Source organism: Oncorhynchus clarkii, chromosome 3 (assembly GCF_045791955.1).
Source record: "Oncorhynchus clarkii lewisi isolate Uvic-CL-2024 chromosome 3, UVic_Ocla_1.0, whole genome shotgun sequence".
Lineage (NCBI taxonomy): Eukaryota > Metazoa > Chordata > Actinopteri > Salmoniformes > Salmonidae > Oncorhynchus > Oncorhynchus clarkii.
This window is the reverse complement of record NC_092149.1, coordinates 54,472,273-54,612,153: the sequence shown is the minus strand read 5'-3', so window position 1 is coordinate 54,612,153 and position 139,881 is coordinate 54,472,273. Positions and strand designations below refer to the sequence as shown.

Here is a 139,881-nt window from a genome sequence, read left to right as displayed (position 1 = left end):
TCTTTCCCTTTAGAGTTGCCTTGGTAACAAACTGAGACATGGGAATGTAAAAGTAATGGTTATCTTATCTTGCCTCACTAGCTGTGGCAGTATTTTCCTAAATCCACTGTGTTTGTTAACAAGACTGTAATACATGTTTGAAAGTGCCATCCGATTACTGCTTTTAGTCCATAATGACCTCACTGAATTGGGAATAAAAACAATGTGGGAAACACAGTATATATTGTTTAAAAGCTACTATTTTGACATGCGATTATCATCACAGAGCTGATTTTATTTAGGAAAATGTCTGCTCTCACCTTTTGTTCACAGCCATTTACTTTTCTGTCAGAAGATGGCAGCATTCAGCGCGCATCCTGTCCAGTAACATCATGACATCCTTTCATTTCCAACTTTTGAATACTGTATACTTATCCAACTGCACACAGGCCACAGCTCACATACCACTGTCAAGTTTGATCCACTGTTATAGAGATTGGGTCTATCTGCGGTGGTGACAAACCACAGTTTGTGTTTGTAAACTGTAATTGCCATCATCTGAAGAGAAGTCTGCTGCCATCACCATAGTTACACCCTCTCTTCTGGAGGTGGAATTTGGAATTGGTCAGCAGGATGGGGTCATATGAGCTTCTCCTGCTCAGGCTCAGGCATGCAGTGCCTGGACACAGCACACATTCCGCTAATACTGCATACCGCCAGCTGCAACATGCCACCATATGAAAGACACACCCTGCCAATTAACACTACGCCACACTCCCTATAGGCTAAGAATTAGTGGCCACTGTCGACAAGTTTTTTTATTTTCAATAAGACATTTATCCACATTGTTACATATTATATACTATGTTTAAAATACAGTATAGACAGAGTCATGTAAACAATGGCTTAATGAAAAACCCATGGATAACATAGTGAACTGCTGAGGACATACTGCGTTCAGAATTAATAGAATATATGATTTGATTAATGGAATGTAACATTAAAGTCTCAAAATATGGTACATATTTCCAGTCATGGAGTCAAAAATGGAAATCTGGATGAGGTCTGTGAAGTTTGACTGATGGAATATAATATACTTTCGGGCAGATGTGAAACATTGAGGAAAATAATCAGTAAACACTTCAGAGATTTGATCTGTGAAGACCTCAGAGATTTGTATTACATGACTAGGAACTTTAACAGAAAACAGGCCATTTCAAAAATCGGTGGTGCTGGCATGGAAAGTAGTTAACTCGAGAGGGCCTCTGCTCAATGGGCTACGTTTACACAGGCAGTCCAATTGTGATTTTTTTTAAACTAATTTGTCTTTTGACCAATCAGATCAGCTCTGAAAAATATCTGAAGTGATTGGTCAAAAGACCAATTAGTTGAAAAAATATCAGAATTGGGCTGCCTGTGTAAATGGCACCAAAGACAAGGATTGAGGCATATCTGGTTTCTTTTTTTGTTATAAGACTGTACATTATTGGCCTCCAGAGTGGCGCAGTGGTCTAAGGCAGTGCAAGCTGTGCCACTAGAGATCCTGGTTCGAGTCCAGGCTCTGTCGTGGCTGGCCGCGACCGGGCAACCCATGGGGTGGAGCACAATTGGCCCAGCTTCGTTTAGGTTAGGGGTGGGTTTATCCGGCAGGTATGTTCTTGTCCCATCGTGCACTAGCGACTCCTGTGGCAGGCCGGGCGCAATGCATGCCATCATGGTCGCCAGGTGAATGGTGTTTCCTCCGACACATTGGTGCGGCTGGTTAGGCGGGCATTGTGTCAAGAAGCAGTGTGTCTTGGCTGGGTTGTGTTTCGGGGTACGCACGGCTCTCGACCTTCGCCTCTCCGGAGTCCGTACGGGAGTTGCAGCGATGGGACAAGACTGTAACTACCAATAGGATACCACGAAATTGGGAAGAGCAATTGTAAAAAAAATTCAACAAAATAAACAACAAATATATATATTTTTAAAGGGTCTCTGGATTAACTATCTAATGTTAAATTTGTGAAAGTTTTAAATTGACACAAAGTATTCTTTGTTTTCTTTATTAATTTGGTTAGGTCAGGGTGTGACATGGGTGATGTATGTGTTTTTGTACTGTCTAAGGGTTTTGTATGTTTATGGGGGTGTATACTATCTAGGTGTTTATGTATGTCTATGGTTGCCTAGATTGGTTCTTAATTAGAGGCAGCTGTTTATCGTTGTCTCTGATTGGGAACTATATTTAGGCAGCCATCTTCTTTGAGGATTTCGTGGGTTATTGTCTATGTGTTAGTTGCCTGTGTCAGCACTATATATTTAGCTTCAGTTTCTCAGATTTAATTTTTTCCTTGTTTTGGAAGAGAACGTGAGCCGGGTGCGCCATTCTCCTTGCGGAGATGGTGCTAAATCCACCAACACGGTCGGTCCCTGGGATTGGGTTGGCCAACACGATTCGGTTTGCTTGGAAGGAAAAGGAGTTGTAGCCTTTAGGACGGGAAACTTTTGGAAGGACAATCTTGATGGGGATTCTAAAGCTGACGGTGAAGGACGTGTTTTGCTTCCAAGGCAACTCGTTGGAGGGAGCATACGACGTGGCACTACATACAGAGGAGAAACACGATGATATCCTGAGAAGGACAAGAGCAGTGGGAGGTGAGAGGCCGATGTGCCACTATGAAATAACAAGCCTGGCGAGGAACAACTTTAGGGTTGTAACTGTCAACATTTACAACCCATACGTTAAGGACGAAGAGGTGAGGGCCTTTCTGGGGAGATACATGGATAACATCTCCTCAGCAAGGCACCTCAAAGACTCCCTTGGGTTTTGGAATGGGAGGAGAGGCTTCCAGGCCCTCCTCAGGGAGGACTCAAAGGGACATGGTGGCTACCTCCATCCTCCTGCTATGTTCTCCCTGGGGGCTGACGGGGACGTTGTTTTATGCACGTCAGCCCCCATTTTGCAGGCGCTGTATGGCCTGCGGCCACATCTTTGCCTTTTGCAGCACAAGAAAATGCAGATTTTGTGGATCTGGGGAGCACGAGGCAAAGGATTGTGACGAGCCTAAGGCGGGCCACGGGTGTCGTCAGCACACCTGTGGCGTGGGTGCCCGGCTCATCAGAGGTCATACGCGTCTGCGGCTGGGGGGGAGCAGGAGCGGGGGATGGGGGAAGAAGAGGAGGGGGAAGAAGCACGCCTCATGACCAAAGTACAGGCCCAGAGGGGAAGGTCGCAAGGAAGGAGGAGGAGCAAGAAGCGGCGGATGGAAGAGAGAAGGAAACGGAAGGCACGGGAGTAGGAGAACCAGGAAAAGCGGCGGAAGAAGGCAAGCGAGTGGAGGAGCATGAGAGAGAAGAAAGCGAGGGAGGGGTGGTGGAGAAGGAGACGGTGGAAGAGCAAGTGGAGTGGGGGGAAAGTGCCCTGGTGGAAGAGATGAGGGGTATGGTGGAGGAGCTGGCGTGGGGGAGGGTGGTATCTCTCCACTGCCGCCATCACCAAAGAAGAGAATGAAGCGGAGGGTGCAATTGGCCGACAGTGAGAGGGAGGGGATGGCCAAGAGAGCGATGGGGTGGGAGAAACCTCTGGGTTGCTGCTGGTTTCCCCAGGCCCTCAACTTCTGTTGGGTGGGGACACACCTAACAAGACCCAGGACTGGGTACAGGAGGAGGTGGGGAGTTTTTTGTTTGGAGACTCAGCCTCCCCTATTTTTTTCCAAACCGGCTGCAGCGCTGGGGAGGGGGAGGAGTGTGGGGGTAGACCCAGGGTACAGGGCACCCCGGAGCCAAACACTATTCCTGCATCCTGGGTTGGTGAGATGGAGGAAGAGGGGGGGGCGTCGGGAGTACGGATGGTGTTATCACCGGTAGATATGGAGCAGGGGAGCATCGGGTGAGTCTCCTGTTTTTGTTTTTTTCTGTCTGGGTTTAGTATTTGAGTGTATTACATGTTTTTATTTTATTCTGTCATGAGGTCTAATTTTACTTTTGTTAGTTTAAATGTAAGGGGTTTAAGGTTTTTAGTTATTTGGAGGGTGTGGGGTTTGATTTTTGTTTTTTTACAGGAGGTTTACCTGAGGGATGGAGGGGATGTTAGTAGGTTTAAGAAGGAGTGGGACAAGGAGGAGTCGGTTTGGGGTATTGGGGGGGTGCACTCATCGGGGGTAGGGATTTTGTGTGGGCACAGGGAGGTAAAAGTGGAGAGTTCTTTTGTGGTGATGCAGGGGAGGGTTATGGGGGTGGATGTCACGATAAAGGATTGTAAATTTAGATTAGTGGTGGTGTATGGGTCACAGGTGGTGGCAGACAGGAGGGAGATGGTGGACTGTCTGGCGCCCCTGTGTGTCACAAATAGAAAATTAGTGACAGATTTAGGAATAGGGGGGGATAGCAGTGCAGGCGCCATCACCGGGCTAATGGCTTGCCATGGTCTGGTTGATGGTGACCTGCACACTACTCCGAAAATGGCCGGTCCTACATGGCGCAACTCCAGGGGGGTTGTGCGGAGGCTCGACTATATTTTTGTACCCAGGTCTTTGGGTAAGTTGTCTGGGCGGCTGTTGCATGTTTTCTTTTCGGATCACGACGGGGTGCTCCTGGAGGTGGGGTCGCCAGTCTGCCTCTTTGGTAGGGGTTACTGGAAGTTAGATCAGGATGTGCTGGAGGAGCAGACTTTTGTTTACGTTTTTTTTGGTTTCTTTTGGAGTCGTCTGGTCCATGTGCGAGGGGGTGTTAGAGTGGTGGGAATTAGTTAAGGTGAGGATTAGGGCTTTTATAATAGGGTATTGCAAGAGGAAAAAAAGGGAGGAGAGGAGGGAGGTGGATCGTATCCAAAGGTTAATTGAACTCGAGTACGAGGCAGGCAACCTCGGCGGGTCGTTTGACTGGGAGAGATCCGCAACCCTAAAGGCGCAGCTCAGGGAGTTGCAGGAGCGGAAGGCTCGAGCTTTCCTGGAGCGTGCGCATAGTGGCTTTCTAGAACACAATGAGACTTGTTCTGCTATGTTCTTTAAGTCGGTTAGGGCCAGACAGAGTAGGAAGGTAATGCATGGCGTTAGGGAAGAAAATGGTAGTATAGTTAGAAAACCAGAGGAAATGGTCAGGGTGACAACTGATCATTTCCAAGGTTTATTTGAGGAAAGGGAAATAGATGTAGAGCAGGGAAATGTGTTTTTAGAACACTTGTCCAGGCAGTTGCCGGAGGACATTAGAGAAGTGATGGAGGCCCAGATCTCACTAGAAGAGGTTGAGAGCGCTCTTAGGAGGATGGGAAAAGGGAAGGTGCCTGGGATGGATGGGCTGCCGGCTGAGTTTTATCTCAAGTTTTGGGGTATACTTGGACCAGTGGTCCTCGAAGTCTTGAAGGCCATCCTTGAGACGGGGGTCCCGGGGGGATCAATGGCTGTTGGTGTGCTGTCACTTTTATATAAGAAGGGGGAAGTAACAGACCTTGGCAACTAGCGGCCGTTGACCATGCTGTGCGTAGATTACAAGCTACTTGCAAAGGTTTTAGCAGACCGGTTGCGCACAGCCCTTCTCTACGTCGTCCATGAGGATCAAACGTGCGGGGTAGAGGGTCGCTCTATTAGATGGAACCTACAGTTAATCAGGGACTCCCATCGCTTGGGTTGAAGATAGAGGCCTGCCTTTAATGGTAGCAGCGCTAGATCAGGCGAAAGCCTTTGATCGCGTGAATAGATATTTTCTATTCAGAGTGTTAGGTCGATTAGGATTTGGGGAGAAGTTCATAGGATGGATTCGTACATTATATGTCGGAGCGGGGTGCCGAGTTAGTGTAAATAGTCACTTCGGTGACGTTTTTGACCTCTCATCTGGGGTCAGGCAGGGGTGCCCACTCTCGGTTCTTCTCCTCGTTCTGTACATGGAGCCTCTGGGGGCTGCCATTAGGGCAGACACAGGGGTGGAAGGCTTGTTGATCCCTGGAAGTGGTGTGCTGCGTGTTAAGATGACGCAGTACGCCGACGACACTTCCTTGCTGCTGTGCAAGGACTCGTGCCTGACAAGGTCCCTTGCCATCATTGGGGATTTCACCCGAGCGTCTGGAGTGGTTCTGAACCATGCAAAGTCTTCCATTAAGTTTTTCGGAAGATGGCGCGGTAGAACGGATGTACCCGGGGGGTTATCTCTCTGTGAGGGGGCCCTGAGGATTCTCGGGGTCCATTTTGAGACCTCCGGCTCAGCGACGCTAAACTGGAACATGGGTATCGCAGTGGTACAGAAGAAGCTAGCGATGTGGAAGGCTAGGTATTTGTCTTTTATGGGCAAGGTCCTGGTCCTAAAGGTGGATGTGTTGCCGTCTCTTTTGTTTTTTGCGTACATCTACCCATTGCCGGCTTGTCTGAGGAGGCCTCTAGTGAGGCTTGTGTTTCAGTTCATGTGGGGTGGCAGGTACGAGTGGGTCGCCAGGGCACGCATGCTCTGTCCCATCGGGGAGGGAGGTAGGGGGGTACGACATCTCCCCCTCAAGCTGGACGCAATTTTTGTTTCTTTCTTGTTAACGGAGCTTGCTCATCCAGTGATACACCCGTCCGGTTACCTCCTGCGGGTGTTCTTCTCGTATCAGGCGAGAAGCGTAATGGTGTGGTCTAACACGGGTCCTCGGGCGGAACAGCTGCCGTGGCACTTTGGCCATGCGGTTGAAGGTTGAAGTTGCCCGAGTAGGTTTAGATCACAGGCACCTGTACGAGGAGGTCAGACAGGCAGGGAGTCCGGCGCCTGTAGTGGGCATCTCGGCAGTGGTCTGGGAGGGAGTGCAGGCGCGGGGCCTGGACAACAGGCTCAAGGACCTGAATTGGTTGAGCTTCCACAAGTGCTTGCCGGTACGTTCCATCATGTACCGGCATAGTTTGGCGCGATCCCCCACCTGTCCAAGATCCTCTTGTGGCAGGGAGGAGACTGTGCGCCATGCCTTTTGGGACTGTGCCTTTGCCGGAGTAGTATGGGCTAGGGCACGGGTGTTGTTAGGTTTGGTAAGAGGGGATTTTGTATTGACATGGGCCAGGTTAGAGAGAGGTGTAGGGAGAGCGAGAGGGACGGATAGGGAGGGGTTTCTGCTCTGGCTTCTCATGAGTCTCTTCAAACAGGGGCTGTGGGAAGCCAGGCAGAACATGGTGAAGACAGGGAGAGATTGGGGGGTGGAAGGGATAGTGAGGGGGGTGGAAGGGATAGTGAGGAGGGTGGAAGGAGATTTAAGGGGGAGGGAGGAGAGGAAGTGGGGGCAGCATGCTGCCCGGGAGAGGTGGAAGGGGGGTTTAGGGCTGGGTTTCATTTAGATTTGTAAGGGGATAGATTAGGGATGGGGAGATAGGGAAAGGTAGTTTGTAGGATGACGGGGGGGGGGGGGGAGATGCTCCCCTGAGGTTTTTGTTAAGTTAAATTAAAATACCATTATTGGAGTATGAATGAAAATTATGAGTTATAAAGAATGAATGGTATTGAACGTAATAAATTATTTTTTCTAAAAATAAAATATATTAAGCTTTACGTTCGTTTTGTTATTTTGTATAGTTTGTTTAGTGTTCGTCTTCATTAATAAATAGAAGATGTATTCATATCACGCTGCGCCTTGGTCTCCTCCATTCAACGAACATGACACAAAGGTATAAACTAGAGGTGACGTGCAGGGATTTGTAGTCTAGCATTATCTAATTAGTATTTTCAAATCTGAGCATAAATAGACTAATATATTGATAAAAGTCACCTCCAAGAGAGATTTGCATGCCCTAAAATTCCCTACGGGAAAAATAATTGGTGGAAAAACATTTGGAACCATTTCCCTGTTTGACCGCTAGGTTTTATGGGCATTATGACACCTCTAATACGGTGTATCAAGACTAAGTGGGATGCTTTTTACATTGACGATCTTCTGTAACCTCTTTAGACATCTATCCAACATATTATCCCAACGAATTATACATTTCTGAACTCCTCAAGATGTTTCCTAATCACACAAAAAAAAACTAATGTTGATATCATATTCACAGGAGGCATGACACACCCATTTGCGTGCACTGAGTAAAAAACATGTTTTCAGTTTGGATTTGGTAGACAGCAGGATAGATAAACTGGGACACCATTATAGTCCTAATTGTAACCCAGTGACAAATCAATTTGTTTGATTAGGAAGCATTGAGGATTTCAGAAATGCATCATGAGTTGGGCTAATATGTTGGATGCAAAAAGTCTCCCACATTTTCTGAATTCACGTTCTTAACTGACTTGCCTAGTTAAATAAAGGTTAAATAAAACTTATTTAAAAAAAAAAATCCTGTTCCACTTTAGCTACTCCATCATGCTGTTCTATTGAAACATAATATTGGCAACTTCATGTATTTTGATGCACCAATACACAGTATGCACATTTACATCACAATTTCGCACAGTGCATTATTTAATCTGACCTTCTTTTCTTCCTGTTTTGATGTTATGTCACTGATCTTACCATGTGCTTTGCGGGGTGAGCTCCCTGTTTGAAGCTTACTTGGACTGCAACCCTCTTTGATGTCACACAAATGAATGGATGTGATTTTTACAATGTGGTTTCTCTGCAAGGACGTCACAATAGTTGTGATTGCCTCGTCAGACCAAGCTGTCCCCGTTTGTATGATGTTCAAAAGCTCTGACAAAGGCCAAGATAACAAGAAACACTTTTCAATGAGAAAACAAAAATCCACTTTGGTTAAGAACATTTAAAAAAACGTTTTTCAAAGATGTAGACTCAGATGCAATAGGCCGACTCGTGATCAAAAACGACCTAAGTAAGTGGTTTGAAATCCGATACAAATCTGATTTAATTAGCACTCAAGTGGTTTTTAGACTGTTATTTGCCTTGTTGCCTACTAGCTACTCAGTTGACAGTTTGACAAAAAAATGTGGTAGCTAACTAGCTTGTTAATTGTTTACAAACAAATTAGTGAATTTGTTATGAAGATAAACTGCTACCTAGCTAGCCAGTTGACTGCTGTGGCTAGCCAAAAAGGACTTGAAAGTTGGATCATCTTATTCTTAGAGGCTTTAAAAGTGTTCTTACACTATTGTTTTCAACATTCAAGGTTTAACTGACGGGGCCACAGTGTCTCAACCCCTCCTGTCTCAGCCTCCAGTTTTTATGCTGCAATAGTTTGTGTCGGGGGGCTAGGGTGAGTCTGTTATATCTGGAGTATTTATCCTGTCTTTTCCAGTGTCCTGTGTGAATTTAAGTATGCTCTCTCTAATTCTCTCTTTTTCTCTCTCTCTCTCTCTCTCCTTTCTTTCTTTCTTTCTTTCTTTCTTTCTTTCTTTCTTTCTTTCTTTCTTTCTTTCTTTCTTTCTTTCTTTCTTTCTCTCAGAGGACCTGAGCCCTAGGACCATGCATCAGGACTACCTGGCCTGATGACTCCTTGCTGTCCCCAGTCCACCTGGTCGTGCTGCTACACCAGTTTCAACTGGTGCTGCGGCTATGGAACCCTTACCTGTTCACCAGACGTGCTACCTTGTCCCAAACCTGCTGTTTTCAACTCTCTCTAGAGACAGTAGGAGCGGTAGAGATACTCTGAATGATCGGCTATGAAAAGCCAGCTGACATTTACTCCTGAGGTGCTGACCTGTTGCACCCTCTACAACCACTGTGATTATTATTATTTGACCCTGCTGGTCATCTATGAACATTTGAACATCTTGGCCATGTTCTGTTATAATCTCCACCCGGCACAGCCAACAGTTGACTGGCCGCCCCTCATAGACTGCTTCCTCTCTATGTTTCTCCCTAGGTTCTGGCCTTTCTAGGGAGTTTTTCCTAGCCACCGTGCTTCTACATCTGCATTGCTTGCTGTTTGGGGTTTTAGGCTGGGTTTTCTGTACAGCACTTTGTGACATCAGCTAATGTAAGAAGAGTTTTATAAATTTGATTGATTGAACTGGGAAAAATCCATGGTGGGCAATTGTTGTCACCTTACCTTGCCACATAACTTCTGAGTGATAGGAAGCATGAGCACCACCACCAATCAGCCTACACCACTTCACACATACAGTTGAAGTCGGAGGTTTACATACACTTAGGTTGCAGTCATTAAAACTCATTTTTCAACCATTCCACAAATTTCTTGTTAACAAACTATAGTTTTGGCAAGTCGGTTAGGACATCTACTTTGTGCATGACACAAGTAACTTTTACAACATTTGTTTACAGACAGATTATTTCACTGTATCATAATTCCAGTGGGTCGGAAGTTTACCTACACTAAGTTGACTGTGCCTTTAAACATCTTGGAAAATTCTTGGAAAACTCCAAAAACAATGTCATGGCTTTAGAACCTTCTGATAGGCTAACTGACATAATTTGAGTCAATTGGAGGTGTACCTGTGGATGTATTTCAAGGCCTACCTTCAAACTCAGTGCCTCTTTGCTTGACATCATGGGAAAATCAAAAGAAATCAACCAAGACCTCAGAAAAAAATTGTAGACCTCCACAAGTCTGGTTCATCCTTGAGAGCAATTTCCAAACGCCTGACGGTACCGGCCGCCATACCGCTCAGGAAGGAGATGCGTTCTGTCTCCTAGAGATGAACATACTTTGGTGTGAAAAGTGCAAATCAATCCCAGAACAACAGCAAAGGACCTTGTGAAGATGCTGTAGGAAACAGGTACAAAAGTATCTTTATCCACAGTAAAACTAGTCTTATATCGACAACCTGAAAGGCCACTCAGCAAGGAAGAAGCCACTGCTCCAAAACCGCCATAAAAAAGCCAGACTACGGTTTGTAACTGCACATGGGGACAAAGATCGTACTTTTTGGAGAAATGTCCTCTGGTCTGATGAAACAAAAATAGAACTGTTTGGCCATAATGACCATCGTTATGTTTGGAGGAAAAAGGGGGAGGTGTCACACCCTGACCTTAGAGAGCCTGTTTATTTCTCTATATGGTTAGGTCAGGGTGTGATTTGGGTGGGCATTCTAGTTTGTCTGTTCTTTGTTGGCCAGGTATGGTTCCCAATCAGAGGCAGCTGTCTATCGTTGACTCTGATTGGGAATCATACTTAGGCAGCATTTTTTCCACATGTGTTTGTAGGTAATTATTTATGTTCTGTGAGTGTTTGTGTGCCACGGTTGCGTCACGTTCGGTTGACCTGTTTTTTTGTGAAGGTGTCACTCCGATTAAAGATGTGGAATTACATGCACATGGAGCAACATCTCAAGACATCAGTCAGGAAGTTAAAGCTAGGTAGCAAATGGGTCTTCCAATGACCCCAAGCATACTTCCAAAGTTGTGGCAAAATGGTTTAAGGACAGCAAAGTCAAGGTATTGGAGTGGCCATCACAAAGACCTGACCTCAATCCTTTTTGAAAATGTGTGGGCAAAACTGAAAAAGCGTGTGCGAGCAAGGAGGCCTACAAACCTGACACAGTTACACCAGCTCTGTCAGGAGGAATGGGCCAAAATTCACCCAACTTATTGTGGGAAGCTTGTGGAAGGCTATCCGAAACATTTGACCCAAGTTAAACAATTTAAAGGCAATGGTAACAAATACTAATTGAGTGTATGTAAACTTCTGACCCACTGGGAATGTGATGAAATAAATAAAAGATGAAAGAAATCATTCTCTCTACTATTATCCTAACATTTCACATTCTTAAAATAAATTGGTGATCCTAACTGACCTAAGACAGGGAATTTTTACTAGGATTAAATGTCAGGAATTGTGAAAAACTGAGTTTAAATGTATTTGGCTAAGGTGTATGTAAACTTCTGACCTCAACTGTACCCGTTGTTACAATGACAACTAGCGTAGCCTTGTCAGAAAGTGACTGCCTGTCTGAACACACTCACATCCGATTTGGTCACTTATTTGGTCACTTGTAATTTGGGCAGTCAGCTGTTTGGGCAGTCAGTAGTCCAAAACGGATTTGAGCATTAATGCCTGCAGTATGAACAAGGCTTTAGCCTATAGGAGATTCTGGAGCGGTGCCAAAGACAGTTTTCCACCACCATCAACAAAACATCAAATTATGGAATTTCTTGTGGAAGAACGATGTCGCATTCCTCCAATATAGTTCCAGACACTTGTAGAATCTATTCTAAGGCGCATTGAAGCTGTTCTGGCGGCTTGTGATAGCCCAACTCCCTAATAAGAAACTTTCCGTTGGTGTTTATTTTGGCAGTTCCCTGTATATAGGCCTAGTGAAAATTGTGTTGCAGCTGTGCTATGATTCAAACATATATGTTGTGATTCCTGGCCCCTCAGAGGGCTGAACATCTTCATGATATCATGTAAGCTGTTCACATTGTAGTATGATTTTAGAATGTTTTGTTGCCTGTACAATGTCCTGTCTTCCCTTGATTTGAAGGTACTGGTGCGTTCAGACATTGTTTGAGGTGTTGTCGTGGGGACTGTGGGCCATTGGCCTGCTGGGATTTTACCCCTGGGAGGTATGCTGTCCCACTGACTGCCTGTATGCCTTTCAGGGCCTAATGGCCCACCGTTGCTCGGAGATAATCCAGTGAGTTTGTAATAGTAAACACACATGCAGAACACATGTGCACACACAGCATCATTTCAGATGCTAACTAGCATTCAGGCAGCTGCTTTGTTGCAGCTGGTATGTAGATGCCTTTCAAAGTTTCCTACTACTGAAAAAGGGCTACAACAAAGAGTATTTTTTTTACATGTTTTAAAGGCTCCACACACAGTGGATCTAGACATGAGTTTTCACTGAAAAATAAGCCGAGCGCTAAATGTCAAGGGAAATCAAGTCGGTCATCAATCTGTTTCATAATTCCGATCATTGAAACCTTTAACCCTTCACCTTGTTGAACCCACAACAAATCTCTTGACCACATTATAATGTATTTATAGAAATCAAATTAACTATTAAACCAGAAGCACATGTGAGTTTCTGCGAGAAGATTTATAAACCCTCATACATCAGATAACTATGTCCCAAATGGAATGTGAGAGCAGATTACTCCCCAGGAAATGCCTGAGGAGCAGAATTTCTCCAGTTAGACTGCAGAGATTGCTTCCCTAAATGTAATCAAATCAAATCAAATCAAATTGTATTTGTCACATACACATGGTTAGCAGATGTTAATGCGAGTGTAGCGAAATGCTTGTGCTTCTAGTTCCGACAATGCAGTAATAACCAACAAGTAATCTAACTAACAATTCCAAAACTACTGTCTTGTACACAGTGTGAGGGGATAAAGAATATGTACATAAGGATATATGAATGAGTGATGGTACAGAGCAGCATAGGCAGATACAGTAGATTGTATCGAGTACAGTATATACATATGAGATGAGTATGTAAACAAAGTGGCATAGTTAAAGTGGCTAGTGATACATGTATTACATAAGGATACAGTCGATGATATAGAGTACAGTATATACGTATGCCTATGAGATGAATAATGTAGGGTAAGTAACATTATATAAGGTAGCATTGGTTAAAGTGGCTAGTGATATATTTACATCATTTCCCATCAATTCCCATTATTAAAGTGGCTGGAGTTGAGTCAGTGTCAGTGTGTTGGCAGCAGCCACTCAATGTTAGTGGTGGCTGTGTAGCTACTGCTAAGCTGTTTGTGTTAATTTCTATTTATGAATATGCTCTGACATGTTGACTGTGATGTAGCCTACTTGAGTAGTTACACAAAGGCTGTATTGAAGTAAACTCAGTTGAATCTGTCTACACCATCTGCTACCTACCATTAGCCACACTCTTTTTATATATGAATAAAAAATATTTATGATTTGCGTAACTTAACTTCTACATTCAGTGCCTTCAGAAAGTATTCAGACCCCTTGACTTTTTCCACATTTTGTTACGTTACAGCCTTATTCTAAAATTGAGTTTTTTTTTTACATTCTCAGCAATCTACACACAATACCCCATAATGAGTCAGAACAGTTTGTTAGAAATTTTTGCACATTTATAAAAAATAATAATAATTACAACGTATTTACATAAGTATTCAGACCTTTTGCTATGAGACACGAAATTAAGCTCAGGTGCATCCTGTTTCCATTGATCACCCTTGAGATGTTTTTACAACTTGATTGGAGTCCACCTGTGGTAAATTCAATTGATTGGACATGATTTGGAAAGGCTGTCTATGTAAGGTTCCAACGTTCACAGCAGATACCAAACCATGAGGTCGAAGGAATTGTCCGTAGAGCACGAGACAGGATTGTGTCGAGGCACAAGTCTCGGGAAGGGTACCAAAACATTTCTGCAGCATTGAAGAACACTGTGGCCTCCATCATTCTTAAATGGAAGAAGTTTGGAACCACCAAGACTCTTCCTAGAGCTGGCCTCAACCGGGGGATAATTGTCTTGGTCAGGAGGTGACCAAGAACACGATGGTCACTCTGACAGAGCTCTAGAATTCCTCTGTGGAGATGGTAGAACCTTCCAGAAGGACAACCATCTCAGCAGCACTCCACCAATCAGGCCTTTATTGTAGAGTGACCAGACGGGAAGCCACTTCTCACTAAAAGGCACATGACAGCCCGCTTGGAGTTTTGCCAAATGGCACCTAAAGACACTGCCAAAAGGTGCTTCAACAAAGTACTGATTTAAAAGGTCTGAATACATATGTAAATGTGATATTTCAGTTATTTTATTTAAATTAGCCTGTTTTTGCTTCATCATTATGGGGTATTGTGTGTAGATTTGAGGGGGAAAAAACGATTTAATATATTTTAGAATAAGGCTGTAATGTAACAAAATGTTGAAAATTGGGGTCTGAGTACTTTCTGAAGGTACTGTAAGTCATAAAACGTTTGGAGTAGCTCTTCAATCCATTCAATTGGAGTTAAGACATGTTGTTAGACCTACACATTTCTGGAGGGCAATTTTTCTGCAATCTAATGTAGTCTTTGGGTCAGGTACATTTTTCATGTTTCAAACATTTTAAATATGTATGGGTTCACTCCTGGGGTGATTGAGAAAATAACAAAGCTCAACATATGACAAATAGATCGCCATCTGTTTATGCATTAGCTGCCAAGTTTATTTCATTAAATACTGATCAGTAACTTTTGTTTTACACAACGATTTTGGAATGATCACCTAACGGAGTGTCTTCTAAATGCGCTTTGTCCATTATTATCTATGCTTAGTGTGGTCTACTGGTACCAAGACGAGTGTAGGATAGGCAGAAGTTGATGCTCTACAAAGGAACTACTTTTGAATATATCTTGGCTCAGCACAGAAGCCTATTTGCTTTCATGAAAACATCAAGCGGATTCAGATGTCATTAACTTCCACTTATCAACGTTAAGATATCTAGTTAGTCTAGTATACGTGTGGAGGCTGCTGAAGGGAGGACGGCTCATAATAATGGCTTTAATGGAGTCAATGAAATGGTATCATACACATCAAAGACGTGGTTTCCATGTGGTTGATCCACTCCACTGACTCCATTCCAGCCATTATTATGAGCCGTCCTCCCCCAGCAGCCTCCACTGTTGTACATTGACTTGTAAAGTGATCAGGGTCAACACATTTGATCAAGTCTGTTCTTTATTGGATTGAACATCTACTTAATCTATCCTATACAATGTATTGATGTCTGAGGGTGGGGTGCAAAGCACCTTTTTTCTTAAATTCTATTCACCTCTTCTGTCCCCCTTTCTATTTGATTGGTTGGTATTTTTGAAATCTAGGTCCTCATGCCACTTGGGAAATGTCACTAAACTCTCTTCCAGTGAGTCTGGCTGATCTCAAGAACATCAACAAATCCTGTTAAGGCTATCTTGGTATTTTTAGATTAGAATTAACACATCAAATATGTCTGTCTATAGAGTAGAAGTTAACTATAACTTTTGTGCTACTTCGTGCAGGGCTACTGTCCCTAAAGGAGGGAACCAGTTTAAATGCTGCATGGTAAGTAATTGCTCCATTTTCCATATTAAATCATTACTGTATTCACTCTTATTCCTATAAAAGAATCCAGTCATTGCATTACAATATGTTGTAGTGTTAAATCATAAAATAATATGATTGCCATTGTTTGGATTGTGTGGAAACATTTGGCTGTATTAGCACAATTTACCATATACATTTTTACTCAGATCTCAATGATTAGTCAACTCTGAAGTAATATTCTCTATTTACTAAGTGTTATGGTGTGTTCTTTACAGAGAAGATGAGCTCTCCTTACCTGTGCAAACACCACCAGTGTTGATGTTCTCCTGTAAAACGGCACTCATCATTTTCAGTGTACTTTTCCATCCTCAGTAGGCAAACACTGTTTTCTGAGAGGCTGCCTAGTCTGGCCGCTACAGAATGACCAAGAGAATGGGACAAAAATCCAAGCAAGCTGGTCCTGGGGCTCTGTTCACAAACACAAACAGAGCCCCAGGACAGCAACACAATTAGACCCGACCAAATCATGAGAAAACAAAAAGATAATTACTTGACACATTTGGCCCTAAACAGAGTACACAGTGGCAGAATACGAGAGAGAGAATTTGCATTAGAGAAACTAGTTTGGCTTCTCTGCAAGGCAGCACCGTTCTTCAGTGAGGTAATATAGTGCCATTTATGTACCTTTTTGAGTTTCTTTACAGGTCAGCTATTCTGGAACAATGTTACACAATCGAATTATGACACATACATCACTGTTCTGCAGTTCAGTAGTATCGCTAAGATTGATTTATTTAACTAGGCAAATCAGTTAAGAACAAATTCTTATTCACAATGACAGCCAAACCCTCAACTAACTCAGACGGGACGATGCTGGGCCAATTGTGCGCCGCCCTATGGGACTCCCAATCACGGCTGGTTGTGATACAGCCCAGGATCGAACTCAGGTCTGTAGTGATGCTTAGACCGCTGTGCCATTCGGGAGGCAGAATAGACCAAGTTAAGGTTGGTCGTAAGGTATCTGCGTTGCATCATGCCAAGCCTATTTCACACAAGCTCTTAGACTGTTCACCAAAATCACATCCACTTGTTGGAACACCAATTTTTCAGTTTTTGATTTGTTAAAAAAGTTTGAAATATCCAATAAATGTCGTTCCACTTCATGATTGTGTCCCACTTGTTGTTGATTCTTCACAAAAAAATACAGTTTTATATCTTTATGTTTGAAGCCTGAAATGTGGCAAAAGGTCGCAAAGTTCAAGGGGGCCGAATACTTTCGCAAGGCACTGTAAAACTGTATTTTTTTGTGAAGAATCAACAACAAGTGGGACACAATCATGAAGTGGAACGACATTTATTGGATATTTCAAACTTTTTTAACAAATCAAAAAATGAAAAATTGGGCGTGCAAAATTATTCAGCCCCTTTACTTTCAGTGCAGCAAACTCTCTCCAGAAGTTCAGTGAGGATCTCTGAATGATCCAATGTTGACCTAAATGACTAATGATGATAAATACAATCCACCTGTGTGTAATCAAGTCTCCGTATAAATGCACCTGCACTGTGATAGTCTCAGAGGTCCGTTAAAAGCGCAGAGAGCATCATGAAAAACAAGGAACACACCAGGCAGGTCCGAGATACTGTTGTGAAGAAGTTTAAAGCCGGATTTGGATACAAAAAGATTTCCCAAGCTTTAAACATCCCAAGGAGCACTGTGCAAGCGATAATATTGAAATGGAAGGAGTATCAGACCACTGCAAATCTACCAAGACCTGGCCGTCCCTCTAAACTTTCAGTTCATACAAGGAGAAGACTGATCAGAGATGCAGCCAAGAGGCCCATGATCACTCTGGATGAACTGCAGAGATCTACAGCTGAGGTGGGAGACTCTGTCCATAGGACAACAATCAGTCGTATATTGCACAAATCTGGCCTTTATGGAAGAGTGGCAAGAAGAAAGCCATTTCTTAAAGATATCCATAAAAAGTGTCGTTTAAAGTTTGCCACAAGCCACCTGGGAGACACACCAAACATGTGGAAGAAGGTGCTCTGGTCAGATGAAACCAAAATTGAACTTTTTGGCAACAATGCAAAACGTTATGTTTGGCGTAAAAGCAACACAGCTCATCACCCTGAACACACCATCCCCACTGTCAAACATGGTGGTGGCAGCATCATGGTTTGGGCCTGCTTTTCTTCAGCAGGGACAGGGAAGATGGTTCAAATTGATGGGAAGATGGATGGAGCCAAATACAGGACCATTCTGGAAGAAAACCTGATGGAGTCTGCAAAAGACCTGAGACTGGGACGGAGATTTGTCTTCCAACAAGACAATGATCCAAAACATAAAGCAAAATCTACAATGGAATGGTTCAAAAATAAACATATCCAGGTGTTAGAATGGCCAAGTCAAAGTCCAGACCTGAATCCAATCGAGAATCTGTGGAAAGAACTGAAAACTGCTGTTCACAAATGCTCTCCATCCAACCTCACTGAGCTCGAGCTGTTTTGCAAGGAGGAATGGGAAAACATTTCAGTCTCTCGATGTGCAAAACTGATAGAGACATACCCCAAGCGACTTACAGCTGTAATCGCAGCAAAAGGTGGCGCTACAAAGTATTAACTTAAGGGGGCTGAATCATTTTGCACGCCCAATTTTTCAGTTTTTGATTTGTTAAAAAAGTTTGAAATATCCAATAAATGTCGTTCCACTTCATGATTGTGTCCCACTTGTTGTTGATTCTTTACAAAAAAATACAGTTTTATATATTTATGTTTGAAGCCTGAAATGTGGCAAAAGGTCGCAAAGTTCAAGGGGGCCGAATACTTTCGCAAGGCACTGTATCACTATCAGATAGAGCAGCTGCTGAAGATACAGCTAGCTACCTGATGGGATAGGTTTTGTTTGTGGACATTTTAAATGTTCTTCTTTCATATGCGGCAGAGCGGTGGGTGAGCTTCTCAAGGAAATCTATTCCTCAAATATTTCATGTGTCTGCGCAACCACGCACTCAAGAAGGGATGGGGGTTTGTCGTCCTGGAATGTTTTGGTGTGCGCGCCCCCGATTGTGTCTGATCGTGTGGCGCGCCAGAGGGCGATGGTACGTACGCGCGGAAGCGCGATTTGTCTGTATCTGGAGTACAAGGAAGGAGGAAAACTGGAAAGGGGAGTGATGGCGGTAACGAAATGACAAGTTCGGGAGTATAAATTACACAATAGTTGCATTATGAGGAGCCATCAGCACCTAGGATGAAGAAACAAGTATCGTAAGAGGTAAAATACAACGGAAGTTAATTTGCGTGCGGTAAAGCTCTGAAATGTTTCGCTCACAGTTTACTTGTAATTGTTACAATGAAACTGATCACCACAAAATACGTTTGGTATCTAACGTGTTTTGCACAGTTAGCTTATTTTTGTGTTTCATCTTTAGCTGACTTTTATTGTCAGTGTTTGACCGGCTACGAATTATCATAGGCTCTTAAAAGCCCACTCACGTTCAATAATTAAAGAAGTTGGTCTACGACAATGTAGTGGTGAGGGAAAAGTAATTTGCTTTGAAGCAGCCGGAAGAATGCGATTGCAAGGTAAATAGGAAGTTGCTTTGGATAGGCTCGAATAGTACTAACAGCTAGGTTTTGAAAGTGTATTTTCCTCTTGTCTCTGTAGATGACCACCACATCACGCATGATTTAGACTCCCTGACCAAGACGCCGAATAATCTGAGGGATCCATGGCACTGGTCAACTGAGAACAACAATAGGGGAACAAGAAACACTCAGAAGTTTAACTTCTATCGCCTCTTCCCAAGATACTCCCAGTAAATATTTGAAAATGATAAAAGCCGAGAGCAAAGGAGAAAGGGCGCTGAGGAGTGCGTCCCCGCATAGAAATGCTTACAAGTCGGACTTCCACGCTATTAAGTGTACTTTTGATGGGACGAAATCGGACGGTGCTGCAAAGTCATATGCAAATGGCTCTAACGACACACAGGAGGACACGAGGGGGAGGCATTTAGGCAATCGGATAAACAAGATAAAGAATATTTTCCTCCAGATGGATGGCCAGCAACAAGAGATTCAAGAGGTGAAAACAACTTTGAAAGCTGATTTGTCCCTGGTCTCCCCACCAAATGTGCCATTTGTAGTCACCACACACAAAACAAGTTTGAGCTGTGCCACTAGCCCAGAATCTCCAAGTCTAGACAAAACCCCCAAGGGAGAAGATGTCGAAGTTGACAAAACAGCTTTGGCAGAGAAGTTCTCTTCGACCAGGAAACTCTTTGAGAGGACTATCAAAGAACAACCCGCAGCGGAGAAGTCTCCCAACAGAGTTGTAAGCCGGGTGCCCCTGGGCAGTGTGTCTGATGGGGGGAAAAGTACCAGAAGATTGTCAGGGTCCACTGAAACTAGCAACATCAAAACAGAGCCTGGTCCCACTCCAGTGACGAGAAGCCAGCCAGATGAGAGGAGTGATACTGAGGAGACTAAACATGTGTCCAGGGTGTCACTGAAAGCTGGACCCATGTCCAGACGGCTAGACAACTTCATTGTGGACAGTGACAATGAGGCAAAAGCTACAGAGATGTTGTCTAAAGTATGCAGTCTCTCAGATCGCTCAATGCCTACATCTCCGACAAGGGACAGTTTTAACAAATCCACCATTCCAACTAATGATGCCACTAACAAACCTACCTCCATAGTTACCGGTGTCATTCTCAAACCAACTTCCCCATTCAATAACACTACTCACAAAACATTCCCAACAACAGCCAATGCCACTCCAAAGCCCATCTCCCCAGAGCCCGTATCCCCAGGTGGCCAAAGCGCTTACAAGCGCTCCCCTTCAACCAGTGACGGTTTCAGTAGACCATCTGTGGGTAGCGATGGAGTAAAACCCCCCAGTCCACCCCCCAGGGATCAAAAACAGCCTACTGTGTTTGCCAATAGCTTTTACAGTAGCAACAGGGCCAAAACCTCCAACAGTGCCAAGAGTGATGGGCATGTGGCACGGAGTCCCACCAGGGAAAAGCCACCTACCCAGGCCTCGTCTCTGCCTTGCATGGTCCGGGCTGAGCTCGTAGTGGTACAGAATGAGTCATCAGAGAGCGAGGAGAACGAAGAGGAGAATATTGAAGACAATGTTTTTGAGGAAGTGCATGTTCAACCCCCAAAAGAGATCAAAGTTGAGCTAAAAGAATTGCCACCAAAGGCGATCAGTCAGAAGGATGACCACCATCAGCCGATCTCAGAGAAAGATGACGGCAAGGAGACAGAGATTACACTGGAGAAGGAAGAAGGAAGTCGATTTGAGGAGTCACGGCATGAATTGAAAGAGGAGTGGAGAGAAGACACGAATCCTGTAAATCAAACCGCGGATTACGAGGAGGAAAATGCGGAGGAGGAGGAGGTTGCTGAGGAGGAACAGGGCAGAAGGGGCAAGATTTCCCCAGTGGCATATGGTAGAGAGAACACAGCATTTGTGGATGATGGGGATACTGACCAGACCCTCGAAGAGGAGAATGAAGAGCAGCTCTGTGAGGAGGAGTATGAGGAGGCCCCTGGGCTTTCAGATGATGAGGAGGAACCGGAACCACTGAGGAAGATCAAGTTTTCAACGTCACCGATACGGGTAAGCATTGAGAAGAGGGAATGTTACATTGATAATCTGAAGTGAAGTGAAGTTGATGTTAATTGCTTTCATTTTGGGGTCTTAGAGAATGTGAACCTTACTATATGGTTTCTATTCATGGTAGCTAGCTAGCTTTTGTCTGGCCTAAAAGTTCTGAGAGAGGTCAATTGTACATGTGGTAATATACTGGACAATGTCACAGCTGGCGCCTTTTTGGGTCAAATGTATTAACCAAGGAAGTCTGCTTTCGCTTAGGTTGTTGACTTATTTATGGAGGGCATTCTTTGGTGCCTTGATTGACAGATCACACATAGGAAATTAGTGTCTTTGTTACACATGATGATGTTATGGCTGCTGTAGCACTGTATCCGGTGAAGCGTGTCATGGATGAGAACCCAAAATATGGGGTGTTTAAGCTTCTGTAATTACTGAGGCATTGCCTAAAGCTGGTGTGTCTGAGGGTCACATATTTATCTTGTTAACAATGTCGTGGATCTAGGCTAGTAGTAGTGGAGACATTTCCGGATGTTAGTCCAGAATGCTCAACGCTGTATTTATGGGAACATTGTTGACATTACGTAAGGGGTCTGTGTGAACCCCAGCTGAATGAGGACAGTCGGGCGGGAACTGGAGTGACGTGGTGGAACCCTGACTTAACTGTACTGTACAGTATAAACAACCTCATCATGGCTCTTCCAGTGACTTGCTGATGGTTGGTTGGAGGCCTACTCTTGGGGAATGATGATTTCCATTCACTGTGAATCAGCCTTTGAACATTAGGGTTGGGCAGTATTCAGACTTTCATACCGTTTCTGTACCATACTATATATATATCTATATATATCTCTCTCTATAGTACCAGTCAAAAGTTTGGACACCTACTCATTCAAAGGTTTTTCTTTATTTTTATACATTGTAGAATAATAGTAAAGACATCAACACTATGAAATAACACATATGGAAGCATGTAGTAACCAAAAAAGTGTTAAATAAATCAAAATATATTTTATATTCTTCATAGTAGCCACCCTTTGCCTTGATAACAACTTTGCACACTCTTGGCATTCTCTCAACCAGCTTCACCTGGAATGCTTTTCCAACAGTCTTGAAGGAGTTCCCACATATACTGAGCACTTGTTGGCTTCTTTTCCTTCACTCTGTGGTCCAACTCATCCCAAACCATCTCAATTGGGTTGAGGTCATGTGATTGGAGGCCAGGTCATCTGATGGAGCAATCCATCACTCTCCTTCTTGGTCAAATAACCCTTACACAGCCTGGAGGTGTGTTGGGTCATTGTCTAGTTGAAAAACAAATGACAGTCCCACTAAGCGCAAACCAGATGGGATGGCGTTTCGCTGCAGAATGCTGTGGTAGCCATGCTGGTTAAGTGTGCCTTGAATTTTAAATACCTCACAGGCAGTGTCACCAGCAAAGCAACCCCACACCATCACACCTCCTCCTCCATGCTTCACGGTGGGAATCACACATGTAGAGATCATCCTGCGTCTCACAAAGACACGGCGGTTGGAAACAAAAATCCCAAGTTTGGACTCATCAGACCAAAGGACAGATTTCCACCGGTCTAATGTCCATTGCTCATGTTTCTTGGCCCAAGCAAGTCTCTTCTTATTGATGTTCTTTAGTAGTTGTTTCTTTGCAGCAGTTCGACCATGAAGGCCTGATTCACGCAGTCTCTGCTGAACAGTTGATGTTGAGATGTGTCTGTTACTTGAACTCTGAAGCATTTATTTGGGCTGAAATTAACTTATCCTCTGCAGCAGAGGTAACTCTGTGTCTTCCTTTCCTGTGGTTGTCCTCATGAGAGCCAGTTTCGTCATAGCGCTTGATGGTTTTTGCGACTGCACTTGAATAAACTTTCAAAGGTCTTGAAATTGACTGACCTCATGTCTTAAAGTAATGATGGACTGTAGTTTCTCTTTGCTTATTTGAGTTGTTCTTGCCATAATATGGACTTGGTCTTTTACCAAATAGGGCTATCTTCTGTATACCACCCCTACCTTGTCACAACACAACTGATTGGCTCAAACGCATTAAGGAAAGAAATTCCACAAATTAACTTTTAACAAGGCACACCTGTTAATTGAAATGCATTCCAGGTGACTAGCTCATGTAGCTGGCTGAGAGAATGCCAAGAGCGTGCAAAGCTGTAATCAAGGCAAAGGGTGGCTACTTTTTAAAGAATATTAAATATATTTTGAGTTGTTTAACACGTTTTTTTGGTGTTATTTCATAGTTTTGATGTTTTCACTATTCTACATTGTAGAAAATAGTATAAATAAAGAAAAACCCTGGAGGAGGTGTGTTAAACTTTTGACTGGTACCGTATGTATGTATTTATTTACTTTTTAATTTACGCACAAGAATTTAGGCAATCCAGGAGGGGACTGAATGTCTCTGCTGTAACCAAGAAGCTTCATCTTGACATGTAGCCACTTAACTAGCAAGTTAGCAAATAAAATGCATAGCTGGAGCCCTGAGCTGGATATCATTTATTTGACACGTCTTGGATTTAAAAAAATTGTTATACTTAACCTATATACCGTAAAAGCAGTGGCGAAGCCCTCGCCACCGCAAGGCGAGGGTGCCCTCAACCCAAATGGTATTGAAAATCATACCGTCAGTATTTCGAAATTCCCCGGTATACCCTATAAACGGTATATCACCCAAGCCTAGTCAACATGTAAGGACTCTTGACCAACAAGACGTGTAGATGTTAATTCAACTCGTATGATCTCATTTTACTGACCGGTGCCAAGTCATTTCATGATAATGGTGGGGATAGTAAAATCAAGAATTCCCTATTTACTCTACCTTTTACGAGCGAGCGGAACTTAAATCCTTTTGGGAACAAACACATTCCTGCCCTCAGAACTCCCTCCTATCTATTGTGTTAATGATCCGCCTGGTCAATATGCTCAGTTCACTGCTGGTGAGTGACTTGAAGATGGTAAGCTAGAGGGGATTCTTATCTGTGCATGGCATTCTCCTTTACCACTGGCACTCATGGGAATGTAGGGCTGGGCGATATATCAAGTTCATTTGAATTTATGTTCATTCCTAATGCCTGTATCGCAGAATAGTATTTTGTTTTTATGAGCGTTTATGTACGCTTGTTCTCACATTGTCTTTTCGGTCTTGTTCACTCCTTCTGTGCTGTGCACCTTCCCATTTACACCAGAGATCTGTATATAATGACGAGATGCTCATGTCTCCGCCCTAACAATGGGAGTCGTTGTCCCAAAAGCGGGAAGGCAGGTGACAATCTTAGGTTCAAAATAAGAGCATAGAAATGCATTGGGCTTATTTTGGACAGATTTTGGCGAGAGTGAAACCTCTTTCTTCGCCTCTTTCACCCAAGCCTCTCCTCCTACCACTCACAACAACAACAGATGGGATATCCCATCTTCCTCTCTGACAAACGGTTTCAACTTGCTATTTGCATTTGAGGTTTGGTCCAACAGAATGGGTCATATGGACACCAAAACACATGGGAGACATTATTTTTCTGTAATAGATGAGACGTTTCGAACCATAACCTTTTTTTAAATGTTTCAACTCCTCATGATTTGAAACAGAGCAGACACTACTGAAACAGATGTACCAATGAACATTCTGGAAAATGAATGCTCAGTTAGTCGCGCGCGCATTATGGCACCACGTATCGCTAGCAGATTTTTAGTCAAATAAAGATTGTTATACTAGCTGTGTAATCTGTGTTTTATAAATGTGCAATAAGCGTAAAACAATTTATGTGAGGAATTGGCAACTTGTTCTCATTCTTTAGAAACAAGGCAGGCCACTTGATTTCAACATTTGAACAAACTGGACAGGCTAGCATGCTGTTCAAACAGTTGGAGACAGACAGAAGGTTGTGTTCATAACAATACAACTGTTAGCTGAATTCAGATCCAAATTAGCCAAACTTGAAATATAAATATTAGCTGGCTACTCACTAGCACGTGGACTTGTTTATGAGAATGGTGTTAATTGTCTATAATGCCTGCTACGTTATTAGTGAATGGTAAAATTTCTAACAAAAAGGGCTTTTTTTATAGACCAACCTGAAAGCTAGTTCAGTGATTGTTTGGGGGAAAAACAGCAGATACAACTATTTTGATAAATAATGACATTATTAGTGGGTCTTATGGTTGTGGAATGCGTACACTACCGTTCAAAAGTTTGGGGTCACTTAGAAATGTCCTTGTTTTTGAAAGAAAAGCACTTTTTACCCCTCCATCCCTCCAAAATTGATCTGAAATATAGTGTAAACGTTGTTAATGTTGTAAATGACTATTGTAGCTGGAAACGGCTGATTTCTAATGGAGTATCTACAGGGGTGTATAGAGGCCCATTATCAGCAACCATCACTCCTGTGTTCTAATGACACGTTGTGTTAGCTAAGTACTATTTAATGAAGCTGCCAATTGAGGACTTGTGAGGTGTCTGTTTCTAAAACTAGACACTAATGTACTTGTCTTCTTGCTCAGTTGTGCACTGGGGCCTCCCACTATTTCTATTCTGAGCCAGTTAGCACTGTTTTGTGAAGGGTACACAGTGTTGTACGAGATCTTCCATTTCTTGGTAATTTCTCACATGGAATAGCCTTCATTTCTCAGAACAAGAATAGACTGACTAGTTTCAGAAGAAAGTTATTTGTTTCTGGCCATTTTGAGCCTGTAATCGAACCCCCAAACATTTGAACGTAGTGTACGTTCAGCCGAATTTCACAAGCTCCGAAATCATTAGATTATTTCTGACTGTTTTTAAATGCAGTGTATTTGACCTTTAATTGTACAACAAAGCTTATTTAGAGAAAACAAATATATATAAAAATCGTGAAATGCCCATAGGTTTGAAAAATATTGAGATAGGGCTGGGCTATATGGCCTAAAAATAATTTGTGAAATGCGTCAAAATGAAGTGGGCTGGGCATGGGGGGTGTTGGGTGATATCTCCCATCAATGCAGCTTATCAACAATTTTGACAGATCAGGGGGAAAAAAATCACTTCAGGGCATTCCACAGCCTATATACTGGTCAATGTTTATCCAGGGCCTCGTGTGTTATCTCAGGGTGTGGATGGCCCCAATTGGCCTGACATAGGGTCCTAGGGAGGGGGTCCTGTGAGAGGGGGCCAGTAGCTGACCTGGAGGACGACACAAACAGTGTGCTGCATCTGTCCTAGGGACGACATAGCAGAGATTAGCCTAGCTTTACACTTCACGTCATTGGGTTACAGTAACAGTTCACATATTGATAGAGCTCAGTAACAGTGTGAGTGAAGAGAGATACACAAATGTGTTCAGAAATTCAAGCCATTGCAAACTCCATTATCAAACACTGTTTCAGTGAAGAATGCATTACTTCTAAACTCCTGTACAAACGATGGATCGATTTATGATCACCAGTCTTTTTGTCCAGGTAACGCTAAGGTTAAAGGGCGTCTCCTTGTTAGGACGTGACATCTGTTGGTTGACAGTGTTCTTCCCGTGGTTGTGAAATGGTGGATTCTTCGTTTTGGTCTTGCTCTGGCATGTGCTGCTCATCATTCTTCCCTCCTTGTTTCTCAATTCTAACAGGCTGAAGGTAGATAGCATGTCATGTGTCTGGGACAAAGTGTTTACTAGTTATTAATGAAAGATTGTTTTCCGCAAGCTTTTTCGCACCCTTAATTTTTTTAGGCTTCTATACTCCTTAGGGTGCCATCTGTAAAATGGTGGGTGTCCTATTTTAGATGAGTCATGATTGAACTGCTTCCAGACAGTTTGAAGTGGGCACGGCACTTTAGGTTTTCCTCAAGCATGCACTTCCTGAAAACAATCCACCCTGGAGTATCTCTTAACAACACGAGGATGAGATGCGTCTTCTGCTATGTGTTGACTCGAAAGTGGAATGCTTCCTCTGGTCTTTCCTTTAAACGTCAACGATGATATTGCAAGCAGGGAGGGCTTCTGTTACAATACTTAACAATTTGTTTCCACAATTGTAGCCTTACTTGCCTAGAGAGTAAAGTTATGTAAGCAGAGTTCTTTCCCTCTCAAACAGGCCTCTCAGGAGAAAAGACACTCTCCTTTTGCAATAGGAGTAATTTCGGTGACAGGTTGGCCCTTGCTGTTGGTGTTTGAATATCAGTTGAAAAAGGGGATTGACTGTCTAATCACAACTGTTGTCTTTTTCAATTATCTGGAAAGCAGAAAGATTTGCATTTGACAGTTTGGTCTTCAACCGAAGCGTCTTTCCATTTCATTTTCAACACCAGTCTGTCCTCACCTCTAGTGGCACAATACAGAATGATTCTAGTTTACCTCACTAGTAGTGCTTGACTAGGGTATTCAGTTGACAATGCCTCAGACAGTGTGCTGGTTTGAGCTGGCCCTGCCTGGCGTGGTATGGTGGGCCACTCTGGAGCCCTGGCCTGCTATCAGAGGAGAGTTGAAGTGCTTTGTGCTACAGCCTGCAGCAGGATTTAGGTCTTTGTGTGCAACCTGAGCCTGTACAGGGGACCTGTCGTCTGAGGAAGAAAGGTCTTCTTTGTCAAGCTGCTGTAGGAGACTCCCATTCTGAACATGTCCCTTGACCGAGGCTCAAAAGACAGTTTGCAGCTGCACATATGGAGAGTTACTGTTTGTTTTTTGCAAATGATGGATTGTAAATTCGTTGAGACTGATTTTCAGACACCTGTACTCCTATCCCATTAGCTCTGTACTTAATCTGCTTGTTCGGCTTTGATGCATCTTTAAAAATAGAGGTTGTGCTTTACGTAAGGAATCTCAACTTAAGTTGACACTTTGTACCCATCAGAGGCTGAGTATTCCGGGCCTCCCGAGTGGCGCAGCGGTCTAAGGCACTGCATCGCAGTGTTGCGGCGTCACTACAGGGGACATAACCGTCCGTGACCGGGAATCCCATAGAGCGGCGCACAAATGGCCCTGCGTCGTCTGGGTTAGGGGAGGGTTTGCCCAGGGGTGCTTTACTTGGCTCATCTCGCTCTAGCGACTCCTTGTGTCGGGCCGGGCGCCTGCAGGCTGACCTCGGTCATCAGTTGAACTGTATTTCCTCTGACCAGTGGTGGGAAAAGTACCTAATTGTCGTCCTTGAGTAACAGTATAGCTACATTTTTTTAAAATAGAAAGTTACTCAAGTAAAAGTCAGCCAGTAAAATACTACTTGAGTAAAAGTCAAAGTATTTGGTTTAAAATATACTTACGTATCAAAAGTAAATATAAATAAGAAAGAAATTCCTTATATTAAGCAAAACAGGCGGCAATGTTTTCTTGTTTTTAAAATGTATGGATAGCCAGGGGCACACTCCAGTGCTCAGAAGTTATTTACAAAAGATGCATTTGTGTTTAGTGAGTCCGCCAGGCCAGAGGCAGTAGGGATGACCAGGTGTTCTCTTGATAAGTGCTTGAATTTGACCATTTTCCTGTCCTGCTGAGCACTCCAAATGTAATGAGTACTTTTGGGTGTCAGGGAAATGAATGGAGTAAAAAGTACAATATATTCTTTAGGAATGTAGTGAAGTAAAAGTTGTCAAAAATATAAATGGTAAGTCGTTTTTTGGGGTATCTGTACTTTAAGTAGTACTTTACACCACTGACTCCGACACATTGTTGTAGCTGGTTTCCGGGTTAAGCGAGTGGGTGTTAAGAAGTGTGGCTTGACGGGTCATGTTTCGGAAGACACATGACTCCACCTTCGCCTCTCCCACAGCCAGTTGTGGAGTTGAAGCGACGAGACCAGATCGCAATCACAAAATTGTGGAGAATAAAGGTGTAAAAAAATGACTAACTATAAAAACAACAACAAAGAAGCTGAGTATTCCAACCTGAAGTGCTATAATGGTTATTTGAAGGTTAGGCTTAATTACAAGGTGACAATTATGTCAAAGTTACGTTGGACCTTTTTTGTCTACTGCCTGCTATACTACCCGGAGACTACCCACTGGCTTGTTGACACGTGCACACTGTCATATTTCTGTATGCCAGATAATATAGGGCAGACCACTTCTGCTCCTTGATTTACTGTAGTCGAAATGTCTGTATTGCCGCAGGTTCCTCAGTCAGTCAATGCATTAATGCAATGGTGGGGGGGAAATATCTTCATGTTAATATTTGGATAACAGAGCACCTAGATGGGGCGTTGGATACGATATACTGCATTCCCATAGCAGCTGAGTCGGTAGTAGTCTGTTGCTGCAGCAGTCTCAACCTTCTGTACAGGCCTCGTGATAAATGGTCACCATAAACACTGGGGTTATACCTTAGTCTTTTCCACACGTTTTATCTTCAAGATATCTCTTTGCGCAATCTATCGTTTTATGTCATATTGCGTAGCTTTTATTCTTACTTCAAAGGATGGCTGGGTGATCAATCAAATGAATTTGAATGCATGTTTTGGTGCGCTGTTCCAAATGCCTGTATCGCAAGAATCCTTAACATTCTCATCTGTTGCATCAGACTAATTGCTTCTTAAGGTAACTGGTTGTATGAATTTGGACTCTATCATCTCACAACTGTCCCAGAGTCTGTTTGGAATAGGCTATTTCTTTCTTGACCTATTCTATTGGTCAGCTTGTCAACTTTTCTACTACAGGGGATAGTAGGTTGACAAAGGCCAGTGATTTTGCTGTTCATTACTCGTCTTGCTGGCTGAGAAAAATACAGTTATTCTAACATCTTCAAAGTGCACATCAGAATTCGGTAAGAAGGACCGCACATCATTCATCCTCGACTTGCATGTTCTGATAATATGAATTGCCCTAATATAAATGTGATTTCTGTCATTCTGAGCACCGTAGGTGGAAGCCCTAATCAGGTTACACAACCTATGCATATGGGTACGGTCAATTTCTCAAATGTCCGGTAAATTAAAATGCTGCTGGTCAAATGTCCGGCGCCACGTTTTCCTAATTGAAACCCAGTCATAGACAGACTTGAAAGCCAGATGATTATTGCAAAAAAAGCAGGTTAAACTAATTTGATCAAATAAAATGATTAGTGGGTCTTATGGTTTTGGAAGGCTTATTTAGCCTAAATATAATTTTACAAGCCCTGAATTAATTTGATTATACCTGACTGAAATGCAGTGCATTGACCTTTTTTTAATTGTGCAACAAAGCTTATTTAGATCTTGAATCGCCCATAAATAAAATAAAAAATGCAATATGATTTTCAGGACATATCTCCCAGCCCTATTTCAAAGGGCTTTTAAAACATTTGATTGTGTCATAGGCAGAGGTAAGGAAAGGGTTAACTCCTCTGTTCTCCCGTACAGTTGGAATTGTGTTTTCTAGGTGTGGCCTAATCTGAAGAAAATTATGGAGTGGTGTGACACACAGAGCTATGTTCAAACTGTGAACCACAGGTCTAACAAACAGCACACCCGGCAATCTGTATCTGCTGACATTCACATTCACCTTGACACCAATGCTATGACCACATGTTGTAGAATTATAGTAGAGAGCGGTAACACTCCCCAGTTCCAGGTGTGTTATTATCCTGTTGTAGATACTGTGTGCAGTACCGAGGTAAGTACACTGTAGTTTATCCAGTTAATTCACTGTCCAGAGAGGTTGACTAAACTATTGTACTGTGCTGCTCATTGCTGTTGAAGTCTGGGTAGACATTTGGAGTTGGGAATGAGTTAATCTTCAGAGAAAAGGAAAATGGCACTGAGTATGGATCAACAATATTGTAGTTACTCCACAATACTAACCTAATTGACATTGTGGAGGAAGGAAAAAATATGTATCCTGTTTGCAACAAGGCACTAAAGTAATACTGCAGTAAATGTGGCAGAGCAATTACCTTTTTGTCCTGAATACAAAGTGCTATGTTTGGGGCAAATCCAATACTATAAGGACAGACGCTGGAGATGAGAAGCAGGTACAGGGAGTGAACATTTAGCCAACGGACAGCGTCTGGACAGGGGAAACATAAACGACAATAATGCTGACACGGGGAACAAACTGAGGAGCAGACAGATATATAGGGACAATCATCAAAGTAAGGGAGTCCAGGTGAGTCTAATGAGCGCTGATGCGCGTAATGATGGTGACAGGTGTGCGTTATGAAGGGCAGCCTGGTGCTGGAGAGCGGTAGCAGGCATGACAGTACACCCCACCCGGCGTCCCACCTGGGCGAGCCTGACGGGCTGGCTGAAGCGTAGAAGCCCGACGAGCCAGCTGAATCGTGGAGCCCAATGAACTGGCTGAGGCATGACGTGGGTTGGGCGCCTGCCGAGCTAACCGAGGCAAGTAAACCGCTCGGGCCAACTGAGGCACCCCCAGTTCCATCGGTGACGGAACCCGGACCCAACTTCACCAACAAAAACAAAAACTCCCTGATGCTTCACATATTGGTGTCAGCATTCTGTAAGGACAGACGCTGGAGATGAGAAGTAGGTACGGGGAGTGAACATTTAATAACCAACAAACGGAACAGAATACGGACATGGGAAACTTAAACGACAATGCTGACATGGGGAACAAACTGAGGAGCAGACAGATATAGAGGGGCAATCAATAAAGTAAGGGAGTCCAGGGGAGTCCAATGAGCGCTGATGCGCGTAGTGATGGTGACAGGTGTGCGTAATGAAGGGCAGCCTGGTGCCCTCGAGCGCTAGAGAGGGAGAGCGGGAATAGGTGTGACAAATACAACACATTACTGAATATGACTATCCATATTTTCAAGCTTAGTGGTGGCTGCATCATACTATGGGTATTCTTGTAATCATTAAGGTTTTTCGGAATAAAAAAAAAATGGATTGGATTGGAGCTAAGCACAGGCAAAATCGTAGAGGAAAACCTGGTTGTCTGCTTTACACCAGACACTGGGATATTAATTCACCTTTCAGCAGGACAATGAACTAAAACACAAGGCTAGAGTTTCTCTACACTAGAGTTGCTCACCAAGAAGACAGTGAATGTTTCTGAGGGGCCGAGTTAAATCTTGAATTGACTTAAATCCACTTGAAAATCTATGGCAATATCTGAAAATGGTTGTCTAGCAATGATCAACAACCAATTTGATAGAGCTTGAAATTATTTGAAAATAATAATTGGCAAATGTTGCACAATCCAGCTGTGGAGAGCTCTTACAGATGTACCCAGAAAGACTCTTACATATGTAATTGCTGCCGATGGTGCTTCTACAAAGTATTGACTCAGGGGTGTGACTCCTTATGTAAATTAGATAGATCTGTATTTAATTCGAAATACATTTGCAAAAAGAAATGTAAACATGTTTTCACTTTGTCGTTATGGGGTATTGAGTGTAGCTGGTGAGAAACACAACTTTCATGTGTAGTAAGTAAAGGGTTATGAATGCTTTCTGAAGGCACTGTACAGTGTCAATGTTTAGGATCACTATGTTTGATGTACAGTTACCAGATGACATGTCGTCATACCCTGGGTTGTTATGAACAGAATGAATCTATGACTCAGATTGCCAATTATAATGGGCTGTTTTTGGATAGCGTGAACAACAATCGGAATTGTGTGATGGCAGGGATGCAGTGCTGTGTTCCAAATAAAACTACAAGTGTGCTTGCTGTAGTTCCTCAACGGCACAGCTAGGAGAGCTCAAAAAAACACCTTATAGTTGAAGACTCTTCTTTGAGTCATAAAAGTGCATTGAGATTACTGTGCACACTTTGAAAAGGTGTGTGGCCACTTGGAGACACCAGTTAGACCTCACTCAAGCCTTGTCATTTTTTGTCTTATGTTGCACCGGCCCCACATTTTCCAGGAATGTTCTTATGATTTTACTCAATGTATCCAGTATATTTTCTGACTTGGTTATCAACAAATGCGGTGAAAAGTAGAGTAAATGTAAAATTCTCAAATCAACAGTGTAATGTTTGGATCCAGTCTTCTGTCAGGTGAACTGTCCCCAAACAATTTGATTTGTTGGTTCTAAGCATTAAACTTTCAAGTAGTTCTTTGTTGACTGTTGCTGGGTGCTATCGTCCTCCATCCTCACCGGCCTGTACCCCACCTGCCCTAAGAGCTCTCCTAGCCCCTTACACTGTCTGAATTTGTCCTGCTAGGTGACCTAAACTGGGACATGCTTAAACCACCTGACCAAGTCCTAAAGCAGATTATTACCAATCCCACAAGGTATGACTCCAAATACCCAGAAACGGCTACTCTCCTCGATGTTATCATCACAAATAATTCTGATAGGTATCAGTCCAGTGGTTTCTCTAATGACCTTAGTGATCACTATTTAACAGCCTGTGTTTGTAATGGCTGCTCAGTGAAACAACCTGTCCTGATTTGTCATTGACACTTGCTAAAAAACTTAATGAACTGGCCTCTGTAAAATGGTATAGAATCAGCTTGAAGACTGTCGTCTGACGAAGACACTTGGATCTTCTTTTTTTAATATTTTCAGTGGTATTATTAACAAATACGCCCCATAAAGAAAATTTGAATTAAAAACAGGTTCAGCCCCTGGTTCGATCTTGCAGAGTTACTCCACCTCAACAATTGCATTTGGCGAAAATGCTCAGGCAAATGAGAAATAAGTGCACTCAGGCTATCCGGAAGGCCAAAGTTAGTTACTTTAACTTCTCTGGGATATGTGGGACGGGAGCGTCCCACCTCGCCAACAGCCAGTGAAATTGCAGGGCGCCAAATTCAAAACAACAGAAATCCCATAATTAAAATTCCTCAAACATACCAGTACTTTACACCATTTTAAAAATAAACTTCTTGTAAATCCAGCCACAGTATCCGATTTCAAATAGGCTTTACGGCGAAAGCACACCAAAAGTTAGGTCAGCACCTAGTTACAGAAAACCATATAGCCATTTTCCAGCCAAGAAGAGGGCTCACAAAAATCAGAAATTGCAATTTAAATGAATCACTAACCTTTTGATGATCTTCATCAGATGGCACTCACAGGACTTCATGTTACACAATAAATGTGTGTTTTGTTCGATAAAGTTAATCTTTATGTCCAAAAACCTAATTTATGACTACCCTGGCCAAACCCAGACGACACTGGGCCAATTGTGCGCCACCCTATGGGGCGGCCTGGATTCGAACCAGGTACTGCAGTGACACATCTTGCACTGAGATGCATTGTCTTAGACCACTGCGCCACTTGTTTAGACCCTTTCTTCTTTAAGGTTGCTGCCCCTATCATTTCTGGGGACATTCCCATTGCTTGGAAGGCAGCCACGTTTCCTCCTTTTATTTAACTGTTATAGGCCTATTTCTATTTTGCCCTGTTTATCAAAAGTGTTGGGAAAAACTTGTCTGTAATCAACTGACTAGTTTACTACCTCGAGTGCAGTGTATAAAGTCAGAACATCTGCTGTCTCAGCCACTGCCTGTCACCAAGGGAGTACCCCAGGGCTCGATCCTAGGCCCTACGCTCTTCTCAATTTGCATCAACAACATAGCTCAGGTAGTAGGAAGCCCTCATCCATTTACATGCAGATGATAGTCATATACTCAGCTGGTCCGGACTTTGTGTTAAATGCTTTACAACAAAGCTTTGTTAGAGTTAAACAAGCTTTCTCTGCCCTTCAGAACACCTCCAAAACAAAGGTCATGTGGTTTGGTAAAAATAATTCCCTTCTCCCCACATGTGTGATTACTACCTCTGAGGGGTTAGAGAGCTTGAGGTAGTCACCTCATTCAAGTACTTGGGAGTATGGCTAGACGGTACAGTGTCCTTCTCTCAGCACATATCAAAGCTCCAGGCTAAAGTTAAATCTAGACTTGGTTTCCTCTGTCGTAATCGCTCCTCCTTCACTCCAGCTGCCAAACTAACCCTGATTCAGATTACCATCCTACCCTTGCAAGATTACGGAGATATAATTTATAGATCGGCAGGTAAGGGTGATCTCGAGCGGCTAGATGTTCTTTACTGTTCGGCCATCGGATTTGCCACCAATGTTCCTTATAGGACACATCACTGCACTCTATACTCCTCTGTAAGCTGGTCATCTCTGTATACGTGTCGGAAGACCCACTAGTTGATGCTTATTTCTAAAACCTGCATAGGCCTCACTCCGCCCTATCTCAGATATCTACTGCAGCCCTCATCCTCCACATACAACACCCGTTCTGCCAGTCACATTCTGTTAAAGATCCCAAAGCGCACACATTCCTGGGTCGCTCGTCTTTTAAGTTGGCTGCAGCTTGCGACTGGAACGAGCTGCAACAAACACTCAAACTGGACAGTTTTATTTCAATCTCTTCATTGAAAGACTCAATCATGGACACTCTCACTGACAGTTGTGGCTGCTTTTCATGATGTATTGTTGTCTCTACCTTCTTGCCCTCTGTGCTGTTGTCTGTGCCCAGTAATGTTTTGTGCCGCTACCATGTTGTTGTTGTGTTGCTACCATGCTGTGTTGTCATGTGTTGCTTGCTTGCTATGTTGTCTTAGGTCTATTATGTAGTGTTGTCGTGATGTGTGTGTTGTCCTATATTTATATTTTATTTTTGTAATTTTTAATCCCAGCCCCCGTTCCGCAGGAGGCCTTTTGGTAGGCCGTCATTGTAAAAAATAATTTGTTCTTAACTGGTCTAGTTAAATAAAAACTGTTTTGTCCTAAACTTTGGTCTAATAATTTTCCCATAATCTCCAAACTGTTGCCTTTCAATTACTACCATTATTTTCAGGTTTCTTCCTTAAGAAACATTTACATTTAGCCTATCCATATAGGCCAATTCCCACATGTGTAAAGGGTAAAGGGATTGCTTCCTACAAGAGCTCAAAATGTGTACATCTCTAGGCGTCTTTGAAAAGCGAGTCAGGTAAGAGCTTTTTTTGTCTTAGAGGCAGTGTTGTATTTTTAGACTGGCTTAAATAAGCTAAGTAGCCAATAGGCAGAGGGTAGCATAATTTGTCTGATTCTCTGTAATAATGGTATGGGAATAATAATGAATTGTATTTTGTAAAGTGGTTTCTTGCATCTAGCAACACAAATGTTTTCAGTCACCTCCTTGTCTGAAGGACAAGTGGATAAACAGGTTAATGTCAGGCCCTGCATGTTTTTTTTCCTTCTCCAAAGTCCCATGGAATGCCTACGTTGAACTCAACACATTCTATGCTACTTTAGGCTGAGTGATAGAACAGCTATTTCCATGTTTAAAATGTTGTGGGATGCATCATTTTCTCCATTGTTTTTGATGGTCGGCAACTCTGGTAGGCCTACATTATGATCAAATAGCCACAGTAGCCTACTTAGCCACTGCTTAAACTGTAACTTAAAGAGGGTTCAGCCTCAGTGTTCACAGTAAACACATGCTGGAAGTTGCACAGAATTGTCATAATGTTCAAGTTTGCGCTCAGCAGACCTGAAATTTGCTCAGTGCCGAAAATATTTTGAGGGAACATTGCACTCCACCCCTTACCCAGCCAGTAGAGAAGCCCGAGAGGTGAGGAGAGGGAGGCCTGGCCTGCCAGGATCTGTGCTCCCTCCAGACACCTGGGCTGGAGACTGGAGGGATGGGCCTGAATACTAATACAGCTGCCTCAATGCTGCCTTTTCGCTCTTTGGCACAGGGAGACGCCGACTAGTCTGGGGCTGATTGTGATTGCCTCATAATGCGTTTCATTGTGTGATTTTAAAAGTAAGTACATCAATAACTGTTGTTTTCACTTAGCTGGTTGATAGAAGATGAAGTGGTATCGGAGGGTTTTTAACAGCTGCCCATAGCAGGGCACGAGAGGTGCCTGTTAATCTGAGTCTGTGGGCCGTTTAGAAGCAAACCTGTTCAACCTGTCTTTACTCCACGCTCCTTTGAATATGATTCCAAAATGGAACCCAGCCGCATTCTATCCATCTTAATCCACGTCACCAAACACAAGGTTAGGGTATGGCATCTTTGTCACAATTAAACAGTCAGTCACTTGCTTTTCCAGAGTGATTCATTGTTTATTTCTTCAAAGGTAGAGTTGAAAAGGAGGCCTATTTGACAGATATTTTTTGTTGTTGAACCAATGTCTATTTTTTTTAAATCTGGTCTCATCTTTTTGTAGAGCGTGCTAGCAGGAAGTATTGAACCGATTCCGTGCTCTGTTTATTCAGGACTGAATAACTTGGCGGCATGCTTTCTTTCCTAATTACTGTATGATCTGCACCAGGCCCCTGCCCTGCTCCCACAGCATGTTTTCATTTGTTGTCTTTGTAGAGCTGCTTACATTATGTGCTCTTCCCGATCCTGCGCTCGGCGCTCACTTTGGTGCCCTTGCGTAGCTTGGGCTTCTCTGGTTAGCTTCCCTCCCAGCTGCTGACTCATTTCCCACAGTGGTATGTTTTGGGGGGAAGGGATAACGGAAGAGGGGGAAAATGTGTGTGTGTGTGTACAGCAGGCAGGCCTCTGTGGTGGTTGAAGGTGGATGAAGTGTAATTGTCAAGCCAGGCGTGCTGGGAGACAGGCTTTCACAAGCCATGGAGAAACAGAAAATATGAAGCAGATGGCACTACGGTAAACCAAGCCACATCACAGCTTCTGCCACTCTATTAAAGATTTAGTGGCACAAAATTACAAAAAATAAAATGCTACATTAATTGCCCAGCTTTCAGCTCAGTAGTCAAAGAGAATACTATGCGCTTGACCGATTTTGATCTGAATCTGCTTGTCCTTGCCCTCCAGAATGGAACAAATTGCAACTCATACCTGGCCAACCACCAGGCCTGCACACAGAGATAAAGGTAAATGGGTGTTTCACATGGTAACTGGAGATTGGTGATCACAACATCAAGCTGTTTTTTAGAGGGGGGGGGGGGGGGGGGGTTAAATAAAGACATTGATTCCAGAGTCTCTATCTTGTGTGGAAGACGGTGCTTGAGTGATTAGGTTTCGGCAACAGAGAAAGGAACATTGTTCCGAATAGCTGGAATATTCCATGGCAACAGGAAAATGGAACAAAAGAAGTGAGAGGGGAGAAGCCAAGCAAAACCACTGCAGCGCTACTGCAGAGTCCAACTGAGGCCTGGGATGCATCAGTGTGTTCCCGCCGTTCTACAATTTACATTTTCTATTAACGTTTCTCCACATAATTACTGTACACCCCCAAAACCAGGCCTTTTTTTATCCTTAATGACTTTTGTCTGCTTCGGTTTTATTGATTCTTTTGGGGATTTTAACTGGCTATTAAATCCCAAACCAATCGGATTCGGTTGTTCACATAGACTTTTTCTAGAGCACACTGTTCTCAGCCTTAGTAAATGTGTGCGTGTCAGATAATCCAAGGACTGGTGTGCTCCGACTAAACTATTTTCATTTGAAATGGCAGAGAGCACTTGTACTATACATCCTGTATTAATTGGCAGATTCACTCATCTCAATACCAAGTGAGATGGCATTGCTTGTGTCCAAGCTTAAGAGCTCCATGTCCAGCTAGGAGAATAAAGCCAAAGCAGGGGATGCAGGCAGGGGAAATGGTGTTCAGCTATGAGATTATACCCACGGACACTGTCAAAATCTACATCTACCTCTAGTAAAATGAGGGCCATTCTTCACTTCCACAAAATTGCAATAGTGTGTACAAACCCTTTTGGATTGTAATCTGTTTACATGGGAATGTGCTTGTGAGAACCCATAGCGGTCTACACGGAGACGGACGGTTGGTCGTCTCCTACTCCCGCTGAGCTCCTGCCAGGTTCCTCAAGTCCTGACATGCTCCAGCACCCAGACCTCAGACTGGGCTTCTCAGAGTGGAAATGTTTACTGGATTACATCATGCAGCCTTCACACTACTCCTCCATCTAAGCTTCCATAGGGATCTACTTCTAATCATGTAGCTTTCCTCAGTCACTCTCTGCCTACCTCGGCAGACAGCAAACCTCTGCCTTTTTCTGAGGGCTGGCTTGTGTTGTCTCCTGGACCGTACTTCCTTACCACTCGCAACATTTGGGGAGGACTTGGAGATCACAACTGCCATGAACCACCATGAAGGGAGAGGATTAGTCTCCCTCAGTTAGACATCTATTTTCTACATTGTAGAATAATAGCGAAGACATCAATACCATGAAATAACACACATGGCATCATGTAATAACCAAACAAGTGTTAATAAACAAATCCAAAATATATTTTATATTTGAGATTCTTCAAAGTAGCCACCCTTTGCTTTGATGACAGCTTTGCACACTCTTGGCATTCTCTCAACCAGCTTCATGAGGTAGTCACCTGGAATGCATTTCAATTAAATGTTAATTTGTGGAATTTCTTTCCTTAATGCGTTTGAGCCAACAATTTGTGTTGTGACAAGGTATGGGTGGTATACAGAAGAGCCCTATTTGGTTAAAGACCAAGTCCATTTTATGGCAAGAACAGCTCAACTTAGCAAAGAGAAACGACAGTCCATTCCTTTAAGACATGAAGGTCAGTCTGTCCGGAAAATGTCAAGAACTTTGAAAGTTTCTTCAAGTGCAGTCGCCAAAACCATCAAATGCTATGATGAAACTGGCTCTCATGAGGACCTTCACAGGAAAGGAAGACCCAGAGTCACCCAGAGACACCAATAAGAAGAAGAGTCTTACTTGGGCCAAAAAACACAAGTAATGGACATTAGACCGGTGGAAATCTGTCCTTTGGTCTGATGAGTCCAAATTTAGATTTTTGGCTCCAACCTCCATGTCTTTGTGAGACGCAGAGTAGGTGAACGGATGATCTCTGCTAGAGGTCGACCGATTTATGATTTTTCAATGCCGATAACGATTATTGGAGGATACAAAAAAACGCAGATACCGATAAATCTGACTATTTTTATATATATATTCGGAATAATGACAATTACAACAATACAGAATGAACAATGAACACTTATTTTTTACTTAATACATAAATAAAAACTGTTTAGTCTCATAAATAATAAAACATGTTCAATTCGGGTTTAAATAATGGAAAAACAGTGTTGGAGAAGAACGTAAAAGTGCAATATGTGCCATGTATAAAAAAGCTAACTTTTAAGTTCCTTGCTCAAAACATGAAAACATATGAAAGCTGGTGGTTCCTTTTAACATGAGTCTTCAATATTCCCAGTTAAGAAGTTTTAGGTTGTAGTTATTATAGAAATTATGACGCGTCAACTATTTCTCTCTATACCATTTGTATTTCATATCTTTGACTATTGCATTTTCTTATAGGCACTTTAGCATTGCCAGCTTAATCGCGGGAGTTGATATGCTTGAAGTCATAAACAGCGCTGTGCTTCAAGCATTGCTAAGAGTTGCTGGCAAACGCAGTAAAGTGCTGTTTGAATGATTGCTTACGAGCCTGCTGCTGCCTACCACCGCTCAGTCTGACTGGTCTATCAAATATCAAATCATAGACTTAATTATAATAAACACTCAGAAATACGAGCCTTTGGTCATCAATATGGTCAAATCAGGAAACTGATTTTAAGAAAGGCATTGATGTTTATGGTTAGGTACATTTTGTGCAGCAGGTGTGCTTTTTTTGCGAGAAAATTCCCGTTAGTAGATAGCAGGTGAGGATACATCTATCCTCTGGAGAATGAGAGAGCCAGTTTTGTGTCTGTCTTTGGTGTTCGCTACTATACTGAACAAAAATATAAACGCAACATGTAAAGTGTTGGTCCCATGTTTCATGAGCTAAAATAAAAGATCCCCGAAATGTTCCATAAGCACACAAAGCTTATTTCTCTCAAATTGTGTTCACAAATTTGTTTACATCCCTGTTAGTAAGCATTTCTCCTTTGCCAGGATAGTCCATCCATCTGACAGGTCAGGCATATCAAGAAGTTGATTAAACAGCATGATAATTACACAGATGCACCTTGTGCTGGAAGACAAAAGGCTACTCTAAAATGTGCAGTTTTGTCACACAACACAATGCCACAGATGTCTCGAGTTTTGAGGGAGCGCGCAATTGGCATGCTGACTGCAGGAACGTCCAAAGGAGCTGTTGCCCAGAGAATTTAATGTTCGATTCTCTACCATAAGCTGCCTCCAACATCGTTTTAGAGAACGGCCTCACAACCGGGGGGGTGCTAAGAAGTATTTCTGTATGTAATAATGCCATTTTGTGAGGGGAAAAAACGTATTCTGATTGGCTAGGTCTGGCTCCCAGGTAGATGGGCCTGGCTCTCAAGTGGGTGGACCTATGCCCTCCCAGGCCCACCCATGGCTGCGCCCCTGCCCAGTTATGTGAAATCTATAGATTAGGACCTAATGAATGTATTTCAATTTACTTATTTCCTTCTATGAACTGTAACTCAGCAAAATCTTTGAAATTGTTGCATGTTGTGTTTTATATTTTTGTTCAATATAGTGCGTGCTCTGACTAACATTGGGCCTCACTTTTCTGAGCTCGTCATTGGGTTGTAATAACACAGTGGGTCATGTCTAAGACTCTGTAGTGACATGAGGTAACAACTACCCTGTCCATGTATGGAGATTGCTGTTGTTACAGTGAGGTCACACATGAAGCTGACCCCATGCCTTAAAAATTAGGGAGAACAGAACAACTCTAGACTAGAGTTTGTTCCCTTGGCTTTGCAGTTGTAGACTCCGCATTCCAACTCTTTTAAACCTTGACATATCTTCCCTTTCCTCCGTTTCCTGTAGCTAGCAACACATTTCGTTTTGAGTGAGTTTCCTGCAGTTCTTTACATAGGATGTCCCGAAGAATATCAAAGCTGAAGACTAATGTGTGGTCCGATCTATTCCATCCCCACCATCAGTAGAGCTCCCTTCTCTCGGAGCAGATCTGAGATCATCTGAAAAAAGAAGCTTTGAAATCTCAGCTGGCTGTGCTGCTTGCTCTGGCTCTGTCTCTTTGGCTGGATATCAAATTGTGACTGAGGAGAGGACACCGTACAGACCTGGGAGCCCACAGCTCAAGCCGTTTTAGATAGATTCTTACTACATCCTGGTAAAGTAGTCACTGTAGATGGTTCTAAGAGTGTTTCGCAAATTCGATTATGGAAGGCGGCCATGCCAGCTGACTAATACACGCGGTATGCCGGCTAAATGAACTGTGTGATGTTTGATTTAATCACAGATATGGCGGGATAACGCCCACCTGCAATGAAAGCTGGCAGAGGGCAGTAGATTGCTGACTGAATACAGGCTTTCTGTGAGCTATTCATTTTAGCGCTGAGGATTGCCACCTGTTGCCACAGAGCAATGATCTTTGCCACATCCACTCTTTTCCTTCCAGCTGTGGCCTGCTTTTTCTCGAGGCAGGGCGTGCTTTGCCTGCCACACTTTGTGCGACTAGGATCCTAACACGGAAACCGCTACATCGTCTCTGAACTGAACAGAGTCTGAACTAGTGCTCTGATGTTATGTCTGCTAAAATCGTAGGTTCTTTAAACCTTAATGGAATCCCTGTAACAGTGTGTCTTGGTGCATACTGGCATTTGCATGCCTCAGTGCTTTAGTTTGCTGTAAACTAGGGAGACTGCAAGTTACCTCACTGTCTGAAAACTAAGAGACAGAAGCCTCTTTCACTGGCAAAGGATGAACAAGAGTTGATGGCACAGAGACTGCTTTTTTTAATTGATAATTAATGGAGGGTTAGAGTTCGAGACATCAAGGCCTAGTCTGCTTAATATTTATTGAAATGCATAACCACAGTAGAGACAAAAACAAATACAATAGTTCTGAGCAGAACAGACTTATTTTAGAGAATAACGTTAATTCTATGAGTACAGAGACAGAAAATGTGTCTGTCCCATATTAGGTCCATTGCTTGTTGTTGGAGTGTGGGGAGTGGTTTACCTAGTTGTAAGCCCCGTGCTTGTTGTTCCCACACTGCAGGTGTTCAGCACCTACTCTAATGAGGATTACGACCGGCGCAACGATGAGGTGGACCCCGTGGCGGCGTCGGCTGAGTACGAGCTGGAGAAGAGGGTGGAGAAGATGGACGTGTTCCCTGTGGAAATTGAAAAGGGTCCGTCACCTTGTCTGTCTTTCATCTTTCCTTTTTTAATCCATTTGAGTACCATTGGGCAGCCCTGGCCAAGATACATCATCATCAACATCATCACAAGGGTCCAGAGAATGCAGTCCCATCCATCCATTCTAACTCCCCATCTGTCTTTGCCCCACAGGAGACAACGGCCTGGGCATCAGTATCATAGGGATGGGAGTGGGAGCTGACCAGGGCCTGGAGAAACTAGGAATCTTTGTGAAGACCATATCTGAGCGTGGAGCAGCTGAACGGGATGGCAGGTGATGCCCCTGCCTTTGGGGAAACGCGCTCCGCTCCACTGTGCTTAACCGAACAATTACAGTTTTAACCTTGGCATTTAAAATGTGTTGTGAATTATAGGCGTATCATGATGATCCACAACGCTGGAAGAATTTGTGCATTTCAAAGAAATTAAGGGAAAGCGTCACTATAACATAGTTACAGTATTTCTCAAATATCATCCCCTGTTGATTACACTCCCTCTTTCTAACATACAGTATGTCTCAAATGTCTTGCCTTATGATTGCATTTTGTCCTTTCCAACTAGAATCCAGGTGAATGACCAGATAGTGGAGGTGGATGGGATCAGTCTGGTAGGAGTGACCCAGCTGTTTGCTGCTACAGTTCTGAAGAACACTAAAGGAACAGTCAGGTGAGCTCAGAGTCCAGCTCTAATAGACCCTTTGATAGAATGGTGCCGGAGGAGATGGCACTCCACACCGCCCTTTCCCACCTGGACAAAAGGAACACCTATGTGAGAATACTATTCATTGACTACAGCTCAGAGTTCAACACCATAGTGCTCTCAAAGCGCATCACTTAGCTGACCCTGGGACTAAACACCTCCCTCTGCAACTGGATCCTGGACTTCCTGACCGGCCGCCCCCAGGTGGTAAGGCTAGGTAACAACACATCTGCCATGCTGATCCTCAACACAGGGGCCCCTCAGGGGTGTGTGCTCAGTCCCCTCCTGTACTCCCTGTTCACCCATGACTGCATGGTCAAGCACGACTCCAACACCATCATTAAGTTTGCCGACGACACAACAGTGTCACCCACAACAATGAGATAGCCTATAGGGAGGAGGTCAGAGACCTGCTGGTGTGGTGCCAGGATAACACCCTCTCCCTCAGCGTGACCAAAGGAGATGATCGTGGACAAGAGGAAAAGAGGGCCGAGCACGCCCCCCATTCTCATCGACAGGACTGTAGTGGAGCAGGTTGAGAGCTTCAAGTTCCTTGGTGTCCACATCACCAACGAACTCTCATGGTCCAAACACACAAAGACAGTTGTGACAGTTGTGAGGGCACGACAAAGCCTATTCCCCCTCAGGAGACTGCTCTGCCTCCGACCACAAGGCACTACAGAGAATGTGTACGGCCCAGTACATCACTGGGGCCAAGCTTCCTGCCATCCAGGACCTCTATACCAGGTGATATCAGAGGAAGGCCCTACAAATTGCCAAAGACTCTATCCACCCTAGTCGTAGATTGTTCTCTCTGCTACCGCACAGCAAGCAGTACCGGAGCGCCAAGTCTAGGTCCAAGAGGCTCCTTAACAGCTTCTACCCCCAAGCCATAATACTATATATCAGAGGAATATATATCAGAGGGCTCCTGAACAGCTAATAATTTTTATGCTGATGCTACTCTGTTTATTATCTATGCCTGGTTACTTTACCTCTGTACGTATTACCTCAATTACCTCGACTAACTGGTGCCCCCTCACATTGACTGTACCGGTACCCCCTGTATATAGCCTCGTTACTGTTATTTTATTGTTGCTCTTTATTTATTTGTTATTTTCTTCTTTTTTTTCTTTCTTTTTTGACTTATTTGTTTATACTTCAGTTTTATTTTAGTAAATACTTAACACTTATTTTTCTTTAAACTGCATTGGTTAAGGGCTTGTAAGTAAGCATTTCACTTCAAGGTCTACACCTGTTGTATTCTACGCACGTGACAAATAAAACCTGAGCTGATTTGATTTTGAAATAAGTCGTAATCATCCTAGGTGTGGCTAGCCTCGCCCCCAGAGTTCTAGGTTGCCTGGCAACACGAGATTAAGGTGTGACAGTAATGGAACGTCCCACAAAATACCTCCATAGCTTTCTTCAAGTGATATGGTATGACTGGAGGAAAATAAATATCCTTAAGGAATGTCGAAATATTGAATAAATCGGTTGGTTTTTATTATTGTCTACTGCATGTGCCTCAGGCCTCCACACAGAGAGTAGCCCACATGGGACACTGGTGAATATGTTAATGATTTACTGTACACAATTGAAACGAGAGCACACACACACTCTAGGAAAAGTTCAATAAACAGGCTTCACCCATTTGCCCTACATTACAACGACTCATATCAGTATGAGCCCGCTATTATGATTGAAACTACGCTGGTATGCCAAGACTTAGAGCAAAGGACATAAAATCGACTAGGCAAGGTGTCTGCCAGATACTAAGGCGTCTACTGGTACTACCACTCTCCACGCTGACCCACTGCACTCTCACACAAACAGCTTTCTGATTGGCCGGGAGAAGCCGGGGACACAGAGCGAGGTGGCACGTTTGATCAGTGAGACCCTGGAGCAGGAGAAGAGCGAGCAGCAGCACCTGGACGACCCCTATGAACAGTCCACTGAGGAGGTGAGTCACCTGGCCCGTTCGTTAGCCCAATCCAGTTACACTCCATCCGGGAAGGGAGCAGTGAGTAACCCTGGTGCTGCGTGGGTGGGGTGGCTGCTGGAGCCTGCTGGAATTGTGCAATGTTTGCTTTTCAAAAGCACAGGCAACCACAGGCCTTTATTTGTAGAGGGAACTGGGCATGAAAAGGTAGGGCTCCTTGAAAAGAGACAAAGCTTAAACCTATTGGATCTGTTAAAAGGCGATATACACTGATTATACAAAACATTATGATCACCTGCCCTTTCCATGACATAGACTGACCAGGTGAAAGCTATGATCCCTTATTGATGTCACGTTAAATCCACTTCAATCAGTGTAGATGAAGGGGAGGAGACAGGCTAAAGAAGGATTTTTAAGCCTTGAGACAATTGAGACATGGATAGTGTATGTGTGCCATTCAGAGGCTGAATGGGCAAGACAAAAGATTTTAGTGCCTTTGAACGGGGTATGGTAGTAGGTGCCAGATGTTTGTTTTAAGAACTGCAATGCTGCTGGGTTTTTCACGCTCAACAGTTTCCCGTGTGTATCAAGAATGTTCCACCACCCAAAGGACATCCAGCCAGCTTGACACAACTGTGGGAAGCATTGGAGTCAACATCCAAGTGGAACGCTTCCGACACCTTGTAGAGGCCATGCCCAGACGAATTGAGGCTGTTCTAAGGGGGGGGGGGGGGGGTTGCAACTCAATATTAGGAAGGTGTTCTTAATGTTTTGTACACGCAGTGTACATGTCTCATTGTGGAGCATATCATGTAGATACAGTGCATTTGGAAACTATTCAGACCCCTTGACTTTTTCCACATTTTGTTACGTTACAGCCTTATTAAGAAATGTATTCCATTGTTTTTTCCCCTCATCAATCTGCACACAATACACCATAATGACAAAACCAAATGACAAATGTAAGTATTCAGACCCTTTACTCTGTACTTTGAAGCACCTTTGGCAGTGATTACAGCCTCAAGCTACAAGCTTGGCACACCTGTATTTGGGGAGTTTCTCCCATTCTTCTCTACAGATCCTCTCAAGCTCTGTCAGGTTGGATGGAGAGCATCACTGCACAGCTATTTTCAGGTCTATCCAGAGATGTTAGATCGGGTTCAAGTCCGGGCTCTGGCTGGGCCACTCAAGGACATTCAAAGACTTGTCCCGAAGCTACTCCTGCGTTGTCTGGGCTGTGTGCATAGGGTAGTTGTCCTGTTGGAAGGTAAACTTTCGCCCTTTCATCAAGGATCTCTCTGTGCTTTTCTCCGTTCATCTTTCCCTCGATCCTGACTAGTCTCCCAGCCCCTGCTGCTGAAAAACATCCCCGCAGCATGATGTTGCCTCCACCATGCTTCACCGTAGGGATGGTGCCAGGTATCCTCCAGACGTGACTCTTGGCAAAGAGTTCAATCTTGGTTTCATCAGACCAGAGAATCTTGTTTCTCATGGTCTGAGTCCTTTAGGTGATGTTTGGCAAACTCCAAGTGGGCTGTCATGTGTGTTTTACAGAGGAGTGGCATCTGTCTGGCCACTCTACCATAAAGGCCTGATTGGTGGAGTGCTGCAGAGATTGTTGTCCTTCTAGAAGATTCTCCCATCTCCACAGAGTAACTCTGGAGCTCTGCCAGAGTGACCATCGGGTTCTTGGTCACCTCTCTGACCAAGGCCCTTCTCCCCCGATTGCTCAGTTTGGCCTGGCGGAAGTGATTCCAAACTTCTTCCATTTAAGAATGATGGAGGCCACTGTGTTCTTGGGGACCTTGAATGCTGCAGAAATGTTTTGGTACCCTTCCCCAGATCTGTGCCCCGACACAATCCTGTCATGGAATTGTCCTTCGACATCATGGCTTGGTTCTTGTCTGACATGCACTGTGAACTGTGGGAACTTATATAGACAGGTGTGTGCCTTTCCAAATCATGTCCAATCAATTGAATTTACTACAGGTGGACTCCAATCAAGTTGTAGACACATCTCAGGGATGATCAATGGAAACAGGATGCGCCTGAGCTAAATTTAAACTATCAAAGCAAAGGGTCTGAATACTTATGTAAATATGGTGTTTCTGTTTTTTTATTTTGAGTAAATGTGCAAACATTTCTAAAAACCTGTTTTTGTTTTGTCATTATGGGGTATTGTGTGTAGATTGAGGGAACAAACATATTTTAACCCATTTTAGAATATGGCTGTAACGTAACAAAATCTGGAAAAAGTAAAGTGGTCTGAATACATTCCGAATGCCGGACTACTCCTGTCCAAGGAGCTGTTGGTAGTGGTGAACAAATTTGGCCATTTCAATGTGGGTATGCAATTAATCTGTGCAGTAGTGTGATGGGGCTTTTTGTGTTGTTTTGTGTGGTGTGGTGTGTGGTGGCTCATGTTTGGGGTTGTGTGTGTGTGTGTGATGGAACATGTTGATGAGCAGAAGATATGAATTTCCTGCTGATACAGGCCTCCTGCTGAGCTCTCTGCAGGCTACCACGGTAACACTGAGATATGATGTAGTGATTACCCATACCTCTCCCCTGGGCGCCGAGCTGCTGGGCGCCACGTGGGCAGGTGATTGGCTGCGTGATTGTGTGGTTGTGGTTGTTTTGTGTTTCAGGAGGAGCACTATGAGGAAGAGGAGGGAGAGGAGGGAGGTATCCTAGGGTCTAGTTTCTCCGGCGGAAGGACAGTGGAGGTGTTTGACCTGCCGAAGACCGAGGCCATGTTCATGCCCTCCAACGTGGACTCCACACAGATTGGCTTCAAATTCAAGGAGGTATTTCTAATGTTAGAATTATCACAAGTTTACAGTTTGGTGGCTGTGTAATTATGTGTGTGATATGTGCTTGTTTTTGTTGCTTAAATTGTTTCTTTCTTTACCCTAGCTCCAGCTGAAACACAACACAGCAACAGCTGAAATAAACCAACTGAAGGAAAAGGTAAGTCAATCTGAAGAACAAACGATTGTTTTATAAACACGAGAACTTATGGATAAATGCTTGGAGCGAAAGCCGACGCCAGCCCGGTGACTAACCATAAATGTCATCAGTCACACTGTCTGTTTCTGCCTGTCAGTCACCTGACTGACCGTAATGATTTGAATATGTTGATTGTACTAGTAGACGAGAAGCCCTTACGTTTAGGTAGTAAAAATACCTTTCACTCTTCCTTCACAGCTAAGGGTGTCTGAGGAGGACAAAGCATCCAGGGAGTCCATGGAGGTTGAGTTGGAGCAGAAGATTGAGGAGAATAACGAGAAGATGTTGAAGCTGGAGAAGTACTGGCTGGAGGCCCAGGCTCTGTGTAAAACTGTCAACAAGCAACTGTCGGAGACCCAGAGCCAGTACGGGACGCTGGACAAGAAATACAACAAGGCCAAGAAACTGCTCAAAGACTACCAGCAGAAGTGAGTTTTTTATTTTTGTATTTCACTTTTATTTAACCAGGTAGGCCAGTTGAGAACAAGTTCTCATTTACAATTGCGACCTGGCCAAGATAAAGCACAGCAGTCCGACACATACAACAACACAGAGTTACACATGGAGTAAACAAACATACAGTAAATAATACAGTAGAAAAAAGAAAAGTGTATATATACAGTGTGTGCAAATGAGGTAAGATAAGGGAGGTAAGGCAAGAAATAGGCCATGGTGGCGAAGTAATTACAATATAGCAATTAAACACTGGAATGGTAGATGTGCAGAAGATGAATGTGCAAGTAGAGATCCTGGGGTGCAAAGGAGTAAGATGAAAAAATAAATACAGTATGGGGATGAGGTAGTTGGATGGGCTGTTTACAGATGAACTATGTACATGTGCAGTGATCTGTGAGCTGTTCTGACAGCTGGTGCTTAAAGCTAGTGAGGGAGACATGAGTCATCAGTTTCAGTGATTTTTGCCGTTCGTTTTGCAGTTCGAGTTGAGTTCACTAAGTTAGACGTGCATTTTTTCATTATTTAGAAGTCGCTACTTCAGCTAAGTAAGTTTCTGTGTTGACCAGGCCAAAGGCTTCCTTCCACTATGCTGAGTCACGTTGTGTAGAAAGTACAATATGTTTATACGTCAGTGGAATGATTTCTGAAGTTTAATGCTCTGATTCCTTTCCAGGGAGATTGACTTTGTGAAGAAGGAGGAGGAGATGAGGAAAGTTCTAGACGAGAAGGATCGATGGTACAAGGGGCAGCTTGAAAGCCTGCAGGACAGGGTAAGTGGGACATATTGGAATAAAGAGACTTCAACATTAGAACAGACCGAGTGGAGAAGTAGTTGACCGGCCATTCTGTGGTTCTCTCCTCAGATAGCGGTCCTGGAGGGCAGCGGTCCACCTGCTGACTGTGAAGAGACCCAGGCGGGTCATGACTCTGCTGTGGAGAGGAGACGGAGCAGCCAGGGGAGTGAAGGCCCTCTCATCAACACACAGTCAGTGGACTCTCTAGCGCTAGGTAGGGCTCCAACGTACACTTGACAAACAGGATAGAAGCCACCCATTATTTACTACCACTGGAAAGCGTGACTGTCTCTGTGACTGTCTCTGTGACTGCCTCTGTGACTGCCTCTGTGACTGTCTCTGAACACCAGTATGTCTGAGAATAGGGTACAGTTTGCCTTATGTTGTGTTTACTGAGCTGTTTTGTCTCTCTTCCACAGATACAGACTGGAGCGAGCTGGTTCCGGAGACTGAGCGCTTGGACACCAGTGCACACAAAGCCAAGTGCCTACTGGCCCCAAGGAGGAATCGTCCGTCTCGCAACAAACGGAAGGAGAACCTCGTCATGTCCCCTTGCCACTCACAGGTCATCTCAGAAAGTTCTCTCATTCATTTTGAAAACAATTTTGGGTTCAATAGTACTATCTATTTCAAAGATTTCTTCTTCCGCAATCTCTTTCTATGGATGCATGTTCAATATCAATATTCACATGTTTCAGTTCCATCTCCGAGCCACTGTTTGTCTGCTCAATTCACTGCTGACTGTTTTTCCCCTCCAGGAGAACGAGGAGGAGGAGGAGGAGGACTCTGCCAGCAGGAAGAGGTGCATCCAGGAGAGCCTGTCCCTGCCCGGGCCCATCTGCTGTCCTAGGAACGGCCAGAGGGACGACACCCCCGAGGCTGCGGAGAGATCCAGGAGCAAGTTGAAGCTCTCCAGCAGCCCCTCCCTGCCCCCGTCCCAGAGAGATAGTGTCGAAAGCGGGGGCAGTCCTTCCCTGTCCCCGCCGAAAGACACCTCTTCGCCCTCGCCACACTCCCCCTCGGGGTTCCTTCGCAACGTCAAGAAGAGGGAATCCAAGGGGAAAGGCAAGGAGCTCAAAGGTACCGCCATTAATCTGCTACCCAAAATATGCTGTTTACACAGTACATTTATTAAACAAGTTGTTGCTGCTACCTCCACTGACTGTCACCATATTGATATGCCTCTTACTGGCTCTCTCTCTCTTTTTTTTTTTAAATGGACTCTGTTACAGATGAGACAAATGAGAGTTCTTCCGTCGGAAAACCCAAAAAGACGATTTTTGGGTAATTGCCTGTAATAAAGATTAGTTTCCAGTTTGACAGTCCTGTTAGTCCCTGTGCAATCTAAAGCTTTTGAATAACCAACAGTGGCCTTCGGAAGTCTGGTGGCAAAGGGAAGAAACATGACAAGGAGGCGATGCGAGCATCTCTGGACAGCAGGTATGTCACATGTCATGTTACCAGGCTGACTGTTTCACCACATCCTAGATACGTCACCACAGTACACTCACAGCTCTGCTAGCAGAGGACCTTTTTCCTATTAAAGGGACAATATGTAACTTGGAGACTTTTATTTTTCTTCATTTTCCTAATGTCCAGGGGTTCTGCCGAGCTCCTGGAGGAATCTGGGGGAAACTTGTCCCCTTCTGAGTCCATGACCTCTATTCCCACATGTATGCCCTTCTCCTGGTTTGGGGACCGAGATAGGGACAAGGAGCCTTCGTCCACCAGCAGCAGCATACCATACGCAGCCACTGAGACCAGCAGTGAGCAGAGCCAGGACCGCAAGAACAAAGTGAGCACACACACACACACACACAGTGCCAACTCCATCAAAAGACAGAACGAAAAAGCTCTCATCATCTAGACATCTTTATCCAAGAGGTAGAGATTTTCAGTCACTTCAGAATCACCAGAAACAAACGGAAGCAGAACATATAAAGGAATGATTGCATTAGGCCATTTTACTGTAATGAAAAATATAGCCGGGATTCGAATTACATTTAATTTGCTACTACTAATTGGAATAAAAGAAGTCCTGTGTCACTGAACTGACCCCTCTCAGTCATTTCCTGACCGTTTCATGGTGAGTTGGCCAGTAATAAGCCAGTGATTCATTGGTCAGTAATCCACTGTTTAAAGCAGGTTTTTGCTTTGCGTGGAAATACCACATTCAGTCAAGAGATGTGTAGCAGCCAGCCGGTAACGTTTATCCCAGAGCGTGACGATGACATTGCTGTGGAGTGGCTGTTCTGTCTCCTATAGCTTCTCCCATTCAGGAAGAGAGCAGAACAGGGTTGCACTGCTGCTGCTCCTGCTGCCGCCTGTGGAACCATATGGGGGCCGTGGTTGCGTCCCAAATGGCACCCTATTCCTCTATGGGCCCTGGTCAAAAGTAGTGCACTATATAGGGAACAGGTTGCCATTTGAGACTGTACCCCGTCATTAATCTGAGAGCAAGAGGAGGAGGAGGAGGATTCACTGGCATTTCAATGGCTTAGCAACCAGATAATTATCCCCATTAAATACATCTGCACAAATAGGCCTGAGTAATTCCCAACCAGGCTGCCTGGGGAGTAGACGGAGGCCAACAGCACAAGGGCTGTGGGGAGTGGGCGATGTGTGCCACAAACAGGGCCTCCCCTGGTTCCTCTGGCTGGAATTCTACTCTGTGTGGTCCCGTGGCAGCTGGAGGTGGGTGTCAACCCCAGTGTACAGTACGGAGAACGACATGACAATCTCTCCAACCGTTCTTCTTTTAAACAGACAAATCTCTCCTGGTCCTCTTTATTCAGTCGCTCGTTAGATTTGGTACAGTATGATTTCCTTTTTACAACCCCAGTCTTAGAGCTGGTAGATTAGAACTAACCAGTCATCTAGTTTAGTGTTGTGATAGTTCATTTCACATCTAGATTGTACTAATAACCCAACATTGATTTGTGGTGTTGTAGTGGAATTGGGTTTTGTGGTAGTGTGTCAAGCACTTTACAGTGCCCTCAGAAAGTATTCACACCCCTTGACTTTTCCCCTCGTTTTGTTGTGTTACAGCCTGGATTTAAAAGGGATTTACATTTAGATGTTTGTGTCTACACACAATACACCAGAATGCCAAAGTGGAATTATGTTTTTCCAAATGTTTACAAAAGATGTAAAAATGAGAAGCTGAAATGTCTTGAGTCAATAAGTATTCAACCCCTTTGTTATGACAAGCCTAAATAGGTTCCGGAGTAAAAATGTGCTTAACAAGTCACAGAGTAAGTTGCATGGACTTAGTCTGTGTGCAATAATAGTGTTTGAACATGATTTTTGAATGTCTACTTCATCTCTATACCCCACACATATAATTATCTCTAAGGCACTTCAGTCAAACAGTGAATTTCAAACACAGATTCAACTATGAGGCCAATGGTGACTTTAAAACAGTTACAGAGTTTAATGGCTGGGATAGGAGAGAACTGAGGATGGATCAACAACATTGTAGTTACTCCACAATATTAACCTAATTGACAAAGTGAAAAGAAGGAAGCCTGTACATAATGAAAAAATATTCAAAAACATGCATCCTGTTTGCAACAAGGCACTAAAGTAATACTGTAAAAAATGTGGCGAAGCAATTCACTTTTTGTCCTCAATACAAAGTGTTATGTTTGGGGTAAATCCAATACAACACATTACTGAGTACCACTATCCATATTTTCAAGCAGGCCTCATCATGTTATGGGTACGCTTGTGATCGTTAAGGACTGGGGAGTTTTTCAGGATAAAAATAAATGGAATGGCGCTAAGCAGAGGTAAAATCATAGAGGAAAATCTGGTTCAGTCTGCTTTCCATCAGACACTGGGAGATGAATTCACCTTTCAGCAGGACAATAACCTAAAACACAAGGTCAAATCTACGCTGGAGTTGCTTACCAAGAAGACTGTGAATGTACCTGAGTGTCCTAGTTAAGTAGATGATCTTCTACTTACATCTAAGGCAAGACCTGAAAATGGTTGTCTAGTAATGATCAGCAACCAATTTGACAGAGCTTGAAGAAATGGGCAAATGTTGCACAATCCGGGTGTGGAAAGCTCTTAGATACTTACGCAGAACGACTCACAGCTGTAATCGATGCCAAAGGTGCTTCTACAAAGTATTGACTCAGGGGTGTGAATACTTATGTAAATGAGATATTTCTGCATTTAATTTTCAATAAATGTGCAAAAAAAAAAATGTATGGGGTATTGTCTCAGATGAGTGAGAAAATGTTGAATTTGAATTCAGGCTGTGACACAACAAAATGTGTGAATACTTTCTGAAGGCACTGTAAATCTAACTTCACATTTATGCTCCCTCGCCGTACCTTTCATATCACACATGATATGATGAATATTATCAGTTCGGAATTCATCACAAATGATTGAAAAACGTACTCTTGATACAGTACCACAAAGGCTTTTCGAGTGCTGCTGTTAGTGCTGTACCAATAGAAATGGTGTGTCATCATTGTCGTAGTAGAAGTCGTTTTGTCATGATAGCAATTCTGTCGAGTTATGTTTGCCTTGAGCTCAGTTGGTAATCCAGTTTGATTTATGAATGTGAAATCATTGACCTGATATCTTCTTCTTCCTGTCTGTTATGATGCAGATGCATTTTGACACAGTATTCCCAGTGTTCATATCACCACAGACCAAATCATGTCAATGATAATCCCTATTTAATTCTCAACCTCAATTTCCACGTTTACAGTACAACTGCTGATCGTCTTCCTCCCTAGAGCTTTAGGCCACTGAACTGTCGTTTACCCACCCATGTGTTTGTCTAGTTAATGCGTTCTTCCTTGTTTCCTCCTTGTTCCACTGCTCTAGAGTTTGTCAGTCATAGATGATTCGAACCTTGGCAGCCCCAGTTCAGACATCTCAGGCTTAGTTGCAGAGCCCAATCTGCCTGGGCGCTCACATACTTTAGTCTTCTCGTCCAATGAGGTGAGTGCTGTCTCTCTTTGTTCCACAAACCCCTGTGCGGGATGGTGCTGCTCTCAGATTTCTCTGAAAGGGGACAGTCTCAAGCATGCTTTTTGAGTTTACCCCCCTTGCGGCTGTGATGATGGAGTCGTGAATGACCACCGGAGAAGGAAGTTGCATGTGTGTGCTGAAGTTGTCTGTGTGGCGTTAAAACAAGTGTCTTTAGCTTTGGGTCCTTGTTGTGCTACTACCAGCTGAACTAGCAGTAGAGGCTATTTAGTTACTCCAGTGGTCTTCTAAGGTCGATGAGAAAAACAGAACAGGGATCATCAACTAGATACAGCCACAAGCCAATTTTTTTTTTACTTGAGCGGATGGTCGGTGGAGCGGAACATAATTACAAATCATTTGTAGAAGCCCAAACAGAAATCACATTTGACTAAAACATGAATCATTTCAAACCTTGCTTACATTTGTATATGATCACGTGTATTTCTAATATGCGTGGAGATACTTGGGAACAGATTTCCCAAATTAAAATCACTTGGAGCTGATTTCCTGGTGTTTTTACAGTCTTTTATGTCCAACAATGATCCTTTAAAATTCACAACAACAACAAAAGACATGTTTGGGGGCCAAATACAACCACCCCGCAGGCCGTCCGCCAGTTGGGGAACCCTGCCATAACATGATCTGTGCCGCTCCTGTGTCTGTTTAGTGGAGCTCGACTTACATTCCTTTTCATATGGTTCTGGATTGTGTGTATAATTGTGTTTTATGACTGTTTGGCTTATCTTGTTGGGTGTTTCAGTGATAGGATTTTACTCTGATAAACACTACACCTAAGCCCTGCCTACTATACTCAAACAAGCAGACGTATGCCAGGTAGAACAAAACAGACATGCTCCCGCTGCATGTTCTGGCCTGTTCCACTTAACAGAGTTGTGATAAACTCTGAATGGACCATTGGACACAGATTTTTTTTTTAAATGTGATTTCAGTCACTGGATGTGCAATGCATGTACCAAATGCTTTGCACTGTGCCGTAGAGTTTTGATATTGTGCTTAAAACATGAATTTGTTATTTCATCCATTATACTGTGCTGTAGGTGAGTTTTTTTTTGTTAGTTTTCTTGGGATGTCATGTGCTTCTTGGCGTTCCGTAGAACCTGGATGACGAGCCAGTGCCCACGGGGAAGGAATATCAATGGCAGAACCGCCCTGTCTCCGAGTGGACCAATCAGCAAGTCTGTCACTGGTTGATGGGCATGAACATGGACCAATACACGCCCGAGTTCACCGCCAAGGGTGTGGATGGCCATCAGCTCATGCACCTGGACAGTGACAAGTTGAAGGTACGAGGGCATCACAAGCAACAAGACCACAGTTCAGAACTCATATGTAGGCCACACAGTTTCAGTCAGAAGGAAGAAAGTACAATTGAAGTGATTTTTCATATCATCCAAATGCAAGCGCTTCCATTTACAGCAGCGGTCAGGTTTATAAGCCATAGACTTCCACCTTATAGCCCCAAATAAACCGGCTGAATTCCACAATGATTTATACTAAAATGGTACATATGGAAAACGACACAATAAATGAGAGGATATTGTCTGAAGTGTATATACATTTCATAGAGGTGTGTTCTAAAATGTGACCAGTGATGTTTGTCCCCTCAGGCCCTAGGTGTGTCCAGCCAAAGTGACCGGGCCACCATCAAGAAGAAGCTGAAGGACATGAGGAAGGCCCAGGAGAAGATGGAGAAACAGAGGGAGAAAAGGGAGAAGGAATCACGGCGCAGCGGGAGACTGCCTCCCATCACTGACTCTGTCTGCTGAACTGCCCCAGAGGTGACCCACTGTCTCTCTCTCTCTCTCTCTCTCTCTGAACATAACCCAACACATTCTCCCTCAAGTGAGGCAGGACATTCAACGACCCTTGTATCTGTTCTGTTTCACATATAGGTCTACGTAAGTGCCATCCACCTCAGTTCCCCGCAGTTACTAAGAGAGCACTAAAGCAGTCACTCATCATGTGAGTTTATAATGACAGCACACCCAGTGTTGATTTACCATGCCAATTGGAAGAATCATCTGAAAATAGCCCGATTTGTCGTTGGCTATTGATACTTTTCCTAGTTTCCTAGTTTTGGGTTATTCACAAGAACACACGAGCTGGCTCTGCTTTATAATCAAATCAAACACGCTGACAGTCCTGTCGCCAGCAGTATCTGTGTCACATCATTGTGGTAGATTGGTGGGGGTGGGGGGTGAAAGTGATACTGTAATGACAAGTGTTGGGGACATGACCAAAGGCAAAACCCAACATGTTTTTTTTTACCTTTATAAAGCTATAGAAGCAGTAATTGTATCCCTTTTTGAGTTTCCAGATATGTAGTTGCAGGATTTGTGTACATTTACCCATACAACAAGTGGAATGAGTTCAGTACTACTTTTTACATGTTTTATAGTGTATTTTTGCTAGCGTAACTTTCCTGTAGCCATGTACAGATATTTTGTTGCAGGAACTTTGTACAGTTGAGATAAAAGTACTATACAATCTTTTAAGCTTAAAAGGGTGACAAGGTTTTAGGTGTATAAATTAACTTTTCTACTTATCAATTAACTGCATAACTTTTTAAAATCAAATTATTAAAGGTTCCATCATTTAAAATACTTTTTCTACTAAGTAGAATAGCCACTAGGATGAAAACATCTCTGCTAAAGGCAAAAGAATCAAGTAACGATAACGTAAATGCTGTTTATATATAACCCGTTCCCAACTGTGCCTGTTTTGAGAATGGATGTACTACTCCGTGGTCCTATTGAGCCGGAGAATTTGACGTGTTGCTGAAATGGTACCAAGACATGCAATATTATTCTACAGTGCATGCACAGGGTGTGGGGTCCATGAGAACACAAGGTGTGTGTGTGCCTATGACAGTAAATCTGTTGAATAGCTTGCGGTCTTGTCAACATGAATGATGGGTGCATGTTAAGCAGCATAAAATAAACAAATTCTCACATCAGATTCTTTTGTAATTGTATTTTGTGCTTTATTGGAAGGTCTAATGGTTTCCGCAATAATGAGATGGAAGTTCCACTATAAGGTCAGTAACACTTGACAGATATAACACATATCGGTTAGAACAAGTACTATATTTTTATTTCTCTGATGTCATGTATCACTGGAGGACAAAGAAAACATGTACTTCTATACTGTCGATAAAATAATATTCCTTCAGCGATAGCGGAGGACATGGAAAAAGACCTCGTAGCTGCACAACTTTAACAAACATCTTCAGCCAGTGGAGAACACTCAGTATAAATAACAAGCAACATTCACTCTTTTTTCCCCCTTTCAGCAAAATGCTAGAAACCAAGCAATCCTTTCACATAATAAACATGTCAGTTTTGAAAAAGCAACACAAACGTATGGCACTAGAACTTCGCTAGTTATGTATCCATACAACCAGTAAAGGTGCAAAGGGTTTTGACCTATTGCTTCCCACAGTGGAACAGCTATAGCGTCACTCACACAAAGCAATTCATGTACAGTAAGTCATCTAGCAAATGACACTAGTCTAACCAGGAGGCATCTAGGCCTAAAAACTACGGAACGTTGTCATGTCCTTGGGCTCCTTGCTTGGAACACACCAGTCGTCTGCCTCGTGCATGGTCTTGTAGTGCTTCCAGACTGACTTGTTGTAAACAGGAAGCCTCTCGATGGACTCCGTGGACAATGCCTGCACACAATTGTAGAGGGAATAATGGGAGAAATGAGTTTCAAGTTACTCTGAAAAATATCAGCACTTGTAGACAATGCTTTTAACGTCTCGTTTTTGTGACTTACCCGGATATATATCACAGCATCGGTGCCATAGCCCTCCAGAGAGTACAGCTTCAAATCACCTTGGAAGTATCTGGCATATAATCGAGAGATGGGCAGGCCGTACCCATATCCAGCCTACAACAGAACAGATAAGATAATGCTTACAATACTGTAATGAATATTAATACTATGTGCTCCTTGTTATAAAGTGGAAAGTCTCACCAGAGGGCTGCGTTGGCCATCCATGCTGGGCGGGGGGGCGGTGGAGTAGGTGTAGGTGAACAGCCTCTCAATCTTCCTCAGAGGGACCCCACCTCCGCGATCACTCACCTGGAAGAGTAAATAGCATCGACTAGAGATGCACTGATAAGCCTGATATGATATGGCGTCTTTCTAGCCATATAAGAGAGGACAAATGAGAAGCAGCACTGCAGAGTAGTTGTACCTTGACTGTCAGGTCTTCACTCCCCAGGGCCACCTGGGCATGTACAGGAGGATAGTCCATAGAGTCGCCATACAACTCCATGGTGGCTCTCATGGCATTCTGGAGAGATCGAATCCACATTTAAGGTTAAATTTTTTTCTCAGAACTTAAAAAAACGGAAGCTCATAAGTCATGAATTTTGAAGTTAAAAAAATAAGGCATACCTTGAAAAGTTCAAATACCATGTGGTAGAGATGGGATGGCACATACACTACAGTCAGTGGCTTTCCATCTTTCACTGTAGGGACAATTGGAAAATGTAGGAACTGTCATGCAATAATTTCAGAAAATACATGTAAATGCAGTCTAATATCATAAAAATGTCCACCAAGTTTATTATTATGCATAAGTCAGGAATGAAAACCAAACATTTACCATTGAATTGTTCCAGTACCAACTCAGGAGAGTTCATGTAATACCGATCACAAAGGTTTCTTGCATTTTCATACGCATCTGGGGTAAAGGCAAAGCAGTTAGGAAAGTAATACTAAATTGTTACCATCAATTTAGGCCTATTTCAGTTGTTTAAAATTGTGCAGCACTTACCCCTAACTACTTCAGTAACACTGCAGTGCGGATCAATACTGCCAATCTGTTTAGGATGCGCTGGGTTTACCCTCACCTTCCCACCAAAGAGCAGGGCTAAAATAGAAGACGCGCAAAACCGTCACCACTAACATTTCACAGATGTTTATATAACGAGTTTGACACCTCTGTGCCCTTATTTGTCAATTTCTTTCAGATATTCTGGTCGTAGGATGTAAGCTATTTTTCGCCTTAAAACAAAATGTCTTTAAACTGCCAGAAACAGTTTCCATTTCAAATGTTCCTTTGCTGAGCAATGCTGTAGCTTTTGATGTCAGTGTGGGTGCTATAACAGGTGACATGCTCACTGTGCTGGTTAAGCAGCATCCTGATGGATATCCTGCTCATGTAGAAGCGATCCAGGAAATACTGAACGTTCTGGCTGACGATGGGGTCTGTGCCATAGGTCTCCTTGTACTCCACAACCCCCTGGGCCATTGTCGGGATGACGTCATTGTGACGGTTTCGGATCTTTATAACAGCATCAGTGAAACTGTGTGAAGACAGACACCAAAAGGAATTATGATCCACAATGGGCCCTGTTTATATCAGTGATATGTCAGCATTAATAACGAAACGGGATTATAATCTTACTCATATGTTACTTTCTCATCATCGGCATCTTTCTCCTTGAACTCAATAATGTCTTGAAGACTTTGCATGTACCTAAAAAAAGAGAAAATGACCCAATACATTGGTTAAGCTATTCATAGGCCTGATGAAAATGCATAACAGGAGAAGATGGGAACCAGCCTGGTGGAATTGATTTCTGCATTCACCATCCTGCTTTACTGAAGTGAAATGCAATGGAATGGTAAAAGCAGCATTCAGGCTGGTTCCACAAGGCTAGATGGGGGTCCGTTGACAGTACTCACCAACTCTGTACCAACCGGACTGATGGAGTCTTTAGCAGATTATCAGGTAACAAGTTGATCTCCTTCATTATGTTTGCCAACCTCACAGGTAGCTCCTGTCTGAGGAATGCAAACGATGTTTTCTCGCATGCATTTTCCCCAGACCCTGAATGTGGAACAGAACAAACATGACTGTTGGTCGATGAAAGATATGAAACAGGTGAGGCAGCCATATAAAGCCTATGTGCCACATATCTCAATAAAGCTAGTCAACAGTTGGCTAAAGACATTGAAAATCAAGTACACTTACCGAAGTCCAAGAACTGTTTCATTGAGAGGGGAGAAGGGGAGAACCTGGAGTAGTAATCAATATGCTTTCCCATTGAAGCGGCGTTACTCATCAAGGCCCGTAGAATCCTCATTTTGATCGATTTAGCTCAGTTGATAAATGGGCGTGGATAGAAATTATTCAGTTGACGGTGTTGTCAACAATGCCATGGGCAATCGGCTGTTCATCTGATGAACGCAGCGAGATATGTAGCTAAGCTAGCTTTTAACAGCTAGCTAGTTAGCTTTTGTGAAGTTCGTTTGCAGCCATCACGGTCCACAAGTAAACAATTAGGCTAGGTAACGGTTACAGTTTACAATAAATGACAAAAGCTCAGTGGAGATAGCCAGCTTATTTAGCTAGCTAACGTTAGTACTCCAGCATGTCATTCATTCAAGTCGACTGGAACTGTTCGCAAAAGTTCCTAGAAAGTGAGCTATTTACATAATCTTAAAACATGTATTTATACGTATTAGTTTAGCGTATTATAACGTTACTTTCTACATTGAACAACCCATATATCGCTTCAAGAATCATGCATTGGTTCTGTTGTGCTAGCTACCTTCCAGCAGCATGCTAGCAATCAAAACAAACACGAACGAGCTTCATCTTCTTCTTCGGTGGGGTTTTGTCGGTGGTTGGCATCCAACGTTATGGTGTATTACCGCCACCTACTGTAGAGTTTGGTCCATGAGACAGGGAAAAACGAAATCCTACCTGCCAGCCCTTTTTCTCTTAAAAAAATATAACAAAATATTTGAGACTGTAACTAATGAATTCCTCCACCCACTGCAAGGCCAACAGCATGGTCATCACACTTTTTTTTTAAATGTATAAAAATGTAAAACTGAAATACCTTATTTACATAAGTATTCAGACCCTTTGCTATCAGACTCGAAATTGAGCTCAGATGCATCCTGTTTCCATTGATTGTCCTTGAGATGTTTATACAACTTGATTGGAGTCCACCTGTGGTAAAATTAATTGATTGGACATGATTTTGAAAGGCCTGTCTATATAGGTTCCACAGTTGACAGTGCATGTCAGAGCCAAAACCAAGCCATGAGGTTGAAGGAATTGTCTGTAGAATGCTGAGACAGGATTGTGGCGAGGCACAGATCTGGGGAACGGTACCAAAACATTTTTGCAGCATTGAAGGTCCCGAAGAATCCAGTGGCCTCCATCATTCTTTTGTAAAAAATTTAATTTAAAAAATTATCCCGTTTTCTCCCATATTTCGTGGTATCCAATTGTTTTTAGTAGCTACTATCTTGTCTCATCGCTACAACTCCCGTACGGGCTCGGGAGAGATGAAGGTTGAAAGTCATGCCTCCTCCGATACACAACCCAACCAAGCCGCACTGCTTCTTAACACAGCGCGCATCCAACCGGAAGCCAGCCGCACCAATGTGTCGGAGGAAACACCGTGCCCCTGGCAACCTTGGTTAGCGCGCACTGCGCCCGGCCCGCCACAGGAGTCGCTGGTGCGCGATGAGACAAGGATATCCCTACCGGCCAACCCCTCCCTAACCTGGACGACGCTAGGCCAATTGTGCGTCGCCCCACGGACCTCCCGGTCGCGTCCGGTTACGACAGAGCCTGGGCGCGAACCCAGTACAGCGCCCTTCACCACTGCGCCACCCAGAAGGCCGGCCTCCATCATTCTTAAATGGATGAAGTCTGGAACCACCAAGACTCTTCTTAGAGCTGGCCGCCCGGCAAAACTGAGCAATTGGGGGAGAAGGTTCTTGGTAACCTCCCTGACCAAGGCCTTTCTCCCCCAATTGCTCAGTTTTGCCGGGCGGCTAGCTGAATATCACTTTGACAGAGCTCCAGAGTTCCTTTGTGGAGATGGGAGAACCTTCCAGAAGGTTAACCATCTCCGCAGCACCCCAGCCTTTATGGTTGAGTGGCCAGACGGAAGCCACTCTTCAGTAAAAGGCATATGACGCCCGCTTGGAGTTTACCAAAAGGTACCTAAAGACTCTCAGACCAACAAGATTCTCTGGTCAGATGAAACCAAGATCAAACTCTTTGGCCTGAATGCTAAGCATCACATCTGGTGGAAACATGGCACCATACCTACAGTGAAGCATGGTGGTGGCAGCATCCTGCTGTGGGGGATGTTTTTCAGCAGCAGTGACTGACACCAGTCAGGATCGAGGGAAAGATGAACGGAGCAAAGTACAGAGCGATCCTTGATGAAAACCTGCTCCAGAGTGCTCAGGACCTCAGACTGGGGCGAAGATTCACCTTCCAACAGGAAAACAACCCTAAGCACACAGCCAAGACAACGCAGGAGTGGCTTCGGGACAAGTCTCTGAATGTCCTTGAGTGGCCCAGCCAGAGCCCGGACTTGAACCTGATCAAACCTCTCTGGACAGACCTGAAAATAGCTGTGCAGCGACACTCCCCATCCAACCTGACAGAGCTCGACAGGATCTGCAGAGAAGAATGGGAGAAACTCTCCAAATACAGGTGTGCCAAGCTTTTAGCATGATACCCAAGAAGACGCGAGGCTGTAATAGCTGCCAAAGGTGCTTCAAAAAAAGTACAGAGTAAAGGGTCTGAATACTTACGTAGATGTGATATTCCATTTATGTGTTTTTTTTATAAATGAGCAGAAATGTCTAAACCTGTTTTTGCTTTGTCATTACAGGGTATTGTGTAGATCTGGGGGGGTAATCAATTTTGTAAAAAGGCTGTAACACAACAAAATGTGGAAAAGTCAAGGGGTCTGAATACTTTCCGAAGGCACGGTACATGGTCCTCAATGAGGAACTCTCAGCCCCCCACTCTTTTCCCATCAGACAGCGCATGACATTTAGCTCATTACTTTCCAACCACTCTCTCAATGTGTTCTGCCCAGGTCAGCCTAGTGTTAAAGTACACCCCAAGAGTGAGCTTCCTCTTTGGTTCAGGGTCCTTGACATCACACATGGCTCTTTAGTAGACTCACAAGTGCCTGTTTCCTTAGTCTATATACTTTTTAAGCATTTATTTAATCAAAACAAGCACATAAAGAGTTTTGGGCCAGTAGCCGAAATGTCGCTAGTTCCAATCCCAAGCCGACAAGGTAAAAAATAAGTCGACATGCCGTTGAGCAAAGCAGTTAAACCTTATGCTCCAGGGTTGCTGTTGAAAATGGCAGACACTGGCTGTCACCCCATTCTCAGAGGTTGTCTCAGGGAGACTAAAGTATGCAAAAAACACATTTCCCAAAAACAAAACAAAAACTTTGAGCCATTTATTCTCTTTTTATTGCAATTTGTCACAAAACACAGTATTCAAAACATCTGACTAGAGGAATGAATGAAGAGCCAGTGATGAGACTTACATTATTATTATTATTTTAAAAACATGTTTTAGGTAGGCCTAGTACAAAATAGGCATTTTCACACTGCATTGTTCTTAGCCCCAGGCTAGATTGGCCCTGGGCTAGCTTAGTCGGTGTTCACACAAGCATTTGTTAACCCTGAGCTAAGGTGCAGTGTGAAAGCGCCTAATGCTTCTCATTGATCACCATTCCACAGCAATTTCCCTTTGAATAGCATCCGTATCAAATGAAGTCTGTTAGGCCTACAGACAGCATTCATCAAGAAGATCACTTTCCGAAGTCGGCATTTTGGAGGTTTGTATTATGATTCTTATGTCAGGTGGCATCTCAACCTTCAAGACACACATAACAAATACCATTACTGAGTGCCTTCCTTCTTACTCAGGAATGCTCAAATAAAATTAGCAAAACAATAAACTGCATTTTACTGCTTCTTTCGAGCTCCAGTTGTCCCAGCTGCATGTTACTGAAGTATCACCCAGTACAGTATTTGCGTATATGAAATGGCTTTGACAGGGGCACTGTATTGGATAAACAGAGGTTTGGTGGGAGTCAGTTAAATATCTCAAACTCATAACTGACATAACTGTCTTAGAAATATTCATAAAGGTGCTATTATTTTCTAATTCGGGAATTGAGAGGCATTGCATAAACTCTGTACCTGTTTGACTTGTGTAGAAATGACATACCTTTTTTTAATAATCAAGTGCAAAGAATGAGTCCCAATTACAATATTATTCACATAATACCTGTAGCTACTTTTAAGTCTGTGCAGCACTAGAAAATCAGCAGTACCATTTACCCTTACTTATTATACGGAAAAGTAACTTGGGATAAAAAAATGTAAAAGACTTTGGCCAATGCATATCTGTTTTTTTTTTATACAGATAATGACAAAAATAAATATACAGTGTGCTAAAGTATTTAAATATATACAAAACATACAGAATGTTCCAGTCAATTCATTGCAGGGATTATACAATATGGAGACTGGATAAAACTGACTGCAAAAGAACACAGCAGAAAGATTATCTACAGCTAAACATTGGAGATTGAAACTCAATTCATCATGTCATTAAAAAAATGTATCAGTGGCAGATAATGGATTTCAAAGTCCCAATTTCCTTTTTCTACCCAAATGTAAGACTTCTAATTTCCCCAGATGCAACACAGGATAGATTTCCATCTGAGAGTCCTTGGGGAGAATAGAAAACGTTTATTTTGTAGTTTGCTTCCCAAATGCAGTCATTGGATGTTTAGAAAAATAGGAGATTATTGTATCTGACCGTATCCCAACAGTCAAGTGTCTCATGAGTAGCTCTCGTTCTCATTCCAGCTTGTCATCCACTGCTTTTTCTCAAAGGAATCCAGCTTGGCTTTTCCGTCTTTAAACTGACAAGCCTCCTTCTTGATCCGTACGGCATGGTATCTTGGAACGCTGTCATCATGTTTTGAGCGTTTGAAAAATCCACACTGGCAAGAGAAAATATACAGTGGGGCAAAAAAGTATTTAGTCAGCCACCAATTGTGCAAGTTCTCCCACTTAAAAAGATGAGAGAGGCCTGTAATTTTCATCATAGGTACACTTCAACTATGACAGACAAAATGTGGGGAATAAAATACAGAAAATCACATTTTTAATGAATTTATTTGCAAATTATGGTGGAAAATAAGTATTTGGTCAATAACAAAAGTTTATCTCAATACTTTGTTATATACCCTTTGTTGACAATTACAGGTCAAACGTTTTCTGTAAGTCTTCACAAGGTTTTCACACACTGTTGCTGGTATTTTGGCCCATTCCTCCATGCAGATCTCCTCTAGAGCAGTGGTGTTTTGGGGCTGTTGCTGGGCAATACGGACTTTCAACTCCCTCCAAAGATTTTCTATGGGGTTGAGATCTGGAGACTGGCTAGGCCACTCCAGGACCTTGAAATGCTTCTTATGAAGCCACTCCTCCATTGCCCGGGCGGTGTGTTTAGGATCATTGTCATGCTGAAAGACCCAGCCACGTTTCGTCTTCAATGCCCTTGCTGATGGAAGGAGGTTTTCACTCAAAATCTCACGATACATGGCCCCATTCATTCTTTCCTTTACACGGATTAGTCGTCCTGGTCCCTTTGCAGAAAAACAGCCCCAAAGCATGATGTTTCCACCCCCATGCTTCACAGTAGGTATGGTGTTCTTTGGATGCAATTCAGCATTCTTTGTCCTCCAAACACGACGAGTTGAGTTTTTACCAAAAAGTTATATTTTGGTTTCATCTGACCATATGACATTCTCCCAATCTTCTTCTGGATCATCCAAATGCTCTCTAGCAAACTTTAGACGGGCCTGGACATGTACTGGCTTAAGCAGGATTTGAGTCCCTGGCGGCGTAGTGTGTTACTGATGGTAGGCTTTGTTACTTTGGTCCCAGCTCTCTGCAGGTCATCTGAGATTTTTCCATCTGAGATTTTTGCTCACCGTTCTTGTGATCATTTTGACCCCACGGGGTGAGATCTTGCGTGGAGCCCCAGATCGAGGGAGATTATCAGTGGTCTTGTATGTCTTCCATTTCTTAATAATTGCTCCCACAGTTGATTTCTTCAAACCAAGCTGCTTACCTATTGCAGATTCAGTCTTCCCAGCCTGGTGCAGGTCTACAATTTTGTTTCTGGTGTCCTTTGACAGCTCTTTGGTCTTGGCCATAGTGGAGTTTGGAGTGTGACTGTTTGAGGCTGTGGACAGGTGTCTTTTATACTGATAACAAGTTCAAACAGGTGCCATTAATACAGGTAACGAGTGGAGGACAGAGGAGCCTCTTAAATAAGAAGTTACAGGTCTGTGAGAGCCAGAAATATTGCTTGTTTGTAGGTGACCAAATACTTATTTTCCACCATAATTTGCAAATAAATTCATTAAAAATCCTACAATGTGATTTTCTGGATTTGTTTTCTCATTTTGTCTGTCATAGTTGAAGTGTACCTATGATGAAAATTACAGGCCTCTCTCATCTTTTTAAGTGGGAGAACTTGCACAATTGGTGGCTGACTAAATACTTTTTTGCCCCACTGTACATTATTATAAATGAGACTTGTATCAACCTGCACATATAAATACAACACTTATAAAATATAATGCTCAAGCAAATCAGAGGCAATGCAAAGAGAGTGATTTGTGAGAGAGCATGCTTCCCTTGGAAAGAGTAATATTCAAAATAGCATTTCCAAACAGCCAGGCGGGCAAAGCAGAAACCTAGAAAAATAAAGAAGCTGGGATAAAAAGTTTAATAGGTTTGAAAATTAAGGGAAATTGAATATCTGCTCATTCGGGGGAAAAAACTTTAAATGCTGACCAAATTCAAACACACAGATACTGTATCTGAATAGTGCATACTCTTTGCACATATTCAAATTAGATCGATTCCAATGACCAGATATAGTACACTCCCATACGTATTTATTTGGACAGTGAAGCTAAAACTTTTAATTTGGTGTCACACTCCATCATTATGGTTTTGAGATCAAATGTTTTATATGAGGTGACAGTACAGATTTTCCCCTTTTTTTTAGGGTGTTTTCATTCATATCTGTTTTACAGTTTAGAAATAAAATCCCTTTATGTATCTAGTCCCCCCCATTTGTAGGTATCATAAGTATTTTGACAAATTCACTTATTGTGTATTCAATTTAGTCAAAAGTTTTAGTGAGAAAGTTACAGAGGCATAAATATCATGCTTTTTTTGGGGGGGGGGGGGGGGGGTGTATGATATTTATGCCTCTAACTTTCTCACCAAATTGTTTTGGGGGCATGATCTTTGTGCATCTGTAACTTTCTCACTCATCATTATTCACGATTCATTCATGATTATCCGTAATCATGGTGGCGTTCAAATTAATGTAGAGGTGTTCAGAAACATACTCTATTCTTATTGACAATAAACGTGACTCCAAAATGATATAATGCATTATTTACCATTAATTTCTATTGGGCACAACATAATCCGAAACACAGCCAAAACAAACTGCAAATGCATCCAACAAGTTTGTAGAGTCACAAGCTTGGTATAGTCATTGCGTGCTAGGAATATGGGACCAAATACTAAACTTTTGACTACTTAATATATAATAAGCGAATTTGTCCAATACTTATGACACCTTCAAATGGGGGGGGACTAGATACAAAGTGCATTCACTTAGGGAGTATGGGAGTGTGTCCATTCAAATATTTTCACACGAGACGTTCGGAAGTAGCTTCGGAAGTAAGCATTTCCTTTAAAGCCAAAGTGAGTTAGTCTTTGTTAAGCCCACACTCCATGCTGACTGCAATGTCCATTTTACCCCAGGTCTGAGTGCAGAGATCAGGCACTATGCCTCAGTAGTGAGTTCCTCTTTGTCAGAGGGCTGAACATGGATCTGTGCCTTGTGATACGCTGCATCATACTGTGGGGCTCTCTTGAAGAAACCACACTTAAGGAGAGCAAGGGTGATGAGAATCAATATGAGAATGGAAATATACTGTAACACCGCAAGTGTGAATAAAATCAATTTTATCAGAAAGATACGTTCTAATCACTGTATGTTATGATTACCACCTGAATGAATAATGATTCACTGTTACATGCGTCTACTAATAGCAGAGTACAACACAGTGAATATATTAGTAAATGTGTTGCAGCTAGACTGTCCTTACCTTCCAGAGTAGAAACACTAGCAACGCCAACATCAGAATACCAGCCAGGACAGCCACGAGGATGATCCACCATGGGACTCCACCAAACTGGGCTACTGCCTTCTCCGGAAACACTGTGACTCTCACCTGATTGGGCACAAGAAGAAACCGTATGTTTATTTTGATTTGTTACATAGAAACTCTTAGTTGTATTGATCAGTGAAGGAGTCATTGTGTGAGTGGACTGTGCAACTCACCTGAGTCTCAGCATTCCTGAGGACCATATTCTTTGCAGGAGCATCAAGGCTGATGGAAGCTTTCACAATTATATCAAGATAGTTCAAAGACGCGTAATTCTGTTTCAAAATAAAGGTTTTCAATGTTAGAGAATGTCCGAATCAATCGTATCGGCTATTTAGGACTATTTTGAAAAGCAAATAGCAACAGACATGTTGTTTCTCACCTCAAGGAAGGTAGCATTCCACAGACGGGACCTTAGAGAAATCACTGCACTACTGTCCAAGCCCAGTAGAGGGCACTTGATCACCACACATCTAGAGTCATAGCCATTGCCACACATCTGAGAGGAAAATACTTTTTGTCAGACAACCTAGCTGTCATTATTGATAAAAAAAAGTGTTTAAATGCAAATGAAAGTGTGTTTACCAAAATCTTGTGCTTTCTTTGGTCTGATACCAAAGAGATTTTGCCTCCAGATGTTTTGCCTCCAGCTTCACGCTTTTTCCTAGATGTGCTAGACTCCTAAAAAAAAAAAACATCACAAGTTAGTATTTCAAACTAGAATTTAATTAAGTGTTTTAAAACCTCATCTCTGGACATTTTTTGCTTCTACAAAAATGCATAGAGTACAGTGAAACTGCATTTGGAAAGTATTACCTGAATGTGTTTGAGAGAGTTGATCTCAGTTTCTGGGGAGCAGGGGATCTCTTCCAGGCCAGTGGTGCTGATCTTAACCAGATATAACAGCCACTTCCCATCCACATTCTCTTTGGGCCACTGAATGTTCAACGAGGCTGTGCCAAAGGACTTCAACGGCTTACCCAAATTGATTATCTGGAGGTATTAACATTTTCAACATCACAGTCCTCAGATCAGTCCTCATCACAGTCCTCTAACCTCAGATCAAGTTATATTGAGAAACTCAGTGAGATAAGCAGACAACGATAATTACCCTAAATTCATAATCGATCAAACTGCCGATCTCCTCTTCTGTCTTGATGGCACTCTCTCCTTGCACATCGCCCCCAAAATACACCTGGGAAGGTCTCGCAACTCTGTTGATAAACAAACCACATGTTAGAGGACCACATTGCTCACAATAGCTTTCAAAACTAATTGATGCAGTAGTCAAAAAGTGTCAATGTTTGAATACTTACCCTGCAACAGAAAGTAACATCTCAATCACTACTTTTGCCCTTGCTTTCAGACTGCCCGTTCTTTCCTGTGTACTGGTCCTGAAAGAAGAGAAATGACACAAAAAAAGTGTTTTACAAGGCCACCAAGTCAGTCATCAGTCACGTTTGTGCGAAAACTATAGTGCTACTTACGTTTGAAGCTCAAGGTCAATGTCGATTTCGGTGGTATTGAGAGAGATACCAGCAGTGCTCAAGATTATGTAGAAAGTAACCTGGAAACACGTTGCATCCAAATATTAAATAACCTTCACCATGAGTGAGCCACACAATGACAGAATAAGAAAAATACTGTAAAGAAAACTGCTTCATAGCCTACCTCTGAATCTCTTTTGAATGGATTCCCCAGTTCACACTCTGTCTGGGAGCCATTCTGATTGGCTAAACAAAGCACCGGTTTATCCCTCTGGAGAACAAGAGCCCATTACAATGTTGTTACTTGACTGATAGCAAATCTATGCTGAAATAATCCAGTGTCCCTCCACTTACCGTGGTTTTCTGAGAGCGAAAGCCGGAGAATGAGAGAGCATTAGGGAACATCCCCACCAGCTTAGCCTCATGGGCATCATCCCCATTTCTGTTCTTCACTGTCACCTCCAGAGCTATGTCCTTCTGATCACTGAGGGAGATCACTGGTAGCCCATTCTGCCTGGATAAAAACAAAAACAAAACATTGCCTTATACCTCTTCCTCAGATTCATGGTTTTCTTTTTCCAAATCTTAGCATGAACATCCCAGAATGTATATGCACTAAGAATGTTTGTTCATACTCACATCTGTAATGGGGGGAATACCTCTTGGTTGGGCTCTTTGGAGCAGAATCTGTACTCCAGTTGTAAATTACTCTGGCAAATATTATCATTTCCACATCCTTCCTTTAAGAAGTTCACCTGTAGTGAAGCACAATACATAAAAAGCGTATTTCTAATGCATCTGACAGTAAGTCCATTCTAAACGTTACTGAATTCCATTCGCCCTGAGACATTCAATGGCATCGTGAAGTATATGCAACAATGGGGACATGGAGATCCTCTCTCAGCTCTGAAGCAGTATGATTACCTCAGTGACGACCTTGCTTGACTGGGAGTTGTCAAGAATAGGCACAAGCTGGGGGAGAGCGTTCTGCCTCTTCTGACGCTTGGTACCCTGGATTCCCACTGACACCTCAATGGGAATACCACGCAGCTTGTCCCTAATGTTATCCTACAGACAGAGAGCACAACCATGATGAGTACACCGTCTCCCTCGCCACATTCTAGGTGTTATTCTAAAATCTCAAGAGGGTTACACGTCAGACAACTATACGCCAGCAGTGACTCTATACGCTGGCTACATTGATGGACACGTTGTAGACCACTTATGAATAGTTATTTGAAAGGTCGATATTAATACATAGATATTTCACTTGTGCATCATTTTCTGTTGGAAATGTTGAGTAAGTGGTTCTTTTTAGTTTTTCACAATTTAGTTGTGCATCAACTCCTCTGTACCTGCAGTCTGATTTTGGTCTTGGTACACGCTCTTTTGTTTTGTCCCCGGAGGTCCAGAAATCCGGTGGACTGGAAGTCCTGGTCGGTGCGAGACTTGTTCAGAAACAGGACCCTAGAGATCAGCCCTTGCTTCCTGCGATCTGCTTCAGCCTCAAATGCATAGCGGATAGCTGTAAGGAAACGTTCCAGGACAACAGTATGTATTATGTAAGGACAAATGGATTCAGTAATTTCGGGACTACGACAAATGATCCCAATTGGGGTGGGGTTACTGGAGAGAGAGAAGCTTTGCTTACTTAGTTTTGGGCTGTAGGATGCAGGGTTTGCTTTATAGGTGAAGCATGCTTCCACGGTCAAACTATAGACAACAAATGGATGTCATTCAATTAAATTAGCAAACAAATGTACAGAAGTATAAAGATGTCAGACATATATTCAAACATGAGTAGTCATCAAATCCCATCAACACCTTACCAGATACTGTTGCCACAGGTTTTCTTTGTGAAGTCAATTTCCTTCGGAGTAATTTTGACATCCTTCTTGATACTAATAATTGGCCTTGCCCTAAAAAAAAAATGTTATGTGTTATCTTGAAATGGATTTGTGAGGTCGAAACTAGACTGCTATAGATAGCCTAACAAGATCATCACCTGTAAACGAGTACTGTATCTGAGAGCGACCCAATGGCTATATCAGGATAGGAATTCTTATCTAAGTCCATGTTCCCAGCCAGAGAATATCCAAATAATCTGATGTTGTTGGGCTTTCCCTCAAGGATCTGAAATGACAAATACAAATAGGATGCAGCAGAGATGTCATTTCACTATGTCAACAAGGATATTCACAACCAATAAAACACTGCAAAACCAACCTGTGCAGGCATGGTGTTGATTCCATTAGCAGAACCATGGTAAATGTACACTTTTCCTGCACCAGCGTCAGCGTAGGGCGCTCCAACAGCAATGTCTGTAAAAGAGAAGCCATTTAGCTATGTGATTTGGTGGAAAAAGCACAGAAAAGGCCAGAAACAAAAACAGATACCAGGTTCCCACCTTGATAGGAGTCCTGATTGATGTCACCGATGTTTTCCACTGCCAGCCCAAACATTGAGTCTTTGGTTCCATTGAGGCGGATTGGGGTGATCTTGGCCCACTTTCCTGCCTGGTTGATGTAGACATAAACAGCTCCTCCAATGTCTCCCTCTTTCATGAAGAACTGAGGGGCTCCCACAACAATATCCTGCCACCTGGGATGCAAAAAAAACAACCATTTCTTTTTAAATGGAATCATAACTTACAATATCCATGTAGGTTTGATTACATTATGTATGGATAAGCCACAACTGGGAAAGTAGAAGTGAACTTGTGCGACATACCCATCTCCATTCAGGTCGACCACAGCTACATCATATCCAAAAGACGATGCCAGTCCAGGCCCTTCTAGAATGTACTCTGGGGAGAGTCTTGCTGACGCTTCATTCTCTTTTCGCAACAGGACCACAGCCCCACAGTGATTGGCTCGTGGTGCTCCAGACACAATAGTTAGGCCATGCCCCTTGGTGATGCTAAAGCCAGAATCAAGGGAAAATCCTGCAACATAAAATAACAGGAATCAAGGTATATCTCTTACACGGTCTATTATACAGATCATGCATATTTCATGGATAAATGAGTGAATTTGGGATGTAAAGAAAAACACAAATAAATATACTAGTCATGTTATCTTGACGCAACCTAGAAAACATATGTTGATGCACACATAATTATACCAGTAATAATAACTGCAGTGCATTCAAGCATTATGTTAAAATAATGACATGCTAAATATTTACACTATAAACCATTCACTAGTTAGCCATCATGGAGATGGAATGGTTAATGTTTTAGGCACCTCGAAGGTCACAAACCTAAGTAAGTATTGGTCGTCACATCTAGAGTTCTCTCAAAGCTGACCTGCAGAGAAGGCGACTTATACACAAACTGATCAGGGTTGGCAGCAGACAAACTGGTCATGAACAGGATACCTAAGCACACAAAACACATGATTCCCACAATCAATGTTCAGACCTACTGTACCCACCTAGGTAGCTGTTAGCAGGCACAGGCACCAGGTCAGGATCCAAGCGGTTCTCATCTCCAACTTCATAAGGTCCGTCATCATAAAATCCCTTTTCCAACAAAGTGTTGTTCTTTTGCTCTACACGTACAATGCCTGGAGTGGTTGAGAGTGAGGGGTGAAGATGTCAATGGAATGCTGCTGGCTTAAATATGACCCGCAAAAAAACAATAATGACACAAGCTAAATGTAACTAGGTGAATTTATTCTACAAGTGAAATAAAAATTCAATTAAAGCACAGTATGGAAATGTCAAATGAAGAATGTTGCAATGCCTTTCTTTACCTCTAGAGGGCAATGTAAGTCACAATTACTACATGGTTCATTCAGCTGACATTCAAATCAAAACATTGAACACCCATTTTCAAAGTAAATAGGTTTGGCAACTACAACTTAAGTTCTTGCCTTATGAACAGACTCCTACCTTTCCAGTTGTAGGCGCCAGGCGCTCCAAACACCACGTAATGGTAGTCCTTGGTGAACGTGGCAGCCAGACCCTGCTGGCATGAGCCAAACCTCTCATGGCCTCTGGCACGTCCCTCACAGAACTTCCAGTTCCCTCCGTCTTCATCAGAGGACGTATCAATAGTGAGGTCCTGACTCAGGACGTAGCAGCGGCCTGTGATGTCACGGGACTCCTGAGCAGTGTCCACAAACAGACGTCTCTGGTAGCGATGAGCACAGGTCTGCAATGACAAGACAGTGGAATCAGGTTCATCTGGAGGCGAGAGAAACGCACACCTGTTTAGGCGAGATGCTGGCTAGCGGAGTAGAACACTTGAAAAAGAAAAAGAGAGCCGCACACTCTAGGAGCTCCGATGCAATAATTGAATAACCTAAATAACCAACGTTTTGACAGACAAGCTGTCTTCATCAGGGTATAATGAAATCAGGTTAACATCCACCAAGTAAGACAGATCCTCAGCTAATGAATACTGTAGATCTAACGCAAAGTTTCACATGTGAGATATACAAAGCAAAATGAACCTGGTCAGGAAACCAACCAGTATATCCTCGGACACTGACTTACCACAATCTTCCCTCCGGGGCCCTGGCTGTTAACTGTCACTCCCATCCACTGGTTCTCCTTGTTCTCAACTCTCACATCCTCTGTGGAAATTCATCAGAAGGAATCAGGATGTTTATTTTATTCTTGCTTTAGAATAATTTATTACAATTACAGTATATTGTGAATAATAAAGCATCGTGTTAATTCATATGTTGTGTAGGAGAGAGAAACAGAGAGAGAAACAGATATGAGTAACACCTCACCTTCATTGTCAAAATCGATGCGATCACAGTCATCGGATTCTGTGGTGATGTCACAACTGTACAGGCCTCCGGTTATGTTGGCTCTCTGGTTGGCCAGAGCTTTGGCTCTTGGTGCTCCAATCAACAGTCTAAGAAAAATCCAATGACTGTATCTTTAAGATATGTATGGTCTGTAGATTAATGTACTGTGACAATAGCAGATGTCAGAGATGTTTGGTAATCCTATACTGCAGCTGTTCTATTCAATAATTCATACTGACCATTTTTAGACATGGGATTAGATGCAGTCAATTTAGTACCCAGGACTGCACTGAATAACATAAACCATGTCAAACTGGCAAACACATGTCCATTACTGTGTGCCTATACAAATTGCCAGACAAACGTCCAGCATTCATAATACTGTCTCAAGCGTTTTAAAATAATTGGGAACATGCCCTTTGAGACACAAATACAAACAATTTGTATATCAACTGGCTGTCAGTCCTCAAAATAATTATTTTGGTGGCTAGGGACAAAAAAAAAGAGATTCTCATGATCTATTTAGTCGGAAGTTTACATACACCTCAGCCAAATACATTTAAAGTCAGTTTTTCACAATTCCTGACATTTAATCATTGTAAAAAAATCCCTGTCTTAGGTCAGTTAAGATCACCACTTTATTTTAAGGATGTGAAATGTCAGAATAATAGTAGAGAGAATGATTTATTTCAGCTTGTATTTCTTTCACCATATTCCCAGTGGGTCAGAAGTTTACATACACTCAATTAGTATTTGGTAGCAGTGCCTTTAAATTGTTTAACTTGGGTCAAACATTTCGGGTAGCCTTCCACAAGTGTCCGACAATAAGTTGGGTGAATTATGGCCCATTCCTCCTGAGCTGGTGTAATTGAGTCAGGTTTGTAGGCCTCCTTGCTTGCACATGCTTTTTCAGTTCTGCCCACAAATGTTCTTTGTGATGGCAACTCAAATACCTTGACTTTGTTGTTCTTAAGCCATTTTGACACAAATTTGGAAGTATGCTTGGGGTCATTGTCCATTTGGAAGACCCATTTGCGACCAAGCTTTAACTTCCTGACTGATGTCTTGAGATGTTGCCTCAATACATCCACATAATTCCCCTGCCTCGTGATGCCATCTATTTTGTGAAGTGCACTAGTCCCTCCTGCAGCAAAGCACCCCCACAACATGATGCTGCCACCCCCGTGCTACACGGTTGGGATGGTGTTCTTCGGCTTGAAAGTATCCCCCTTTTTCCTCCAAACATAACGATGGTCATTATGGCCAAACAGTTCTATTTTTGTTTCATCAGACCAGAAGACATTTCTCCAAAAAGTACGATATTTGTCCCCATATGCAGTTGCAAACCGTAGTCTGGCTTTTTTATGGCAGTTTTGGAGCAGTGGCTTCTTCCTTGCTGAGCGGCCTTTCAGGTTATGTCGATATAGGACTCGTTTCACTGTGGATTTATATACTTTTGTACCTGTTTCCACCAGTATCTTCACAAGGTCCTTTGCTGTTGTTCTGGGATTGATTTGCACTTTTCACACCAAAGTACGTTCCTCTCTAGGAGACAGAACGCGTCTCCTTCCTGAGCGGTATGACAGCTGTGTGGTCCCATGGTGTTTCTACTTAGGTAATATTGTTTGTACAGATGAACGTCGTACCTTCAGTTGTTTGGAAATTGCTCCCAAGGATGAACCAGACTTGTAGAGATCTACATTTTTTTTTATGAGGACTTGACTGATTTCTTTTGATTTCCCCACGATGTCAAGCAAAGAGGCACTGAGTTTGAAGGTAGGCCTTGAAATTCATCCACAGGTACACACCTCCAATTGACTCAAATTATGTCAATTAGCCTATCAGAAGCTTCTAAAGCCCTGACATCATTTTCTGGCATTTTCCAAGTTGTTTAAAGGCACAGTCAACTTAGTGTATGTAGACTTCTGACCCACTGGAATTGTGATACAGTGAATTATAAGTGAAATAATCTGTCTGTAAACAATTGTTGGTAAAATTACTTGTGTCATGCACAAAGTAGACGTCCTAACCGACTTGCCAAAACTATGGTTTATTAACAAGAAATTTGTGGAGTGGTTGAAAAACAAGTTTCAATGACTCCAACCTAAGTGTATGTAAAAGTCTGACTTCAACTGTATGTAGTAGAGTAGACTATTGTGCAATACAATGAGCAATAGGCAGAGCAACAGTAGAGCCGACAATCTAATTTGCAACATATTCAATAATGTGATTGTCCTGTACAACATTAGCTCACTGACAACAACTTCTCCAAATCATCCCCCAGTCCCTCAGAGAATCCTAACAACCGCCGGGGGACAATAGGCCTGTGTGAATACGTCAAAGGCTTGAATAATTTGTAGAGCCATTTACATTTGTATTTACTTATTTAACTGGGCAAGTCAGTTAAGAACAAATTCGGCCTACACCGGCCAAACCCTAACCACGCTGGGCCAATTGTGCGCCGCCCTGTGGGCCTCCCAATCACGGCCGGTTGTGATACAGCCTGGAATCAAACCAGGGTGTGTGTAGGTATGAGATTCAGTGCCTTAGACCGCTGCCCACTCAGGAGCCCATATATTTATGCACAATGCTTTATAAGACCTGTGACTGAATGAGATATTGGAATGAAACATTTCAAGTAATATCTTAGCAGGGCTTTTAGGAATTGGCTGTACTTGCACTTCACTAAATGAAAAAAGTGTTCCTGTTAGACTAACACTATAGAGGGAAACACACAGGCAGCTTGCGCATTGTTGAACAACCACAGTGAGAGAAACACCTCAGCAGGACCACTCTGGGTCACATTTTCCAGCCTGGACAGTGAGTGAGAGCCACAGCCCATACCAGGGAGCACTGAGAAAAACGTGAGCAGAATCATCAATATGAGAACGGCTCACTCTGGGAGAAAATATTGCATAGGCCTATTGCATATTAACTAGAGGAAGTCGTTTTGTAATGCAATTAGGGAAATGTACTACAGTCCATACAGTACAAGTTCTCTGTTCAACTGCTTAGGGACCGATCTAGTGGAGAACACATTTGGGTGATCGTGGACCACAGTGTGAATCCAATGGAAACATTGTAAGAATTTCCTCAAAGGGCGTCAGGGAATCCTCTTCACCCTCTTCCTCCACTCTGCATGATTCCACAGGCTCTTCCGTAAACCCCCTATTGATTCATTGGATAGTGTCATAGACCTCCAATTAACAAACAAGAACTCCCAAGAGGAAGCCTGTTGGGAAAGAGGAAGATAGAAGCCCAAATTCTGTCCCCTCCCTTCTATCAACAGCCAGTGAAATGCAAATAAGAGCTTAGTCAATACAAAGATCGTAACTACAATTTCACAGTGCAGCTGAGCTTCAGTGCAAGGCACAGTTAGAATGTATATAGTTGAGGGCTTTCAGAATCCCAATTTATTTATTGTAATGTTACTCTTGCACATCACACTTTCACTTAACCCTGGAGAAAACAACCCTATACACTTGTAGAAAAAAAGGTTCCAAAAGGTTTCTGCGGCTGACCCCATAGGATAAGTCTTTTTGGTTCCGGGTAGAACCATAGGGTTCTCCTATGGGGACAAGCGAAGAACCATTTTTGGTTCTAGATATAACCTTTTTTCCCCAGAGTATAGAGCTATATTAGGTGGGAAACAACACATCAATGCAGAGATAGTAACACAGAGATAGTAACACAGAGATAGGGATTTGTATCTGCAAGAAAAGGTTTTCAGCATGGCTCCTCAGTGATAGTTGTAGAATTCGGCAAATCACTGAAGAGTAATATTGACATTAACACGCAACACTTCAGCCTTTGCATCCAAAGTCTGGTGCACACATGTAAACAAGCTGCTAATTTCTGATGACTTATGGACAAGCACCTTATCCACCCTGTCATATTGACTACTAAACAGCTTCTGATGTAGATAAACTCATTCGGAATGACAAAGCAATTAGAACCAAAAGGTCAAAACTGCTACTTGGAGCTTCTGAAACTGTCTTCCCTCTGGTCTTCATAGATCTGAATGCCCTAGAGAAGTAATGGGAACACTGTGATGTGATATAAGCTACCGCTAAGCTACCTTCTTCGTAGCGAACTGCCAACAAGTTACATTTGCGGGAAATGAGACATTTTCGGACATACATGGGAAGCCATATCCCTATCCCTGTCAAGAAGTCTAAAAGACAATAGGAAGAGCAAAGAAAGCCAAAACAGAGACCATGTCAAAGCATGGCAGATCAACCAACAGAATGGTTGGTTACAGACTAACAGGAAATGAATAGCGGTGACCAAATTATGGGTGCATCCTTTGTTCACATGTGTGACGCTGCCCCCACCACCACGCACTCACAGTCCCCAGGACCCCTGCAGCTGTTCTAACTGTGTCCGTTTACCCACACCAACACTTGGCACTGGCCTGGAGTTGGCTTGTTATATCAGCCAGGCCATTACAAGAATTAGGCGTGCTGGATTTAAGCAGAGATCCTGCTCAGTGAAAGCTCAGATAGGAACAAAACCCCTGTTAGATCTAGTGAAAAGAGTTCATATACATACTACTGTACAGTGTGATCCAAGAAAAGCCACGATTTCTAGTTGGTTTTGAGTGTCTTGTCTGAGAGAGAACTGCTGCAAGCGGTCTATTGGGTTACATGTGCACAGATGGCCTGGCATGTACAATTCAATGGCCTTTTCTCTGGTTTCACTGTGGAGATATCCTAACCAAATCATCGACGTACATAGCTATTCACAGAGGTATCCAATTCATTGTTTTGAAAAGGATGCATTAACATGTTCAATATATACACTACCTTTCAAAAGTTTGGGGTCACTTAGAATTGTCCTTGTTTTTTTAAAGAAAAGCACCTTTTTTGTCCATTAAAATAACATCAAATCGATCAGAAATACAGTGTAGACATTGTTAATGTTGTAAATGACTATTGTAGCTGTAAAACGGCAGATTTTTAATGGAATATCTACACAAGCGTACAGAGGCCCATTATCAGCAACCATCACTCCTGTGTTCCAATGGCATGTTAGCTAATCTAAGTTTATAATTTTAAAAGGCTAATTGATCACTAGAAAACCATTTTGCAATTATGTTAGCACAGCTGAAAACTGTTCTGCTGATTAAAGAAGCAATAAAACTGGCCTTCTTTAGACTAGTTGAGTATCTGGAGCATCAATCAGCATTTGTGGGTTCGATTACAGACTCAAAATGTCTAGAAACAAAGCACTTTCTTCTGAAACTCGTCAGTCTATTCTTGTTCGGAGAAATGAAGGCTATTCCATGCGAGAAATTGCCAAGAAACTGAAGATCTCGTACAACGCTGTGTACTACTCCCTTCACAGATCAGCGCAAACTCGCTCTAACCAGAATAGAAAGAGGAGTCGGAGGCCCCGGTGCACAACTGAGAAAGAGGATAAGTACATTAGAGTGTCTAGTTTGAGAAACAGACACCTCTCAAGTCCTCAATTGGCAACTTCATTAAATAGTACCCGCAAAACACCAGTCTCAACTAGAAGTCGACCGATTAATTGGCATTGGCCGATTTATTAGGGCCGATTTCAAGTTTTCATAACAATCGGTAAATCAACCTTTTTGGGCGCCGATTATGGCCGATAACATTGCAATCCACGAGGAAACTGCGTGGCAGGCTGACCACCTGTTGCACGAGTGCAACGTCAAAAGGACCTTGTGGCTGCAAGGAGCCAAGGTAAGTTGCTAGCTAGCATTTAACTTATCTTGTAAAAAACAATCAATCTTCACATAATCACTAGTTAACTACACATGGTTGATGATATTACTAGGTTAACTAGCTTGTCCTGAGTTGCATATAATCAATGTGGTGCCTGTTAATTTATCATCGAATCACAGCCTACTTCAACTTTGCCAAACGGGTGATGATTTAACAAAAGCGCATTCCCGAAAAAAGCACAATCTTTGCACAAATGTACCTAACCATAAACACCAATGCCTTTCTTAAAATCAATACACAGAAGTATATATTTATAAACCTGCATATTTAGTTAAAAGAAATTCATGTTAGCAGGCAATATTAACTAGGGAAATTGCGTCACTTCTCTTGCGTTCATTGCACGCAGAGTCAGGGTATATGCAACAGTTTGGGCCGCCTGGCTTGTTTCGAAATAATTTGCCAGACTTTTACATAATCATGACATGACATTGAAGCTTGTGCAATGTAACAGCAATATTTAGACTTAGGGTTGCCACCCATTCAATAAAATATGGAACGCTTCCGTATTTCACTGAAAGAATAAACGTTTTGTTTTAGAAATGATAGTTTCCGGACTTGACCATATTAATGACCTAAGGCTCGTATTTCTGTGTTTATTATATTATAATTAAGTCTATGATTTGATATTTGACAAAGCAGTCTGACTGAGATGCGGTAGGTAGCAGCAGGCTCGTAAGCATTCATTCAAACAGCACTTTACTGTGTATGCCAGCAGCTCTTAGCAATGCTTGATGCACAGCGCTCTTCATGCCAATCAACTCCCGAGATTAGGCTGGCAATACTAAAGTGCCTATAAGAACATCCAATAGTCAAAGATATGAAATACGGGCCTCCCGGGTGGCGCAGTGGTCTAGGGCACTGCATCACAGCGCTAGCTGTGCTACCAGAGACTCTGGTTTCACACCCAGGCTCTGTCGCAGCCGGCCGTGACCGGGAGGTCCGTGGGGCGACACACAATTGGCCTAGGGAGGGTTTGGCCGGTAGGGATATCCTTGTCTCATCGCGCACCAGCGACTCCTGTGGCGGGCCGGGCACAGTGCGTGCTAACCAAGGTCGCCAGGTGCACGGTGTTTCCTCCGACACATGCACGCTGTGTTAAGAAACAATGCGGGTTGGGTTGCGTTTCGGAGGACGCATGGCTTTTGACCTTCGTCTCTCCTGAGCCCGTACGGGAGTCGTAGCGATGAGACAACATAGTAACTACTAACAATTGGATACCACGAAAAAGGGGGTAAAAATTTATTTTTTAAAAAAGATATATGAAATACAAATGGTATAGAGAAATAGTTGATTCGTCAAAATTCCTATAATAACTTCAACCTAAAACTTCTTAACTGGGAATTTTGAACCACCAGCATTCATATTTTCTCATGTTCTGAGCAAGGAGCTTAAACGTTAGCTTTTTTACATGGCACATATTGCACGTTTACTTTCTTCTCCAACACTGTGTTTTTGCATTATTTAAACTAAATTGAACATGTTTCATTATATAAAAGTGTTCATTGTTCATTCGTTATTGTTGTAATTGTCATTATTATACAAATATATATATAATATATATATAAAAACCGTCTGATTAATCGATATCAGATTTTTTTGGTCCTCCAATAATCGGTATTGGTATTGGCATTGAAAAATCATAATCGTACGACCTCTAGTCTCAACATCAACAGTGAAGACGTGACTCCGGGATGCTGGCCTTCTAGGCAGAGTTGCAAAGAAAAAGCCATATCTCAGACTGGCCAATAAAAATACAATATTAAGATGGGCAAAAGAACACAGACACTGGACAGAGGAACTCTGCCTAGAAGGCCAGTATCCCGGAGTTGCTTCTTCACTGTTGACGTTAAGACTGGTGTTTTGCAGGGACTATTTAATGAAGTTGCCAGTTGAGGACTGGACAGTTGAAGAGATCTTCAGTTTCTTGGCAATTTCTCGCATGGAATAGCCTTCATTTCTCAGAACAAGAATAGACTGACGAGTTTCAGAAGAAAGTTCTTTGTTTCTGGTCATTTTGAGTCTGTAATCGAACACACAAATGCTGATTGTCACGTGTGCTCCCTCTCCGACCTCTAGGTCACCAGGCTGCTCATTATGGCGCACACCTGTCACCATCGTTACGCACACCTGCGTGTCATCAGACTCACCTGGACTCCATCACTTCCCTGATTACCTTCCCTATATATGTCACTCCGTTTCCTTCCCCAGTCATCAGTTTACATTTCTGTTTCACGTCTGTGCGTGTTTCTTGTTTTGTATTATTTTGCGTTTATTTATAAAAACACTCACTCCCTGAACTTGCTTCCTGACTTTCAGTGCACATCGTTACACTGATGCTCCAGATACTCATCTTGTCACGTTCTGACCTTAGTTCCTTTGTTTTGTCTTTTGTTTTAGTATTGTCAGGGCGTGAGTTGGGTGGGTTGTCTATGTTAGTTTTTCTATGATTTTCTATTTCTGTGTTTGGCCTGATATGGTTCTCAATCAGAGGCAGCTGTCAATCGTTGTCCCTGATTGAGAACCATATTTAGGTAGCCTGTTTTCCTTTGTGTTTTGTGGGTGGTTATTTTCAGTCTTTGTGTGTCTGCACCAGATAGAACTGTTTCGGTTGTCACTTTGTTGTTATCTATTTTTGAAGTGTTCCGTTTCTTATTAAAAAGATGAACATTAACCACGCCTCGCTTTGGTCCTCTCCTTCTTCCACCTCTGAATGCCGTTACAGAACCACCCACCAAAAAAGGACCAAGCAGCGTGGTAACGGGCAGCAGCAGCAGCAGCGGTCGCAGGACTCCTGGACATGGGAGCGAGATCTGGACTATGGAAGGAGATAGACAGGTGGTCGGTCGACCCAGGGAGAGTGCCGGAGCCCGCCTGGGATTCTCTGGAGCAGTGTGAGGAGGGATACCGGCGAATGGAGTCAGCACGGCGGCGCGGAAGGAAGCCCGAGAGGCAGCCCCAAAAATGTATTGGGGGGGGCACACGCGGAGTGTGGCGAGTTCAGGTAGAAAACCTGCGCCAACCTCCCGTGTTTACCGGAGAGCGAGAGGGACCGGGCAGGCACCGTGTTATGCCGTGAGGCACACGGTGTCCCCGGTGCGTGTGCATAGCCCGGTGCGGTACATCCCAGCTCCTCGTATCGGCCGGGCTAGAGTGGGCATCGAGCCAGGTGCCATGAAGCCGGCTCAGCGCATCTGGTCTCCAGTGTGTCTCCTCGGGCCGGTGTACATGGCACCAGCTCTACGCATGGTGTCCCCGGTTCGCCAGCACAGCCCAGTGCGGGCTATTCCACCTCGCCGCACTGGCCTGGCTACGGGGAGCATTCAACCAGGTAGGATTGGGCAGGTTCGGTGCTCGAGACTCCTGTGCGCCTTCACAGTCCGGTCTATCCGGTGCCACCTCCACGCACCAGCCCTCGGTGGCAGTCCCCCGCACCAGGCTGTCTCTCCGTCTTCTGCCTACAGGTGCTCCCGCCTCTCCAGCGCTGCCTGTCTCCCTCCTGTCCTGAGCTGCCAGAGTCTCCCTCCTGTCCTGAGCTGTCAGAGTCTCCCTCCTGTCCTGAGCTGCCAGAGTCTCCCTCCTGTCCTGAGCTGCCAGAGTCTCCCTCCTGTCCTGAGCTGCCAGAGTCTCCTTCTTGTCCTGAGCTGCCAGAGCCGGCAGTATGTCCTGAGCAGCCAGAGCCGGCAGTCTGTCCTGAGCTGCCAGAGCCGGCAGTCTGTCCTGAGCTGCCAGAGCAGGCAGTCTGTCCTGAGCTGCCAGAGCCGCCAGTCTGTCCTGAGCTGCCAGAGCCGCCAGTCTGTCCTGAGCTGCCAGAGCCGGCAGTCTGTCCTGAGCTGCCAGAGCCGGCAGTCTGTCCTGAGCTGCCAGAGCCGGCAGTCTGTCCTGAGCTGCCAGAGCCGCCAGTCTATCCTGAGCTGCCAGAGCCGCCAGTCTGTCCTGAGCTGCCAGAGCCGCCAGTCTGTCCTGAGCTACCAGAGCCGCCAGTCTGTCCTGAGCCGTCAGTCAGCCAGGAGCTGCCAGAGCCGTCAGTCAGCCAGGAGCTGCCAGAGCCGTCAGTCAGCCAGGAGCTGCCAGAGCCGTCAGTCAGCCAGGAGCTGCCAGAGCCGCCTGTCACGCCGGCGATGCCAGAATCGCCCTTCACTCCTGCGCTGCCGGAGTCTCCCGCCTGTCCGGCGCTGCCGGAATCTCCCGTCCATTCGGGACCCATAGCTAGGGTCCCCAGTCAGAGGTCGGCGGCAAGGGGCGCCGCTCGTAAGAGGCCACGGGGGCGTTTGAGGATGTGGACAAAAGCTGTGGGAAGTGTGGTCCACGTCCCGCGCCAGAGCCGCCACTGCGGACAGACACCCACCCAGACCCTCCCCTATAGGTTTAGGTTTTGCGGACGGAGTCTGCACCTTTGGGGTGGGGGGGGGGGGGGGGGGGGGTACTGTCATGTTCTGACCCTAGTTCCTTTGTTTTGTCTTTTGTTTTAGTGTGGTCAGGGCGTGAGTTTGGTGGGTTGTCTATGTTAGTTTTTCTATAATTTTCTATTTCTGTGTTTGGCCTGATATGGTTCTCAATCAGAGGCAGCTGTGTTGTCCCTGATTGAGAACCATAATAAGGTAGCCTGTTTTCCTTTGTGTTTTGTGGTTGGTTATTTTCAGTCTTTGTGTGTCTGCACCAGATAGAACTGTTTCGGTTGTCACTTTGTTGTTATCTATTTTTGAAGTGTTCCGTTTCTTAATAAAAAGATGAACACTAACCACGCTGCGCTTTGGTCCTCTCCTTCTACCTCTGAATGCCATAAACACATCTAGTCTAAAGAAGGCCAGTTTTATTGTTTCTTTAATCAGCACAACAGTTTTCAGCTGTGCTAACATAATTGCAAAATGGTTTTCTAATGATCAATTAGCCTTTAAAATTATAAACTTGGATTAGCTAACACAACGTGCCATTAGAACACAGAAGTGATGTTTGCTGATAATGGGCCCCTGTACGCCTATGTAGATATTCCATTAAAAAACAGCCGGTTCCAGCTACAATAGTCATTTACAACATTAACAATGTAGACACTGTATTTCTGATCAATTTGATGTTATTGTAATGGACAAAAACAAGGACATTTCTAAGTGACTCCCAAAATTTGAAAGGTATATTGTATATTATTATTTTACTAGGCAAGTCAATTAAGAACAAATCCTTATTTACAATGGCAGCCTACACCAGCCAAACACAGACTGCACTGGGCCAATTGTGCGCCACCCTATGGGACTCCCAATCATGGCCGGTTGTAATAAAGCCTGGATTTCAACCAGGGTGTCTGTAGTGACGCCCTTTGCACTGAAATGCAGTGCCTTAGACCACTGCGCCAGTTGGGAGCCCTAATATACAGTGTCAAATGGAAAAGGGTAGATCTCTACTTATCACTTCCACTCCACAGGAAACTACATAATTAGAAGGAAGGAAAATACTCTAGTGTATCACACTTAAAACGAGGTTGTGCTTTCAATGCAACCATTGGGGAGTTGCAGTGCACAGAGACTGGTGTTGTAGTGCACAGAGACATTGGCAATAAGACCCTGAAGGGCTTGAGGTTGTTTTGAGTTCAAATCAGTTTAACACAATCGGTGCTAGACACCGAAGGTTATCTAACTAGAGAGGAAGGTTAAGTGAGTTAATCACTTTGGTTGAGTTGAGTTCAGACAGTGAGGATATTAGTCTGTTATATAGACACACCCGCTGCTCCAATAAGTATGGCCAGCTCATCATAATAGACTATATGCTCCTTTAAAAAAATTGTTCCAAGCCCCAATGTACTAAAAAGGAAGTGGTCACTCAGTACAAGCAATAGCCAATAAATGAGTTGCTAACATTATTAATTCATTCATGTTCCCAAATAAATGTTGCTGATAATTTGGCCAGATTTGCATTTTCCATTAACGCCACTGACTGTGAATATCAGATGCTCTAGGTGGGGGAAAATATAAATAAGAGTCAATTGTCGATTGGTTTCACAAATATTTGCGTTGACATTTGGTTTTCTGAGCTGTGTAAAGACATAGCGGGTTAATGAGCATCACAGCTGTTAGCCAGGGCTACACATTAACTATCTTTGTGATCAACTCTGCTTTCACTTGGTTTGTTCATTATCTAAGGTCACATGAGGATTTACATTTAAAATCACAGCCAGTTCTTGACTTGGGCAGGAGCTCACCCGAGCTGAGTACCGGTACCTCAAATGTTCTACTGCTTGAGCTCCTGTTCCTAGAATATTACATCAAAAGTATTGTGGAGCTCCTGCACCTAAAGATAAACTGTACCGGCACCCAAAATGAGTACCGGCACCTATTTCAGTTCAAGTAAAGCACTGATTACAGACAAAATGTTTACAAGACACTGTGTTTCCCTTCTGGTCTCAATGACCTAAAACGGATAGGCCTACACATTTTTTTTATGATACTATCTTCTTTGTAACAACCAACCAAGGACAAGAACCCAACAGGGAGGGGAAACTGTCATAAAGGCAAATGGCTCATTTTCCACACGTCTTCTTAGCCTTCATTGGAGTTCTGTAGAAGACAGGAACAGATTTACTAGAATGTTTGTCATTCTCCTAACATTAACTTGACTTTTTGTTTGAATTGTTATTCTTCCGAAATGACATTGCTTCGTAAATCTGATCCCAATGTGTGTGGCTTTTCAAAACACCAAGACTTGAGCTCTTCTATCGTTGTTAATAAATCAGTGGCTCTCTCTCTACCCAACCAAGGAACTCTAGCTTCCCTTTGAAATTGACTGGGACACAGCCAACTGCCAGGCTCCTGAGAAATACCAAGCTTCTGTTTGTCCAACAAATACCATGAAATTCACTATATATTTTAGAGACTGCTGCTTTGGGCCATCAGCAGGCTTCTCTTGAACTTATTTCTTGGACAAGCAGTGAGATACACACACTTGTAAAACATTAACATACAAGTAGGACATTCAACTTTTTTTAACTAGTAATTTACAGCAGCCATTACAGTGAAAATGTGCTTTGAAAATAGCATTAAAAAAAAGTTTTAAAAGTTGTGTTGTTCATCTGTTTCCACTCCCTATCCATTTATGGGCACAAAGGCATGATTCTGTCTAAGATGAGCATTTTAACTGTCTTATTCTAACCTTTATTCAAAGCACTTAACCTCAAGCGTGTTCCCTTTCAAATGACACTATGGTTATGCTTAACTGCATCCTCCTACTGTATATGCTAATTATAATAATTTAACTGTGGGTCCATATTGCTTAACCTAAAAATCTCTGGTGTTGTAGGTGATAAACATGTAGTAAATGTGTTAATAGTGATACCAAGAACTGCCGTACCTGAAGAGGTTCACATTGCATTCCTCAAAGCAGGATCTAAGTGAGGATCTAAGCAAAAGAAGGGCAATCTGAGTGATCTAAGGAATCCTGGCCAAAATGTTGTTATCAGTGCATTGCAGACTGGGCCTTTGCATCTCTAATGTACTGCAGCAAGTGCCCTCTGGCTGCCACCAAATGTGTGCTTGCTTGTTGGAGCTCAGCTAAGCTCACCCTGGCTACAGTATGTGTGTGGATATGACATGCAGCAGAGCCCATCCCCCTGCTCTGTTCTTCTGGTGGGTAGCTGGAACACACACCTGTGAGGCATGGTTTTGTCCCGCACTGGATCAGTGCACTCACCCCTAACTTTCCTGGCACCTCAGGGTTTGCTAAATGAAATGAATCACAGGTTACACACAGATGGTGCCCATCCTATCTATCATTACCATTACTAATAATTATTGAATGTCAGGTATGTCAAAATGTTTTGCTCTTTCGGTAATAAAGCAATGCTGACCATAGTTAAAATACATCTTTATTTGATAAAGTTAGACTTCATGGATTGTTCTTTATCTAAATATATTCAATGTTCATGGCTGCAATGTTTTAAAATGATGCACAGTGCACTGCACACACACAGTGTGTTCTGTCTGGGCCACTGCCCTTAGAACCCTGTCCTAAACCAATAATTCACCCCGACCCATGCCACACTCATCCACTCTCAGTTGGGACAATTACATCAGGTCACCAATCATTCCTCTTTTCAGAGGAATGAATCTAAACTATCAGAGAATGGATTACAAGTGAATAGATAAAACCATGGTTGCACCACTGCAGATGCCTGAGTTGCTATTTAGTAGAATGACAACCATTTGTTATAAACTCGGGTTTATATATAATATAAAGGTAAAATAAATAACCATGTTATGAACTCATTAAACAAGTGCACAAGAATGGAGTTGCTGGCAGATCTATTTGTAAGAATTAAAAACAGCAGAAGTAATGCTGTTGGTTACTTGACACCAAAATTCTTCTGAAATGATAACAGTGATAATATACTTTTCAATAAACATCTGGGTGCGCAATACAGTGTCCCATACTATGAAAAAAAAAACGTATGATATCCCGTGTGTATTCACTTTTTAATGTCCTTACATATTTCCTATTCATATTCAGAGGTCCCCATCTCAACCTCTCATTTGGGGGATAGAGTCACTTTCTTTTGAACAAATGTCATTAACATGCATGATTTCTCCAGTGACAAAGCTCGTTACCTCTGGTTTTCCATTGTTAATTTGTAGCAAGGACCCTGTCAAAGGGCATTCTGAAACACACAATGACTGGACCCACGCACTACTGAATATAAATACTCATTGTGCTTCTAGCCTATTAACACGCATTCAACACGTAGGTCTCCAAAACATAGAGTAAAAAAAATGTTTAAATGTTTCACTTTAAAATATTTTAAAACCATGTACGAATAGAAATAGTTAATTTCTCTCCATAACGAAACAATTGTGGAACGTTGCGTTAATAGGAAACGTTTTTAAATGCACAGTATCGTTTTAAATGCACAATATTCTCCTCCCTTGACAAGAAAACGGTCCCACCGGAATTTGGTCAATGGACCTGCTACCATACATCAAGTGATGAACGCTCCAACTAACGTTACTGTAAAATGGAGACCGTAGACGCACAATAAATAGCCTAACCTACCCACACGAAGTGTAAGCCTAATAAATGTTACATAACTAATTCAACAACAATATCAACAACAACAAAAAACTAAACTTACATTCTCTTATCTGAAGGAATAAGTTGCCGGTGCATGGCTAGAGAGAATCCAAATAAACTGCCCGGTTCCCCGTCTTTCCTCAGGACATTCAAGGTATCCAGGTTGAAGGCTGATATAGGAGTCCATTCTAGCAAACAAAAAAGTGCCACATGAATTGGAAAATATCTTATTGGGAGAACCATTGCGCTAGAAGCAAATGGTACCACTATAGTCCAATGTTGTGCCGCTGTCTCCACGTTCCACTACACCTCGCTCAGGATTCTCTGCTGAATGGTTCTGTTGTTTTCCCGGGGTTATGGATAAAGTTCGTGTAGTACAGCGCCCCTCCCTCCTCTGCTTGGTTGTCACTAGTTAACACATCGACAAAGTCTAAATTGGCTATGGTAAACATTCTTGAAAACAAAAAAAAAATCAGCTTTTTGCTTTTAATTTAAGGTTAGAGTTAGGTTTAGAATTAGCAGTGTGGTTACGATTAGAAGTTAAGGTTAGGGTTATGTTTAAATCACATTTTAAGAAGAGAAATTGTAGAAATAAACGGGGTTTAGCCATTTGTGGCTGTGTTGACTAGTGACACTCCTCTGCTGCCCTCCACCCTTTACTTACGTCACCTTGCAAATCCCCACAACAGTTTTCTGGGGTTTGATTTTATTTAGATTTGCCCTGCAATGGCCATTCAGTAGTCGTCATTCATTCCAGTTTCCATTTAAGGTTTATTAGTGTGTAATTTACCATTATTTTTAGACATTTTTTCCCCTTGACATGGTCAAATAACTATGGAAGCCCATTCCCACCACCAAAAACAATATAAAGTGTAGATACTATCTCAGAATGTCGAGATACTTAAGTCAAAAATTCGACATACTAAATCGAAATTTCGAGATACTAACAAAAAAATGTAGATGCCCCAACACTTTTATTCGGTTAAAAAAATATGGACACAAAAGCAAGTATTGTTGTTTAGACTGATTTTCCTCATTGTCAACTCACGCGCAATTAATCTGTGCTTCAGTCTGATCAACTGTAGTTTACTGATAACCACCACAGCTGCAGGTAGCCTAGAGCTCTGATCCCTCTGGCCAGGGGAAATTAAGCAGTAATGTCATGTATTTATAGCCCAAGCTATGCATTTATAGCCTAAAAAAATGCCTATTTATTTGTGTTAAGAAAAATGGGAATGTGATAAAATGTTGTTTATATTCAAATTTCAGGTGGCTTAACTACCTCGACCTTTTCAATACAAAATTATTGACTGGAATTAATTAATCAACACAATAGTGATGACATACTATGTGAGTAAATTTTTAATTACAGATTCCCTGATAATTCTATTGTCCAATCGCATTAGTTGTTTAGTCAAAAAAATACATATGACTTGTATGACTAGCCCATATAAAACCATTTTACAGCTGGGTCCGGAGTTTTAACTGGTTAGGTTAGCCCAGTGGTTCTCAAACCTCTCCTCGGGGACACCCAGATGTTTCACAATTTTGTTTTAGCCTTTAACTAGTTCACTTGATTGACCTAATCAAGGGCTTGATGGTTAGTTGACCATTTGAATCAGGTGTGCTAGTTCTGGAATAGATCAAATACATGAACCGGCTGGGGGTCCCCGAGGAGAGGTTTGAGAACCACTGGATCAGCCTACCAGACCACTGGGTCAGCCTAACCAAAAATAATGTCACTGATTGGCCTATAGGTGGCGCTGTTATAAGCAGTCTCACTTAAATCCTCATATCCGCCACCCTGTTTGACCAAGAGACTGCAAACTTTGTAGGTAGAGGTCTTTCTTCATGCTGAACACATTTGTCTCTGAAAAAACTGCTGACTTATTAATAAATCAGGAAATCCGGCCTCCCAAGTGGCACAGTGGTCTAAGGCAATGCATCGCAATGGCATCACTACAGACCCAGGTTCGATCCCAGGCTGTAACACAACCGGCCGTGATCAGGAATCCCATAGGGCGGCGCACAATTGGCCCAGCATCGTACGGGTTAGGGGAGGGTTGGGCCGGGGGACCTTTAGTTGGCTCATTGCGCTCTAGAGACTCTTTGTGGCGGGCCGGGCAACTTCAGGCTGACCTTGGTTGTCAGTTGAATGGTGTCTCCTCCGACACATTTGTGCGGCTGGATTCCAGGTTAAGCAGGCGTGGTTTGGCGGGTCATGTTTCGGAGGAAGCCTCTCGAGCCTGTTGGGGAGTTGGAGCGATGAGACAAGATGAGACAAGATCGAAATTGGGGAGAAATCTGATTTTACACGTCCATTTAAATCCTTTGTAAATACATTACACAGTGGCCTATCAACGTGAAACGATATAGGATCATCAAAGACATTACCGTGATGAAACATTCAGTTTGGCATTGATATCTTTAAAAAATAAGGAAACTATTAGCAATTCTCTTTTTTGACTATGTAACGCTAATGCTTAAAATAATCATGAAAAATCTTCTCATTGACTAAAACTCAGATTCACTCCAAATGTTGTAAATGGACTCATCACAATAGTCCCTAAAGATTTTGAGAAAAATAACGTTGATGCACTCAAAGACGGCCGCCAGTAGATGCACATACTCATATATGCTAAAAATGCAAAAAATACTTCTCATGAACCATAGGACCAAATGTTGTAGGCCCATGGTACATGTCTTAACTTAGTTTAAGAAAGCTAAGATATTGGTCAAAAGATGGCGGAGTTATAAAAAATAAAAATAGCGTTTTTACTTGTCCATTTAATCCACTGTAAATCCACTCCACAGTGGCCTATCAACTTGAAACAACCCTCTTATGGACATCCATCCCTAAGATGAACCACACTGAATTTGGTATTGATATCACACTGAATTTGGTATCGATGCATATCGTCGAAAACCTCGTAACTAAATGTTTACCAATTACATTTTTTTAATATTTATTGAAAGCAGTACCTACCCTCATGAATAGCTTCATTAAATTAAATGAAAGTTTGCTGTAGCCAATATTGATCAGAAATGGCTATTTGGTAACGAGACTGGACTGAGAGATACATGTAGTCTATTCATCAATGTATATGTACCAATAATCACACTCTTATGCCGACAAATTATAATCAAAAGAGGTCCATATGTTTTAGGGCATCTAGCTAATAATGTCGAAGTGGCCAGGGCTTTTTAGTATTACTGATGTTTGGACATGGATGAACAGCAGGTCAACTGTGAAGACAATCAGTTGGATAATGAACCTCCCAAATCCAGGCAGACAAAGAGATATAGTTGAAGTCGGAAGTTTACATAGACCTTAGCCAAATACATTTAAACTCAGTTTTTCACAATTCCTGACATTTAATCCTCGTAAAAATTCCCTGTCTTAGGTCAGTTAGGATCACCACTTAATTTTAAGAATGTGAAATGTCAGAATAATAGTAGAGAGAAGGATTTATTTCAGCTTTTATTTCTTTCATCACATTCCCAGGGGTCAGAAGTTTACATACACTCAATTAGTATTTGCTAGCGTTGCTGTTAAATTGTTTAACTTGGGTCAAACGTTTTAGGTAGCCTCCCAATTTTGTTCCATTCCTCCTGACAGAGATGATGTAACTGAGACAGCCTCCTTGCTCACGCACACTTTTTCAGTTCTGCCTGCACATTTTCTATAGGATTGAGGTCAGGGCTTTGTGATGGCGACTCCAATACCTTGACTTTGTTGTCCTTAAGCCATTTTGCCACAACTTTGGAAGTATGCTTGGGGTCATTGTTCATTTGGAAGACCCATTTGTGACCAAGATTTAACTTCCTGACTGATGTCATGACATGTTGCTTCAATATATCCACATAATTTCCCTGCCTCATAATGCCATCTATTTTGTGATGTGAACCACTCCCTCCTGCAGCAAAGCACCCCCACAACATGATGCTGCCCCCCCCCCCCCCCCCGTGCTTCACAGTTGGGATGGTGTTCTTCGGCTTGAAAGCATCCCCCTTTTTCCTCCAAACATAACGATGGTCATTATGGCCAAACAGTTCTATTTTTGTTTCATCAGACCAGAGGACATTTCTCCAAAAAGTATGATCTTTGTCCCCATGTGCAGTTGCAAACCGTAGTCTGGCTTTTTTATGGCGGTTTTGGAGCAGTGGCTTCTTCCTTGCGGAGCGGCCTTTCAGGTTATGTCAATATAGGGCTAGTTTTATTGTGGATATAGATACTTTTGTACCTGTTTCCTCCAGCATCTTCACAAGGTCCTTTGCTGTTGTTCTGGGATTGATTTGCACGTTTCGCACCAAAGTACGCTCATCTCTAGGAGACAGAATGCGTCTCCTTCCTTAGCGGTATGACAGCTGCGTGGTCCCATTGTGTTTATACTTGCGTACTATTGTTTGTACAGATGAACGTGATACCTACCTTAAGGCATTTGGAAATTGCTCCCAATGATGAACCAGACTTGTGGAGGTCTACAATTGTTTGGAGTTCTTTTGATTTTTCCATGATGTCAAGCAAAGAGGCACTGAGTTTGAAGGTAGGCCTTGAAATGCATCCACAGGTACACCTCCAATTGACTCAAATTATGTCAATTAGCCTATCAGAAGCTTCTAAAGCATAATTTTCTGGAATTTTCCAAGCTGTTTAAAGGTACAGTCAACTTCGTGTATGTAAACTTCTGACCTACTGAAATTGTGATAGAGTGAATTATAAGTCAAATAATCTGTCTGTAAACAATTGTTCGAAAAATTACTTGTGTCATGCACAAAGTAGATGTCTTAACCGACTTGCCAAAACTATAGTTTGTTAACAATAAATGTGTGGAGTGTTTGAAAAATTAGTTTTAATGTGTACCTAAGTGTATGTAAACTTCCAACTTCAAACTGTAGGTAGAATTGGCACACTGACTTGTCCAGTCTTTGCCTCAAGCCTTTTTTTTTCTTCATTAAGCTGCAAGGAATGGAGCTTCTCAAATTCAGGCTCCATAAGAAAACTTAAAGATTTTCCTTTTAAAAGCTTCTTAAAACAAGGAATACTTTTGATAGACAATGGTCAATTTGATAGGCTCCTAATCCTTCATCAACAAGAGAATGGCTTCTAAAATATGTATGACCATTCTGACTCATAACACCTGGTGGACACAATGTTCATGAATAAGTAATTATTCCTAAATGTTGTGGTCTCTACACTTACAGTATGTCTCAAATGAAATGGCATCCTTCTCTCCCAGGGAACCATGCCAGCTCCTTGGCACATCCCCTTACAGGAAGAACACAGCTAATGTGCCAGCTATGCCCTGCTATCTTCTCAATACATTTTGGGAATATAAAACAATTGAATGATGTATGTAGTGCTGTCCTTGAGCTGATCTGTCCTTGAGCTGATCTGTCCTTGAGCTGTTCTTGTCTAATGATGTTCTGTATTATGTAATTCTGTATTATGTTTCATGTTTTGTGTGGACCCCAGGAAGACTAGCTGCTGCTTTTACAACAGTAAATAGGGATCCTAATAAAATACCAAATACCAAAAATACCAAAATGAGTCAAAGCCACTCTGGGTCAGAGCTGAGGACATCCTAAAATGCTGACAACACTGCCCACGTCGCGTGCGCGAGCAATGCAAAATAAATGTACACATTTTTGTTATTCAATCATTGCTCCCACACTGCTTGAGCGCATCAACGAGAGTCTGCGTAGTCAGACACTAAAATAGAACTTGGTTCTATTTGTGTCGCTTGACGCGCAACATGTCCTGCCTCTCCCATTGGGGGATTGTGGGTGATTGAAAGATGAACTGAGGTCCACACTCCAGTCCAGTTGGTGGTGGTATAATGCACCTTAAAGTTGGTTGCCAACCGCCATATAAAGTCCAAAGAATAAGAAGAAGATTCCTGAAGGAGGAGAGATTACTAGAAACGAACTGGTTTATCCTTTTATCTGTGGATTAATTGTCGGAGTAGAGGACCATTTCAGGTAAAATAACAGCCCAATATTTATATTGGTTCAGAGTTCGTTTTGATATTTCAACCTTCAAAATCAACATGCGCACGATGGTGCATACACACGCGCGAGCGGTGTGGTCAGCATGTAAGGGGCACTCTGCCCACAGCCTTGTCTGATGAACTAGAGAACAACACTGTGCATAACACTCTTGTTGGGAGACTTCTGACTCAAAGTGTGAGCATTAGTCTTCTCTCTGTTGGACAAAGGCGTGAAAACAGTTTGTTGGCATGTCCTGCAAGAAAAGATTATTGATGAGTAGAGTGTACTTTAGCCTCAAGGAATACTTCATTTTAAAAAAATTGATAACCCAACCCTGTGTACATTTGTTCACACATATCAAATACACATGGTCTTAACATGTTTCAATGGAATGTTTGCCGCCTATTTCTCATTCACAAAATATTGTGTTTGATCATGCCTTTAAGATGGTTTACAGATTGAACTGACCTGAGCCTTATTCTCACTGCAGAGAACAAAACAATGTGGGCATTGTAGAGACCTCAAAGCTAAATCTGTTCCCATTTCAGCTAGTCAAAGATTATAGGGAGAGAGAGTGAGTGAGAAAGAGAGAGAGAGAGAGAGAAATTCCATCTAGACACAATTGCTTTAGAGCACACAAAAATCGACACATACCTCGGCCTACACATCAGCGCCACATGTAACTTCCAAAAGCAGTGAACGATCTGAGAGATGCCATCACACGGAACATAAAATTTGACATACCAATTATGATCTGACAAAAAATACTTGAATCAGTTATAGAACCCATTGCCCTTTACTGTTGTGAGGTCTGGGATCCGCTCACCAACCAGGAATTCACAAAATGGGACAAATACCAAATTGAGACTCTGCATGCAGAAATATGCAAAAATGTCCTACAACGTAAAGCACAAAATAATCCACGCAGAGCAGAATTAGGCCGATACCCGCTGATTATCAAACTCAAGCTGGTCCTTGGGTAAACTGGTCCTTGGCCTCTGTTCACAAACACAAACAGAGCCCCAGGACAGCAACACAACCAAATCATGTGAAAACAAAAATATAATTACTTGACACATTGGAATGAATTAACAAAAAAAACAACGCAAACTAGAATGCTCTTTGGCCATAAACAGAGAGTACACAGTGGAAGAATGCCTGGCCACTGTGACTGCCCCAAAATTAAGGAAAGCTTTGACTATGTACAGATTCAGTGAGCATAGCCTTGCTATTGAGAGAGGCCGCCATTGGCAGACCTGGCTCCAAAGAGAAGACAGGCTGTGTGCACACTGCCCACAAAATCAGGTGAAAACTGAGATGCACTTCCTAACCTCCTGCCAAATGTATAACTATTTTAGAGACACATATTTCCCTCAGATTACACAGAGCCACAAATAATTTGAAAACAAATCCAATTTTGATAAACTCCCATATCTTTTGGGTGGAATACCACAGTGTGACATCACAGCAGCAAGATTTGTGACCTGTTGTCACAAGAAAAGAGCAACCAGTGAAGAACAAAGACCATTGTAAATACAACCTATGTTTATGTTTATTTATTTTCCCTTTTGTACGTTAGCTATTTGCACATCGTTACAACACTGTACTGTAGCCATATTATGACATTTGAAATGTCTCTATTCCTTTGGAACTTTGAGTGTAATGCTTACTGTTCATTTTTTGTTTATTTCACTTTTGTTTATCATCTATATCACTTGCTTTGGCAATGTAAACATATGTTTCCCAATCCAATAAAGCGCTTTGAATTTAATTGAGGGGGGGGGGGGGGGCTATGACTGGGAGGTGCCTATGCCAGGTCATTATAATAGAAGCATTACTGGTTACAGCAAAGATGTGTCAGAACACAAAGATTACAATAATGGAGATCACAAGACCAAAGCAAGATACCATTAGGCAAGTCTCTTTACTAATGTAATCCAGTTATCTCATGAGGTAGAACAAATAGTACAGTGCATGTATGTACAGTATGTAACGTTATGCTCAGCATTTCCTCAACAAAAATATTAAAATAGTTTCCATCAAGTCAATGTATGCTTTATAATTGCAATAAAGCAGGATATTGAGTTCCAATACTAAGGAACTTGATTATCTATCCTCTCAAACTACAATATTGTGGAACACAAAGTCAATTACATGACCATTCTAAGTCAGGAACGAGAATTCCAGATTACTTGTTGAATAGCTTCTGAGTCAAATTGTCCCTATTATGAACAACAATTATGAACTCTTAAATCCAAGCGTCTTGGTGCCCGCCTATCTCTCATAGGGTAACCGCGGTCAATCTGACTTTCAATAACAATGTCTTTAGACGGTGGCATTGTCACAGGTGTAGGCATGCAAGTAGCCTGTGTCACAGTCTCGTGGATGCAGCTGAGTCAGTGTCCTGAGAATTTGACTGTGAGCCCCCAGGTGATGACTGCTGGGTCAGAGGGTCACCCAGTAACAGTTCTGGACCACTCACGACTGGTGGTTCTCTCGATGTGACAGTAACTGATTTGTGTGCCTTCTCCAGATGACGTCCTCTGCAGGTTGAACAGTGTAGGACACAGGACCAGTCTGAGCAATGACTGTAGCAGGAACCCACATTTGTCCATTGAGGCAGTTCCTAGCTAGACCATTTCTCCAGGATTGAAAGCTCTGTCCTTTGCTCTCTGTTTACAATGTATGGCTTGACTCTTCTGTTGACTTCACACTTCGTCTCTTTTGCGTTCTGAGGTTTGAGTAGGTTGAAGCTTGTGCGTAGCTCTCTTTTCATGAGTAGAGATGCAGGCGAAGCCTTGGTGGTTGCGTGCAGCTTGTTCCTGTAGGATAGCATAAAGCTGTTCAAGCGTCCCTTGACCCTAAGACACTTTCAAGGCATGTTTCATGGTCTGTAGGAACCTCTCCATCAGCCCATTGGTAAATGGATGATACATTTCAGACCTGATGTGCTGTCTCACATTCACCTGTAGGAACATGGACATTTCTTGGGACACTAACTGTGGTCCGCTGTCGCTAACAAGTTGGAGTGGCGATCCTAACCGACTAAACACTTCTCCAATCTTCTTAATGGTCTTCTCAGTAGTAGTAGACCTCATGATTGCAACTTCTGGCCACTTGCTATAAGCATCCATGACCACGACAAACATTCTGTCTTTGATTGGACCTGCAAAGTCAATGCTTTCTCCTCAATGCTTCCATCCAATCTAGGCCACCAGAAGTAGCTTCGTGTGATTTCCTTCATGTGAACCATTCCACAATGACCTGAGTGTAGCTGTTGCAACACTGGTTTCTTTAGTGAAAACGGAATGATAACTCTCCTCCCCACAGCAGACAAACCGACAGCTCAGGTTTCAGGTCCGGAGCATCTCCTGCAGCTCTACCTTTGATGATAATGTCCATCACATCAGATAACACAGGTAATTTCTGGCGTTTCTCCACACTTATGTTGAAGTGAATGGTGCGTTTTCCACTTGTTTGAAGTAGAAGATGTCCACTTGGTGTGACTCTGGTTTGACCACAGGTAGTGGTAATCTGGAAAGTCCATCTGTGTTGCAGTGCAGTACTTACTTGCGGAACTTGATGTCGTAGGTGTGTGCTGACAACAACAAAGCCCAACTTTGCATATTCCTTGCAGCAAGTGACAGAATCCCAGTATACGGTCCAAAGATGCTCCTCAGTGGACGATGATCTGTAAGAAGGGTGAACTTCCTCCCATACTGATACTGGTGAAACTTCCGCACTCCAAAAATTATGCCTTGGGCTTCTCGTTCTATCGGTGCATAACTAGTTACTTTTCTGCTTCGTTCAATGTCCTCAATGCGAAAGTGATCGGCTTCTCTTTACCGGAAGGCATGATATGGGACAAGATTTCTACCACACCATATGGACTACTATCATCAGCTAGTTGGATGGGCAATGACAGGTCAAAGTGTGTCAGTGCCTGAGGTTTCAGGAGTGCATCCTTGGTTTTCATGAATGCTTCCTCGCGTTGTTTAGTACATTACCATGTTTTGTCATGACAAAGCAACTGATGCAGTGGCTTCAGCTTTGTTGCTAAGCTCGGGATAAAGCGTCCATAGTAATTCAGTAACCCCAGGAAAGAAAGTAGTTGGCTCCCGTTCTGAGAAGCTAGGGCGTCCAAGATCGCCTTGACCTTGGATGGCGTGATGACATGTCCAGAGTATTCAACCCATGATTGGAAGAATGCACGTATATCCTTACAAACTCACTGTCCATAGTCTGTCAATCTCTGTAAGGTCTCATCCAAGTTCTTATCGATGGTCTTCTTTGTCCTTCTCACTAACGAGGATGTTATCCAGGTCGCACTGTACTCCTAGCAATCCACACAAGATCTGGTTCACCGCCCTCTGGAACAGTGCTGGAGCACTTGTGATTCCAAATGGTAGACAACAGTACCTGAAAAACCAGCCCCTTGTGTACGACGACAGTCAGCAGCTCCTTTGACTTTTCATCCACGTCCATCTGCAAATAGGCTTGGCAGAACTTTTGACCCCCAGCTAAATTCTCAAAAGGATTGTTGATATGTAGTAGTGGATACTGCTCAGCGGACAACTCAAGGTTAATTGTGACTTTAAAGTCTCCACATATCCTGACACCACCGTCCTTCTTGAGGACTGGTGTGATAAGTGTCGCCCATTTACTCATGCTGACCGGCTCCAGTACTTTGTTCTTGACTAAAGCATCCAAGTCAGCCTCAACTTTTGGTCAGATAGCATAAGGAAACTTTGGTTTGCTGTCTGGCTTAATGCTAATCTTCACTTTAATATATTTCATACTACCCAGTTCTCCATTAAAGACTCCTCAATGTTTCTTTAACATGGAGGGTAGGTCTGTGTCTCCATGTGTCATTGTAGTGATGGCCAGTCCAGTATGATGTTCTCCAACCACGAACGTCCCAATAGTGATGGATAGTCTCCTTGTACGACGTAGAGGGGTAGCTTTTCAGTTCGTCCGTTCAACTGAACTGTGACGTCAGTGAGGACTCTCACGGTGATAGTTCACCACAGGCTCTGCAATCCTTGTCCTTACACCAGCATGTAGACAGACGCCGGATGTCCCACTTTGCCACAGCGGAAGCATGTGCCTTGATTTCCCTGTCTCTGATTTTCAGTTGCAAGTCTATGCACTTTTCCTGATGAACTTAACTGCTCAGCCTCTTTAGCTGCTAGTTCCATGGACACACTGACTTCAATGGTCTTTGTCAAGGTCATATTACTTCTGCGTAGCTTTACTCCGTACCCCACATACTTGTTTGTCTCTAATGGTGTCATTTAGAACATCATTAACTTCACAGTGCACTGATGGTTTCTTTAACGCAGCAGCATGTTTTTCTGTGGAACCTAAACCTTTCAGCAATAACTAGTGGTTTCGGGGAAAAGTGCCATTTCAGTATTTCCACAATATCCCCATACATCTTATTACTGGGCCTCTCTGGCTGTATCGGGCTGCGAGGTGAATTGTTAACACAATTTTGTCCTCATTAATGTAATTTGCAAGAACAAAATACTCTAACCATTCTGTATATGAGCTCCACTGCTCAATACTTTCATCAAACTGTCAAATGTTTCCAACAATTCCAGACATTTTTTTTTTTCAATAAGCTCCTGTCACTCACTTCAATATTGTCCTCAACCACAGCAAGAGTTTCCTTAGTCACGTGATCTTCATTCACTTCACTAACTAACGTTTCATCTTCAAATTTGCTAATTTAGCAGTTTTCTTCCCATGTTCGTCTTCACAGTTGAATACATTTTCCTTTCCTTTACTCACTGAATGTTCCTCCCTTTTTAACCACGTTGTTTTCCCGCTCCGATGTCCATAGTGAATCATTTTCTGCCATCCATGCTAACTCTCTCTTAGCTAGCTTGACGATGCACTTGCCACTGCTATCAATACACTGTCCTAACATTAGCCTAGACAGTACCACGGAAAACTTGTATAAACGGACTCCTCCCGGACAGAATTGTCACTGCACTGTAGGTTCAGACTTACTCGTCGCCAATCTTTTGTTATGTCTCATTCAACAATGATGAAACAGGAGACAGGAATTCAGTTCAACCATTTTTCTAGAACGTGATCATATCAACACCCACAACTCTGTTGATGCTCTGCTGCACAACCCCAATACACCACAACTGCGGCTACGCTACATTACCTGGGAGAATGTGATTTGGCTCAGTGGCAGTGAAGCATGAGTCAAATAAGTTTTCAGTCTAGGTATTTCTAAGATTCCATTGATCCGGCATGGTCTGTGCATCTTCACCTCAGGCATACAATGAGTGTACAAAACATTCAGGACACCTGCTCTTTCCATGACGTAGACTGACCAGGTGAATCCAGGTGAAAGCTAGGATCCCTTATTGAATCCACTTCACTCAGTGTAGATGAAGGGGAGGAGACAGGTTAAATAATCATTTTTAAGCCTAGAAACAATTTAGACATGGATAGTGTATGTGTGCCATTCAGATGGTAAATGGGCAAGACAAAATATTTAAGTGCCTTTGAACAGGGTATGGTAGTAGGTGCCAGGTGCACTGGTTTGGGTTAAGAACTGCAACGTTACTGGGTTTCCCACGTGTATCAAGAATGGTCCACCACCCAAAGGACGTCCATCCAACTTGACACAACTGTGGGAAGCATTGGAGTCAACATGAGCCAGCATCTCTGTGGAACGCATTCAACACCTTGTAGAGTCCATGCCCCGACAAATTGAGGCTGTTACGAGGGCAATACAGAGGGGTGCAACTTAATATTAGGAAGGTGTTCTTAAAGTTTTGTACACTCAGTGTACAGTACTACCCTTTACGGTGATACTTTCTGAGCAGTGATTAATAACTGTACAGTATAAATATGTAATGTCACAGAATTGAAAGGCCAGTTGAATATAATTACTGATAATGCTTAGAATTGATAATGATAATTGGTTTAAGAACAATACAGGTTGTGCCGTGGCGGAGATCTTTGTGGGCTATACTCGGCCTTGTCTCAGGATGGTAAGTTGGTGGTTGAAGATATCCCTCTAGTGGTTTGGGGGCTGTGCTTTGCAAAGTGGGTGAGGTTATATCCTGCCTGTTTGGCCCTGTCCGGGGGTATCATCGGATGGGGCCACAGTGTCTCCTGACCCCTCCTGTCTCAGCCTCCAGTATTTATGCTGCAGTAGTTTATGTGTCGGGGGGCTAGGGTCAGTCTGTTATATCTGGAGTACTTCTCCTGTCTTATCCGGTGTCCTGTGTGAATTTAAGTATGCTCTCTCTAATTCTCTCTTTCTTTCTCTCTCTCGGAGGACCTGAGCCCTAGGACCATACCTCCTGAGGTGCTGACTTGCTGCACCCTCACCAACTACTGTGATTATTATTATTTGACCATGCTGGTCATTTATGAACATTTGAACATCTTGGCCATGTTCTGTTATAATCTCCACCCGGCACAGTTAGAAAAGGACTGGCCACCCCTCATAGCCTGGTTCCTCTCTAGGTTTCTTCCTAGGTTTTGGCCTTTCTAGGTAGTTTTTCCTAGTCACCTTGCTTCTACACCTGCATTGCTTGCTGTTTGGGGTTTTAGGCTGGGTTTCTGTACAGCACTTTGAGATATCAGCTGATGTAAGAAGGACTATATAAATACATTTGATTTGATTTTGATTTGATTAAGTCAAATATAGATGTGAAACCAGCATCTCTATTAATAGTCTCAGGCATGTGCAGATTTTTCAACAGTGTTGTTTGAATCTGCTATAGAGCTCTAAGGCGGTGTTGATACCAGGCTGGAGACTGAGGTAAAGTGAGAGAGGAAGTGCCAAAAAAGCTAATGATAGCGGTCATGCAGCTGGTATCAGCACGTGAGAAAACCATCAATCCACGCATACAGAATGCAAGATTTTAAGTATACGGTTTCATATGCTATATGCAACTGAATTTATTGCTATTGTGAAATTAAGATGTGCTTAGAAATGATTTATCTTTATCTATGTTGGCCATTTACCAAATTAGGTGGCAAATTAATTAATGGCTTTGTGACATAAATCAAGGCGACTGATAGTGCCCTATGTGCTGTACTGTATGTTATGCATCCTCATCAATAATTATAGCCTATTTTTCTGTCTTACTGTCCAGAATTTTGATTTGATAAATTAATGGGTAGCAAAGGGTCATGAAGTCACCAGGGCCATGAAGTCACCAGGGCCTTTGACCTACGAGGTATGCCTCCCATTACCAAACTAGTATAGAAACCCAAAAAAGAAACCACATAAACAGCAGGCAGGGCTTTCATGTCCACTATAGCCCTGGGTGGGTATGTAATAGGAGATGTCAGAAGAGGTCAGTTTGCTATGCCAGATTGTCTCAGGTCAACGGTACGGGGTAACCTGAGAGATATTGGGAAGAGACAGGTGGATCTCCACAGATGAGAGAGCCTTTCTTCACAGATTTGCTTATATTATAGCAAGAACAGCTCAAATACGCAAAGAGAAATGACATTTGATCGTTACTTTGAGACATGAAAGTCAGTTAATACGGAAAAGTTCAAGAACTTTGAAAGTTTCTTTAAGTGCAGTCGCAAAAGCCATCAACCACTATGATGAAACTGGCTCTCATGAGGACCGCCACAGGAAAGAAAGACACAGAGTTCATTAGAGTTACCAGACTCAAAAATTGCAGCCCAAATAAATGCTTCACAGAGTTCAAGTAACAGACACATCTCAACATCAATTGTTCAGAGGAGACTGCGTGAATCAGGCCTTCATGGTCGAATTGCTGCGAAAAAAACACTACTAAAGGACACCAATAAGAAGAAGAGACTTGCTTGGGCCAAGAAACACGAGCAATGGCCATTAGACCGGTGGAAATCTGTCCTTTGGTCTGATGACTCCAAATTTGAGATTTTTGGTACCAACCGCCATGACTTTGTGAGACAGAGTAGGTGAACGGATGATCTCTGCATGTGCGGTTCCCACCATGAAGCACGGAGGTGTTAGGGTGTGAGGGTGCTTTGCTGATGACACTGTCTGTGATTTACTTAGAATTCAAGGCACACTTAACCAGCATGGCTACCACAGCATTCTGCAGCGACACACCATTCCATCTGGTTTTCATTTGTTTTTCAACAGGACAATGACCCAACACACCTCCAGGCTGTGTAAGGGCTATTTGACCAAGAAGGAGACTGATGGATTGCTGCATCAGATGACCTGGCCTCCACAATCCCCCGACCTCAACCCAAATGAGATGGTTAGGGATGAGTTGGACTACAGAGTGAAGGAAAAGCACCCAACAAGGGCTCAGCATATGTGGGAACTCCTTCAAGACTGTTGGAAAAGCATTCCAGGTGAAGCTGTTTGAGAGAATGCCAAGAGTGTGCAAACCTGTCATCAAGGCAAAGGATGGCTACTTTGAAGAATCTCAAATGTAAAATATGTTTTGATTTGTTTAACACTTTTTTGATTACTACAGTACATGATTCCATGTGTTATTTCATGGTTTTGATGTCTTCACAATTTTTCTACAATGTATAAAATAGGAAAAATAAGGAAAAAACCTTGAATAGGTGTGTCCTAGGTGTGAGTAGGTGTGTCCAAACTTTTGACTGGTCCTGTACATTTTTATATACTTTATATTCCATAAAACATTGTTTATTATGTATATATATATTTTACCACTTTAAATATGTTTTGCCACCAGACTTTATTGCTTTGTTAAGGCATCTTAATACCAGTGCTGTTTGGAACCCATGCTGCTTTTGAGATTGGAGGGCTGGCTTCTGAAGTTACAGTGGTGAAATCAAAACTGGTTGAAGAAACCAAACCCAGAAGTTATCGGACAGAGCCCAAAGAGCACAGCAGGCTTGGCACTCATAAAGGCATTTAGACAACTGCCGTTACACCCCATCTAACAATCCTGGACTAGTCACTGCAATGCAATGCAATGACAGATGCACCATTAGACCACTAAGGAGTACAGCACTCCTCATTCATTACCACGCCATCTGTTCACCTCATTTATTACACACTTAGCCTCTTGTCATTCTGTGTCTTCAAGTCTCAATATGAGGAAATGGGAGTGTAGTGTGGTTCAAAGGGATTTAAATGCATTCTAATTGATGACATCCATTTTAAGTTTGATTCTTTGGTGTAGCTCTAATAAATAGTCACATGATCGCATCATAATGATTTCTCACAGGATTTTGTTACATCTGTGTTTGGGGAGATATTTGGGCTACTTGCATATCAGGTGGTTCTTTGGTCTCATAAAAACATCACTTGGACAGATTTATCATCCTTATGTTTGCATACGCATCTTAATTCAGTCTGACATCTCCAACAGGCGAGATAAAGTGTCACCTGAGACAAATTCACCATGAAACTCCAGAGAGCACAGACTCACATACCATTGTGACCCCACTGCACAGTTCTCCCTGCATCACTTCAGATCAATCGATTTCTGAGATAATACAAAATGTGTAAACAAAAATATTAAACTCTGAAGCTTGTTATCAAGGTTATATATTTTAGGAAATGCAGTTGGAAAAACACAAACATCAGTCACAGCTATTAACAATTGAGCCGCAGAGCGCTTACTGCTTTTCATTAAAAGTGTGTGAAGGTCTGGTGAGTGAGTGTGTGTGACACTAAAAGCCACAGTGAAAAGTCTCCGGCCAGAGAGGCACCAGTAGCTGTGTGAAGCGTGGTGTTAAATCACACTGTGTGAAAGGGAGAGCTCCTGATCTACTCCTGTTGTGACAGTGGCACAGCCCTTTGTGGAGAAACCCCTGGCAGTAAATCTGCTCTGGTCCCCCTCACAAAGGACTGCCTCCCTTTTATGACTCCTGGGAGGGTGGTGTGCCTCTGAATAAACAATGAGGGGAGTGGGACCTTGCGGCATTCTTTCTCAGGCAGGTCCAGCAGATGACGCAGGGAATTCTGGGGGACTCCCCTTTGTTCTCACTTCAAACTGCAGGATTGTGTTTCCCTCGATACAAAGCCATGCAATTTCTCCATGTGTCTCTCAGGTTGTTCTGGCATAGCATCGTAAGGCTCATCGCAGGTAATAAGGTCAATTTGTAATATCCCCAAGAAGTGCTAATTCTAAATGATAATACATATATAATACATTTAGAACATAATTATATCCTGTGCACTGCAATGACATATTCACCATTTGAATGCACAGAATGAATGCACTGCGTGAATAAATAATACAGTTTCAAAGTGTCAATTGGCTAAACACAAATAATCCAATCAATGTTGACACTATCTGCTGTATAATATGCACTCAAACACATCGCTTCATCTGCAAGAAGGTAACCTAATTATAGTGTTGTTTGAAAGTGAACACTTCCTTCCAGTTGTTATTCCAGCTGCAGCTTGCCCATTTGAAGCTATTGTATTTTAAAAAAAAGACCCTCTCATCTGAAAAAAAGGCAACATGACTTATTCAAAGGAAACAGGTGCTCAATCATGAGAGCCCGGGCATGGATGGTTCTACCATTAACTTCGGTCTCTTCCTGCACCTAGCAGAGGAACTCAGAGGTCTCAGAGAGCTACCCTGGCCAGAGTCTGACCAGGAATGGTCTTACAAAGCTAAAAACCAGTTGAGGAAATCATATCCATGTTCAAAGGATGCATGAATATGTGAGGTACATTGAGGAAAATCCATATACTGATGGTATTCATGCATTTTTCTTGACCAATGGTTATATCAATCATATGAATTGCATTTTCAAACGGCAGTTGGTGCTTGACTAATCAGCAAAACAATATAAACATTTTCAGAATTTTGTGTGCTAAGACAAAGGGAAACATAAATCACCAGTTGCGTATGGATGTCATAACCATAAAATCAACCATGTATAAACATCGGGTCCAATTGACTAAGGGATGACCAAGGGCGAGTTGCCATGGTGATGAATGCTGCAACCATAGAATTAGGAATTAGAATACTTAGCAATTTAACAGGATCTCTATAGCTGCAACACTCCCAGCAAGACAGGCTCAGCGAATCACACGGCAGCCAAAGCCCTTCTACTGAACTCGAAAGCTGCCTGCATTCATTGAGTGATCTCCCTTATAGATTACTCAACCTTAAATGTTTGACATTGTCTTATAGTCATTGTCTTATAGTCATTGTCTCATACAGTACGATTTGGGTTATGGTAGATTTGAACTCCACAGTAGGAGAGAGAGAAGCCTTTTAGCACCAGGCAGGCTCAGTTGATTTATGGGGATCCTATGCATCACTGCTCCCTCAGCACTGAGTGAGTGAGTATTCAGAGCAGCAGGAGAACCCAGCTAACACAGTGGGGTTGCCCACAGTTGATTTGCCTCACAATGCACCACAATGAAAGTCATATCCTCCACTTTCTTCTATAATCTTGTTAGGTGCAGGAACAGTCCTTGGCCACTGAAGTGTTGCAAACTCAACTAAGTATAGTGTGTGTGTGTGTGTTTTCTCTGTTGAAAGTTTAAACAGAAACAGATTTGTCTTCACTGAAATGGGCCTGACCCCCAGGAAAAATGATTTGAATCTCCCTACTTTGTCTGTATTGTCCAACTTCAGAATAATTTAAAGGATAAATAAACAACATGAAAACATACTAATAAAAGTAATCTTACCCATTAGGCATTGGGGTCTTCCCTCCCCTCTCCCACTGCAAATCTCTGCCTGATGAGAGGAATGGCTGCTTTTGTAAAGAACATTGGAAGTGTAAACAGGCACTATTGGTCACCCTGGATACCTGGAATTCCAAACAGGGACCGGGGTGGACAACCAAATTTGGATCAAGGGTCATGTTTGCCAGGGCCCGAGTCACATGGTTTATCAACAATAGAAATACATAACTACAATTAAATATTGCACAACACATTTTTCCAGTTTAAGGGACATGCTCATGGACCATAATGTATGAAGTTGATTTTCAGCGATCCTGTGATCTGTCCATGTCCAATGTCTGGTCAGCTTTATTAGATCACTGATGAAGAATGTTGATCTGTTGACCGCGTCTATTCATTGGCGACCTAATTAATTGTGTGTCACAATTCTGAGTTGATGACTGATTTTATTTTTTTAAACCGCTCAGCATTTAATTGCCTCAGTGAGCGGCTGGACAGATATGGTTCCCATCCCCCTCACTTCTGCTGAGCCTGTTGGTTGTATGAGATGAATACCATAATTTGAAACGACTCAACTGTGCAAAATGAACGTCAGTGAGACCTACATGGTAGTCCCATAAGGGCTGTATCTACTATATATTTCTAGATTAAATCTACACACTAGCTTCAATCCAGCTCTTTAGTCGTCAAACTTCCTCATAAAAACACATTACAAAAAAAAGATATGTTTTTTGACATAACTATAGACTTTTCATTGGAATGCTTGTGTGTTGCCAGGGCGACCACTAATGAATTATCTTTATCTACTCCTAAACCATTAGTGTTGTTCCCACTGCAGTGTTGGGAAATAAACTGTGAAGATGTAGTTTACCAAGCTACCAATTACTTCACACTTAAGAAGTTAAGCTACACTAAAGCTGCTCTTAAGAAATCTTTGACCCGTGCGTTAATTTAATTAACATAATAAAACAATTCCCATCAAACTCTGTCAGTTTAACCTAGAGCTACAGTACAAGACCAAAAGTATGTGGACACCTGCTCGTCAAACATCTCATTCCAAAATCATGGGCATTAATATGGAGTTGGTCCCCCCCTTTGATGCTATAACAATCTCCACTCTTCTGGGAAGGTTTTCCACTAGCTGTTGGAACATTGCTGCAGGGATTTGCTTCCATTCAGCCACAAGAGCATTAGTGAGGTCGAGCACTGATGTTGGACGATTAGGCCTGGATCGTAGTCGGCGGTCCAATTAATCCCAAAGGTGTTCAATGGAGTTGAGGTCAGGGCTCTGTGAAGGCCAGTCAAGTTCTTCCACAATGATCTCGACAAACCATTTCTGTATGGACCTAGCTTTGTGCATGTGGGCATTGTCATGCTGAAACAGGAAAGGGCCTTCCCAAACTTTTGCCACAAAGTTGGAAGCACAGAATCGTCTATAATGTCATTGTATGCTGTAGCATTAAGATTTCCCTTCACTGGAACTAAGGAGCCTAGTCCGAACCATGAAAGACAGCCCCAGACCATTATTCCTCCTCCACCAAACTTTACAGTTGACACTATGCATTGGGGAAGGTAGCATTCTCCTTGCATCCAGTCCAATGGCTTCAAGCGTTACAGCACTCCAGCTGAAGCTTGGCATTGTGCATGGTGATCTAAGGCTTGTGTGCTCCTGCTCGGCCACGGAAACCCATTTCATTAAGCTTCCGATAAACAGTTCTTGTGCTGATGTTGCTTCCAAAGGCAGTTAGGAACTCGGTAGTGTTGCAAACGAGGACAGACGATTTATACGTGCTATGCGCTTCAGCACTCAGCGGTCCCGTTCTGTGAGCTTGTGCGGCCTACCACTTTGCGGCTGACCTGTTGTGGCTCCTAGACGTTTCTACTTCACAATAACAGCACTTATAGTTGACAGGGGCAGCTCTAGTGAGGCATACATTTGACGAACTGACTTGTTGGAAAGGTGGCAGCCTATGACGGGCCATTCTACTGCCAGTATTTGTCTCTGGAGATTGCATGGCTGTGTGCTCAATTTTATACACCTGTCAGCAACGGGTGTGGTAGAAACAGCCGAATCCACAAATTTGAAGGCTGGTCCACATACTTTTGTTTTTTTGCATGGACATGTGCCTATGTCGGCCTTCTGCATCTGCAGTTAAAAGTGGCAGAGCTAACAGCGCTGTTTGTCAGACCAGGAGAACATGAGACATCCCAAAAATCGGTCTTCTCATGAAAACATCTGTAGTGTCTGAATGGTTTGGCCTACTAAGTAATAAAAGACTACTCTATGAAAGATGATACTCTCACAAATACGTTTGCTCTAAGACCCCCACAAGTGTCACGGGGCTCGTCTGAAGGTAACCCATACAAATTAATGGGAAGTATGGTGGTGGTTTTGTGCCAACAAAAAAAAAACGTTAAATATGTGTCCAAAATGTTTTTTACAATATGTTTTTGGACTGTCTTTTTTGCCATTTATGAATGTGTCATTCAATGAGTTTCTATGGGTCAATTAAATATTTTATCAAATGTTAATTTTTTAAAAATACATACAGGGGTTCTAAGATTCCAAATCAAATAGCTTAATGATACATGCATGGTATGACCATCTTAAAACAATTCCATATTTTAGCTTAGTAGAACTTTGTCTAGCTTTGTCTAGAAAAATATAGTTTACTTAACTAAAGCTACCTTGAAAAAGTAGTCCACTACATCCAAACTACTTCATGAAAAATTAGAATACAAATTGCAAGAACAGGTCACTCTGTAGTACGATTTTAACATAATGTGTCATTTATTCTATTAAACACAAAAACTATGTTTCAAGTGTGAACTAGGCAGAATTGAGCAACTTTTTGTCTACTTCATCCATATTTTATTTTATTTTTTGCAAAAAAGCTAGTGTGTTGTTCCAGTAGTTAGCTACACTGCTAATTAATGACTGAAAACACTACCAAGATTTGAATTTCGTTCAACTACTACCAAGCTACTGTAAAATGTAGTTTAATTACTAGTTGAACTACGTGTAGTTCACTAATCCCCAACACTGTCCCACTGGCAGCCAATAATTTTGAGAATAAGTTCTGAGCTTTCTCTGCCAGGAATAGCTCATTAATGGCCATTCTGATAGATGGAGCCTGAAGTCTGTCTTTGTTCCAGCATGGGGATTTGGCTTCAGGTCAAATGAAGCATTACAGTGAAGACCCAAAGAAAGAGCACATCAATCTGAGAAATTGCCAGTAGCTGTGATTTCAGTCCAGTATACATAGACACATCATATTCTCAGGCCTCATGTTGGCAATAGCATGATGTGGTCATAGGCAAAGCCATGGCAGCCATGGCAGGGCAGAGACCATGCCAGATTGAACACTGGCCCACACATTATTTGATTTGTTTGTATTGTCTCCTGGCAAATCAGAAATGTTGAAAAATGCAGTAGGAAATTCCTGGGATCTAATTGGTTAAACCGCAATCATATGGTACCCCTACCATCACTGCGTTGGTGTAACAGTATAACTTTAGACCATCCCCTCGCCCATACCTTGGCGCGAACCAGGGACCCTCTGCACACATCAACAACAGTCACCCACGAAGCATCGTTACCCATCGCTCCACAAAAGCCTTGCAGAGCAAGGGGAACAACTACTTCAAGGTCTCAGAGCAACTGAAGTCACCGATTGAAACGCTATTTAGCGCGCACCACCGCTAACTAAGCTAGCCGTTTCACATCCATTACACTCACCCCCCTTTTGACCTCCTTTTCCGCAGCAACCAGTGATCCGGGTCAACAGCATCAATGTAACAGTATAACTTTAGACCGTCCCCTCGCCCATACCCGGGCGCGAACCAGGAACCCTCTGCACACATCAACAACAGTCACCCACGAAGCATCATTACCCATCACTCCCCAAAAGCCGTGGCCCTTGCAGAGCAAGGGGAACAACTACTTCAAGGTCTCAGAGCAACTGACAGTCACCGATTGAAACGCTATTTAGCGCGCACCACCGCTAACTAAGCTAGGCGTTTCACATCCGTTACATTGGGAAGGTCAGGAATTCCCATCCCTTATTGAAGTTTAGGATAGCTGCAGCCCTGACATTTTCCCTAACATCAATAGACTACTAAGGGCCTCACCCTTCCTACTGTGTGACTTCATGTACTGTTGAGAGACTCTTCACCACTACAGGCCGTATCAAAACATCCATCCGATCTTCCATGCTGTCTGCACCTCATCAACCTAGCCCTATGAAATAGGACGGCTGTATTCATACCCACCGTGGTATTATGTATAATGATTTCATGTTTTCATTTCTGAATGCCTATACAGTAGTTTTCTTCAAAGTGAGCTATTTATTTCATACCTGCCATAGAGCTCAAGATATAGGCTTAAAGTGTTTGCATTGTATTGTGTGTGGGTGTTTTCATAGGGAAAGGTGTGCACTTGGGGGCTTAATGAAAATACTTTCAGGGCTTTCTTTTCTTTCTTGCATCTTTGTGCAATAAACTGTTTGCACATATTCCAATCCAGTGCCGAGGTGGTGTCCGGCTGATGCACTGACCATGGTCCTGAATCCACCTGTTGTGCCTGTACTGTAGATAGCTCCTTTTATTGGGAGTGGTCAGTCTGATCTGATAATATATTGATTATTTCATGAGGTTGGACTCTCGGACTGAACACCAGCCATTATCCGTTTTTTTAAAAGCGGTATAATTTTTTGCGTTTTGTCACTGTACCTGTTTGCTGCTGTAGAATCTCTTTCTTTGGTTCTTTCTTTCTTTCTCTCTCTCTCTCTCTCTGAATATGTAGGTGATAGGCATGTATCAAATCAAATCAAATGCTATTAGTTACATGCGTCGAGTACAACAAGTGTAGACCTTATAGTGAAATGCTTACTTATGAGCCCCTAACCAACAATGCAGTTAAAAAAAAATATGGATTAGAATAAGAAATACAAGTCAAAAGTAATTAAAGAGCAGCAGTAAAATAACAATAGCGAGACTATATACAGGGGGGTATCGATACAGAGTCAGTGTGTGGGGGCACCGGTTAGTTTGTCACGTCTGCACCTGGACTCACTTATCACCTGTTCATTTCCTCCCCTATATTTGTCAGATCCCCAGCTCTGTTCCCCCGCTGCTGTATTGTATTGTTGTTGTCTTTAGTATTAGTTTGCTGATGCTGTTTCTGTCTCGTGTCCATCTTTATTAAATGTTTTACTCCCCGTACCTGCTTCGTCTCTCCAGCGTCAGGGGGTGCCTAGCCAGCTCGTCGGGCTTCCACGCCCTGGCTGGCTCGAGAGGTTTCCTTGCCCCGGTTGGCTCGGATGGCGCCCACGTCGTGCCTCGTCCGGATCGTCAGTTCTTGTTCGCCCAGCCGGTCTAGGAGTTTTTTGTTTTTTATTTTGTTAGTGATGTCGGGGTGGATTGCGCCGCCGATGGAACTGGGGGTGTCTAAGCCAGCCCGTCGGGCTTCCACGCCCTGGCTGGCTCGAGAGGTTTCCTTGCCTTCCTCTGACACACCTGGTATAGAGGTTCTGGATGGCAGGAAGCTTGGCCCCAGTGATGTACTGGGCAGTTCGCACTACCCTCTGCCGAGCAGTTGCCATACCAGGCAGTGATGTAACCAGTCAGGACGCTCCCGGTGGTGCAGCTGTAGAACCTTTTGAGGATCTGAGGACCCATGCCAAATCTTTTCAGTCTCCTGAGGGGGAACAGGTTTTGTCATGCCTTCTTCCCGTGGTCCAAGCGTCTTGGTGTGCTTGGACCAAGTTAGTTTGTTGATGTGGACACCAAGGAACTTGAAGCTCTCAACCTGCTCCACTGCAGCCCCGTCGATGAGAATGGGGGCATGCTCAGTCCTCTTTTCCTGTAGTCCACAATCATCTCCTTTGTCTTGATCAAGTTGAGGGAGAAGTTGTTGTCCTGGCACCACACGGCCAGGTCTCTGACCTCCTCCCTATAGGCTGTCTCATCGTTGTTGGTGATCAAGCCTACCACTGTTGTGTCTTCGGCAAACTTATTGGTGGTGTTGGAGTCATGCCTGGCCGTGCATTCATGAGTGAACAGGGAGTACAGGAGGGGACTGAGCACGCACCCCTGAGGGGCCCCTGTGTTGAGGATCAGCGTGGCGGGTGGGTTGTTAACCTACCCTTACCTCCTGGGGGGCGGCCTGTCAGGAAGTCCAGGAACCAGTTACAGAGAAAGGGTCTTTAGCTTATTGATGAGCTTTGAGGGTACTATGGTGTTGAATGCTGAGCTGTAGTCAATGAATAGCATTCTCACCTAGGTGTTCCTTTTGTCTAGGTGGGAAAGGGCAGTGTGGAGTGCAATAGAGATGCATCATCTGTGGATCTGTTGGGGCGGTATGCAAATTGGAGTGGGTCTAGGGTTTCTGGGATAATTGTGTTGATGTGAACCATGACCAGCCCTTCAAAGCACTTCATGGCTACAGACATGAGTGCTACGGGTCGGTAGTCATTTAGGCAGGTTACCTTAGTGTTCTTGGACACAGGCACCATCAGCTGCGGAGAGCGTGATCACACAGTCTTCCGGAACAGCTGGTGCTCTCATCCATGTTTGTGTTATATTTAATTATGTTTGTTTACTGTTGTACTGTTTTGTCAGTGGTGGTGTTGTAAGCAGTTGTGTAGTTGCGCACTTGCGCTGCCTACTTGGCAATAATAACGGGCTTGTTTGTGGTGTATTTGGTCACATTTATGATGTGTTATGTGTTAAATTATGCAATGTTGTAACGGGGAGGGTCCGGGTGGGCGTCTGTCCACGGTGGCGGCTCCGGCGCGGGACGTGGACCCCACTCTAACAAAGTCTTAGTCCATTTTCCTCGCGTCCTTAGATAGGCGACCCTCGCCGCCGACCTTGGCCTAGTAGTCCTCACCAAGGGCCCCACTGGACTGAGGGGCAGCTCGGGACTGAGGTAGCTCGGGACTGAGGGGTAGCTCGGGACTGAGGGGTAGCTCGGGACTGAGGGGTAGCTCAGCACTGAGAGGAAGCTCTGCACTGAGAGGAAGCTCAGCACTGAGAGGAAGCTCAGGCAGGTAGTTGGCTCTGGCAGATCCTGGCTGGCTGGCAGTTCTGGCAGATCCTGGCTGACTGGCTGTTCTGGCAGATCCTGGCTGACTGGCGGATCCTGGCTGAATGGCGGATCCTGGCTGACTGGCGGATCTGGAAGATCCTGGCTGAATGGCGGATCCTGGCTGAATAGCGGATCCTGGCTGACTGGCGGATCTGGAAGATCCTGGCTGACTGGCAGCTCTGGCTGCTCCATGCTGACTGGCTGCTCTGGCTGCTCCATGCTGACTGGCGGCTCTGGCTGCTCCATGCTGACTGGCGGCTCTGGCTGCTCCATGCTGACTGGCGGCTCTGGCTGCTCCATGCAGACTGGCAGCTCTGGCGGCTTCTTGCAGACTGGCAGCTCTGGCGGCTTCTTGCAGACTGGCAGCTCTGGCGGCTCCTTGCAGACTGGCAGCTCTGGCGGCATCCTGCAGACTGGCAGCTCCTTGCAGACTGGCAGCTCCTTGCAGACTGGCAGCTCCTTGCAGACTGGCAGCTCCTTGCAGACTGGCAGCTCCGGACAGGCGGGAGACTCCGGCAGCGCTGTACAGGCGGGAGACTCCGGCAGCGCTCTAGAGGCGGAAGGCTCTGGCAGCGCTACACAGGCGGGAGACTCCGGCAGCGCTGTAGAGGAGGAAGGCTCTGGCAGTGCTAGATAGGCGGGAGACTCCGGCAGCGCTGGAGAGGAGGAAGGCTCTGGCAGCGCTGGACAGGCGAGGCGCACTGTAGGCCTGATGCGTGGTGCTGGCACTGGTGGTACTGGGCCGAGAACACGCACAGGAAGCCTGGTGCGGGGAGCTGCCACCGGAGGGCTGATGCGTGGAGGTGGTACTGGATAGACCGGACCGTGCAGGCGCACTGGAGCTCTTGAGCACCGAGCCTGCCCAACCTTACCTGGTTGAATACTCCCGGTCGCCCTGCCAGTGCGGCGAGGTGGAATAGCCCGCACTGGGCTATGCAGGCGAACCGGGGACACCGTGCGCAAGGCTGGTGCCATGTAAGCCGGCCCAAGGAGACGTACTGGGGCCCAGATGCATAGAGCCGGCTTCATGACACTTGGCTCGATGCTCACTCTAGCCCGGCCGATACACGGAGCTGGTATGTACCAGACACCGTGCGCTCCACAGCATAACATGGTGCCTGCCCGGTCTCTCCAGCCCCCCGGTAAGCACAGGAAGATTGCGCAGGTCTCCTACCTGGCGTAGCCATACTCCCTGTGAGCCCCCCCCCCAATACATTTTTGGGGCTGACTCTCAGGCTTCCATCCGCGTCGCCGTGCTGTCTCCTCATACCAGCGCCTCTCCGCTTTCGCCGCCTCCAGTTCTTCTTTGGGGCGGCGATATTCTCCAAGCTGTGCCCAGGGTCCTTCTCCATCCAATTCGTCCTCCCATGTCCATACCTCCTCGCGCTGCTCCTGCTGCCGCTTCTCCCGCTGCACCTTGGGGCGGCGACACTCCCCTGGCTTTGCCCAGGGTCCTCTCCCGTCGAGGATTTCTTCCCAAGTCCAGAAGTCTTTATTACGCTGCTCCTGCTGCTGCCCGTTACCACGTCGCTTGGTCCTGTTGTGGTGGGTGATTCTGTAATGGTTTTCTTGAGGTGAAGGAGAGGCGGACCAAAACGCAGCGTGGTGGTTATTCATGGTACTTTAATAAAGACACTATACATGAATAAACTAACAAAAACAATAAATGTGCGAAAACCTAAACTGCCCTATCTGGTGCTAACACAGAGACAGGAACAATCACCCACGAAACACTCAAAGAATATGGCTGCCTAAATATGGTTCCCAATCAGAGACAACGATAAACACCTGCCTCTGAGAACCACTCCAGACAGCCATAGACTATACTAGATACCCCTACTAAGCCACAAACCCAATACCTAACAAAAACCCCAAGACAAAACACACCACATACAAAACCCATGTCACACCCTGGCCTGACCAAATTAATAAAGAAAACACAAAATACTAAGACCAGGGCGTGACAAATGTGATTGCGTTAATTTTCACTTGAATATGTCAGGGATGGAAAATGTTGGCCCAGCCACTTTTACTTATGCCCAGCCACACAGCAATTTCTGCCTGCGCCGCTGGGCGTGGTGGACGACATCTGGAAGAGATTGTTAGCATGATTGTGTTCCCATGCAGCTCCATTACCTACTAGGAGGGCTAATCCCCCACTGGTGTCTGAGGTGTGATCACAACAGCAACTCACCCACTTGGAGTGCTCAAATCAATCCAGGGCATATTGGGATGCCATGGAATCAGGCCAAGTCATTTATTTTCTCCAGAAACTATGTGTCCAGCTAAAGTTTCTCAGGTGTTGCCTGCTTCAAACAGCTTTTACACCTCCAGTTGAGGCACAGTGACATGGAACTTGCTGAGATATGTTGGACACTTAAGTAGAATGTATAGATCGTCTCTAGAGGTCAAAATCGTTATCTGTCACATTGACATCCTGCTGTCTGAACTTTGACTGCTAACAGCAAGTATCAATACCAGCTGATGTTTAACTACTGAAACCTGTTTGTAACCATTTTGCATCATACAGAACTACAACCTACCTGCGGTAGGCTCTTGTATGAGGCTCTAAAGTAGCAGAGGTGGGTGAAGATAGGGCAGGAATGTGTTGTTGTGCCAGTGAGGGCAGTGAGAGCTACATGGAGTCAGAGAGTGAGGTTGTGGGTGGGAATGCAGGGGAGTGAGAGGAAGATATAGACGCCATTGCTTTGCCTTGATTGTACAGATTGTGTTCTGTGTGCATTAGTAAAAAGGACAGAGAGAGATAGAGAGAGAGAGAGAGAGAGAGACAGAGACAGAGACAGAGACAGAGACAGAGACAGAGACAGAGACAGAGACAGAGACAGACAGAAAGAGGCAGAGGCAGAGGCAGAGAAAGAGAGGAATATGACCCTGTTATCAGCATAACCAAGAAGTTAGAGGATAACAGAGCACAGCAACCTTGTCTGGCCTTGTTGTGTCTTCAGGAGTATTTAGAAGAGAATAATAAAGTCTAAATAAAACACACACTAACACAGTAATTTATAAATGCCCATTCACACCAAGACATATAAATCACATCAACTCAATGTGGCAATGACATTTGCTTAAAAACATTATTTTTTATATTGTCAGGCATCTTTGCTAACGTTCCCTATTGACTTACACAGTAATACATAATATATGAGCATTTTAAGCATTCAATTATTGATAATGCAGCAAAAAAGAGAAGTGCTTCTATTACACATGATTTCAGGCTTTTATCCTATAACAGATCCAATAGGAAGTCTGTACAGCATGTGAATTGGCCAAAGAAAAACATCCAATCAAGAAAGGTACATTTTTCTCAGCCATTGAAACAATACATCTGGAAAAATCCTGTTAATTGAATTCTCCCTGCAGCTATCTGTTCTACTTACCATCAGCAGATGTTCACACTGTTTCTTATTACGTCAACACATTGTAACCCCATTCTCAAAATCAGAATGAAACACGTTGGGAGACGGATACTGTCAAGTTAGTGCTGCAAACCAACTAAAACGATAGTCATTGTGGCAAATATCCTCACAGACATTCAAGCCAGACTGGTTAGTGCGCTTCTCCTTGGATCAAGGAGGGTTACGAGCACAGGGGTGAAACACGATTGTTCTAGACGGCCTTGGCACCTGCTCCTTGTCTCTTGTCATTATCCTCATTTCAGTTAACACTGAGAAGATCCACTGTGCCATGCTGGAGCACAGCGCTGAGGGGAAAAACTCAGGAAAACAGCGAAATCAATAAGTTCAATACAACCAGGACCTGCTGTCCTTAAGGTAGTAGTGAGAAGAGTAGTCGTGTAGTAGCTCCAGTCCTGTAAATAATCCCCATGTAGGGTAAAACAACACTGAGATAGTGTCATGGCCGTGTGAAATCCCACCATTCCACAATCTGAAAGTGATGACTCACGCATTCCCAGTGCCTCTCTGCTCCTTTTAACAGCTTCTGACAGTATTTATGTTTTTCATGCCAAGTATTTGCACCCTGTGCCTTGTTAGCTGGCCTCCTGAGAAAAACAGATGTTGAGACAATGGGCGAATCTATTCTAGGGACACTCTCGTGGCACACAACCAAGACTCAAGCTGTCACCTCTTCACACAGTGCCAAACAGAGGAGAGTAGTGGGAGTGATAACTGCTAATCTTTTCACTCCAGACTACTTTATGATGACTGTCCTGGCTGAAAACACCTTGTCAGTCTATTTCCGCTTGTTGAATCTCAACCCCCAACATATCAATAACCAAATGAATTTGTATGGAGCACATATTCAAACTAATTAGCCACTTAAATATAGGAAACGTAGCGAGACTACTCATAACCATGCAATAGGTCGCAATAGTTTTTTCCTAGACGTATGCTTATTTCAAAGAACAAACCCACACTTCTATCCTTAGAAAAAACATAGTGATACTGAAACAGATCAACTTCAGTGCTCCTACTCTAACTGCACAGGAGCAGCTCATTCTGGCCACAGACTATTTGGTTGTTGCTGGCTGAGTGCAGTGAGACTGTGGAGATCCTTAATTGGCTGTGACAGGCAGTCCCCATCGGTCCAGCCTGGGAATGGAGTGCTGTGTCCCTGGAAACAATGGGCAGACTGTATCTCCCCTCAATATGTGTGGAAGTGAGATCCCAGCAGCCTGGCTCTGAGACCAGGAGAACTCAAACTGACTATGTCCACCACAGCAGACGGCCAGGTCAGAGGTAACCTGGCAACAGAAGAGCGTGTGTATGGCTTATTGAATCTAATTTTCCTGTTAACTCATTTTTTATTTTATTTTTACAATGTAACCATATTAGGCCTTTTTACGTTTTCAATGCAAAGTGCAAATTGGACATCTTTCTGAGTAGGTAAAGATGAAGTGAAAGGCAGTAGCGGTGCGTTGATAAAATCACTGTGGAAGCCAAGCTAATAAAAAAAGCCATATTACAATCTATGTTGTGATATTTGTGTTATTTTCTCTATGACCCATTTATTCATACGCCACCTTGATATACAATAAGGATGTGACAACAAAAAGACAACAGTCACACAGTGGAGGAATAAATTCAACTACAAATACGTTTGTTTAAATCACAAAACTGGAGAGCAACATCTGTCCTGTGAAGTCGACAAAGCAAATATTACAAGTAACAGTTATATGACCTGCAGCATGGTCAAGCAAGTTAATGTTTTCGACAGTTTACTAAACAACTACTAATTTAGAACCACAGAGCTACCGCAAGTCAGTATAAAGACAACAGGAGCACTGCCTCCGCTATTCCAGCACTATTTCAACTTCAACATTTAAACATAATCAAATCAACAAGGCTATATATTGAATTAGAGGGTGATGCCTCTGGAATTTATACACTGATTGAGTAAATTAAGTTATGGAGATTGTACTCTTGTTAGAGAGCCGGTGAGAGTGACAGTTCCTCAGTTTAGGGTTATTTAATGTTGATTGGACATTAACAATGTTTGCAATTTTGCAATTTTGTGCCATGTCACCGAGCTGTGATTATCCAATTAACTGTCCGAGATGTGGTCTGGAAATAATAAACATGAATATAATGGCATCAATACTAAGATTATGCACATTCATTTAGCAATAACAAAACAAGATATACAGCTCTCATCTGTTATAATAATCCAATGACTGAAATGAAAATACAAGTAGCTAGCAACATCAGACTAACAAGCTAACAATGACAGGCGAAAATGTAGCTAACAACGTTAGATACAGTTGAAGTCGGAAGTTTACATACACTTAGGTTGGAGTCATTAAAACTCCTTGTTAACAAACTATAGTTTTGACAAGTTGGTTAAGACATCTACTTTGTGCATGACACAAGTAATTTTTCGAACAATTGTTTACAGACAGATTCTTTCATAATTCACTCTATCACAATTCCAGTGGTTCAGAAGTTTACATACACTAAGTTGACTGTGCCTTTAAACTGCTTGGAAAATTCCAGAAAATTATGTCATGGCTTTAGAAGCTTCTGATAGGCTAATTTACATAATTTGAGTCAATTGGAGGTGTACCTGTGGATGTATTTCAAGGCCTACCTTCAAACGCAGTGCCTCTTTGCTTGACATCATGGGAAAATCTAAATAAATCAGCCAAGACCTCAGAAAAAAAATTGTAGGCCTCCACAATTCTGGTTCATCCTTGGGAGCAATTCCCAAACGCCTGAAGGTACCATGTTCATCTGTACAAACAATAGTACGCAAGTATAAACACCATGGGACCACGCAGCAGGGAAGAAGCCACTGCTCCAAAACCACCATAAAAAAAGCCAGACTACAGTTTGCAACTGCACATGGAGACAAAGATCATACTTTTTGGAGAAATGTCCTCTGGTCTGATGAAACAAAACTAGAACTGTTTGGACATAATGACCATTGTTATATTTGGAGAAAAAAGGGGGAGACTCGCATGCTCTGAGAACGCGGCTGGGGATGACGTCTGGGCCTGCAGCCTTGCGAGGGTTAACATGTTTAAATGTTTTACTCACGTCGGCTGCAGTGAAGGAGAGTCCGCAGGTTTTGGTAGCGAGCCGTGTCAGTGGCACTGTATTGTCCTCAAAGCGAGCAAAAAAGTTATTTAGTCTGTCTGGGAGCAAGACATCCTGGTCCGCGACGGGGCTGGTTTTCTTTTTGTAATCCGTGATTGACTGTAGACCCTGCCACATACCTCTTGTGTCTGAGCCGTTGAATTGCAACTCTACTTTGTCCCTATACTGACGCTTAGCTTGTCCACGGTTTCTGGTTTGGGAATGTTTTAATCGTTGCTGTGGGTATAACATCGTCAATGCACTTTCTAATGAACTAGCTCACCGAATCAGCTTATTCGTCAATGTTGTTGTTGGACACAATGCGGAACATATCCCAATCCACGTGATCGAAGCAGTCTTGAAGCGTGGAATCAGATTGGTCGGACCAGCGTTGAACAGACCTGAGCGCGGGAGCTTCTTGTTTTAGAGTCTGTCTACAATATGAAATAACACATATGGAATCGTGTAGTAACCAAAAAAGTGGTAAACAAATCTAAATATATTTGAGATTTGAGATTCTTTAAAGTAGTCATCCCTTTGTCTTGATGACAGCTTTGCACACTCTTGGCATTCTCTCAACCTGCTTCACCTGGAATGCTTTTCTAACAGTCTTGAAGGAGTTCCCACATATACTGAGCCCTTGTTGGCTGCTTTTCCTTCACTCTGCGGTCCAACTCATCCCTAACCATCTCAATTGGGCTGAGGTCGGGTGATTGTGGAGGCCAGGTCATCTGATGTAGCATATCGCTGCAGATTGCTGTGATAGCCATGCTGGTTAATTGTGTCTTGAAATCTAAATAAATCACTGAGAGTGTCATTAGCAAAGCACCCACACACAATCACACCTCCTCCATGCTTCATGGTGGGAACCACACATGCGGAGATCATCTGTTCACCTATTCTGCGTCTCACAAAGACACAGCGGTTGGTACCAAAAATCTCTAATTTGGACTCATCAGACTAAAGGACATATTTCCACTGGTCTAATGTCCATTGCTCGTGTATCTTGGCCCAAGCGAGTCTCTTCTTATTATTGGTGTCCTTTAGTAGTGGTTTCTTTGCAGCAATTTGACCATGAAGGCCTGATTCATGCAATATTCACTGAACAGTTAATGGTCAGATGTGTCTGTTACTTGAACTCTGTGAAGCATTTATTTGGGCTGCAATTTCTGAGTCTGGTAACTTTAATGAACTTATCCTCTGCAGCAGAGGTAACTCTGAGTCTTCCTTTCCTGTGGCAGTCCACATGAGAGACAGTTTCATCATAGTACTTGATGGTTTTTACGACTGCGCTTGAAGAAACTTTCAAGTTCTTGACTGACTGTCCTTCATGTCTTTAAAGTAATTATGAACTGTCATTTCTCTTTCCTTTTTTGAGCTGTTATTGCCATAATATGGACTTGATCTTTTACCAAATAGGGCTATCTTCTGTATTCCTTATCACAACACAACTGATCGGCTCAAACACATTAAGAAGAAAATTATTTATCTTGATTTGCTTAACACTTTTTTGGTTACTACATCATTCTATATGTGTTATTTCATAGTTTTGATGTCTTCACTACTTTTCTACAATGTAGAAAATAATAAAAAATAAAGAAAAACCATGGAATGAATAAGTGTGTCCAAACCTTTGACTGGTACTGTATATATTTATTTTTAGATAAAATCATGGGTCTCTGCCCCACCTGTCCTGAATGACCGGTCGCCACTGAGCTTGTGATAGCTGTGAAATCATCACTGATTTCTTAAAGGGACAGGCTTTCTTGCATGTATGCTTAGTTTAATACACAGGAAATAAACATAATGATACCAAAAACGATTTAGTCCAATCAGTGTTGATAAACATCATGTGGTTGTTCATGGGACTAGTTTCTGTCAGTGTGTGCACGCAAGTACAAAATAAAAATAAAAGTTGACTCACCCTACTTGTAGACTAGTTGAACGCCAATGTCATCCTCCTCTCTTTTATGTTGGCAAATGGTCTATGGCTCTGTCAAACAGTATGCTTTTAGTTTTTGTTTTCATAGGCTAACTAGCTAAAAGGCTTGCTAGCCTGACTTCCTCACATGGGCAAAAATGAACCAGCTAAGTTAGCTAGCTAGTTAGCGTGAGCCTACTAGGCTACATATTGAACTTCAATCATCTCAGGCCTGTGGCAGGGTAGCCTAGTGGTTAGAGCGTTGGACTATTAACCGGAACAAAGCTGTCGTTCTGCCCCTGAACAGGCTGTCATTGAAAATAAAAATGTGTTCTTAACTAACTTGCCTAGTTAAATAAAGATATACATATTTATGATTAGATCAGAATTGCCATCATAATCATTGGCCTGTACAGAGAATTAAGTCAAAACCACGAGTCCAAATCGCAGTGCGCGCTAACCATGGTTGCCAGGTGCACGGTGTTTCCTCCGACACATTGGTGCTGCTGGCTTCCGGGTTGGATGGCGCTGTGTTAAGAAGCAGTGCGGCTTGGTTGTAGCGATGAGACAAGATAGTAGCTACTAAACACTTGGATACCACGAAATTGGGGAGAAAAAGGGGTAAAATTAAAAAACAAAACAAAAAAATTTATCAAGGGAGGCCAAATTCTTGCTGACATCAATCAATCAAACACTACAGCAGCAAAATGTCATACTCTTTTGTTCCAGGCAGCATCAGATACATGGGATAACCTTGCTGAGACAGAGGGGCGCTGTTTCTCTCGCTCTTCATCTTCATTACCATATCTCCCTGTTTCTATACAGCAGTAAGGGCAAAAAGAGTAGGAGTGTTACTGAACCTCATAAAATGTACTGTACATAGCCATAAGCTTATTTTTATGATCATATGCACATAGTCTCATATGAATATTAAATGCTGTGATGAATGAATTTTGTATCAAAAACCATTGGAATGTGTATCACATTATTTCAAGAATATGTTGGCTAAATGAGATGATACTGACCCCTAGAGGGCATACCTGGGCCACTCTGAACAACCAAAATAATGCACTCAAATAATTGACAATATAATGTGTTGTCTTATTGACGTCTTCATGTCCTCTTGCATGAGTTCTCAGGTAGGAAGTACATGGTATAGCAATATGAGTTGCCTGCCACAACAACCATGCCAGGTGTTTTTAAAGGACAATCATCCAAGATGATTTCGTAATAGGTGTGGAGTGCCCTCTTCAAAAGAACATTTATTTTTATACTCTACCACCCACCCACAACATCGCTGTCGTATATTTTTTTATACCACGATCAAGGTGAATGCAGGTGTGGCAACAGATCACAATCTTCCCAAGGCTGTGCTTGCCTGGTATGTAAAATGTCACTCATGATCATGTCACACTGCCGGGTGGAAAGTCTTTATAATAGTCTAAATAGTCTATCTGGAAAAGGTAGAAGATACGTTCTTGTAAGTTTTACAGGACCGAATATGTATCACTTCAAATAGAGGAAGTGGCAAATACTTCAGTTATATTCTCTGGGAAACAAGACATATTTTTCCATTACTGGGATCACATCTTGACAAATCTCTCAAACACAGAGATAACCTCTCCCTCTAAGTAAAAATAGCCTACATATAATGTTAAATTCGATAAAACATGACTGAAAAAGCCTAAAAGACTTCTTAAATGCAGTAAATGTCCGTGAACCATCAGGTTGAACATGCTGTCATCTTGCGGTAGAAAAGGGAACTGCAAGTGATGCAAGAAATGTTGACCAAAACGGAGATACTTTTTTATTTTATTTAATTTATTTCACCTTTATTTAACCAGGTAGGCAAGTTGAGAACAAGTTCTCATTTACAATTGCGACCTGGCCAAGATAAAGCAAAGCAGTCCGACACATACAACAACATAGAGCTACAAATGGAGTAAAACAAACATACAGTCAAAAATACAGTAGAAAAGTAAGTATATATACAATGTGAGCAAATGAGGTGAGATATAAGGGTACCTCCATTATTAAAAAGGCCATAGTGGCGAAGTAAATACAATATAGCAAGTAAAACACTGCAATGGTAGATTTGCAGTGGAAGAATGTGTAAAGTAGAAATAGAAATAATGGGGTGCAAAGGAGTTTAATAAATAAATACAGTAGGGGAAGAGGTAGTTGTTTAGGCTAAATTATAGATGGGCTATGTACAGGTGCAGTAATCTGTGAGCTGCTCTGACAGCTGGTGCTTAAAGCTAGTGAGGGGGATAAGTGTTTCCAGTTTCAGAGATTTTTGTAGTTCGTTCCAGTCATTGGCAGCAGAGAACTGGAGGGAGAGGCGGCCAAAGGAGGAATTGGCTTTGGGGGTGACCAGAGAGATATACCTGCAGGAGCGCGTGCTACTGGTGGGTGCTGCTATGGTGACCTACGAGCTGAGATAAGGGGGGACTTTACCTAGCAGGGTCTTGTAGATGACCTGGAGCCAGTGGGTTTGGTGACGAGTATGAAGCGAGGGCCAGCCAACGAGAGCATACAGGTCGCAGTGGTGGGTAGTATATGGGGCTTTGGTGACAAAACAGATGGCACTGTGATAGACTGCATCCAATTTATTGAGTAGGGTATTGGAGGCTATTTTGTAAATGACATCGCCAAAGTCAAGGATCGGTAGGATGGTCAGTTTTACGAGGGTATGTTTGGCAGCATGAGTGAAGGATGCTTTATTGCGAAATAGCAAGCCAATTCTAGATTTAACTGTGGATTGGAGATGTTTGATGTGAGTCTGGGAGGAGAGTTTACAGTCTAACCAGACACCTAGGTATTTGTAGTTGTCCACATATTCTAAGTCAGAACCGTCCAGAGTAGTGATGCTGGACGGGCGCGCAGGTGCAGGCAGCGATCGGTAGAAGAGCATGCATTTAGTTTGACTTGTATTTAAGAGCAGTTGGAGGCCACGGAAGGAGAGTTGTATGGCATTGAAGCTCGTCTGGAGGGTTGTTAACACAGTGTCCAAAAAACGGCCAGAAGTTGGTGAACCAGGCGAGGCAATGATTTGAGAAACCAAGGCTATCGAGTCTGCCGATGAGGATGTGGTGATTGACAGAGTCTAAAGCCTTGGCCAGGTCAATGAATACGGCTGCACAGTATTGTTTCTTATCGATGGCGGTTAAGATATCGTTTAGGACCTTGAGCTTGGCTGAGGTGTACACTTGACCAGCTCTGAAACCAGATTGCTGTGGGGGGTGCAGTGCTGTTGCCCGGGGTAGGGGTAGCCAGGTAGAAAGCCTGGCCAGCCGTAGAAAAATGCTTATTGAAATTCTCAATTAAAGTGGATTTATCGGCCTCCCGGGTTGCGCAGTGGTTAAGCTGTACTGCAGCGGCAGCTGTGCCACCAGAGACTCTGGGTTCGCGCCCAGGCTCTGTCACAACCGGCCGCAACCGGGAGGTCCGTGGGGCACAATTGGCCCAGCGTCGTCCGGGTTAGGGAGGGCTTGGCCGGTAGGGATATCCTTGACTCATCGCACACCAGCGACTCCTGTGGCGGGCCGGGCGCAGTGCGCGCTAACCAAGGTTGCCAGGTGCACGGTGTTTCCTGCGACACACTGGTGCAGCTGGCTTCCGGGTTGGATGTGCGCTGTGTTAAGAAGCAATGCGGCTTGGTTGGGTTGTGTATCGGAGGACGCATGACTTTCAACCTTCGTCTCTCCCGAGCCCGTACGGGAGTTGTAGCGATGAGACAAGATAGTATCTACTAAAACCACGAAATTGGGGAGAAAAAGGGGGTAAAATATATAAAAATAAATAAAAAATAAAGTGGATTTATCGGTGGTGACAGAGTTTCCTATCCTCAGTGCAGTGAGCAGCTGGGAGGAGGTGTTCTTATTCTCCATGGACTTCAGTGTCCCAGAAATTTTTGAGTTTGTGTTGCAGGAAGCAAATTTCTGCTTGAAAAAGCTAGCCTTGGCTTTTCTAACTGCCTGTAAAGTTGCATATCACGGGGGCTGTTCGATGCTAATGCAGAACGCCATAGGGTGTTTTTGTGTTGGTTAAGGGCAGTCAGGTCTGGAGAGAACCAAGGGCTATATCTGTTCCTGGTTCTACATTTCTTGAATGGGGCCTGCTTATTCAAGATGGTCAGGAAGGCTTTTTTTTTAAATAACCAGGCATCCTCTACTGACGGGATGAGGTCAATATCCTTCCAGGATACCCGGACCAGGTCAATTAGAAAGGCATGCCTGCTGAAGTGTTTCAGGGAGCGTTTGACAGTGATGAGTGGAGGTCGTTTGACCGCTGACCCATTACGGATGCAGGCAATGAGGCAGTGATCGCTGAGATCTTGGTTGAAAACAGCAGAGGTGTATTTAGAGGGCTAGTTGGTTAGGATGATATCTATGAGGGTGCCCATGTTTACGGCTTTGGGGTGGTACCCTTTTAGGTTCATTGATAATTTGTTTGAGATTGAGGGCATCAAGCTTAGATTATAGGATGGCTGGGGTGTTAAGCATGTCCCAGTTTAGGTCACCTAGCAGCATGAGCTCTGAAGATAGATGGGGGGCAATCAGTTCACATATGGTGTCCAGAGCACAGCTGGGGGCAGAGGGGGGTCTATAGTATGCGGCAACGGTGAGAGACTTGTTTTTAGAGAGGTGGGTTTTTAAAAGAAGAAGTTCAAATTGTTTGGGTACAGACCTGGATAGTAGGACAGATCCCTGGAGTAGATTGCAACACCGCCCCCTATGGCAGTTCTATCTTGTCTGAAAATGTTGTAGTTAGGGATGGAGATTTCAGAGGTTTTGGTGGTCTTCTTAAGCCAGGATTCAGACACGGCTAGGACATCCGGGTTGACAGAGTATGCTAAAAGCAGTGAATAAAACAAACTTAGGGAGGAGGCTTCTAATGTTAACATGCATGAAACTAAGGCTATTGCCGTTACAGAAGTCATCAAAAGAGAGCGCCTGGGGAATAAGAGTGGAGCTAGGCACTGACTAACTTGTGTTAGTCACCGAGTAAAATACCACTTGAGTAAAAGTCTAAAAGTATCTGGTTTAAAACGTACTTTAGTACAGTGGTGGGGAAAAAAACTCAATTGTCATACTTGAGTAAAACTAAAAAGTAAAAGTAGATGCCATCAAATTCCTTATATTAAGCAAACCAGATGGCACAAGTTTCTTGTTTTTCTAATTTATGGACAGCCAGGGGCACACTCCAACACTCAGACTTCCTTTACAAAAGCAGCAGCTGTGTTAAGTGGGTCTGACAGACTAGAGGCAGTAGGAACAACAACGCGTTTTATTGATATGTGCGTGATTTTAACCATATTGCTGTCCTGTCTGAGCATTCGAAATGTAACGAATAGTTTTGGGTGTCAAGGAAAATGTATGAGAGTAAAAATAACAGATTTTCTTTAGGAATATAGCGGAGTAAAAGATAAAGTTGTCAAAAATATCAATGGTAAAGTACAGATACCCCCCAAAAATACTTAAGTAGTACTTCAAAGTATTTTTACTTAGTTACTTTAATCCACTAAGCTTTGTCAGTAAATTCGAGGCACTCAAATTAGCATGATACAGTATGCTATGTTTGATATGGTTTTTTAAACAAAAAAAGAAAGTAGGATGGTTAGTCTGGGTGGAAGGGTGGGTGTGTAACACAAAGTCCAGCAACCCAAAGGTTACAAGTTCAAATAACATCAACGATCATTTTTGCGAATTAGCAACTTTTCAAATACTTACTACTTTGCAACCACTTATCAACTACTAACCCTAACCATAACCCTTTTAGCTAACCCTTTCCCTAACCTTAACCCTAACTTTACCCCTTTAACCTAGCTCCTAAACTTAACCTTAACCCTAACCTCTAACCCTAATACGTGTCACATATCAGTTTGCAAACAATGTCAAATAACATGTTGTCTTTTTCTTGCTTCTTGAGTAAGGCAGCTCCAAAATGCATGTGTTTCAGCCTAGCTCAGTGCTTTCTGTGGTGGTGGTGGGGCAGCCAGCGGAAAATACGGAGCGTAGGGGTTGCTAATGTTCTCTAGTTGCACAGTGATTTGCTCAGTGTTCTGTCACTCAAAATCTACTGGGAGAGCTCTTAAATTCAAGCCCCCTGGGTGCTGCCATAGATTTGACGTAATTATATCTGTGGCCAATGACCTTGCGCCTTCTTGGATGGGCACTTCAAATGTAAAATCACATTATATCTGCCGTAGCTTTGATTGGACTGATCAGGTCAACATCATACTTTCAAAATCTTAGCTAGTAAGCTAGACAAGCAGTCATCATCATGAATCAAGTTGACAATCTACTGGCAAATCCTTTCATCCTTGTCATATGAATATAAATCATATCGGTACTCATCGGCCATAAACCTTACACAACATATTGGAAATCACAAATTCAACAATGAGTGGTTTGGAAGGAATCAGTGGCTAACTGCAAACGTTTTTATTTTACTAGACAAGTCAGTTAAGAACAAATTCTTATTTATAATGACAGCCTACACCAGCAAAACCCGGACAACGCTGGGCCAATTGTGCGCCACCCTATGGGACTCGCAATCACAGCTGGTTGTGATACAGCCTGGATTTGAACCAGAGTGTCTGTAGTGACACCTCTAGCACTGAAATGCAGTTCCTTAGACCGCTGCACCACTCGGGAGCCCTCAAAGCGAATACTAGCCTGCTTTTCAGTGGAGTGGGTGTGTGATCCGAGTCTGAGTTTAAGGGTCTTTTTTCCAAGCTTAAAAGGATAAACATTCACATACAACACCATGGGCCAGGAAAAAGTTGAATACATTGGCCATGATATTAAACCAGCATAACTGGAAACTCGGAACTGGGAAATCTCAGACTTCAGTGAGTTCAAGACAACTGGGAAATTGGAAAAAATGAGCTCCGGCTGGGAAAATACGTTTTGAACAGTCATCCAACTCGGAATTCCAAGTCAGGAACTCTGGCCTCTTTCTAGAGCTCCGACCTGAAGATCATTGACATCATGATTCAACATAGTTTTTTTCAGAGTTCCCAGTTGTCTTGAAAGCACTATTAATCCAGAGAATGACAGACTTTGATGACAAAGTTTCATGACAACATTTCCCCACAAGAAGGATCACTACGCCACCTTCCTGTTCAAGTGAGCACAGAACAACCAAAAATGTCTTGCATGCTGTTGTATGATGTTGCTGTTGTGATGGACATCCACAAATTAATACATACCAAACAAAATGTAACATGTCATCCTAAACGGAGTGTCTCGGATTTACGTACAGAATAATACGAAATTCTCTGAAGCCAGGTTGCACCACAGGTCAGCTGCTTCTAATGTTTTACCCCCAACGTCCTTACCTGTCTAGTTAGTTTTTCTCCGTGTAGGGCACTCGTATCCCTGTCCTCTGGGATCGAAGTGCATGCTGTTTTTTGAGGGCGCTCGGCTGGTAGTTCAGTAGGCCTGCAGTAGCCCACATAATCTCTCAGGCATCCCCCTTTCAACGAGAAAAACTTCACAATTTATATTCTGCCACCACATGAGGACGCCAGCCTACCATGGCCGTCTTCAGAGGGCTACAGATAGTAATATCGATGATTAGAGCCCAGGGGTCCTAAATGTCAGGCTCCCTGTCGATCATAAACTCCACGCCAAAAGCAAAAGGTGAAGGGAACATTCTCGCTATCTCCCATCATCATATTTCCATTGCTGTGCTGTTTAGGTCTACACCTTAATCTGGTGAGTAGCCTAAAATGTTTACAAGGCAGTGTGTGTGTGTGTGTGTATGTGTGCGCGCGGGCGGGCGGGCGTGCGATGGGCTTTTTTGCCATGATGCCATGATTCCCTATGGCTATCGTTGAAATATGATCCTGTGTCAAGTAAAACTATAGTTGTCTTTGACATCTCTTAAAACAAATACAATCTTGATCCATATAAATACAAATGGAATTCACTTAGGGTCGAATTCTAACGTAGATGCGCGCATAAAGTCATGTTAGTGGAACATTTGTGCAAAAGTTACATTTACGCACGGGTATCTGAAGTTCGGAATTGATTTTAGAGGTAAGGTGGAGGCAGAATGTTTTTCAAACAGCACATTTCTCTCTAACAGATACATAAAAGCTAAAGATTATATTTTTTGAATATTTTATATAACTCTGCCTTTTAATAGCCTAGGCTTTACAAGTGTATTGTTAAATATTTTTTTACTTTTCAATCGGTGCAAGGCAATCAAGCGGGATAACTCAATAGTGGACTCTGAAAATCTGTGGAGTTGTCAGACATGCATCCTGTACTCATTGGCTGCCTCAAATATACCAGCTCTGCCTCCCACGTGATACTGGATAAATGCCCGCCCGCTAGCATCCTAGGTAACAGACAATCACAGACCACTGTGATAGGGACACACCTTCGTCGTTTTTTGGTGAAGTTCATGGGGATGCCATTTTAAACTCAAAACGAATTTAATCCACGAGATATAAGCATTCATTGCAAATTGACTTTTTCAATTGCATTGCTTCAAGCACATTTAGCTGTGCAACTTTACCTACAAGATGACTGGAGTTTTTGACAGTCTCAGTACAGATATGCATTCGAACCAGATTACCTCGAACAGTTACCACAGCTTGCATAAATCGCAGGAGTCCCCAACTCTACCAGTATCGACTGCAACGGACAGCAGCTTTTACAATAGCCAACAGCCTGGATACTGCGCAGGGTCTCCATATGGCCAACTCGGAACTTACCAGTACCACAACAGTGGTATGAGCAGCGTTCAGTACAATACTAAATCATACGACCTTGGTTTCAACTCTTATGGCACCTACGGCTCCTACGGTTCCAGTTCTTCACCGACTCCAACGGATGCAGGTAAATAACATGTCAATGCTTTCCTATTCGCATTCGTATTCTATTATATGTAAGTTATACTAAGACCAGCCGTGATGTGTTTTAGTTATTGTTCTTACATGTATTTATCAGAGAAAGAAGAAAGTGAACCTGAAATCCGAATGGTTAACGGGAAACCAAAGAAGGTCAGGAAACCTCGAACTATTTATTCAAGCTTCCAACTGGCCGCCCTTCAACGGAGATTCCAAAAGACACAGTACTTGGCTTTACCTGAGCGAGCCGAGCTGGCAGCCTCAATGGGCCTTACACAAACCCAGGTTAGTGCAACTCTTAATGCGTCCCGTAGCTGTCAAATCCCGCATCAATCTGTGAATAATATAATCAGGCTCAGGCTGGCTACTTATTTTATATAGGCTTGACATTTCGCTGTAGACTGCTATTTAACTTTATCCAGCATTTGTTGTGTATACATAGTTAGTCTCTCACTATTAATCTTCGTTAGAATACGTTTTAAAATAAAATTCAGAACAATAATAACAATGTGTTCCTTTTCAGGTGAAAATTTGGTTCCAGAACCGACGCTCCAAGTTCAAGAAGTTGTGGAAAAATGGAGAAATCCCCCATGAGCAACATGTGACCTCCAGCGAGTCTCCCCCCTGTAACTCTCCACCCGCCACTGCCTGGGACTTTCCACAGAATCAAAGAATGAACCATGTAAACTCTAGTTTATCTCAGAGCAGCAGCCCTCCAAATACGACTGAGCCTTCTTTCTTGGCAAACTATTCTTGGTACTCATCAACGAACTCTGCAACACATCTTCAGGCTGGCCCGCTTGTCCAGCACCACCACAACTCCGCCTTGAGCGCTGGGACAATATTTTAATACAACTGACTCTTACTCGGAGAATACTGGTGAAACAGACAAAATGTCATTATACATTTTTACAGACCTCACCAAGCGAACTTTACGCGCAAGTTTGGCCTATAGCTGCTAGGGTAATTCAGAATGACACCGTGCTCGCACCGGCAAAATGGCAGACTACATATTTTTACAGTTATTTTTGTATTTATTTATTGTGTTTATTTTAATGGATGAGATTTATGAACCACTAATAGCCAAAACAACCACGTAGTAAGATGCTTTTACGAACGTGTGTTACTTTTGAATCAGCGCGAGTCCAAAGTTGATTGCAGGGCGTGAACAACTGACACATATGTAGCACAATTTTCAACTGCGTCGTGCATTTTGAAAATTTCCTAATTTTGTTGTACGAGATCCATGAATTAGCCTACATGTACACAGATTTCTATATGGCCTATTCTTTGCGGTTGGTTTCCTTTTGTAGGTCAGAATTCGGCTTTGAGAAATATTTCACAACATTATTTTGACATGCCATCCTGGCATCATTTTTTATTTTATTTTAATATTGGGGACCAATACTGTACCTATTCTTTACGGTTGTTTTATCCTTCATAAACTACTGATTGTCCCCTATTCCAATTAACTTGTATAACATTTCTATGGTGTATTGTCTTTAATTTATTTTATGGTTAGCAGTGTTTTCTTTATATGATCAGACGTTATTTAAATAAAATTATGTTTTCTGTTCACAATGGGTTTTTCTCCATTTTAAGAACTTTAAGAAATTGGCATACGGGGTAAGAAGTGGATTTAGTTTTTGATTAAAGCTTAGCCCGATTCTTAATAGCCTGTCAATAAACTATATTGCGCGTTCTTATTTAGCCTATAGAGAGAAGAAACCTATACTCCACTTCCATTCAGTACTACGGCGCCAGAAGAGTTCTGGGTCCGTCAAAAAACATGTTTCTAACCCTTGTAAATCTTTCAACGTAGCTCACAAAATGTGATTAACGCCACAGGTAGGCAATGGGCTCGACAAGCTTTTGGAAGATGCACCTTAAAATACCATTATTTGGGAATGCATTTGTATTCATTATTGGTTGCAAATTGTTTCCTCTTCTTAACTCATGTTTTATAGACACGTTAAATCTAGCTGGGTATATGGTTCGGGGAACCTGATACAGACAAGATGATTAACAGAGCCGAGACACAGTGCCCAGGGCGCCGAGAGCGCTGGAGTATTCGAAGGCACGCAACACGCCTTGGCATGCGAAAGGGAAGATGAGGGCGTATGACTGAGCTCAACCCCTCAGACTCTTTGGAGTCAGAGTGCCGTTCTCCAGACATTTTATGAACTCAGCCCAACCAAAAAAACTAGACCCAAGACCGCCTGAAGCTGAGCAACATGGAAACATTTCTCACATCTTGTTCACTCACACAACACAAAGCCCTTCTTCTCATCGGTTCTCATGAGCGAATCGACCTACAGTTGATTTGTCCATCGTAGACAAGGCAACATTATAAATAGTCAATACCATTTTTTTGTATATATAATTAGCCATATGCTTATGAGATCTTATTGTTTGCAAAATGGTATCTACTTTATCTGCTAGCCAAGTTTGTAAATGCATTCCAGATAGTAGGTTAGGTCTAGCCTCTGTTTTGAAATGTAAGGATAAAATCAGGATTTTCTTAGATGCTAAATAAATATTTTATCATGTTTATTTCTATTTTATTCCCTAAAACAGTAGCATATATTCGCCGTGTTCTCTTAAGTGATATACAAGACAGCCCAATAGACGAGCGTTTGCTAGGTTTGATAATCATGTCAACCCGTTGCTTTTTATGGTTGATTGATCATAAGCCACATAAAGTGGAATCGTTTTGCATAATAAGGATGTACCTTGTCAGTGATTGTCACATTACAAGATGGAACATTCTCCCTGGGGCTGTCGTTGCTTTATCTTGATATGAGGAGTCCCTCGGGATAGCAGGCCTACCACATGTTGAGTGAGCCGGTGGAGCAAAAAAGCAATATAACACACATTTGGTTGTGGACTACGGTGAATATATGATTGCTTGGATAGATATATATATGCTTATATATATGCTTAATAAGTGGTGCTTTACATTTAGTAAGATTCACATATTAGGCTTGCGTTGAGCCAGTCCATGCGTAATATGCTTAAAAGTACTCATTCGCTTTGACGCTTTTCCCATGGCGACATTTTGATGGAACAAGAATTTCCTTAAAAAACATGCACTAATTCACCTGCTTCGGATAGGTCTTGTGTCCATATGCCCTCAGCTGAATTGCAGCATTTCGAGTCTTTCCTGTGTCTACACAACAATAATAACGTTAATTTATGGAGACATATTTGTAGCCATTACGCACGGGATCAAATAAATGAAATATGACTGATTTAATAACATTGTATCTTTGTTGAATATAGACCTAGTGTATGTCTGTCAAATAAAAAAGTATCGAACAGACAGTGGTTAATGAAAATCACTACCACACTCTTAGAAATAAAGGTTCTGTATAGAACCAAAAAGGGTTACGTTGCTTGCCTCATATATGGCACCCCTAAAGGTTCTATATATAACTATTTTGTAGTGTTCTTTGATTGGAACCCCAAGGGTTCTTCTTCACTGAACCAACATTGTTTCCATATAGGGTTATCATGGAACCAATTTCGGTTCTATATAGAACATAAAGGCGTGCCATATATGAAGCAAGCATAGAACCCTTTTTGGTTCTTTCCAGAACATTTTCTTTAAAGAGTGCATGATATGTCTTTCGCTCATTGGCCCTGCACCCATGTCTCTCTCATACGGATTAGCAATGATGTGGCTTTATACTTCCGGAATCATGTAGACATTTGAAAATGACATATTCCTATCCTAGTTAATACCCTGATCTGTTATTTCTTCCACATTTGCTCTAGTTTGAGAATTCTTGGCTTTCCGATCTGAAAGCCTGCAATTAGTATTTAATCCTTCGCAATTTTAGATGTCCTAATATGGTCTGTAATTTTTGCGCAAGATCATTTCCAGCTATTTTAAGCATCAACATTGTCAAAGTTGTATGTATAAAATAAATAAAAATATCAATGCATAGTTTTTAGCATACCATCTTGACTCGACGATAATTATATATGTGTGGAGCCTACGCAGATTAGCCTGAATTGCATGGTAACTGCTGCTTTAAATTTTAAAAAATTACTCATCATTTTCCCAAAGATTACCAAGATCTCGAGTGCACAATGTCATCAGCGTAATGAGGAGTAAACATTTATGCTAATAATCTACAATTTTTTCCATCCGCTATAAAAAGGGGAAATAAAGCAGAAATGTTCAGTCATATTCCGTGCTGTTATAGCTGTGCTGTTATAGCACGTAACACTGCATGGTCAACAGTTTATGGGATTCAAGCGCTCAACCTATGGCCATGCTTCAGGATGCTAGTCTAATTTATCTGCCTCTCTCTAAATCAGGGAATCTTTGAATCCTGACAAAGAAAGAGTCCGCGTGGTTCCTTTTTAGAGATTTAGGTAAGTATGTATGGAGCGTTATTTCATATATTTATACAGTTTATTTTCAAAATTGTAAAAGTTTTTGGGGGTCGGCGGGCTATTTATTATGCACCAATATTTCATTAATTGATGGTTTAATAAAGATATCACCCTTTTTAGGCTATAACAATCAAACGGATATACCGGTAGTAGGTTAGTTCATGAATTATGCCTATTCATTAAAATATTACAAATCTATTTTCAATTAATTGGACAGCATATTTCTTATGTATTTCATTTCTGGAAATGCCAAAATTATGCACGCATATCAAACTGTAATTTGCCTATTCTAGGCAACTGGAAAACATAGATATTTGAGTAATTTTAAACAAGGTACTTATGTGGCCATAATGTAACACGTTTTGTCATAAACGTCTCAAGCCTGTAGTGGGGTTTCTGATTATTACAAATGTGTTGAAAAACCAAGGATTCTCGATTATTATTCCAGAGACAAGACAACACTTACCATGTTATGTTAAGACTGATTCTACATCAGGAAATGGGTGCTCAATAGTATATGGATTGGAAATGGACGGGGCATAGAATAGGCTAAGCCTCCTCTCGTTCTGTAATTTACCCGCAGCCTTCATTACTCTTACATTGTGCTTTGCTAATTTTGAACCTTCTTCGCATAGACAAACCCGCACTATACACCTGCAAGCAATTTGCCAGCCATACATGTCAGGGAACAGCAGCGAGATGGCAGCTCACCTATTTAACTTTTTTCATTGCGCAGCAAATTTCTTTCAGTGCACTCTTTTGTTAACACTGAAAGATTCCCTATGCGAAAAAAATTGCTCATAATTACCCCAGAGATGGGAAACTGCATTAGAATAAATAAGGGCGAAATTACTGTAATTATGTTGGGTTTGATGGGCTCGGCTCGTAATCAAGAGGAGAATACAGTGAAATAGCACTGACCCTCTTGGATGTGCAGCTGCGCCTAGTCTTTTGGAGGGAGAGGTAGAGGAGATAAGTGCAGACACCTTACACTTCTTAAGGTTTATTATTTCACGGCTATATAGCTACTCCTCGTAAAAAAATAGGCCGACTAATACCAGTTGAATGGAAAACGCAACGATACATTTTTAAACAGAGTAAAAAAAAGAAGACACACGCTAGCCGATAATATTGTTGATTGACAAAAAAAATATTATTTGTTATGCGTATTAGGCCCAATAGTTGATTTAACTGTTGACAAATGAAACAAAGACACACTTATTTCTGCTCCCTTTCCTGAACAATAATAATAGTAAAATCATACAGTAAATGGCAACGTTACAATAACAGCAATGTGATCGGGTTGTTAGACTAAATCAAACAACAAATAAAGGCGTGCACATGGATGATCTGTGCATGTGTGAACTGTAAGGGCAATTTGTGGCCGTGTTTTCACCAGTTTGCACCATGATTTCTGTGGTTTTCTCAGGGGATGGCTGGAGCCTTTTCTGCGCAGGCCAAGCCGGTTAACAAGAGAACATCCCTGCAGGTCACACAAATGATGTCAAATGTGTTAGCTTAATTACTAAACACTAACAGTTTAATATTCATGGGAAACTACACACGCACGTTTGTGCATACACACATCGTCTAGCACAGACATCTATTGGCTTTTTGTATTATGGTAAATAAGCAGAAACGTTTTGTTTTGTCATAAACAACTTGAGGGACATAACACGCAGTTTTGTCTGTAGTATATGTTTTTCCAGGCACCACATAATAGCCACATTTATATTTCTAAATATTTGAACTGGATGTGTAGGCCTAACGTTTATGAAATGGACAACTGGGTGCAAACTGCAGGGTGCATGCACGGGATGATATTTGCAGTCTATTGTCTACCGTAGAACTGTAACGTTTTCACTCAATTGGTCCTTTCCTCAGCTCATCGGGTGCTTCAGAATTTTCTGTAAAAGCGCAGTTAAACCATCAACCCCAAACAAGAGGCCCTTTGAACTTTTCACTTTTACTTATCTACATTTAAACCCCACCCCCACCTCCTCGACCA

General features: G+C 42.9%; 4 protein-coding genes across 8 annotated transcripts; 2 read left to right on the top strand and 2 right to left on the bottom strand.

Moving 5' to 3' along the window:
- The first annotated feature begins 18,951 nt into the window (after nt 1-18,951).
- Nucleotides 18,952-58,249, top strand: LOC139398186 (neurabin-1-like). Of its 4 annotated transcripts, XM_071144316.1 has the most exons (21): nt 18,978-19,099; nt 19,493-21,454; nt 43,238-43,370; nt 43,531-43,651; nt 43,939-44,043; nt 45,913-46,039; nt 48,667-48,825; nt 48,935-48,988; nt 49,226-49,455; nt 50,157-50,253; nt 50,347-50,491; nt 50,697-50,842; nt 51,036-51,357; nt 51,510-51,561; nt 51,646-51,717; nt 51,877-52,072; nt 53,044-53,088; nt 55,126-55,242; nt 56,388-56,576; nt 56,901-57,071; nt 57,186-58,249. In XM_071144316.1, exons 2-20 carry the CDS (start codon nt 19,658-19,660, stop codon nt 57,057-57,059), a joined length of 4,266 nt encoding a protein of 1,421 aa, XP_071000417.1. In that variant the 5' UTR covers nt 18,978-19,099; nt 19,493-19,657; the 3' UTR covers nt 57,060-57,071; nt 57,186-58,249. The 4 variants fall into 4 exon arrangements, with proteins under 4 accessions (XP_071000425.1, XP_071000417.1, XP_071000409.1 ...); XM_071144324.1 differs by lacking the exon at nt 53,044-53,088 and having other exon boundaries at nt 18,952-19,099; XM_071144308.1 differs by having other exon boundaries at nt 56,901-58,249.
- A 2-nt stretch (nt 58,250-58,251) lies between these two features.
- Nucleotides 58,252-61,939, bottom strand: LOC139398170 (pyruvate dehydrogenase kinase, isozyme 1). Its single transcript, XM_071144304.1, has 11 exons — nt 61,286-61,939; nt 60,997-61,141; nt 60,716-60,787; nt 60,430-60,614; nt 60,083-60,178; nt 59,912-59,989; nt 59,701-59,774; nt 59,498-59,596; nt 59,275-59,382; nt 59,074-59,187; nt 58,252-58,966 (listed from the first exon to the last, which is right to left on the bottom strand). Exons 1-11 carry the CDS (start codon nt 61,395-61,397, stop codon nt 58,826-58,828), a joined length of 1,224 nt encoding a protein of 407 aa, XP_071000405.1. The 5' UTR covers nt 61,398-61,939; the 3' UTR covers nt 58,252-58,825.
- Nucleotides 61,940-64,545: 2,606 nt separating this feature from the next.
- Nucleotides 64,546-90,825, bottom strand: LOC139398144 (integrin, alpha 6a). Of its 2 annotated transcripts, XM_071144303.1 has the most exons (26): nt 90,487-90,825; nt 75,604-75,731; nt 75,362-75,441; nt 74,756-75,017; nt 74,296-74,427; nt 73,592-73,805; nt 73,269-73,462; nt 73,088-73,182; nt 72,867-72,994; nt 72,691-72,780; nt 72,513-72,574; nt 72,217-72,386; nt 71,786-71,929; nt 71,501-71,616; nt 71,216-71,375; nt 71,046-71,132; nt 70,862-70,941; nt 70,691-70,768; nt 70,486-70,588; nt 70,191-70,367; nt 69,960-70,055; nt 69,757-69,873; nt 69,551-69,649; nt 69,315-69,440; nt 68,963-69,091; nt 64,546-66,113 (listed from the first exon to the last, which is right to left on the bottom strand). In XM_071144303.1, the coding sequence occupies exons 1-25, from the start codon at nt 90,666-90,668 to the stop codon at nt 68,990-68,992; spliced, it is 3,222 nt and encodes a 1,073-aa protein (XP_071000404.1). In that variant the 5' UTR covers nt 90,669-90,825; the 3' UTR covers nt 64,546-66,113; nt 68,963-68,989. The 2 variants fall into 2 exon arrangements, with proteins under 2 accessions (XP_071000404.1, XP_071000402.1); XM_071144301.1 differs by lacking the exon at nt 68,963-69,091 and having other exon boundaries at nt 65,740-66,113; nt 90,487-90,781.
- Nucleotides 90,826-132,972: 42,147 nt separating this feature from the next.
- Nucleotides 132,973-135,044, top strand: LOC139406026 (distal-less homeobox 2a). The gene is made up of 3 exons (XM_071148490.1): nt 132,973-133,458; nt 133,570-133,754; nt 133,993-135,044. The coding sequence occupies exons 1-3, from the start codon at nt 133,143-133,145 to the stop codon at nt 134,317-134,319; spliced, it is 828 nt and encodes a 275-aa protein (XP_071004591.1). The 5' UTR covers nt 132,973-133,142; the 3' UTR covers nt 134,320-135,044.
- Nucleotides 135,045-139,881: the final 4,837 nt, after the last annotated feature.

Bases quoted from the DNA above. Each gene is read 5' to 3' on its own strand.
- LOC139398186 (XM_071144316.1), top strand. From the start codon at position 19,658: ATGATAAAAGCCGAGAGCAAAGGAGAAAGGGCGCTGAGGAGTGCGTCC. The intron at 43,371-43,530 runs GTCCGTCACCTT...TTTGCCCCACAG, and splicing joins CCCTGTGGAAATTGAAAAGG to GAGACAACGGCCTGGGCATC. The intron at 48,989-49,225 runs GTAAGTCAATCT...CTTCCTTCACAG, and splicing joins TAAACCAACTGAAGGAAAAG to CTAAGGGTGTCTGAGGAGGA.
- LOC139398170 (XM_071144304.1), bottom strand. From the start codon at position 61,397: ATGAGGATTCTACGGGCCTTGATGAGTAACGCCGCTTCAATGGGAAAG. The intron at 61,142-61,285 runs GTAAGTGTACTT...TTCCACATTCAG, and splicing joins GAAACAGTTCTTGGACTTCG to GGTCTGGGGAAAATGCATGC. The intron at 59,188-59,274 runs GTGAGACTTTCC...GTTCTGTTGTAG, and splicing joins ATGGCCAACGCAGCCCTCTG to GCTGGATATGGGTACGGCCT.
- LOC139398144 (XM_071144301.1), bottom strand. From the start codon at position 90,668: ATGGTTCTCCCAATAAGATATTTTCCAATTCATGTGGCACTTTTTTGT. The intron at 70,769-70,861 runs GTAAGTAGCACT...CTCTTCTTTCAG, and splicing joins ATTGACCTTGAGCTTCAAAC to GACCAGTACACAGGAAAGAA. The intron at 69,650-69,756 runs GTGAGAAACAAC...ATTTTGAAACAG, and splicing joins GGAATGCTACCTTCCTTGAG to AATTACGCGTCTTTGAACTA.
- LOC139406026 (XM_071148490.1), top strand. From the start codon at position 133,143: ATGACTGGAGTTTTTGACAGTCTCAGTACAGATATGCATTCGAACCAG. The intron at 133,459-133,569 runs GTAAATAACATG...TGTATTTATCAG, and splicing joins ACCGACTCCAACGGATGCAG to AGAAAGAAGAAAGTGAACCT. The intron at 133,755-133,992 runs GTTAGTGCAACT...GTTCCTTTTCAG, and splicing joins TGGGCCTTACACAAACCCAG to GTGAAAATTTGGTTCCAGAA.